General features: G+C 43.3%; 2 protein-coding genes and 1 long non-coding RNA gene across 3 annotated transcripts; 1 reads left to right on the plus strand and 2 right to left on the minus strand.

The window, feature by feature from the left end:
* Positions 1-3,216: 3,216 nt before the first annotated feature.
* Positions 3,217-67,752, minus strand: CDH17 (cadherin 17). Its single transcript, XM_025871489.2, has 18 exons — positions 67,630-67,752; positions 57,694-57,764; positions 52,006-52,104; positions 45,115-45,249; positions 43,854-43,992; positions 41,550-41,708; positions 41,252-41,451; positions 38,559-38,690; positions 38,104-38,254; positions 33,800-34,015; positions 30,092-30,168; positions 27,973-28,164; positions 19,392-19,636; positions 16,396-16,526; positions 11,419-11,658; positions 6,557-6,673; positions 6,307-6,420; positions 3,217-4,133 (listed from the first exon to the last, which is right to left on the minus strand). The coding sequence occupies exons 2-18, from the start codon at positions 57,739-57,741 to the stop codon at positions 4,033-4,035; spliced, it is 2,496 nt and encodes an 831-aa protein (XP_025727274.1). The 5' UTR covers positions 57,742-57,764; positions 67,630-67,752; the 3' UTR covers positions 3,217-4,032.
* LOC141372817 (uncharacterized) lies at positions 35,119-46,997 on the plus strand. The gene is made up of 4 exons (XR_012378264.1): positions 35,119-35,170; positions 35,703-35,884; positions 40,547-40,625; positions 46,865-46,997. It is a non-coding gene; the product is annotated as an uncharacterized lncRNA (long non-coding RNA).
* Positions 67,753-105,975: 38,223 nt separating the features above from the next.
* Positions 105,976-117,854, minus strand: GEM (GTP binding protein overexpressed in skeletal muscle). Its single transcript, XM_025870837.2, has 5 exons — positions 117,698-117,854; positions 115,783-116,119; positions 109,654-109,730; positions 108,776-108,980; positions 105,976-107,362 (listed from the first exon to the last, which is right to left on the minus strand). Exons 2-5 carry the CDS (start codon positions 116,108-116,110, stop codon positions 107,085-107,087), a joined length of 888 nt encoding a protein of 295 aa, XP_025726622.1. The 5' UTR covers positions 116,111-116,119; positions 117,698-117,854; the 3' UTR covers positions 105,976-107,084.
* Positions 117,855-144,179: the final 26,325 nt, after the last annotated feature.

The following is a 144,179-nucleotide window of genomic DNA, read 5'->3' on the forward strand; positions in this document are numbered from 1 at the left end:
CCATTTATATGAGATCCCTAGAATAATCAAACTCAGAGACAGAAAGTTAGAATAGTGGTTACCAGAGGCTCAGGGGAGGAGGGGATTGGGGAGTGATTGTTTCATGGGTAGAGTTTCATTTGGGAAGATGAAAATGTTCTGGAGATGGATGTTGGTGATGGTTACACAACCATGTGGATTTATTTAATGCAAATGAACTGTATACTTAAGAAAGGTTCAACTGATTTTTTAAAAGTTGAATTGTAAGATATTGTATCTTTTTGGATAACTTTTAAGGTTCCAAGTTTAACAAGCTTCCATGATGCATATAGCATGACACAGAATCCTGGAAGTTAATCGGTTCCTTCTTACATTAGATACATCAGAGGTCATCTCAGCTTCCTGACTGTGGGTTGTTTAGACTGTGGAGCAACACCTGGAGATCTCCACTCTTAATTTACTGCTCCCCAGAAACCTCTGAGACATTCTATAGAGCTGCTCACAAAAGTTGCTGCCTATTTCTCCCCCCTCCACCATTGAGACCCTCAGTCTCACAGCTATTTCTTAACCATGCAGAAGTCCTCAGGGGATTTTTTTAAGGTTTTATTTATTTATTTGACAGAGAGAGACACAGCGAGAGAGGGAACACAAGCAGGGGGAGTGGGAGAGGGAGAAGCAGGCTTCCCGCGGAGCAGGGAACAGGATGAGGGGCTCCATCCCAGGACCCTGGAATCATGACCTGAGCCGAAGGCAGACGCTTAATGACTGAGCCACCCAGGCGCCCCTCAGGGGCTTTTTAATTCACAGACCAGTCAGCTCTGAGGGCATTTGCATGGAGCATCAGGGTTTGTATGTAGGAGGAAGTAGGGTGGTGAAGTGGGAGTTTAAGGTGTCTTTGAGGATACAGTAGGTGAACCCAAAGAATGAATTCATTCCAATTTTGTCAAATGGGTGGCACTTAAGTGACAATAGCATAAGTGGCCAAAATGAGTCAACTATTTCACTTACACATTCTTCAAAAAACTATGGAGGAAACACTATGAGCCAAGACTTGTCATAGTGGCATTGAAAAGATTCTGAGAAGTCCCAGACTAGTTGCAGAGATCAAAAGAGCTCTAATTGTAGAACATGAGAGGGACCATATGAAAGGTTCAAATACCATTCTTTTTGTTGCAAGGACCAGAAATCCATTGAGCTTTAAGCAAAAAAGGAATGTACTGGCTCACAAGATAGAAAAGGCCAGGGCAAGGTTGCCTTCAAACACAGCTGGATCTTGATATTCAACATCTTTTGAATTTTCTCTTCTTATCTCTTGACTCTACATGGTCCTCGTTCAGGGGCAGGCTCACCTTTTGTGGTGATCAGAATGCTCTAAGTTTACTTCCTACTAGTTTAGCAAATTCCACTTAAAGAGAGCTATTTTTAAGAGTTTCAACTAGAATTCTAGAAGTTTTAGTGAGAAAAAGTGCCTATCTCTAAAGCTGGAAGAACGAGGAAACACAGGGGGTTGGCTATACCCAAAGTATATAGGTAGGTGAGGGGTGGAAGAAATGTTTCTCTGTGGAAATAGTACTAGAACTGGTAGAGGAAATGGATCCTGGCCAAACAATTTTTCTCGCCACAGCATGGAAGTTTAGATGAGGTAATGACCTGGTCTCCTGTAGGAAATCAAAGAAGGTTTCCCAAAGGGACCAGCATTTAAACTGGTCTTTAAGGCCTTAAGAATGGGTAGGATCTGGTTGTGGAAGGAAGAGATGATTGAGAGAAAGGGCCCAGCCTGGGTTAAAAAAAAAAAAAGAGCAAGAAAAATATGAATACTAATCACCCCAAAGATTTTAGATGAGAAGGTTCTGTGTGATCAACCTTTTATTAGGTGGTACAAATTGGTCCAGAGAGAATAACACTGAATTGAAGAAGGGTAGACCCCAGAACCTACCTCAGCAGACTTGCCTTGGACTACTTTGGTCTTTTCAATAATGATAATAGTATTTCTTGAAAATAATGCAATGCTGCATTTTTCCGTGACATAAATGTCACATCATAGCCACTCTTGGTCAAAAACACACAAGTAGGGGCACTGGAGTGGCTCAGTCAGTTGGGTGTCCAACTCTTGGTTTTGGCTCAGGTCATGATCTCAGGGTCCTAAGATCGAGCCCCGTGTCAAGTTCCATGCTCAGCAGGGAGTCTGCTTGGGATTTTCTCTCTCTCCCTCTCCCCATACCCCTCTCCTGCTTGCCCGTATGTTCACTCTCTTTCTCTCTCTCAAATAAAAAAATCTTGGGGCACCTGGGTGGCTCAGTCAGTTGGGTGTCTGCCTTCGGCTCAGGTCATGATCTCGGGGTCCTGGGATCAAGCCCCACATCGGGCTCCCTGCTCAGCAGGGTGTCTGCTTCTCCCCCTCCTTCTGTTCCTCCCCTCTGTTTGTGTTCTCGCTCTCTCTCTCTCTCTCTCAAATAAATAAATAAATAAATAAATAAAATCTTTTAAATAAATAAATAAAATAAAATAAATCTTTAAAAACAAGAACACACAAGTAAAATACCTATTGAATTTACTGAGAAATTTAGACTATTCTTTGGGTTGGGGTATAACTTGTGAAGTAAATTTGTTTTTGGTGCTCTTGGATTTTTGGGTTTTTTGGGGGGGATTTTTTTTTATTTTGTCTTTTAATGTACAGTGAGACAAGGGGGAACCTTACCCATTATGAGATTTTCAATGAGCCTCATGTGAAAAAACAGGTAAAAGAGTCTGAAGCACAAGATATTACACAAGAAAGCAATACTGAGGTCTTAGAGTTTGGATATTTTCTTTTGCTTTAATTTTTTGCCTATTAAAAAATATAAGTCCACAAAAAGGATTATTTATGAAAAATAGAACTTCATGGCCTGCTTCAGCTACCATTGTAAGAGCACCTTTTTGGATACAAGTTCTTTTCCAGAAAACTCTTGAAAACTCTGAGAGGCTTTGTAATGTTGAATGTTTTCAAGGTTCAAAGCATGAGCCAGACAATAATAGTTCCAGACCTAAAAATTCTTCAAATATCTAAGGTTTTCTTATTCAAAATATCTGTCTTGAACCCAACCTATGGTCCTGAAAGCAGTGAACTTTTATTTTATTGTAGACTCCTCCTTACAGACTAACTCTACATGGGAGACAATTCTGATCAAGGTTAAGTAATCATTGTTTACCAGATATTCCCTCAACAAATGCAAAGAACCAGGAAGCAGAGCCAAAGAGCCCAAGAAACAAAACCACAGTCAACATTTATTCTTGATTTTTGTCACTACTTCTTCCATGTATTCTTATTTTCTTTCACAGTTAAATATACAGCAACCAAAACTTTATTAACATACACATAAGGAAAACGTGTGCAGAACATAAGGATGGTAGGTAGTAAGTAAATCTGGTCAGTGGTTGGTTTCTGCACCAAAATTTATGGAAGTGGGCCTGTGTGGCCTGTGGTAGACTTGTGCCATATCCAAGTGGAAGAATCTTAAACGAAGAGCAATATGAGCCACAGTGAGTTAAAGAAGGCTAATAACACAAAATAGTTTCTATTCACACCAGGGGACAAGGCTTCCATTTTATTTTTTTCCTGAGACTTAACTTTGTTCTTTTCTCCAACGAATGTTTTAAAAATTAGTGCAATACCAACTGAGACATGAGGAAGGAGACACAGGATGGAATTAGAGAAAGTATAAATGGAATCCAGGAAGTTCTGTGGTGGATGACTGATAAATCTTGATAAGGAGAAAATGAACAGAATATTTCATCAGTCCATCTTTCCCTAAAGGGAAAAAACACATACATTTTTTGTTTTGGATAAATAGCTAAAGCTTTTGCAGAGGGGAAAGTGTCATGGGAGAATGGGAAATGTCTCTAATGTCTATAGCACACAAAATATCACAGAGTAATAAAATATTAAAGGGCAAGAGGGTATATCTGTAAAAAATTATAGTGCACATGCTGGATAAAAAAGTAAAATTATGGGATTAAGTGGCTGTGTTACTGAAATAGCACTCAGTACATAAACTCAAGCATTCCTTTTCAAATTCAGTTTTTCAGAGGTTGGGCTTCAGATGCCTGAGCACTTCCGACATTATCTTTGCCTTCATTCTTCTTTATTCGGATAAACACAACTGCTAAAATTATACCTAAAAGAGAAAACGCAGGGTCAAAGGGATGGAATCTTAAAATGTACTATCACATTCGTTTATAAAGTAGTACTCTGATAGGAAAAAATGACTCATGTGACTTCATTTCTTTTTGTGGTTCAACAAAGTTTTGTTGTCCTGGTGAATAAGGGATTCTAGGCATTGGCTTACTTGGATTCGTAAGCTTATCATTTATCTTGTTGTCAGTAAGTATGTATCAACTCCCAAATCATATCTAAGCTGGTGGCTATCACTGGGTCTTTACCAAGGAATATAGGGTCTAACGCATGCTGAAGATGAAGTGTATGAGCATCTGATAGAGTCCCTGATCTTTGGACATATTCAATAAATGTCTATTCCAGTCCTTCCTCTTCTTTAGAGGAAATAGTCCAATCAGAACAACCAGAAAGCTGTTCTCTGACCTGTTCACCTACCTAAAGCTTAGGAGTGTCCACACCAGATACCACATTTTCTTTGGTGCTTTCCTCATGGCTCCAGCTCTAGTAGGCTCCCTAACCTTTCTGGTTTCTCTTATCTCTGAACTCCTACAAAATTACATTGTGCATTTTAGCACTAACCGTGTACTATAAACCAGACACCAATATGGAAAAGGCGAGTTGTTTGAAGGAAATTAACCTGGCAGTAAATTTACAGGAGGAATCATGGCAGAACAGACTGGATGCTGAGACTGATTAAGAATCTTGCACTAAGGGGCGCCTGGGTGGCTCAGTCGGTTAAGCATCTGTCTTTGGCTCAGGTCATGATCTCCAGGTCTTGGGATCAAGCCCCACTCAGCAGGGAGTCTCCTTCTGCCCCTCCCCATGTTTGTGCTCTCTCTCTCTCTGTCTCTCTCTTGCTTTCTCTCTCAAATGAACAAATAAAATCTTTTAAAAAATAAAAAAAAAGAATCTTACACGTATCCCAACCCTATTTTGAAAAAAGTAAGGATATGAAACTGTAAGATACTATTACTTCTATCTTTAGATATCCCCAAACTCATCCAATCTTTAATGCGTGGCAAAAATTATGGGATTAAATTGTCATGGGAGAAAACTATTTGGTGCATAAGCTCAAAAATCCTTTTAAGATGGGAGGGCAGACAGAGTAAGAAAAGGCCTAGAAGGCAGAAGGGAGCTTAGTGAGTGAGTGAAAACTCAAAAAGCCAGCTCAATTAGTATGAAAGGTGTGTACCAGCCTGTGGTCGGGGATAAAAGATGACCCCCACGTACATGTCAGGATGGATTGTGGCTACATCACAAAGGTCCTTTCCTGTCATGACAATGAGAAATTTGAATGGAATGGTATAAGGAAATGAGATCCCTTTTAGACCTGTGAATCAGAGTCCAAAGTGACGGTTGGGTCATGGCTGAGAAGACCAGATGCCAAGAGAACAAGGAAGAATGCTTAGAAGAATCCCAGCCCTCCTTTTAAAAGAGAAAGGATGTGAAATGGTGTAAACCCCTTCAGTCAAGTGGATATGACTTGATGAAGGATCTATCTCTAATATTTAACTTATGGTGAGGAAAACAGTTGAAAGAGGACGATTACCACAGTAAGCACTGAGCTTTTCACAAGAAAGAAGATGGCTAGAAATGGGGACTCTGCTGACTAGCTTGGCCAGGGGCCGAGGCAGAGTGAGGCCTGTGATAAGCTAGAATTGTTCTGGGGTAATAAAGAATCGGAGTCTACAGTCATGAAAATATGCAACATTTCAGGTATGTGAGCATCTCCACTGGAAGGCAGATTCTACCTGTTCCAACAACGGTAGACTAGACTGTGAGCTCTGTAAATGTAGGATCTGGTATGTCTTGCCCATCACTGTATCCCCCATATCGAGCCCAGTGCCTGGCACAGAGCAGGGGCACATCTGCTGCATTTCTTTCTCCTTCATCACAAAACCTCGGTAACGAGGCCCAAAATATAACAATTTATGCTTTAAAGCCTCTTGTGTTATATTTCCCAAACTAACCAACAAGGCAATGATAAGTAAAGGGTTGTACAAAGGCTGCAGCCCTCAACTGGGAAAGTCTCATAGTTTGCTACTGATTTGTGTTCCTGGCTATTGCATAGATTGCCAGTGAGCAGCTATCAGACCAGCCCTGAAGAGAGACCCTGAGCTAAGGGTTTCAAAGGCCCAGAGCAGGAACCCTTGAATCTGAGAAATTATACTCACCAATAACCAAAAGGGTGGTCAGGAGTATACCAACTGCCATGCCCACGGTGGGCATTCCAGGCTGGTGACCTGCTGGCCGGAAACAGCTTCCTTCCACACACTTGCAGAAAGTAACTGAAAAGCAGAGCAGTATTCAGTAAAATACATTTTCAAGTAAACAGCTACAGAATTCCTTATCAAAGACAAAAATTCTCTCAAACTACCCATGGTGATAGACATTATCCCAAGTTGCCTGTGGGATAACACCTACCCGGTAAAGAGACTATTCCTATCAAAGGTGGCCGACCACCATCATTGATGTGGATTGGGACGTTGTAAACTCTCTCCTCAAAGTTCGTGTGCCTGGTGGAAAGTTTGGCATGAGTTCCTGTCAGAACAGAGAAAAAAATGAATGACATGAAAACACAAGCTCAGAACTATGTATCAACCGGAATAAAGCTCATCTTTGCAGTACACACTAAGGTTGACCGGGAAAAGATTCAATGTAAGTATGAGTTAAACTACTCAAAGTATTACTACTCTACGTGTACTTTTCAGAATGTCAAACAGGATGCCAAAGCATCCTGTGATTTCTCGATCATGATTTCTCTGTAGAATGAATACTACTGAATATAGCTGGTTATCATTATTCCCTATCGCCATGTTTTTTTATAAAGTTAAACTGAATTAAACACTGAATTAGAAAGAGAAAAAATATTTGAAGAAATAATTGCCAATTGTTTTTCCAAATTTGATGACAAGTCTAAATCCTCAGATCCAAGAAGATTAATAAATCCCAGGAAAAAGAAAAACAAACAAAACTACACGTAATGTAATAATCAAATTGCTTAAAACTAGTGGAAAAGAAAATCTTTAAAGCATCCGAAGAAAAAAAGATACATTTAAGGGAACAAAGAAGAGCAATGCAATCCAAAACACAGTAAAAAAATATCTTTAAAGTACTGAGAGACAAAATCCCAATAAATTTAAAAGTATTCCAGTCAAATGTTCTCTGGTCACTATGAAATTAAGTTAGCAATCAATAATCAGAAAGACGTGGGAAATCCCCATATATTTGAAAACTACATAACACACTTCTAAATAACCCATGAGTCACAGAAGAAATGTAAAAGGAAATTAGAAAGTATTTTTGAACTGAATGAAGATGAAAACACAATATATCAAACTTTGTGGAACACAGCTAACATGACACTAAGAGATAAATTTATTGCACCAAATGTCCATGTTAACAAAGCAAAAATTTCTAAATTAATTGCCGCAGCTTCCACTTAATAAAAATGGAACAAGAACAACAAATTAAATACAACATAAGAAGAATGAAGGAAATAATAAAGATCTGAACACTGAAATACAAAACAAAAAATAGAGAAAAACCTATGAAATCAAAAGCTGGTTCTTTGAGAATATCAATAAAATTAATAACCTCTAGCCAGACTGATTTGGAAAAAAGAGACAATTTTCCAATATCAGAATGAGGTGATGATATCACTACATATTCTGTAGATATTAAAAGAATAATAAAATAATATGGCAAATAACTTTGTGCCAATAAATTAGACAAATCAAATGAAATAGATAAATTATTTAAAAGATACAAACTAACAAGTTCAACCAACAAGAGATCTATAATTTAAATAGCCCTGTATCTATTAAAGAAATTGAATTTTTATTTTTTTAAAGATTTTATTTATTTGACAGAGACAGCGAGAGAGGGAATATAAGCAGGGGGAGTGGGAGAGGGAGAATCAGGCTCCTGGCTGAGCAGGGAGCCCGATGCGGGGCTTGATCCCAGGTCATGACCTGAGCCGAAGGCAGACACTTAACGACTGAGCCACTGAAGCGCCCTGGAATTGAATTTTTAATTAAAACTTCCTATAAAGACAGCTCTGGGTCCAGATGGCTTTACTGGTGAATTCTACAAAACTTTAAGAGAGAAATAAAAAACAATTTTACATAAACTCTTTCAGATAATTGAAGAAGTAGAATACTTCCTAACTCATTCTATGAGGCCAGCATTACTCTGATACCAAAACCAGACAAAGACATTACAAGGAAAGAAAAATATAGACCAATATTCCTCAAGAATACAGATAGAGAAATCCTTAAAATTTTAGCAAATCAAATCTAACAATATATAAAAATGCTAATATTTCACCACTGACTAGGCATTATACCAAGAAGGGACTGGTTTAAGATCCAAAAGTTGATTGATATAATTCAGCAATCAACAGACCAAAAAAAAAAAAAAAAAAAATCAACAATACAATCAACTCAATAGATGCAAAAGAGGTATATGAAAATTTTAGCATCCATTCCCAGTTTAAAAAAAGAAAGAAAGAAAACCCTCTCTGCAAGTTAGCAATAGGAGATAAATTCTTCAATCTAATAAAGAGCATGGACAAAAAACTACAGCAAACTTCATACTTAATGGTCAAAGACTGAATGCTTTCTCCGCATATTGGGTACAAGCCAGGTTATTTCTACTCTCACTACTTTCATTCAACATTCTACTGATAGTTTTAGCCAGTAATAAAACAAGATAAAGAAATAAAAGGCATCCAGTTTGGAAATGAAATTAAAATGTTACTATTCGCAGACAACAGGATTGCCCACGTAGAAAATCTACGGAGTCATAAAAAAAGGAAGAGAGAGAGCACAGCAAAGTGAGGTCAGCAGCGTCGTAGGATATAAGATCAAAACACAAAAATCATTATTATATTCCCATATCCTGGAATTACTTAAAAATTAAAATTTTAAATGCCATTTAAGATAGCATCAAAAATCTGAGATGCTTAGGGGAAATTTTGCAAGAACTATACACTGAAAATTAAAACACTTTGCTCAGAGAAATTAAGGAAGACCTAAGTAAATGGAGATGTATATCATGTCCTTGGGTTAGAAGATTCAGTTTTGTTAAGATGTCAATTCTCCCCCAAATTCAGCTACAGATTCACATGATCCCAAATCACAATTTCCATAGGCTTTTTTGATAGAAATGGGCAAGCAAAATTCTAAAATTTATATGGAATGCAAAAGACCTAGAATAGATGAAAAAATCTTGTAAAGAACACAGTTGGAAAAATTACACTATCTGATTTCAAGTTTTATTATAGTGTAACAGTCATCAAAATAGTGTAATATTGGTATAAAGGTAGGCAAAGAGATCAGTGAAACAGAAAAGTCCAGAAATGGATCCATATACATGTGGTCACTTGATCTTTGACAAAGCTGCCAAGACAATTCAATGTGAAAAGGATATTTTCAATAAATAATATCAGAACAATTAAATAGTCCTATTAAATACAATGAAACTTGACCTTAACTACATGCCACATACAAAAATTCACTTGAAGGGCGCTGGGGTGGCTCAGTCAGTTAAACATCTGACTATTGATTTCGGCTTAGGTCATGATCTCAGGGTCATGAGATCCAGCCCCATGGCGGGCTCCATGCTCAGTGAGGAGTCTGCTTGAGATTCTCTCTCTCTCTCCCTCTGCCCCTCCCCCCTCCGAGTTTTCTCTCTCTCTCTCTCTAAAAACAATAAATAAATAAATTTTTTTTAAAAAAAATTAACTTGAAACAGACCATGGAGCTAAATGTAAAAGCCGACACTATAAAACCTTTAGGGGGAAAAAAATTAGAAAATTTTAGTAACCTTGGATTTGGCAAAAATTTCTTAAATATTACACCAAAAAAGTCACAAATTACATAACATTTAAAAATCAATAAATCAGATACCATAAAAAATTTTAAATTTGTTCTTCAAAAGGTGCTGTTACAAAATGAAAATGCAAGCCATGTCCTTGAGGAAGTATCTGTTAACATTTTATCTGACAGGGACAGCTGTCCCTGGGGGCTCAGTCCTTAAGTGTCTGCCTTTGGCTCAGGTCATGATCCTTGGGTCCTGGGATCGAGTCCCGCATCAGGCTTCCTGTTCAGCTGGGAGCCTGCTTCTCCCTCTCCCACTCTCCCCCCCCCTCCCCCTCACTCTCTCTTTCTGAAATAAAATAAATAAAATCTTAAAAAAAAAACCAAAAACATATTATCTGACAAAGAGTTTGTACCTTGGCTATAGAAAGAATGCTAGGAGTCAACAATGGAAACCAAACAGCCAAATTTTTCAAATGGGCACAAAATTTGACCAGACGCTTCGCCAGTGAAGATACATGGGTGGCAAATAAGCACACAGAAAGATACTCAACACCATTAGTCTTTAGGGAAACATAAATTAAAACCAAAATGAAATGTTACTGCACTCTCACTAGAATGCCCAAAATCAAAAAGACTGTACATAGCAAGTGTTGGGGAGAACGTTGAGCAACTAGACTCCTCATGTGCCCATGGGAATGGAAAATGTTAGAAACTGGAAAACAATTTGCCATTTTCTTAAAAATTTAACCATGCAACTACCATATGGCCCAACCATTCTACTGCTAGAGATTCAACCAAGAAAAATGAAAACGTATGCTCCTACAAAATTCTTGTTCACAAATGCTTATAGCAGCTTTACTTGATGCTAGGTGAAAATAGCCAGACAAAAAAGAATACATACTGTATTACTGTATCTAGATAAAATTCTTGAAAATGCAAACTAATCTATAGTGACAGAAAGCAGATCAGTGGTTACCTGAGGATGGGGGGTGGAGGATGGGAAGGGCGGGGTGGAAAATGAGATTTGCAACTGAAGCATGAAAAATCTTGGGGGGTGGTGAAAGTGTTCTTGTTCTTATTGTGCTGATGGCTTCAATGATATCTACATTTATCAATTTTTATGAAATTATACACTTTAAATATGTGCTGTTTATTGGATGACAGTTGTTATTTCAATGAAGCTGTTTTTAAGAACCGTTACGAAATCTGTTTCTCAGCTGCCATTGGAAATTTTGTAAATGCTGTTCAAATTGTTCAATTATCCAGTTGTCCAATGTACACTAAGGGGGATGCTGTGTGTTAATCTTTCCTCCTTCCAAAGCCCAGGGCTTTCTTCCCTCTGAAGAGCTCCTCTCTACAAGTTTTCTTTCACAGTATGTACCTGCAGCATGGAAGAAAGGCAAATAAAAACTAATTTTAATCATTGATCAGTGCTTGTTCGATGTACTTTTGACAACTTACCATTGATTTTGGAAACTTGCCAGTTCTTTTGTAAGATTTCACTGCCAAGAGAAAATTCAAACTGTGGACCCCGAAATGACTGCTGGTCATCATCAGTGGCCTCGAAAACGACACTTCCGGTTGTTTGGAGGGGATGGCACAGAAACAAGCCTGAGTTGTCCTTGGCTAGCCGGGGGGGGTTGTCGTTCACATCCAAGAGGGTCAGGTGGAAACTGGCTACGGAGCTCAGGGAGGAGCCACCTAAGGCAGTGAGGGATTGACACATGGTATCAGCTCTCTCATTTTCCTCTTAATGGGAAAAAGATACTTCTTTTTCTTAAAAAAAAAAAAATACACACACACACAGTTCAAGCAGTTGGGTATACTGAGGTAGTAGAAAGATAGCAAGATTTTAGAATCAGACCTGGTTTCATTTCCTGGTTAAAAAGTCTCAGTGATAATAATAATAACCAAGATTTATGTGCTAATTTTTTTTATTTAAATTCAAGTTAGTTAACAGATAGTGTAGTATTGATTTCAGGAGTAGAATTTAGTGGTTCATCAGTTACATTCAACACCCAGTGCTTATCCCAACTAGTGCTCTCTTTAACGCCTGTCACCCATTTAGCCCATCCCCCCCACCTCCCTTCCAGCAACCCCCAGTTTGTTTCCTATAGTTAAGAGTCTTTTATGGTTTGCTTCCCTCTCTGTTTTAACTTATTTTGCTTTTCCTTCCCTTCCCCTATGTTCATCTGCTTTGTTTCTTAAATTCCACATATGAGGAAAGTCATATGATACATGTCTTTGACTAACGTATTTCACTTAGCATAATACCCTCTAGTTTCATCCATGTCGTTGCAAATGGCACGAATTCATTCTTTTTGATGGCTGAGTGATATTCCGTTGTATATATGTATACCACATCTTCTTTATCCATTCATCTGTTGATGGACATCTTGGTTCTTTCCATAATTTGGCTATTGTGGACACTGCTGCTATAAACATCAGGGTGCAGGTGCCCCTTTGAATCAGTACTTGTATATCCTTTGGATAAACACCTAGTAGTGCAATTGCTAGGTCATAGGGAAGTTCTATTTCTAACTTTTTGAGGACCCTCCATACTGTTTTCCAGAGTGGCTTCACCAGTTTGCATCCCCACCAACAGTGCAAAAAGGCTCCCTTTTCTCCGCATCCTCACCAATACCTGTTGTTTTCTGAGTTGTTCATTTTAGCCATTCTGATAGGTGTGAGGTGGTATCGCGTTGTGGTTTTGATTTGTATTTCCCTGATGCCGAGTGATGTGGAGCGTCTTTTCAGGTGTCTGTTAGTCATTTGTGTGTCTTCTTTGGAAGAATGTCTGTTCATGTCTTCTGCCTATTTCATGACTGGATTATTTATTATTTGGGTCCATGTGTCCCTTTGAATCAGCACTTGTGTATCCTTTGGATAAATACCTAGTAGTGCAATTGCAATTGATTTTGATGAGTTCTTTATAGATTCTGGATACTAGCCCTTTATCCAATATGTCATTTACGAATATCTCCACCCACTCTGTAGGTTGCCTTTTAGTTTTGTTGTTTCCTTCAATGCGCAGAAGCTTTTTTTTTAATTTTTTATTGTTATGTTAATCACCATACATTACATCATTAGTTTTTGATGTAGTGTTCCATGATTCATTGTTTGTGCATAACACCCAGTGCTCCACACAGAACGTGCCCTCTTTAATACCCATCACCAGGCTAACCCAACCCCCCACCCCCCTCCCCTCTAGAACCCTCAGTTTGTTTTTCAGAGTCCATCGTCTCTCATGGTTCGTCTCCCCCTCCGACTTACTCCCCTTCATTCTTCCCCTCCTGCTATCTTCTTCTTCTTTTTTTTTTCTTAACATATATTGCATTGTTTCAGAAGTACAGATCTGTGATTCAACAGTCTTGCACAATTCACAGCGCTCACCATAGCACATACCCTCCCCAATGTCTATCACCCAGCCACCCCATCCCTCCCACCCCCCACCACTCCAGCAACCCTCAGTTTGTTTCCTGAGATTAAGAATTCCTCATATCAGTGAGGTCATATGATACATGTCTTTCTTTGATTGACTTATTTCACTCAGCATAACACCCTCCAGTTCCATCCACGTCATTGCAAATGGCAAGATCTCATTCCTTTTGATGGCTGCATAATATTCCATTGTGTATATACACCACATCTTCTTTATCCATTCATCTATCGATGGACATCTTGGCTCTTTCCACAGTTTGGCTATTGTGGACATTGCTGCTATAGTGCAGAAGCTTTTTATCTTGATGAAGTCCCAGTAGTTCTCTTTTGCTTTTCTTTCCCTTGCCTCCAAAGACGTGTCTAGTAAGAAGTTGCTGCGGCCGATGTCAAAGAGGTTGCTGCCTGTGTTCTCCTCTAGGATTTTGATGGTTTCCTGTCTCACATTTAGGTCTTCCATCCCTTTTGAATTTGTTTTTGTGTATGATGTAAGAAAGTGGTCCAGTTTCATTCTTCTGCATGTGGCTGTCCAGTTTTCCCAGCACCATTTGTTGAAGACACTGTCTTTTTCACACTGGATATTCTTTCCTGCTTTGTTGAAGATTAGTTGACCATACAGTTGAAGGTCCATTTCTGGGTTCTCTATTCTGTTCCATTGATCTACGTGTCTGTTTTTGGGCCAGTACCATACTGTCTTGATGATTACAGCTTTGTAATAGAGCTTGAAGTCCAGAATCAAGATGCCTTCAGTTTTGTTGTTCTTTTTCAGGATTGCTTTGGCTATTTGGGGTCTTTTGTGGTTCCATACAAATTTTAGGATTGTTTGTTCTAGCTCTGTGAAAAATGCTGGTGTTATTTTGATCAGGGATTGCACTGAATGCATAGATTGCTTTGGGTATATATTACTTCAAAACAACTCCGATGTGCATTTACTGATGACAAGACTGAGGTTCAGAGAAGTTGTGTGACATCCCACGGTCACACAGCAGTAGAAAGGCTTCCACCCCAGGAAGTCTGACTCTAGAGCCCACAATTTCTCTTCAACACTGACCTAGGCACATTTGTTAAGTTTTCTACGCATCATTTTTTCAGCTATAAGATATGTGACTTTGTGAGGATCCCACACGTAGTGTTTGTTGAAAATAGTAAAGGGCTGCACAAACATTATTTACTATGATGTAACGGTGAAAGATTTAAACTCTGTAGCCTTAACAGATGGTAGCTGTGTGATTGTGAGCAAGTTACTTAACTTCTCAGTGCCTTGACTTCCTCATCCATAAAATATGGTCAAGAATAGCACCTACCTAGAGTGTTGTATGAAGATTAAGTTATTACACTAAGTGCTGAAAACCAGGGCTGCCAGTGCAATGTAAACACTGACTCTTCTCATTCTCCCTGACGTCAATCAGATACCAGTTCCACAGTTTCTGACCCCATCTTGCTTTAATTCCAGTGAACCTTGTCCTCTTGCTTTGCTTTTCAACTGTCTTCCATGGCCCTGACAACGCATAACCAAAGGAGGAAAAGCCACGGTGCTCTTGAAGTCATTTCATCTATCTGCATCGTTCCAGAGCCAACAAAGGGAACAGGGCTTGGGATCCTGGTTTTGATTCATGGAACTTCTAAAATGTGAGAGGTCTCTAGGACACATCCAAAGTGAAGTGTTGATCTCCACAGTATGTTGTAGTGGAATGTGAGGCATAAAGGCTCAGCCAGAAACTTCCTACTGATGAATCGGGAGCTTTTAAATCAAGAGTTCAATGTATACAATGTGATATTGGAATGTGCTCCTCTGGAAACAAGCAAGGGAGAGAGCGAGTCCCTGACCCGCCTCAGCAAGGCATGTCTGCTTGCACACAACTGTTCCAAATTTGGCACAGACTCCAGCATTTCTACCCTCATTGGCTTAACTTGACTGTGGCACTTTTGTTTTTCTTAATCCTTTCACATGCAGGGACCATTTTTATGATTCCCATCCACTGGAATGTTCCCCATTCCGCCTCCCAATTCCTGGGCCTCACATTTAGAAGTTTATTTTTTTGGTCTAAAACTGTATTTATTTAGTCCTAATTTGTTCCATCCTCATTTTCCGGTAAACCGGGCAGATGTATTTGCTACTTAATTAGAGGCTTCAACCCACGTAAGATCAACAGAATTTCTACACTAAGTTGGAAAATTCCATTTAAATGCAAAGAAACCTAATGTTTTAATCACCAGCCTTATCACTGGTAAGCATACTATTCCTAAGTGTGTATGTTTATTTTAATTTTTCAAGTTCCCTGGAACTCCACATTCAAAGTCAGAGAGGAATATATATCACCACGACCAGATTAAGTGGGATGCAAGGATTATATAGGATGATTCAAACATCCTTGGCTTATCTATATAATAAGTCTTTCCTTTCAAAAGCTCACCCGATTTCAGCAAAACAGAGATACCCAGGGCCACCCAAACCTAGTGAATCAGAGTCTCCAGAGATGAACCCTTTATATCTGATTGAACAAGCTCCCAGGTGATTCTGGCACATATGGAAGTTGAGAACATGGCATAAAACATTTTCTGTTTCAGAATGGATCAGCCCTGAGCCACTGCAATTTAAGGCTAAAGATGCAAGTCATGGCCTAGGTCAGCAGGGCAGTGGTTTGGCCCTGCTCTCAGGAGAAACCCACAACCGCTTTGGAGGAAGGGGATGTAGTTCAGCAGAGATGCAGGAACCTTCCCCGAAGCTGTAGCCCCCACAAGAAACAAGAGCAAGCAGAAGTAGCGCCCCTGCAGCCTGGCCAGCCTGCAGGTGCACCCTTGCCCGAGAGATGCCGGTGGATCCCACCTTGCACCAAACCAGAAAGGTGTGAGCACTTCCCTCCCCTTCGGTGCCTTTATCATCCTTCCACTAGAAGATATTCTGACAATCGGATCCAGTGAACCTTCCCACCCACCTCCCACCTTCCCTCCCATGTCTATCGGTGTAGCCCCTAATCATTTGTTATTTTTTTTCCTCACCTATTTCAGTGGCCACCACTTGCACCCGATACACACTCTCAGCTTCCCTGTCGAGCCGAGCCACAGTAGAGATTTCACCCATGACGGGGTCAATTTTAAGCCAGCCTCTGCCATTGTCTCTCAGGGAATAACTTCATGAGGTGAAAGGAGCAAAAGAAAACCCACATTACTCTGTGAGAAGATGCGAAGATAGTTTAAGATCATTATGCTGTTCTATCAGCCTCATCCCTTGCATATCCCTTACAGCATATTTAAAGGATCATTATTTTATATTATTAATGCTTTACTTGCATACCGTCCACCTTCAAAAGGAGGATTTGCGCATCCTTACAGAGTCGTAGTTATGTTTGTTTTATTAAAAAAGGTATAGTCACAAACTCCGGAGGAAAAAAGTTAAACTTTCCTGGAAATCAAAGGATTCCAATTAAAACAACCTGGAAGCATCTTTGAAAACTGATTAGCCAACCACTCCCTCCAAGAAAACTTGGACACCCAGGGGTGGAGATGTTAGGTGAATGGGTGGATACTCAGAGGCTACTCGTGGCACAGTGAATTAATTGTTCATTCTACAAACATCTGCTGAGTGCTTAGCAAATAGCGCACATTAGAACAAGAGCGCAGATTACCGAAAAAGGCGGGGGGGCTCTTAGGCCAGTGGAAGAGACAGACACAGAAATAGATAGTTCCAATAAAATGTGGCAAATACAATGAAAAGGGCCCTGGTATCCCAGAGAAGTCTTTCTGAAGCAGAAGATGTTAACTAAGGCAAGAAAAAGAATGCTTCAAGAAGGAGCAACTGTGTGAGCTAGTGCAGAAGAGGCCAAGGACTAGCCCGGTGGTGTGGGGGAGTAGGGCATTCCAGCCGTGTTGGGATAAAAATGGGAAGCAGTGGATGGCAAAAGATGAAGCCAGGGAGGTGGAAAGAGCCAGATCATTGGAAGCAATGGGCAGCAACAGAATGCTGTTAAGCAGGAAGGTGTTCTAGTCATATTTGTGTTTTCAGTGGAACTCACTGGCAGGTGTATGAGAGATGAATCTGGGATAAGACTAGAACCACCAGAAAACCAATTAGTGCAGCCCTTGGGAAGGAATACAACATAGCCATAAGGATGTCCATGTCTCCAGACCACAGAATACCACCTCCGGAAATTGTCCCCAAATAAAAAACAATTTAATTGAAGTTAGAAAAGAATTACATTCATACATAGATTCAAAATATTTTATACAATTAAAAAAAATACTGGAAACAACCTACATGTCCAGAAGCAAGAGAATGATTAAAAAGTCAGGATGTGTTCTTTCATCAAATTAAGTTTTTTCATAATATTAGTATGCTCTATATGTCAAGCACTGCTAGGCTGTGTGTACGGGTGATGAAGAAGAAATCCTATGTACTTGGGATTTCATTCTGAGTAAGATGGGAACTCTTTGGAGGGTTTTTGGAGGAGTCCTATGATCTGATATACTTTTTTAAAGGACCACTGGGTGCTGATGGATTATGAGTTTGCCGAACTGAGAGAAAAACAATGAACTCAGGCCAAAAACTTGGGAGTCATCCTTAATTCTTAACTGACTTATTACTAGCATCAGAACTATTGATTGATTATTCCTCATTCTTGAAACACTCTTTTCATTTGTCTTTTTACAGGACACTCCCTTTCTCTGTCTTCTTCCTCATCTTCCTGATTTCAATTTAATAGCATTTTCGGTATACCTTTTCCTCGATCCAAGAACTTTTCTTGAATGTTTTTGTTTTGCCCACTCATAAACTCAAATTTTTATTTACTTGTCATTGATGATTTTTATAGCATTCTCATGGAGAAGACAGAAGCATTTGTTAAACAGTAAATGGTTGTAACTTATAAACATTTTGTGCCCCAACATACTTTGTGACTCTGATGTATACAGTAGTATCTACCCTAAATCACACAGCGTAGCCCCCACTGTTGTTTCTCTCTTCCCTTTGCCTTTATGGGACATGAAACAATAGGTGGGAACTTTACTCCCTGACAAAGAAAAAGGTCTTAGAGGTGATTTCAAATGCCTAAATGACAGCTCACTGGGAGGCAAGACTCCCCTGAAGTGTTCTGAGAAATTTAAGGAATTGTCATTCATAACCATATGCAATGGGTTAAGCCAATGGTTTAAGCTGAAGTATTCATTATGCCACAGACAGTAATGCCAATGTGATAAAACAGAAGCAAAATATCTGGGCTCAAATCCTATCTATGTGCTTATTAACTATACAGTCTTAAAGAGGTTATAGATATTGATGTATACACAACATATATATATCTTGGGCAAATTATCATTGCACATGTTTAAGACAAATCTGTGTAGGTCCTATTGCACTGGGGAAAAAATGATTGAGAATTGCTAAGATGGAAAGATTTGCACATTTTGTTTAACCACCCCAGCCTGAGCACTAGCCTCTCCAGGGGTGGGCTCTGGAATGAGTCTTGTCACCCCAGACCTGTTGTCTGGAGAGCCAAAGAAGGTAGGCACTCTACATCCAGAAGATTCCCTTAACCCTATCAAGTGGGTGAGTCTGTCCAGTTGGGCTTTTGCTTCATTCTCTCTGTCTAGAAAGAACTTCAGTCCACCTTAGGGGTTGGATAGCAACTCTCCCCCAAACCCTGGCTCCCATGGCTGGTACAGACACAGAGCCTGGCTTTAGGTAGCCCAGTCTCTGGACCCCATCTCCTGAACTCACCAGCCCTCAGCTGGGATTTGTGGTGAGTGGGCTGGGATGGAAGCTGACATGCTTCCCACCTGCCTAAGCCTGATTTCTCACTGATGGCCCCAGGGTACTGACGACTGTTGGAACCAAGGTCATGTCCACCCTGTGCCCTGGGCTACAGCTTCAGATCACTGGCTGCTTTCTTAGAAGAGAGCCCTGGAGTCAGACCAGCTTCTCTATCCCTCCCAGCCCTTCCTCCTCCTCATTGGCCATGGTCCCAGCACAGCTAGGCCTACCCAGTACTGCTCTCCTCTACCTTATATCCAGATTTTCCGGATCCCTGGCAGTAACATTGCCCACTTTAGTGCCTATAGCCACATCTTCACTGACTTTTGCTTGGTATACATGCTCGGAAAATTTGGGTACTTCATTCACATCTGTCACAATAAGTCTGAACTTGGCAGAAGAGTTGGCGTTGTAATTTACACCAGACACCAGAGGCTCAGGATTTTCCGCTTGGAACACAATATCGTGAATGGCTGTTGTTTCAAAATCAAGAGGCTGTGTAGGGGGAGAAAAAAAGAGGAAAAATTAATTTGGGGGATGATTGGCTCCCTTAAAAGATTCATTCCCAATGGTCCTTTAAAAACGTTCTTACAGGGGCGCTTGGGTGGCTCAGTCAGTTAAGTGTCCAACTCTTGATTTCAGCTCAGGTCATGATCTCAGGGTTGTGAGATTGAGCCCCATGTTGGGCATGGAGCCTGCTTAAGATTCTCTCCCTCTCTCTTTGCCCCTTCCCCCATACACTCTCTCTCTTTCTCTATAAATAAATAAATACTTTCTTACAGAGCAGCAGTTCCCAATTTGGTGTCAACAAAAATCTACTTATCAGAATGATAACAGAACCAAAGTCTCTGCTGCAGGACTTATCAGAGTTTTCAATATGCTATTTGCATTATGACTCTCCTAGAAGAGGAAATTAATGCAGCATCCCTTAAATTTATGTAACCCTGGGATACTTCATTCATCGAGCAGAAACTTACTAGTTCTCTCAAGAAAATTCTCAGAAGACAGCTAGGGAAAGGCTTATATACAAACATCCACATTGTATAGAGAATGATTTCCCAGGGACCTCAGAATCCAAACCCCAAAATAAAGAACTTACCTGCATAAAGGGTAGGAGAGGTTAGCAAAGAAAATTGAAAGATAGAGGATCTGCTCTTGTGACAGACCATGCTGGACAGAGCCAGGAATCAAGAATCAAGAAACCAACTTGAGTGTAGTATGAGGAAGAATCTAACAGGGCTACCCAAGACAGAAGGAGTAGCTTCAAAAAACAGTAATTCCCAACTCTGGTACCTTTCAAGAACAGGCTTAAACAACGTGTGACAGGCTAGCATAGAAAGGACTTCCGTAGCATTTCAGCAACTGGTTTTATGTGACTTTTAAGGTCTCTCTCAAGACATTGAGTCCATGATTCTATGAGGGGAAAAAAATCCTAGTCCGAAAGGCCTGCTGAAGAGGAATAGCCCCTAAAGTTGGGCTTCTTATCTGGGATTAAAAGGCTTCTGGGAATCCGTGAAGCCCTAGAAACCAAAATCTAAATATTTATATTATGCGCACATGTGAGTTTTTTTCCCAGGGAGAGTATACAGTCACGGTTTCAATGGTACCCAGGGCCTCAAAAACAAAGGAACGAATGAACGAAAAGGTACATTATGGATTTTGGATTATGGACGCTACATTATTTGATTCACTCTCCCAGGCCTGTAAGACCCAGGATCTCTTGGTGAGCTGTCAGTCTTTTAACTTTAGTTTATATCAGTTTCTCATCAGTTGAACAAAAATGGTAATATCCATTCATGAACAGAAAAACTCATGGAGGATTTGACACATGATTGCATTAGCTTGGCCTGCCCTTCCCTAACATCTGAAAAAGTTCTCCCACTCAGGCAGGAGCTGGCTCAATACTCTCCTCTCTACATCTGACCCCATCGGCTATCTCCAAATGGACAAGCTCCATGTCCTCTATAATCTCTTAGTTTCTGACTCAAGACTCTAATTGTTTGGTTATCTATTTTAGATCCTTACTAAGCATAAGCTCTCTGTGTTATACTCATCTTTGCTTCTCTCTTCCTTGGCACACAGTATCCATTGTGTATCAGTCAAGAAATAGAAAGATGAGAAAGACTCCGTCTTCGTGGGCCCTTGAGAGGTCCAATGGAAAAGAGATTCTGGAGAAAATTCCCACTCTCCAGAAACCCCTCTCCTCCATGCACACACAAACACACACAACATCACAACCCAATTTCTAGTTCAATAGAAAGTACAATAGAAAGGTTGTTCATATGGACGAGAAAGAATTATGTATGAAGATTCCAGGCCATTGGAGATAGGAAATAAGAAGCAATGGACAGGATATAATATAAAGGATATAAAATTTTGTAAGCCAGATGAGATGTAGAAAAGAGGTTGCTCACAGAGTTAAGCACCCACTGTCTACAGGCCATGGCCCCATGATGACATTTTGATCACCACCAAGTGGTCTGATAGGTCTCCTTACCTGGGGGTGGGATGCAAGGAGCTTTTGATTCCCAGAGACCCACTCTTCATCTCAGGGAATGAAGGCAGGGACATCAAACCAAGAAAGCCTGGTAGTTGGAACAGAAAGACAGCAGCCCCCAGAGCAAGCCTACACTGTGGGCAAAGGATGCACTCTCTGCTCCTTGCTGGTCCAGCCAAGCCCAGGCTCAGGCAGTCAGCTCCACTCTCTGGGTGCTCAGACAGAAGAGGTGCATCCCATCCTCACACCAAACAGATCTTCAGGAACCTCCCTGGTTTTCCCTTCCCATCACTGTGGCCCCCAGAGGTGGGTGATAAAGAAATGAGACACTATGTCTGCAAATGGGAAGCAGCCTGTGTCATCAAGATAGAATGCGTGAGGCTGAGAGTAGAAATAGATGACAGAGAAGACCGTGCATCCAGCTAAGGAGCTGGAATGTCATCCTTGAGGAGCAAAGGGAGGCACAAGGCACAAGAACTGATGTGGTCAGATTTGTGTTTTAGGAAAATAACTCTGGGAGCAGCCACATGAGGGGTACCCATCCCCGACTGGGAGACCAGTTAGGAGAGGGTGTCAGTGCTCCTTAAACATATACTGAATGGAAGAACAAAGGAGAAAGAAGCAGCCTGCCATTGATCAGAGTGCTTAACTTTCACACCAGGAAAAACACTGAGCCAGATCTTCCAGGGAAAAAATCAGAAATGAAAGATGCTAAATTAGCAAATGATCATCAGCAGAACTTAATCAAGGAGAAGCCTTGTCAAACCCTGTGTATCGTCATTCATAACACGGGGACGTGCCTGCAAGGCCAAGTCAAGAGACCTATCGTGGCCTCCTGGGATGGTCATGGGTCCCATCTGATGAGATACAGTCATCAAATGAGCTCACAAAACATGCTCAGGCCACCTCTCCTCTTCACACAACTCCTTGAGTTAAATCAAACCCAGTGATTTAGATTCAACCTGGAGGCAAAGATAGAAAAGCTGAGGGAGAGGAGTGCAGACTGGGGATATGTAACATTGTCACCAGTGATCAGTGACGAGGAAAAAGGTGTGTGCATTACTTTTCCAAATGACACTTAAGCTAGTTAAAAACAGGTCAAGGACTGAGAATTCAAAAAGACCAGCCATGATAGAGAAGTGACAATGTTTGCATTTAAAGAAATTAAAGCTGAAACAAAACCCCAAATTTCAAAAAGGGGATCCCAAGGGGAATTATCAATAAGCCAGGCAGGACTCAAAGGAATAGACTTGCGGCTCCTGATACCCACTTGGCCCCAAGACTGTCATGTTCTATTGCACAACTGGCCAGAGTTTTGGGCGGCAATAAATATTGAGGAGGACAGCATTTCCAAAACTTGTTTAATCCTCAGCATCACGTTGGCACGTGAAAGAATAGAAAAAATATATGTTGTTCTCTGCCCCTGGTTCCTGACACTGAGCTCCTAAATTCCTTGGAATTTCTTGGGTGAGAGGAATACCTTTTGTTCTAATGAAGCCATTCTTGATGGGCTCCTGGGTTGCTACGGGATGGAGGCTGCTCACCGGAAAGATCAAACACTTCTGGCCCCACCTCCACCTCCCAGGAAAGGAAGAGAAAGCTAGAGATTGAGTTAATGATCAACCCTGTCTTTATGATGAAGCCTCGATAAAAATCCCACAAGTTCAGAGAGCTTCCAGGTTGGTGAACATATCCCATGTTCTGGGAGAATGGGGCACCCCAACTCAAGAGTAGGCAGAAGCTCCTGCACTGGGGAAACTTTCCAGACCTTGCCCTCTGGTTCTTTTCATGTGGCTGTCCCCCTGTGTCCTTTATCATATCCATGATACAATAAACTAGTCAATGTCCATGTTTCTCTGAGTTCTGTGAGCTATTTTAGCAAGTGGTGGGACCCAAGGAGGGAGTCACAGAGCCAACTTACAGCCAGTCACTCCAAAGTACAGGTGACAACCTGCGATTTGCAATTGGCTTCCGAAGAAGGGGCAGTCTCTTGGGACTGAGCCCTTAGCCTGTGGAGTCTGTGCTATCTCCAGGTAGGTAGTCCCAGAATTGAGTTAAATCGTAGGCCTTCAGGCCGGTGTCAAAGAACTGCTTGGTGTGGAAAACGCACACATGTAGTGTCAGAAATGAAAGATGCTAAATTAGCTCAAATTAATCAGAATTCAAATAACCCTGGACATTTATTAAGTTTACTGTGTGCCGGGTGCTGGGCTAAGAGCTATATATGTATTTTCGCGTTTAATCCTCCGGCATCCAAGAAGGTGCCACCATTTTGCCTATTTTTACAGATGAGAGAACTGAAGCTTTGAGATCTGACCCCGTATGGTCAAGGTCACAGGGCTAGTAGGTGGCAACACCAGGCCTCAATAGAAACCATTTCCCTCATGGTTTCTGGTTTCTGGTTAGAGGAGCCAGAAGCCTGGGGTCAAGTTCCCAGCTCTGCCATGGCTGGGAGACCCGAACCTCACCTGTACAGTGGAGCTTAGCTGTGCCTTGGCTGGGGTCAGGGTGGGGCACTAAGAAGAAGGGATGCAGACATGCTCTGTAAAGTGAAGCGGACTACAGTCAGGCAATAGGGCTTCCTAGGCCAAATCTGCCCACAATTAGCACATTTGTAATTCAGGTGAACAGTTGCTGATAGAAAGGTGACTAAGAAACTTAGTTTCTGGGTAGGACACCAAAAGCACAGGCTGTAAAGCAAAACTACACCAGTGGGGTTACATCAAACTGAAAAGCTTCGGCAGAGCAAGGGAAATCAGCAGCAGCATGAAAAGGCAACCTACAGAATGGGAGAGATTATTTTACCAACCATGTATCTGATGAGAGGTGATATGCATCGTATTAAAAAGAAACTCCTGCATTCACTGGCATAAAAAACCAAAATGACCTGATTTTTACCTAGAAATGACTAGGCAAAGGACCTGAAGAGACATTTCTCCAAAGAAGACATACAACTAGCCAACAGATATATTAAAAGATGCTCAACATCACTACTCATCAATGAAATGCAAATCAAAACCACACCTGTTAGGATGGCCATCATCAAACTTAAGAAACAAGTGCTGACGAGGATGTGGAGAAACTGGAAACCTAACGCACTGTTTGTGGGAATGTAAAATGCTACGGCTGCTGTGGAAAACAGCCTGGAGGTTCCTCAAAAAACTGAAAACTAGAACAACTTATATCATCCAGCAATCCACTCCTGACTATTTACCCCAAAGAACTGAAAACATAGTATTTGCTCTCCCATGATCATGCAGCATTAATCCCGGTAGCCAAGAGGTGAACACGACCAAAATGTCAACTGACAAATGAATGGATAAGGAAAATGTGGTATATACACACAATGGAAAATTATACAGCCTTTTAAAAGAGAAGAAAATCCTGCCATATGCTACAGCATGGAAGAAACTTGAGGACATTAAGCAAAGCCAGTCACAGAAGGAAAAATTATGTTTGCCTTCACTTCTTTGAGCTACCTGGAAGAGTCAAACTTACAGAAATGAAAAAGCAGAATGGTGGTCACCAGGGGCTGGATGGTGGGGGAAAGGGGGAGCTGCTGTTCAAGGAACATAGAGTTTCATTCTTGCAAGCAAAAGAGATCTAGAGATGCTCTACAACAGTGGGCATATAGAGAAGGTACACTATAAAATGTAAGAGGATAGATTCCATGTTATGTGTTTTTTTTTAAAGATTTTATTTACTTATTTGACAGAGAGAGACACAGTGAGAGAGGGAACACAAGCAGGGGGAGTGGGAGAGGGAGAAGCAGGCTTCCCACCGAGCAGGGAGCCCGATGCGGGACTCGATCCCAGGACCCTGGGATCATGACCTGAGCCGAAGGCAGACGCTTACCGACTGAGCCACCCAGGTGCCCCATGTGTTTTTTTCTTTTACACTAGTTTTAAACATTAAAAAATGATTAACACAATGGTTCAAAAGCAGTGGTAGTCCCCTAGCAGCTTAATTGCGTAAGGAATTAGAAGCCTAAGTCATACACAAGTAACCACATTATAGAGTCTAATTTATTTAAAACACTAAAAACAGTATAAATACATGCATCTGTCATAGTGAATACAGACGTCCTAAGGGCGGCTGGTTAACATTTGGTGTATCCTAATCAAGAATCCACACCTTAGGGTCAGTTGTTGCTGAGCGTTGAAGAGATCTTAATCAGAGATGCACACTCCAGAGACCGCTACTGCAGGCCTTGAGCTACAACTAGCTCAAGCAGCACTAGAAGGTTTGTTAATTAGCAGAGTGATCTTACAAAGAGAGGAAGGTGGTGCTATTAGTGGTATCCAAGACATGCGGTTTGGTTTAAAATATACTATAATCTCTCAGTCGTCACATGAACGAGAGTGTGAGCATCTGGCTAGTCCAGCAGCCTATACCCTTCAGAGTTCTAGTACTCCAGTTCTGTTCTGTCTCTGTCTCGGATCCCTTTTCTTTGGACAGTCAGACAAATCCTTTGTGCCCGAAGGACAGAGAGCTAGGACTTCACAGGCCTAAAGCACAAGTTGGATGACTGTTTTTGTGCCTGTCTGTTAATAACTGTGTATAGGACAGAATTCAATTATTTATTCAGCCAACCAATACTTATCAAACTCTCCTATATGCCAGGCAGCATTCCAGACACTAGGAATACAACCACAAAACAATAAGGATGTGACAAGGATTTTGGTCAGAAGCCTGCTGGATTGTAACATACCTCCTCATGTCAAGGTTGTGTGGAAGGCTACTCACAGCTCACACCCACCACTAATCATTCGGGCTCACCAACATTTCCCTAAAGGTGCCCATTAGCCACAAATGGTCAAATTAACAAGTTGGCTCACAACAAGCCACCACGAGAAAACGCTGACATGTGGGAATAGTTCGTACCGAGATGGGCAGGTCTCTATCTTGTCTTAGATGGCTAGTGAGCTCTGGTCCTGGGAGAAACTGGGAGCTGTCTGTCCCCTCCTACTGGGAAAGGATCCAGCCTGCTGCTTGGACCACCCACTGCCAACTCTGAAAACTGCCCTTTCCTTTATCTGAGCCTTCTGCAATTCTTCTTCTCCATACAGACAGCCATGAACAGGGTGGGGGGAGTCGTCCCCAGTCCTTTTCCAAATGTCAGACTGACACAGGATCCTGGTTGGAACACAGGATGGTTTCAGTTGGTCCTCACACACACCTCACTGCTGGAGCCCCATGAGGCCCTTCGTTGGAGGTGAAGCACACGGTAATAATAGGATCAGAATCGCGACACTCTGCCCCCAGGCTCACTTTGGCACTAGCGCTTTTATCCCCATGCTTCTATCCATCCTCTGTGAAATTATTCTCCTTTGTCTCCCTCTTCAGCTTTCCTTGATTCTGATCTAAAACTTTCCTCCTGAGCCTTTTTTGCAGCCTCTAGCGCACTGCACCATAAACCATCGACACCCAACCATGCCTACTGACCCACTATTGCTATAACTCTGACCCCTTATAATTCCGGATATGTCAGATGACATTGAGTGATGCTTCCTATTGAGTCATCTGGTAAACCATTTACATGCTCGAAAGCATACATGAGGCAGCCATGGAGAAAAAGGTCAAGATTTAGGTGTATACAGTAGGGGGTGGGAGAAGATTGAGGGAAGATAGAAAGATCCTGCACAAAGAAGCAGGGACTATAGTAATCAAGACTTTGGCTCTAGACTTCCTAGTGCTTACAGAAGATAAGATAACGTGAGAGCCAGTGAGCTTAGCAATATCATAAAAGATGAAAGTAGGGGGTTGGCAGGAAGGATAGGAGGAAAGGGTAAGTCTTTTAAACCTTGAAAGGAGTCATTATTTAAGAAGAGTCTATGGCTGACACATTAGAGGGTCTACAGCCTTAAGGGCTCAGAGGGCTCATCCAGTCTAATGCCCCACATTTGCAAAAGGAGAGGTAAAACCCTCAGCAAAACCTCCCCACTCCCAAGATTTAACAAATAAAAATACAGAACACCTAGTTAAATTTGAACTTGAGGTAAACAACAAACAGTTCTTTTAGTAGAAGTATGTCCCAAATATTGCATGGGACATACTTTTTCTAAAAAAATCGTTCATCCTATGTTTTACGTATTTTATATGGCAACCCTACCTCCCTCCACAAAGGTTACTTGCTCAGTTAGCAACAGACCCAGAACGAGAATCCTGGCCTCCTGTCTTTCAGGAGGATGAGAATGAGTGAGTGCTCTAGGAGGCCCTCACCACACCTGAAAGGTAACAGCTAATGCACTACCTCTGCTTATCGATCCTTGCACTGTCATAAGAAACGTGCTTTATAAAAAAGAAAAAAAAATCCATTAAAGAGGTTCTTTACCTTTTTAATTATAACATATCCAGCATTGGTTTGGGGATCTGTGTCAACCCCCAGTCGCCTGTCACTGTCTCCCTGTATAATACGATACAGGATTTTAGAACTCCCAGTAAATGGCTCATCAGCATCTGTGGCCTGGATGGTTAAGATGGTGGACCCAACGACTGTGTCTTCAGCAAGGGTTAGGTTTCCATACTAAGAAAAAAACAGGGGAAGGAAATGAGAATGTCCATTGTCATCAAGCACAATCGCCAAAGGGCAAATCTATCTCTTTGGATCCACAATGAACACAAATCATAGTTTGCATCAATACTTACCAAGCATGTTTTCCTACCAATAAATGTGTGGTCATTGATTTTGACATCAGTCATCCTCGTAGACTGATATCCATTGCACCAAGAAACATGTCTCGGGGAGCTACTGGTAGGATTCTAAAACAGATTCCCCTTCTCACATCCAATACGTTTATTAACTGCAATTATTATACTGGTGATGATATAAATAAATAGCGACTATGTGTTGAGTACCTAAATTGTGGCAGGCATTTTACATATACTATTTTAGTTAATCGGTAATCCACCAAGGAAGAGAGGTTAAGAGGCTGAACTTTGGAGTCAAACAGCCTGGGGATGAATCCTCAGCTTGCCACTTAGTAGCCGGGTGACCTGAAGTAAGTCACCTCATTTCCTCAAGTCTCAGTTTCATCATCTGTCTTATGGAAATAATAGCAATACAACCTATGTCTTGTTTGCTGTGGGGATTGAGAGAGATAAAGAATGTAAACCCCCTTAATGCCTGGCACATGATAAGGACTCAGAAAAGATAAGCAACAAAGCACCCTATCAAGTAGCTATACTGTCATTTCCACTTGGCAGAAAAGCAAAGGATTGGAGAGGTAAACCCCACCCAGGAGCTCACAGCTAGTGAGTCACAGAATTGGGACTCAGGCCCATGCTTGTCCAACTCCAAAGCCTGTGTTCTTGCTCACTGGCCTGGACCAACCCCCACCTCTCTGCTGAAAAGCCCCCAGGTCATCTCTGTTGGCATCATGATCTTAAAGATGGTAACAGGCAGGGCCCAGGGAAAGTCTGGGGCGATGACAGACACCCACTTGCTCTCTCTAGGGTGCAGTTTGCATTTCCAACTCCCAAAGCAGGATCTTCTTATCCTCAATGTAAAACCACTGTCTAGATGCAACACAAGAAAACCACAACCCAAGGAAAGGCTCGTGGAGACTGAAAAGGAATGGGCTCTTTATCTCATGCCTGTGGGGCCCCAGCACCTGCTACCCCTTAAGTTCAGTCACACCTCTTGCCACCCCAAACCCTCTCATAACTCAATTTCCTTTGTTTGTCACAGCCTTGTCCCTATTTTGATTTATGATCATCATCACAGGGCTCTGGGCTGTCCCATAAGTGACTTCAAACACGACAAAACAGTCTAGTCAAATGGACTTCTCTCTGCTCCAGAATAGAGACCTCCCTTTTAAGGGAAGCAGTGGTAAAGCCACGCCCAAGTTTAAAGCCCAAAATATCAAATAAGTGAACGTTTTTCTTGATGTTCTCTCAACTGGTCTTTTTTCCCCTGCTCTTTCTGCCCAATTTTCCTAATTCTTGCAAATGTCTTAAGCACGTTCTTCTTTGGCTTAACCGAGAGGTCAGTTTTTCCTTTCTCTTTCTCTTACCCAGTTATTGCAAACAGAGTTTAAATCACCAGTATTCCAAATATTAAGTTTTTGACTAAAAAAAAATGCTTGTTTGAGACCTAGCGGTAATCCATTCACTGTCACAAAATATATAAGGACAAAATGCAAGTAGCCATTCAACTCCTTTCAATTTGACAAAGCTTGTCATTGCAGCTTTTAAGCAAGCCCTTGGAAGAAATGAGCCATTGGGAGTTTATAAACAGATGTTCCCAGATACTCTAACAGTGAATGCCATTGTTCTCTGAAGATTTCCAATGAAGATGGTGTCCGGGTTTGTTACCAGTGTACTGACTAGAAAGCTACCTTTAAAGTCTGGAATTTTTCCTAACCACTTGCTGTGTCTTTATCCCAGAAGTAAGGGTCAAGTAATATGAACAAAGCAAAGATAAAACAACAGGTGAAAACTACTATACTCACATCTGATTTTTCAAAGATGGGGATCTGGTCATTGATATCAATAACATGGATCTGCACATGACAGAGGGTTTTGAAATCTGAAAATCAAAGTCAAATCACAAAAATATTCATTAAACATCATGTGTTAAAACTAGAAATCTGCAAGAAACACATTGGCAAGGGAAGTGACAGTCACAGCCACAACTCTGCTACTGACATGCAGTGTTTGTGGGGACAGGATCCTCTGCTCCCCACCCACACCCACAAGACGGTCAGCAAAAGGAGGCTGGAGAAAGCTCTGAGAGAAGCTTCCCTGGGTGTCCCACTGTCCTCCAACCGCTCCTTCCCGGGTAAGACTCGTTTCTCATCAAGACTGGTTGTTTGTTTTTGGGGGTTTTTTTTCCTGTGAAGCAACCTCTCTTTTCCAACTAGTGAAACCATGTAGCCTTCAAAACCTAGAGCAAAACTATCTTTCCAGAAAGACTTCCCTGAGTCACCCAGCCAGCTGTCTTTCCTTCTCTGAACACTTCCGGCACTTACCATCCTGCATCTCCTCTGTCCTCCATGGTGGGAAAGTCAGGTGCCTATTCCTCCAAATGAGGGAGGAAGCAGTACAGTTAGCCCCCTTCAAGAGGGCTGGCTACCCAGACTGTGGGAGGCAACAGGGGGTCAGAAGTAGCTCATGGAACCCTGGGAAAATGACACAGGCTTTATGGGGTGGGTTTGACAATTCAAAGATCTAGTCCGAGATTGCAGGTTCAAGCAAGGTCCAAGATGAGCATGGAATGCAGGTGGGGATGGGGTGCCAGGGAAATATCCAGAATGAGAAACAACGTGACAGGTTCTCTGTTGGGGTTGCCACGGCTCTAAACCATGATGTACTGTGTTGTATAATAGCTAAGACTCAGGGCTCAGGAGTCCCACTGTTGAATTCTGACTCTGCCCCTTATCAGATGTGGGAAAACTTATCAGATGTGTGTCTCTCGAGGTCTCTGCGTCTCAGTTAGTTAATCTATAAAATGTAGATAACAACAGAACTGGAGTTCTTGTCATAATACAAACTGTCAGCACTCTCTGTGTACCAGGCCCTGTATGAAGTGCTTTACCAGCATTACTCATTTCATTGTCATACAAGTTTCATGACGTAGATACTATGATCGTCCTCATTTAGTTCATGAATGAGGAAGCCACAGGATAGAGAAGTTAGGTAACCAGAATGAGGTCACACAACTAACTAGTGGTCAAGCCAGAATTCAAATCCTTGTGCTCACTTTGCCTTCTCTGTCCGCTCTCCACCCTTCCACCCCGCTCCGTGTCCCGGGAGGCTGACCTCAGAGACTGCATCCGGGCACCCTGGCTCCTGCCAGGGGATGGGAGGAGGGGTAGGAGGAGAGAGGTCGGGAGGTAGTTTCTCCCAGTAGCCTCTTCTGTAGGCAAAAGTATTGTTCCTTTGTGGAATGCTGCCTTCAATCGCCCCTTCACATCTCCGTGGAGGGAGGCTGTCCATTGCGCTTCGCGCCGCCAGTTGGTTTCCCTTCACCCTGCCCACAACCTTTACAAATAATCTCTTCTTTAAACTCTTCTTGGTTATTCCTCGTTTCCTGCTGGGATCCCAACAGATACACTCAGGCAGTCTAACTCCAGAGATGGTGTCCAATGCACTGGACATGAGGCCAGGCTTATGATCTAATAACAATTGAATTATAATAATGGATGCTGATAAAAGCTGGGGTCAGTCCCCAGAACATTTGAGGACAACAAGAATGGTTAACAATGGTTCGGGGATGGAAGGGGGGTGGTTTCCCAGGACCTGAACTCGCTGGCTCCCAGCTCTGCACAAACCTCACTTGGGCCAGTAGTGTGGCCTCCTGGGTAGCGAGCCCTCTCCAATCTTATGGAAAGCTATGTTAATTAAGCCTAGTCTCTAGGCTATATTAGTGCACAATTTATGTTTAATTCCATCTGCATGCATATCTATTTATGTATAAATCTATTTTGTGATCTGGTCCCTATTTTCTATAGATGTACTCACGAACATAGACAATTTGTAATCTGATTTCCACCTTATGCTCTTACAGCCTCACATTACTTCAGGTCTCCATGCATTTGTAGATGGAATTTCTTCTCCTCCATAAGCTCTGCACTATTTTGTAACTTGTCATATTCATCCTTCAAAACTCAGCTCAATGACACCTCTTCCAGAAAGCCTGACCTGCTCTCTCCCTCCACTAAGTCACTCATTTCCTTCATGGGCTACCTTGTACATGTTTCTTGTAATTTATTCATTCACATGTCCATCTCCTTTATCATGAATGCCCCTTGAGGACAGACCCTGGGTCTTATTCACCTGTGTATCTTCAATACCTTGAATGGTGTCTCATGCAAGGTAAGTGCTCAATAACTGTTTGCTGAAAGAATGGATGGTTAATGGTGTGAAATCGTTAATTCACCATAGGCAGGGATGATTTATTATACTCACTTCTGTTGTACCTCTTAACATAATTCTAGACATATACTAGGTCCTCACTATTTGCCAAATTACTAACTTCCAAAAAGTCTTTATTGGGGGCCTGTTAAACCCTAATTCTCTTCAGTATGTCAACATCTGTACAAAGGGGGAAATTAGAGGAGTGGTGTGAAATGATGCTCTTTTCTTCTCCATACCTATATAGTCTGTGACTCCCAGCACGATGATTACTGAACTGTTTGGTCATCTGAGATTGGGTGCTCATTAACTCAGAGAAAGATTCTTAACCTAGGAGTGTGTGTGTGTGTGCCCCCAAAATCAATCTGGCTCTGAATACATGTGTTTTTGTGTGTCTGTGCACAATCATCCAAAAATGTGTGCATTTGTTAGAGAACGCACAGTTTTCATCAGATCTTCAAAGGGTCTTGTGAGCCAACAAAGATTAAGAACGACTTGCTTTGAAATTATATAGGAGTCAGGAACAATGTCTCCTGACGTCTCATGGCCAAGTGAGGGGTGATAGAAGACAGACCTTCCCCAATGATGCATTCCTCCTCCACTTTCATACAATAGAGTCTTTAGAGTCCAAAAGGGAGAATTGGAAAATACAATTAATATTCTGGGTCATGATCTCAGTGGCCATGAGAATAGGCCTTGCCGACCTCCAACAACAGGGAACTTAATTGATGATGGCTCCCTGCTGTGCTCTGAAATGCAGCAGCATGTTTGCACGGAGGACTTGCTCCCCATGGGCTGCCCCCAGCCAGTGACTAGGCAAGGCAGGCAGGCCAAGACAGCCATATTCTAGGAGATCACAGATTCATTCAATGGACAACTTTGGACTTCCCAGGGACCTTGGCCAATTTTTTTTGACTCTCTGTGGTCTATGGTACTCCCACCAGCTTTCCTTCACTCAGGGTTAGGCTTGTACTGTGGTCTGATGGCTCCCCCAACCTTCTCAGGCCATCCCCCCCATTTTTTTTCTCATGGGCCTTTCCCCTAATAAAATCCTTATACATTTAATCCCCTTTTGGCATCTGCTTCTCAGAGGACTGGAACCAATACAATAATGTTGCCTGAGCTGTAACTCTGGCCTATACCACGTTGGACCAACTGCCTCTGTGCTCCATGTGTGTCTTACGAAGGAAGCAAGAGCTCTCAGATGGCATCCTGTAATACACCCGGGCATCAGAGCAGTCTAACAAAGCACAACTAGAAGGAAAACAGGGATTTTCACTTTTGACAGTGAATGTGATACTAACCTTTGTCAGCCACCTCTACTGTCAGGTTGTACTGAGGAGTGTCTCGCTTCTTCAAGGACTGCTCAGCTAACTGGAACACTCCTGAGTAGGTTTGGACCAGGAAAAGTCCTTCCTTGGGAAATGTGGGGATTTGATCCACAATTCTGTATACTAAAACACTGTTGGCAGTGTTTTCTTCATCATCGTCATGGGCAATAAAAGTCCCTATATTGCTCCCTGTGGAGAAAGAATAAAAGGAATCCATCCATTACAGATTCTATTTAATTTACTGTATTCAAAATGGTTTCACTGGATAAGCACGTTCCTAGAAAGTGCTGTAAATCCCTCTGAGTAGCAGACTAAAGTTCTTACATTCATTTGATTCTTCTAACACTTGCCATAATGTAGTGTGTTGAGCAGTATATTATTAGTCTGATAGGGCCAGCATAACAAAGCACTACAGACTGGGCAAATTTAACAACAGAAATTTATTTTCTCACAGTTTTTGAAGGCTAAAGGTCTAAGATTAAGGGGCCGGCAGAGCTGGTTTCTTCTGAGACTTCTCTCCTTGACTTCTAGATGACTATCTTCATGTGTCTTCACATGGTCATTCCTCCAGACATGTCTGAGTCCAGATTTTCTCTTCTTAAAAGGACATTAGTCATAATGACAGTATTTTACCTTAACTACCTCTTTATAGACCCTAGCTCTAAGTAGTAGTCCCCCTTTGAAGTACTGAGGGTTAGGATTTCACCATATGCATTTTAGGGGGGACAGAATTCAGCCCATAACAAATAGACCTTATTTGGAAATAAAGCCTCTGCAGATGTGATTTGTTAAGGATCTTGAGATGAAATCATCCTGGACTTAGGGTAGGCCTAAATCTAGTGATTGGTGTTCTTATTAGAAGATGAGATGACACGAGACACACACAGAGGGGGTGGCTATGTGAAGGAGGAGGCAGAGCCTGGAGTTAGGCCATAAGCAGTGAGGAATGCCAGGAGCCACCAGAAGCTAGAAGAGGCTGGGAAGAATTCTCTCCTAGCTGGCATCTTGATTTTAGACTTCTGGCCTCCGGAACTGTGAGAGAATACATTTCTGTTGTTTGAAGCCAAGTTTGTGGTAATGTGTTCCAGCCATCCTTGGACACTGATAGACAAGACAAATGGTGTAACTCGACAAGGAAAAGCCAACTGTGGCTTGCTTCTAAGCAACTTCGTGCAACAACTGCAGAGACCGACCCCACGCTGCAGATAACACAGGGCAAAGAACAGGCACACATCCCCCGCCTTGCTGCGGGTTATGGCCCTTTGTATTTTATTCCTGTGAGTATTTCGGTCCGGGGAGTTCCAGCAGGCAGAGGCTATGACTCACTGCTCCCTCCAGTTCTGGGTGAGTTATAATAGGTTCTGGATCATCTTGCTCTGTGAAATGAGAATTGTGGGTTTCCAAGAGGCAGCAAGAATCCCACCGTGGGGCTAAAACTTGAACACATCCCAGTTGTGGAGTTAGGTTTCACCCCTTCCCCAATCAATCTGCATTCACTGACTTACATGGAAATTTGGAGGCGTTGTCTTTTCTTTTTTTTTTTTTTTTTGAGGGGGGAGGTAGGGAAGTTTCTATGTTATGTCTGTCATGGAGCTAGACGCATGTAGACATGTCTCGTGGGCTGGGGAGGGGGCATCATGACCAACAGGGCACAGGCGAATATTTATCCAAGAGAGTAGCAGCTGCTCTTGCTGAGTCCACTACAACCAAGTCACCTTTGTGGCATGCATCTGCCCTTAAGTGTCTGTGTGTTGGGATGAAAGAGTATCTTACTGAATCCTGTGATCCTCTGGGGTCGGAGTGGCCCTGCTTTGGACCTCTCCTCTCAGCAAGTTAAGTGTAACACAGAGGACACTGTTCTTCTCCCACCCCACAGGAAAATTCCAGCTGTCAGAGGCACCATAAGGACAGTTGACATCAGTGACCAGGGAAATTCCAGCAGAGAATGCCTCTTCGGTGGGAGCAGAGAATCTTTTTGGATGCGCCAGAAGTAAAAGGAGGGCCAGGTCTCTGAAGAACAAAGGCCAGGAACGAGTGGCAGCCCAAATTGATTCAGAGGTATTTACAGCAGCTCTTGGGGTACTCAGAAATACTTTAAGGAGGTGGGGCTTTTACGAGAAGCTAAACTTCCTGTATGAACACATAGGATTTGGTTAACAAGTGGGATTTCAGAATTAATATTGGCACTGCTAAAACTTGGGGACATGAGTCCCACAAGATTCTGGCTAATCAAAGACACCAAAGAGGAGAATATCAACACACTAGAGAATAATTTAGTATTTTATTGAGCTAGACAGTAAGGTAGGGAGCTAGGACATGGTTTTGTACCTCTTTTAGGCTAAATATAAAGAACAGACTCAATCTCTGTTGATTTATAAGAATTCCTGGTCCACTAAGTCTACTATTCGACACTTTGTGAGACATTGTTACAAAATAAATTCTCACCTTTAGAGAGGCGAATAGCTCCCTGGGCCCCTGAACAATTTATTCTACCAACAATGACTTCCTCACCAGTCTCAGAAAACCAGTACTATCCTCTTCACAAAGGTAGGCAGCTTCTAAAATGGTTCCCAGTGATTCCCCCAAAATGATTCCTTGGTGTAACCCCCTCCTTCTGAGTGTGGCCTGAGCCTAGTGACTCACTTCTAATCAATGGAATATGGTGAAAGTGACAGATGCCACTTCAGAGATTACATTATAAAAATACTGCCTTTCATCTTGCTCACCATTTTTCAAGCTCTTCCTGCCCCCCCCCACCAAACTTTCCCTCTGAATCAAAGGTATGCATCTGAGCTGCACTCTGATTCCTGACTCACAGAAACTGATATAATAAATGTTTGTTTGAAGCCGCAAAGTCTGGGGGCTATTTGTTATGCAGCAATAGATAATGAATACACCAAATGTTAGGCCCTATAAAAGAGACTTGAGGGATCATCTGGAAAGTTCTTCAAAGGTCCTCTGCCTTCCTTCAGTATCACAAACCAGAAATCTGGAAGGTTTTCAAAAAGGGTGATGCCACAAGTATTTCTTGGCTATTGTCACTCTCTCCATTGTTACACAACATCACTGTTAGAAGATTCTTCTTTGTAATTAGCTAAAATCCTTCAAGCTGTCATGTAACCCTTCCTGCTGCAGCAAACATTAGAATAAATGAAAAAGACAAGCCCTAAGCAGAACATACTGACAACAGGCCGCCTATATAGGACTCCTGACAGCAAGAAAACAAAACAAAACAAAACAAGTAAAACATGCACATTGAGCAAACAAGCCACAGGAGCAGGGCCCATCGTGCTGCCAGAACAGCACCCACTGTGTCAAAAATGTGTAGCAAGAAGAGTAGAGCGATCAAAGAAAATGATGAGAGTGTCCACAAGGCATGGGAGAGAGGATCTGCTCACAAGGACAGCAGAGCCCTAAGAGTGGCAGTCATAAGAGACTGCTAACCTTGTAAGTCTCTGGAACTTGCACAAAACAACAGACAAACACATTCCAAGAAATACCAGCCTGTTCAACCAACGGGCTCATCACCACAGGGTAATAGACAAGAGTTGTCCCAAATCCAGGGAAGTCATAAAACTCCCAGAAATCCTAATGTCCTTGTAGTAGAGGTCCCCTGTACAAAACTAAAGCCACCATTCGACACAGTAAAACGCATCACAGCAGGTCAAGAAGACTTGCAAGGACAAAAAGAGGTAGGACTCGAACTTCATCTACCAGCTTCCTAAACTATTATTTGACTCCTAGAGAAGGAGGATCAAGGGTCAAAAGTCAACTTCCGTTTTTGGCGCTTACTTACTGCAAGGTATCTGACATTGGATGTAATTATTTATCTAAATTATTTAGCAAATTTCATGAGATTTTATCTGTTACTGGGATTGTTAGAAGGCAAATAAGAATCTATGGGAAAACTTTGCAAATGAGATAACCTTATATATGTATTCAGGATATGGGCATAAGTGGTTACGGTGCCAGTGGCAGTGGTAAGGGTGTAGAAGTAATAGTAGTAGTAGTAGTAACAGTTATAGTAGTGGGAGTAATGGTGGTAGTAGTTATAAAAGCTCCAATTTAAGAATGCGACCCAGATATTATTTGAGCTGAAATACTGTACCTGTGTGATTCCCAAAGTGCACTCAAATCTCTCTCCTGTGCCAGACATGCACAGATGATCCCCAATCACACTTACCTGCCCATCTTTTCCCTGGTGGAAAGGAGAAAGGGATTGCGGAGGTAACATATGGAGGCCAGTCACATGGCTTTGAACAGCTCCCATTTCTTACCTATATTTTCATTCTCCTGGACCTCAAATACGGTCACTGCAGATGGACATGTAGGTGGGTTATCATTAATGTCTTTAACTTTCACACGGATTTCCAGTGGGAATGAAAGCACTTGTCCAACTTCATCCTTTGCCACAGCATAAAAAACATACTACAACAGGAAGATCAGTGTTAAGACAGGACTCCTCCATCCTCCCCATTAAAAGGCAAAGAAAACAGCTATTTAATTTACCCCTTTATTTTCAATTTACTTTGAACTGGGAAACAAGAAAAAATGAAATGGGTCAGATCTGTGGGGTGCTCTCTTGTCTTTGAAAGCAATCATGTACTGGGGTTCAGAACACAGTTTGGGGTTTTTGTTGTTGTTTTTAAGTAAAATCGATTCTGCCCTGAGTTGTCCATAGGCACAGGACTCTGTCTTTGTTGCCCGTGAAACTCTTCCCAGATTTACTCACCGAATCCTTTTCTTCTCGGTCCAAGGGCTGAGTCACATAAATACCTCCTTCCTGGTCAACTGAAAATGGGAATCTTGGCAGCTTCTCCTTGTCAACTAAGAAGTACTGTGCACCTGGCTCATTCCACTGCACCTATAAGGGCCACAGTGAGTTGTCAGGAGAGATATATCAAGACCAAGAGAACTGGAAAGGAATAAACACTTTTCTGGTTCTCAATTTGAAATTTCTGACAATCTTGTTTGTACGGCTGTGGTTTCCTATAACTACTTCATATTCAACCAAAAATAAGCCTTTTTTCCTTCTTTTTTTTAACCAAGTTATAGTGCTCAAAAAAAGCACACAGGGGTATTTTTCTTCTCTAAAGCAATTTTTGTGAACCCTCTAAAGAGACTGTGGGTTGTTCTTTTGGAAGTCTGACCATGGAGTCTTCCTATCCATGAAACATCAATTTAAGAAACAAAATGTACTTTACAGCTGGTACTATCTGAGAACAAAGCCAAGAGGTATGACAAGTTTCTGTAACTCCCCAGTGAGGATGATAAGAGCAGTAGGAGACACTCTAAGCTCATCTCCATGCCATGATTTAAGACAGATAGTTCATAAGTAAAGCACATTCCTCCCCTGAATATTTAGTCTTAAAGACTTCGGAGATAAGAATAATTGCCAACTCCTAGTATTGTTTGTAAACAACTTGGCAAAAAATAAATAAACTCAATAGTAAGCACTTGCTAGAGACAGAGCCCGGCCACTCTGATATTCTAATACTAATAATAACACCTATTAGGGGTTTGCCATATGCCAGATGCAATTCTAAACACTTTTAAGTATTATCTCATTAAATTCTCAAAGAGCCTGATGAGGTAGAGTGGTGGAGACAATTGTTATACCCATTTTATGAATGAGGAAACTAGGGCACAATATTTAAATGACTTGCCCAAGCTCCTATGGCTATCTGAAATTTCCAGACCGAACTATTCTCTTAGACCAGCTCGGGAAGGGTATTAAGGAGCCTCCATCATCCCTTGTTAGTTATTTAAGCACCATCCTCTTGTCCAAGCCAAAGACTGGTGTTCTTGGTTCTCAGGGACCACCCCTGTGTCCTAAAAATTCAGTCTGACTTCTTTTCTCTTGAGCTGTCCCCCTCGATTCTTCTTCTTGGGTTTCAAGACACCTAAATCACTTTCCCCCGGGCCTGGGAATCATGTGTAGCACTCTAGAATTTCTCTACTTCAACAAACTTGAGAGCAAATAAGTATGTTTGTTCTTTTTGGCATTTGTAAGTCTTTATGGAGACAACCTAAATAATAAATAAGACTTTAGTAAAGACCTAAGTCTGAAATTCTCATGGCTGTGAGTCCTGACACAGTTTCTTAGCTGGTAAAGCAGACTACCTCTTGCTTTCATTCCTTTTTTCACCCTGAAGGTGAGGTTCATTAATTCAACATTTCAACAATTAAATATCCTTTTAAGATAGACAATAGATATGATGGGATGGGCCATTCCAGTGCCCCTTAACAACAACACCCGTGGGGCGCCTGGGTGGCTCAGCTGGTTAAGCGACTGCCTTCGGCTCAGGTCATGATCCTGGAGTCCCTGGATCGAGTCCCACATCGGGCTCCCTGCTCAGCAGGGAGTCTGCTTCTCTTTCTGACCCTCTTCCCTCTCGTGCTCTCTCTCTCTCTCTCTTTCTCATTCTCTCAAATAAATAAATAAAATCTTTAAAACAACAACACCCATGCAGAAAAACCTTAGGGGAACTCCAAGCTGAGACTCATAACATTAATACCTTTTATCCACTTTCACAGATACTACCTCTGAGTTAATCTCCACAACAATCAGAGAGGTGTGGTTATCCCCATTTTATTGATGAGAAGTTGGGGCTCAGAAGAGTTAAACAGCTTATTCATGATCGATCATTAAAATAATGGAGCGGGCACAAGGTTTTGGTTATCTGCTTCTAAATCCAGTGCTCTTTCACTAATCCACAGCTTTCATGTCAAGGAGCTCCTGATATTCCAGAAAAGATAAGATCTGGGTGGACCTAAGAGCAGATTTCCAGGATCTAAGGTAGGAGGGGACCCAGGGTAAGAGCTCCAGCCATGGGGAGGGGAAGAGGGGGACATGTGAATGAAGAGGAGAGGCACATATAGGAGACGAAGTTGCAGGAAGGTGGTCTCCAAGGGTACAGGTTGCCTACTTGACTCCTACTCTTAGCCAGTCCTGCTCTGTCCCTCAGTCTATGATGGGATGAGTCTACTGGATAAAGACTTTCTCACAAGAATAAGAAGAAGCTTTTCAAAAATATTTACAGTTCCTATTCAAATCATGTATATACACATGATTTGTGCACCATATAGAACCCACTCCAGTGCAGCCATATCCCATACTACGGACAGTACACAGACATTAGTGGTATCTACTCGGAAGGTGAAGGTGAGCGAAGTTCTCTTTTAAAGCTTGTGTGTTTGTGTGTGTGTATCTGAATCCAAGCTGGTAAAGTCCAGAGTTTACCCATGATAATAAACTAATAAACTCCAGAGACTTGGGGCCAGAGTCTTTATCTACTTAGTTTGTTTTATAATTATGCTATGTACAAATGTACCAAATAAATATATCAGTGAAGAGCATGAGAGTGGGCCTCCACAAAGTGAGGCCATTTATCTACTAGTCTCAAGACACTCCTTGGGCACTACCTGAGTGATTTTGATGGGGTGAGGTTCAGTTGAGTTTTCTACGATCTCCACAAGTTCTGGTGCTTTCCAAATATTCTCCTTCACCATAATATCCACAGATGTGGTGTCACTGAAAGAATTCTCATTCTGGCCTCCCATGTCCTTCACTGAGACCACCAGATTGTAGTTAACATTCTTACTTGGATCCAGTGCCCGAGATCCTATGGGAAGTAGGAGAGAAAAAGAAACATCTCCAAAGGTAACACAGATCTAGGTCCATTTTTCTGACTCAGTCTCACAAGGGCATCACTTGACTTACCTTCTAGGGTAAGTGAAATCGCCCCGGTTTTGTTGTTGATCTGGAAGTACATGATGTTGTTGATCTTGGGAAGCTGAATGACAATTTCATAAATAAGCTGACCATTGGGAGTGGCTGGATCATCCAGGTCTGTAGCATTGACATACATGAAGGGCTTTCCTATTTAACAAAATATCCCCAGAGGGGGAAAAAAAGATGTTTATTGAAATCCAAACCAACCATAGCCACTTTTATCTTCTAAGATAAAATTCTTAAGGGAATGGGGGAGTTTATACTAGCAGGGAAATAAATCTTTATCTTACTTCCTTCCACTAAGATGGGGTTTCTCAAAGTATGGTCCAGGGATTTGTAAGGGGTCTTTGAGATTATTTTTAGGTTTGATGGAGTAAAAAAGTCATGCATGTGTAAAAGATCCACTGAAGCACAAGATAATTCAATGGATTTTAGCATAAAGGAGTATCAAAAAAAAGACATTGATACAATTTTAGATTTCACATCACCACCAGCCTTTAAGAAACCACCACTTGTTGAGTTCTGGTGTAGTATCAAAGAATATCCACAGTTATCTGAAAATGCTATTACAATACTCCTCCTTTTTCCAACCGCATATCTGTGTGAGGCCAGTTCTGCTTCATATGCTTCAACCAAAACAGCATATGGCAACAGAATGGATGCAGAAAAAGACAAGAATCCAATTGTTTTCAGGGAATTACTCCAGTCACTAAGAGATGTGCAAAGATTAAAACAAAGCCATCCTTAATAATTCCTTTTGTCTTTGAAAATAGTTATTTTTCACTAAAATATGTTGATTATTACTTACCATGAATTAAATTTATAAAATTCTAATAAGGTAAATATTGGTAGATATAATTAGTGAAGTACTGGAGCCAGCTCATGAGAGCCAATAGTTGAATTTCCAGAAACTTTGTGAGCCAATTATTAACACCTTTGGTAGCTTATATGAGCCATGGTGGCAGTATTTATACCACAGAAATTGGAAAATGCTACACATCAGGGCTTTTCCCCTCAGAGAGACAGCTACTAAACATTTACCAACACATCACTGGATAGAACCCATATATTTAAAAAAAAAAAGTCCTTTGGAGTTATTAATAATTTTTAAAAAAACACAGGATACCACAAAGTTTGGGAACCACTGATCTAGATGTATAGAGAGAAAGCGTAAGACTTGGAAGATTTTTTTTAATGTTTTATTTATTTATTTATTCATGAGAGTCAGAGAGAGAGAGAGAGAGAGAGAGGCAGAGGCAGAGGGAGAAGCAGGCTCCCTGCTTAGCAGGGAGCCCGATGCGGGACTCGATCGCAAGACCCTGGGATCATGACCTGAGCCGAAGGCAGACACTTAACCATCTGAGCCACCCAGGTGCCCAGACTTGGAAGATTCTTATTTAGCGGATTTCATAAGTGAGTCTTTGGTTGTAAGCTCAGGGATAGAGATATTCCATGTAATAAAGTGGAAGGAATATTCTCCCCAAGTTATTGGAAGTGGGCATTGAAGAGAGAGATAGAGAAGATTAAGTAACCTAGAGGGAAATTTGACAGTGAGTTGGCAGAAATGGCCAAGAGTTTTTCTGAGAACTTAGAAGTCTAATATTCACATTTATTTTCTTCATATTCATATTATGACATAATGCTCTTTCATCTCCCCAGATCTTCAATAGAGCCACACACCTATGCCTTGATGAGGGGCTTTTATGGAAATGAAGGGTATAAGCAAAGTGAAGGGATGAGCTGTAAGTAGGAGTTGCAAGTAAAAGAAGAAAAGGAACTGGGAGCCAACAGTGACCATGAGCATGAAGATTTCTGGGAGAATTTAGGAGAATGAGCTCACCTCTGCAGAGTATTCTTGAGTGTCCTAGAGCTGTAAGGTGTTCTAAAGCTTGTTCTAGAAACATAGTTCTCAACTGGGGTGATTTCGCCCCCCACGTGACATTTGGCAATGCCTGAAGGCATCTTTGTTGTCACAGCTTGGGAGGAGGGGTTGCTAATGGCATCTGGTGAGTAGATAGATGTCAGGGATCCTGCAAAACACCCTACAATGCACAGAAGAGCCCCTGACAAAAAGAGAATTATTGGTCCCAAGATGTCAATAGTGCCAAAGCTGAGAAGCCATGTCTTTGAGCAATGAGGATAATAAAATAACTCCTAGAGGACTGCTGTGAAATTAAAGTATGACAGGAAGTGCTTAATGAGTCATGCTGCAGCTGTTAGCCACACAAATCTGCCCCTTCAGCCTGATATTCTTCACCTTTCCATAAATATCTCCGGACTCCTGCCTTTTACCTGGGCGAGAATTCTGTCTTACTGAGCCTTCATACTTTTTCTGGAGAAATGTGGGTCGATTGTCATTGATGTCCTTCACTTCTATGGTGATGGGAACTGGGCCCTCCACTATAGTTCCTTGAGCATCCAGGGCTGAGACCTGATGAAGAAAGGAAAAGGAAACCACCTTGATGATTCTGATCTTCATATCACACACTCAAAAGTCAGTTGAAGGAAATTAGAGCTCAAAGATCCAATAACCTGGTGACTAGAGGGGAGAAAGACACCCATAAAAGCCCCATACTGGGAGCTACTAAAATAGGGACCCAATCAGTTAAACTCTGCTAATCATGTCTGTGTTCTCCCAGCAGTAAGGTATGCTGGACACTGGACATGCTTCTTTTCTAAATATAAGTCAGTGAAATAAGAACATTTTGACCCTTAAGGCTATGGAGGTGCCATGTCCTCTGACAGATAATTTTAGTAGTCAACCTGCAAAGCCAATAGAAGTTACCAGATGGGAAGTTTTGCTTGCCCTTTTTTCTACAATTAGTTCTCTACCATTCCTATGTATTCAGATGCCAACCATAAAAAAACTAAGGAGGACAAAGAGGGAGAAGGTCTCTTTAGTGAGAGCGTCTGAACATTGGTTACTTCTGCTTTCTTGCAAGGCCCATAGGCATTCTATCCCCGCACTGATGCTGCCTTCCCTGCGGGTCCAAAGCCCACACAACAGCCACAGGCAGATAACACTGAAATATCAGAGAAGCACTGGCTTGGTTTGATCCAGGTGCTTGAGCATGGCCATCCTTGAACAAGTAATGCCATCTGAGGGCTTTGGCAATTCAAATTGAGTTACTCTGGTTAAAAAGCCTGAGGAAGGACGCCTGGGTGGCTCAGATGGTTGAGCGTCTGCCTTCGGCTCAGGTCATGGTCCCAGGGTCCTGGGATTGAGTCCCGCGTCGGGCTCCCTGCTCCTTGGGAGCCTGCTTCTCCCTCTGCCTCTCTCTCTCTCTCTCTGTCTTTCATGAATAAATAAATAAAATCTTAAAAAAAAAAAAAAAAGCCTGAGGAAGAGGGTATCTTTGCCATACCCAAAGGGGTATCCCTTTGTAGTTGGTAAAAAATGGACAAATGAGATTTGCAAAGCATGCCATTAATGTCAAGAGAGCTGTAACAGGATTCTATGAAAGAAGTGAAGGTGCCAGTGATACTTCCAGGACAAAGCTAAAGGATAGTCAGAGAGGTTGCAGTTAGGTTGCTTTGACTCTTCTCAAGTCACCTGGAGTTTGTGAACAGCTCTTGTTTCTCTATCCAAGGCTCTGTTATGATATAGAAGTCCATCTGGTTGTATCTGAAATATGCCATCTGTCTCTCCAGTTAGTTTGAAAGTCACAGCAGGAGGACTGGCCTTAAACTGGGAAAAGGCAAAAATCAGATTAGGTTGTAAGGAAACAGAATGTTGTAGAATTTGTAGAAAGTCGCCAGTTTCAGGTAACATTTTCATTTTTATAATTACTAAATAAGATCTGAGCTTTTAAAGTGATACGTTCTCGGGGCGCCTGGGTGGTTCGGTCGTTAAGCGTCTGTCTTCCGCTCGGGTCACGATCCCAGCGTCCTGGGATCGAGCCCCACATTGGGCTCCCTGCTCGGCGGGAAGCCTACTTCTCCCTCTCCCACTCCCCTTGCTTGTGTTCCTGCTCTCGCTGCCTCTCTCTGTCAAATAAATAAATAAAATCTTTTGAAAATAAATAAATAAATAAAAGTAAGTGATACATTCTAGGGGTGCCTGGGTGGCTCAGTCGGTAAGCGTCTGCCTTCTGCTCGGGTCATGATCTCGGGGTCCTGGGATCGAGTCCTGCATCGGGATCCCTGCCCAGCAGGGAGTCTGCTCCCCCCTCTCCCTCTGCCCCTCTGCCCCCCCATCCTCTTTCTCTCTCTCTCTGTGTCTCTCAAATAAATAAATAAAATCTTTAAAAAAATAAAGTGATACATTCTAAAAATTTGCTTGAACATTAACTATTTAACCTTTAAAATACATTTCCTTCAAGAAACAATGTATGATATAATTTAATACATTGACAAAAGCCAACTGATGCTTTAAATTGTAGCTGGAGTTAGATGAGATTTTTTTCTGAGAATATCTGAGAGCTTTGACATCACTGGCTTCTAAGAAACATTAAAAGAAATAACTTTATTGCTAGGATTAAAAAAGATGTCATCTGCTACTTCTAAACATTGTGACAAAGGTCAAAAGACATTTTAATATTAAGGAAAACAATTTCAAAGTGGCTTTAACTTGATAAAGTTCTATATGACAATCTCTTAATTACATTTTCAGAAGTGAAGAAAATATCAATAATTATTCATGTAAGAGTTATAGCACTTTTAAGACCACAAGAATAGAAAATTCACATAAAATAAAGCAGACATAAAAGTTTGTTCAACCTCATTAATAATCTTAATACACATTTATAATTTTTATTAACAGTAAAAATCAATAACAGCCAATGTACAGGACATAAAGAAACACATGTATTATTGATGGAAGTGTAAATTAGCACAAATTTCCCTTTGGAAATCACCTGAGGCATAGAATGTAGTCTTTGATAGCAAACATCACTTAACAGAATTTATCCTAAGGAAATATTTCTCCAACAATAAACTACATGCTTGTAGTATAAGTAGCCTTATTTACAATGCTGGAAAGTTGAAAACTCCTAATGAACAAAAACTAAAGGTGATAATATTATTACAGCACATAAAGTTGATAGAACATTAATCATTAAAATGTTCATTCTATAAATTATGAAGCAGCATAAGAAAAAAATTACAGAAGGAGACTATAAGAGTAAATCTAAACTATGATTGTAACAGTACCAAAAGCATTCATGTCAGTGGGCAAGATATGGGAAAAAAAACTAGTTAATGTGCTAAGTGGGTAGAACTGTGAGTGAATACTTTTTTGTGTTTGTTGTTGATATTATGTTGTTTATGTAATAAAGAAAAGTGTTACTATTTTGTGTTTTAAGGATATCAATGGGAAAGATGGAATAAGGATCGAAAAAAGAACTTTTCCTCCATAAAAGCAATGAGAAACTGGAAAGAAAAATTATAAATAAATATCAGCTTTTTCAGAACCTTGGAAATTAACCAAATGCTTGCAAGATCCAAGAAGTGTTTAATTAAGAAAATTACTTTCAATAAGAACCAAGTTTTGTTATTAGTTTGACTTGCCCTAATTCCGTTGTCTTTTCTCAAGATATGCATTAACCTTGAAATCCAACAGCCTCAGAGCCTCAGTACTATGGAGGGGGCGGAAAGGGTTTGGAGTTTCCCAAAATCCCCGTTCCCAGACAACTGCTATTATCTGACCTATCTGGAGTTCCCTGGAAACACCTACTCAAATGGCTTGTCTTTATCTGACCTCAGAGTTCACTCACTGCAAACGGTTTTTCTCTTGGGGAATTTGTCAAAAATAATCATCAGCAATTGTTTAACATTGCAGCTACCTGAGGCAGTGATAACAGCTGATACAAACAAGAATCTGACCAAAATACTTAAATAGTTCATCTGGGAAGTAAGATGACCCTAGGGGGCATTGAAAATCTCCAATATAGGGCCGCCTGGGTGGCTCAGTTGGTTAAGCATCCAGCTCTTGATTTCAGCTCAGGTCATGATCTCAGTCCTGAGATTGAACCCTGCATCAGGCTCTGCACTCAGCAGGAGTCTGTTTGACTCTCCCTCTCCCTCTGCCTATCCCCTTGCTTGTGCTCACTCTCTTTATATAAAATAAATTAATAAATTTTAACAATAATTAAAAATAAGAAAAAAACAAGATTGAAATAACTGAAATCAGGAATGTAAAAGGGAACATCGCTACCAGCCTTACAGAGATAAAAAGGGTTTAATGAGAATATGATAAGTAATTATTTCCCCCATGAATTAGACATCAGTGAAATGGATGAATTCTTAGACAGGCAGAAACTGTCAAAACTAACTAAAAAACAAATAGGAAATCTGAATAAAACTATAACAAGTAAAGAGATTGAATTAGTAATTAAAAACTTACACAAAGGAAAGCTCAGTACCAGTTGGCTTTACTGGTGAATTCTACTTAACACATAAAGAAAAAATAACACCAAATCTTCACAGATGCTACCAAAAAGTAGAGTAAGGAATACTTCCCAATTCATTCTAGGAGGACAGTATCACCCTGACATGCAATCAGAAGATACAACCCAAAAAAACCGCAGACCACTATTTCTTATGAATATAGATGCAAAAATCTTCAACAAAATACTAGGAAACTGAATCTAGCCACATATAAAAACAATTATATACCATGACCATGTAGAATTTATACCAGAATATGAGGCTGGTTCAATATACTAAAGTCAATTAATTTAATACCCTATGTTGATAGAATAAAGGACAAAACCAAATGAATATCTCAATAGAGGCAGGAAATCATTTGACAAAATCCAACATTCTTTCTTGATTAAAAAAGAATATTCAACAAATTAGGAATAAAAAGTAATTTCCTCTGTATCTTTGAGTTAAATACCTAGTAGTGCAAAGATACAGATGTAGTGAAAAGAAGGGGCACATGCACCCCAATGTTCATAAGCAGCAATGTCCACAATAGCCAAACTGTGGAAGGAACTGAGAAGCCCTTCAACAGAAGAATGGCTAAAGATGCGATACATATATATATATACTGAAATATTACTAAGCCATCAGAAAGAATGAATACCCACCATTTGCATCAACATGCATGGAACTGGAGGGGATTATGCTAAGTGAAATAAGTCAATCAGAGAAAGACAATTATCATATGGTTTCACTCATATGTGGAACATAAAGAATAGTGCAGAGGACCACAGGGGAAGGGAGGGAAAACTGAATGGGAAGAAATCAAAGAGGGAGACAAACCATGAGAGTCTCTGGACTCTGGGGAACAAACTGAGGGTTACAGAAGGGAGGGTGGTGGGGGAGTGGGGTAACCGGGTGATGGGTATTAAGGAGGGCATGTGTGGGATGAGCACTAGGTGTTACATGCAACTAATGAATCACTGAACACTACAACAAAAACTTATGATGTACTACTATATGCTGGCTAACTGAACATAATAAAAAAAAAAAGAGAGAAGGTAATTTCCTCAACCTGATAAAGGGCTTTTAAGAAAAACCCACAGCTAACCTTATAATTAATGGTGAAAGAATAAAAGCTTTCCCCCAAAAGATTAGAAACAAGAAAAGAATTCCCAATCTTGCCACTGTACTCAAGGTCCTAGGCAAGAAAAAGAAATAAAAAGCATCCAGATTAGAAAGAAAGAAGTAAAACTACCTTATTCACAGATGACATGATTTTATATATGGAAAATCCTAAGGAATCTAAAAAATTTATTACTGCTAATAAACAAGTCCAATAAGGTTGCAGAATAAAATATCAATATAAAAAAATCAATTGTATTTCCACATGCAAGCAAAGAACAATCTAAAAATGATATTAAGAAAACAATTTCATTTTTAACACGATCGAAAAGAGTAACATACTTCAGGATAAATGTAACCAAAGAAATACAATACTTGTAAAGTGAAAACTATAAAACATTGTTGAAAAAAATTAAAGAAGATCTAAATAAATGGAAAAACACCCCATCAAAATTAAAAGCCTTTGTGCTTCAAATGGCACTATCAAGAAAATGAGACGAAAATCCATAGAATGTGAGAAAATATTTGCAAATCATATATCTGATAAGGAGCTTGTATGCAGAATCTATAAAGAGCTCTTACAACAATAAAAGACAAACAACCCAATTAAAAAATAGGCAAAAGATTTCTCCAAAGAAGATATACAAATAGCCAATAAGCACATGAGAAGATACTCAACATCATTAGTCATTAGGGAAATGGAAACCCAAAGCACAAAGAAAAAAATAATACCATTTCACCCCCACGAGGATAGCTGTAATAAAAAACACAGATAATAACAAGCATTGGCAAGGATGTAGGGAAATTGGAACCTGTATACAATGCTGGTAAGAATGTAAACTAGTTTAGTTGCTTTGAAGAACAGTTTTACGGTTCTTCGACAAGTTAAGCATTGAATTAACTATGATCCAGCAATTCCACTCCTAGGTATATATCCAAAAGAGTTGAAAACATATGTCCTCACAAAAAGTTGTACATGATTGTCCATAATAGCATTATTCATCATAGCCATAAATGTCCATCAATTGATAAATGGCCATTCAAAATGTGGTATATATCCATACAATGGAATATTATTCAGCTACAAAAAGGGAATAAAGTATTAATACCTGCTACAATACAGATGAACTTTGAAAACATGCTAACTAAAAGAAACCACACACAAAAGCCCACGTGTATGACTCTATTTACATTAAACGTCCAGATAGGCAAATCTACAGATACCGAAAGTAGATCTGTGTTTACCAGGGGCTGGGAAGAGAGAACGGGGACTGTTAATAGATACAGCGTTTCTCTGAGGCTCGTGAAAATGTTCTGGAACGCGATAGTGGTGATAGTTGCACATCTTTGTGATATATTAAAAATCCATGATTTGTACATTTTAAAAGGGTAGACTTTATGGTGTGTAAGCTAAATCTCATTAGAAAGGGAAAAAATGACCTAGCTCTGATTTGTATCATGATCTGGAAACCCCTAGGGTACTGAGCTCGTTGTAAATCCTCAATGAAAGAAGTCTGTGGCTGTTTAGTTCTTTTTTGTTGTTGTTCTGTTTTTTAAGATCTCTTACCAACCCAAGGACCAGTCTCATGGGGCAATGAGCTGGCTTTGTGTCTCCCAAACTCCAGGCAAGAATACTTCGAGTGGTGCTAAAGGAAGGGATCTGTACAACTCCTCCCCACCACTGTAACGAAGAGTTCAAAGCGCATCTTACTACTAGGTTTGCTGCATCCTCTCCACTTACAAAGATGGAGAAGGCATGGTATGCTTGACTAGGAGTCACGAGACCTGTTTTCTAATCTCAGCTCTGCTATTAACTTATTTAAGCCTCAGTTTCCTTATCTAAAAAACAAGTGGTTGGTACCAAAAGTCTCCTAGGTCTTTTCTACCACAGAGATTCTGAGATCTTAGGAAGGAAATCCCCTTCATCTCCCACTCCTCTACTCCAACACACTCACCCATAAATAAGAAATGTTCAGCCATGACAACTGGCCAAAAAGAGACAGGCTTTGTAGGGTGGCTAATGGAAAAAGAACAGAAAAAGAAGTAAAGCAACCCAAGGAATAGGATCCTCCGAGACTGAAATCATCCTATCCAGCCAGTTTCTAGGTCTGTGAGGTTTGCAACTTTGGGATTGCCTCCATGTGGTCCTGATTCTGTTCACTGGAATGTGGACCTGTGCTCACAGAACACCTATTCGATACTGCCCGTCCTTGGTACATGCTTTTCCCTCTGGCAGCACAGGGCAGGTGTTCAGGAACCCTCCATTGCTCCCACAGTGCATGGGGTGGGGGTCATGGGCACACCCCAAAGGCTCATCAAACCATCCTCAACCACTCCAAGGCCAAGTAGGCTCCCCCAGAAGATTTCTGGTAAATGCAAGAGTATGTTTTTCTCCCTCCCCATTATATTTCCAGGATCTTTTTAGTGTCCTTTATAGCTGGAGTCTCTTATTCCCATCTACAGGCCACCCCTCAGTCTGATGCTTTTCTCAGTTATCTAACTACAGAAGATGACCACCTCCCAGCATGGCCAACCCATAGGCAAGGGCCCAGGGATGGCTTCAGAGGAGGTACTAAGGAAAAGCACACCATTCCAGTGCTACTCCAAAGAACCAGCATCTTCCAATGCTTCTAGCAGCATGCTCATTGGACAGACAAGCTTGTTCCCTTCCCACCCTGGGGGAGAAGTAGAATCTATAGGTACCAAGCTCCCCACCCCAGGGAAGGAAGCACTCCCCCCAGACACAGTTGAAGAAGTCTGAATGAGAATGTCATGCACAACCCCTCACAAGACCAAGGCCTCCCATCTCTCTGTTTAACTTAGCTTCTGAAATCATTCTTGATAATGAGATCTGCCATGCCTCTATTTTATTTCCTGCTATACAGTAGATTGAGGAGTAAAGTCCACTGCAAGAGCCTGTAAAATCAAGATAACAGTGATCAAGAGGAGCCATTACCTGGAATATGACTTGACTTGCTTCTTGGCCTTCAAAAATAGAAAATGTCTTGGGTTCCAGGGGTCCACTAAACTTCCCCTGTTGGCTATATCCAGTTGTCTGTTAAAAAAGGAAAGACAAAGAGAAAAATTGGCATACCCATCATTATGAATATACACGTGCCTCTTGCTGATTTTATTAAGGCTTCTGGGACTGACATATGAAACACAAGAGTCTAACCTAACTCAAAACAATGCAAAATGTAGTCAAAACAGGTAGAAAGAGATTTTTGATATTCTTGAGCTTCTACTATGTCAAGATGGCTTGCCATGAGCCTTACACTGTCTTTCTCATTTGACCATTCCAGCAATCACCTTATGGGGAGAATATTAACACTCCCATGTTACAAGTGAGGCTCACGGAGGTGAAGCTACTTGCCCGGAGTAAATTCCACAAGTGGCTGACAGGGCACACACAGGGGGGTCTGACTGAACCAAAGTTTCTATCTTCCCACAGTGCCACTCTGCCTTCTAAACACCACACAGTTTTATACCAGCTTCTTAAAACACCTCTCCTCTACTCCAGTTAGTTTATAAGAACATTTCTGGCAGATTGCCAGCACCCTACAGTTTAGTCACCTCAAGGACAACTGAATTTATAAGGGAGAGAAATATGTAGATGTGTTGAGTCCAGTGCTTACTCGGCACCCCATTACATGGTACATTTTAGTCAAATCTGAATCTGAATTTGAACTGTGACTTCAAGAAACACTTCCTGTTTTAACATTTGATTAGCAATCTATACTCATGTAGGGAAAAAAAAAAAAAGAACAAAATGTTTACTTTAAGCAGTAGCCCTATGATGTTTCTAAAGCCCAAAGCCCCTGAACTTGAGAGGCAAGCAGCCTCTGCAGACCCCCAAATCCAGGCTGGGATAGCAGTACGTGGTGGCTGTGACAGGGAGAAGAGAAATCAGTATGTGCTGAGCTCAGTCCTGAGCAGTTAATCCTGACAACAAATTGGGGACAAATTCTTACAGTTAGCTCTGTTTTACAGGAAATGAGACTAAGATGCTGAGAGGTGAAGCAATTTGCCCAGGTTGGGATGGGTCGAACCTATGACTGTGATGGGTGCTCTCAGCCACTGTGCCCCGCTACCCACCAGAGGGAGCAAAAATGGCCGGGACAATCTGGCAGGAAAACAAGAGCATCAAGGATGTGCAGGAGGGTGTGACTCCCACTTGTCCCCAGCCCAGGAGGATGGGGAGCCTACTGTAGCCCCTGCCATCCCTCCATCTTCCACCACGACTGTCCCTCTAAAGGAAGCTGAGCACAACATGCGGCACACGCGGGGACAGCCAGCCATCAGCCCACCCGCAAAGGGCACCCTCTAGAATGAGGGACTTAGCACCCATACCCAAAGCTGGTGTCCCCTCCTTCTTGTGTGATTCTTCAGGTCTACAACTTGTGTAGAAACCAGGGGTGGGATAAGGTTAGGATCAAAAGTATAATATGAGAAGTAGATGGTTTGGGAGCTGGAGAGGCAAAACCAAGAAAGTGAGAAGAACTAGGGGGAAGAGAATTTGGTTTTTTCCACTTCTTTAGGGAGAGCAATTACACTCTTGGGATGGACATACTGAGAATAATAATCGGGATAAGAGTATGGGGAAAAGGCTTCTTCCACTATGCCCCTTGGTTCACTGAATCTCGATTAACTTGATACCAGTTATCTGGCAAATGAAAACACAGAGGGCTTTTGGAATCTGGTCTCCTCACCCTCAGAGTTGTAGCAGGCCCATGGACTAGCTGCCCCCAGCCATCGCCCACCTCTCTCCCTTGGGAAGCCAAGAGGTCTCTTTCCCAGACTCCCCTGCAACCATCAGGGCAGCCAAGTGACCCAGTTTTGGCTCATGAAACAAAAAGTGAAATCCACTGGGGGCGTCCTGGTCAAGCTTTTATTTTCCCAATGAAAAAAGACAGATGTGGCTGGATTTGCCACCCCTTCTCTGTTGTTCTTGCTCAGACAATAGACCTCATGTCTATGGCTGTGGTGGTTGTCATGAAACCATGAGGGGACAAACCAGCTCAAAAAATTGGGGAGCAAAGAGAAAGAAGCTCAAGTCTCTGGTCACATCACAGAAATGCAAAACCTGCCTTGGGCTGCCCACTTCAGGCTTCTTGCTTTCTGAGGAAAAGAAACTTCTCCTTATTAGAGCTGCTCCAAAGTTGAACTTCCTGTTGCCTATACTGAAAGCATTCTTTTTTTTTTAATTTTTTTATTGTTATGTTAATCACCATACATTACATCATTAGTTCTTGATGTAGTGTTCCATGATTCATTGTTTGTGCATAACACCCAGTGCTCCACGCAGTACGTGCCCTCTTTAATACCCATCACCAGGCTAACCCATCCCCCCACCCTCCTCCCCACTAGAACCCTCAGTTTGTTTCTCAGAGTCTATAGTCTCTCATGGTTCGTCTCCCCCTCTGATTCCCCCCCTTCATTTATCCCTTCCTGCTATCTTCTTTTCTTTTTTTTTAACATATAATGTATTATTTGTTTCAAAAGTACGGATCTTACTGAAAGCATTCTTAACTGACACAATAATTTTATAGACTTCTAGCTCATCAATTCCTTTTAAGGACTATCTTCATCTGGGAGCTCTTTCTCCCTCATACTCCTTTTCCACGTCTTCTCTGGAGGAAAGGACACAAGAAGTGGAGGCAGATGTCCAGGCACCACCATGGTTGGTACAAGACAAGGATGGTGCTTTCTGTAAGGCCTCTACTTAACAACAAACTGCCTTCGTCAACTTTGTGCTCACGTCAGTAAGGGCCAGTTTTCAGCAGTTCACACCAGTGATGGCATCCAGACGAAACCCCCATTAGTCAGTCTATCTCAGTGGCAAGGTTCAAAGTTGGGTTCTCATAACAGGGCGGCAAATCTCCCTTTGTGTCATTAACATGGTTATTGGGGCTATAAAGATTTCAAAATGCATGTGCAGGTCATGAGTCATCAAGCCATGCTGCCAGAACTGGGAAAGACAGTGTGGGGGAACTGGTGAAAGGAAAAGAGGGTCCATGCAGGAGTTGGGGGGATAATGCCCACCATCTTGCACAAAGAGGTAAAAGGAAGGGGAGGGAAGGGAAGGGAACTGACATTTTTTAATGTTTCCTGTGCAACAGCTGTGGGACTAGACCCCCCCCCCCCGCAACACACATATCATTTCTTCTGATCCTCAACAAGATCAGGAAAGTGTCTCCAGAGTAGTCCCACAGCGGAGACAGATAATGTGAGATGAAGCCAGCTCTGTTGGACCACCAAGCCCCAATTCCAAGCCACAATGCTACCCTGCCTTCCAGGCCAGCAAAGGACACATGCAGCTGCCAGATGTGCCTGCCTGGTAGCCGTCCTCATCGTATTTTCCAGCAAGACTTCTCTGCAGGGATAGATAGTATTTATGCCAAACTCTTTTCCTTCTAGAAAAAGTATAATCCCAGGCAAAACTCTAGAGTAGGTGGCTTCTCCTTGATTTCTCTGCCTCCTTATTCAGCACACTTTCCCAAACCCGGATCACTCACTTACTTTCTCTTCAGGGCCCTTGCAATATATTCATGCAATGTTTCTCACCCCCTTTTGGGAACCAGTGCTCAGAAAAGGACAGGAGAACCACTGGCAGTATGGGATAAATGACTGGCAATCACCTTACATCGCTATCTCTGCTGAATAAAGCCTTATGCTGAAGGAAAGCTCCAACTAAACTTCCAGTCTTCACAGGAGAGGGTCTGGAAGCAGGGGTGGGTGGAGGCAGGAGATAGAAGTGCCGCCATCCTAATGCCCCTGAAATCCCACCACACAGGTAGCAACCCCCCCCGCAACCAGACACAGCTGTGCACGTGGCTATCTCCTGGACAAGGCTCTTGCTGCCAGCAGGGGTTGGGGCACTATTTCTTACTCTAGGTAGAAGTCCCACTGGGCTGAGATTGGAGAGAAGGAAAAATTATATCCCACCTTTTATCCAGGAAAAAAAATTATGCATGTCCCATTCTCAGACAAGATAAGCCCACTAATATCAAATCATCATGACAGAATCTTCTCTTAGATCTCGTTGTCTCCTAATGTAAGTCCAAAATTATATATTTAATTTCTACCCTACTCCTAGCATGGTGCTATGTGCAGAGGCTACAAACATGACTAAAATATAGTCATCCTCATGGAAGTCAAAGTCCATATGAGCGTAGACACTGAATATTTAAAATGCTATAGTAAGGGGTGCCTGTGTGACTCAGTCAGTTAAGTGTCTGACTCTTGATTTCAGCTCAGGTCTTAATCTCAGAGTCGTAAATTCAAGTCCCGCATTGGGCTCCGTGCTGGGCCCAATAAATGCAGTAGTAGTAACAGCCAGTAATAAGAATAGCCAATATTTATCCAGTGCTTAGACTGTGCCTGTCACTGATCCAAGGGCTTTATAAATGCATTATCTCATTTAATTGCCACAACTACCAATAAGGCAAGTACTCTAATGAGATCCATTCCACAGGGCAGAAAACTGAGGTTCAGAGCTTAAGTAACTCCACCCAAGCTCCTATCACTAGGAAGTAGCAGTGCCAGTTTTGTACCCAGGTCTGACTTCACTACCACCCTGTGATAATATAGATAGCAAAGGGCATTTGAAGAATGAGAAGAGGAGAGAAGTCAAGAGGAGATGTTTGACCTAGTCCTTACATAGTCCTAGTGACAAGTTTTGAGCCCCGGGTCTGTGCAGAGGCACCTTGCCCATAAAATTTGAACTGTAGCTTCCTCTCCTCCCCCAAGAAGAAGGCTCTGGTTAGGTTTACAAGTTTGGCTCTATTTCATTCTGTAAATACTCTGAACTGTGAGGGTCCTAGAGGGCTCTCAGGAGCTCAGAATTTGATGTTATTTTGGGGTCCCCGAAGAAAGGAACCAAGATCTGAGGTGTGAAGATCTAGTAACTTCCTTCTAAGGAGAAAGCAAACGCTTCCCCATAATCTTGCTTCATAATACAACAGATTGTTGGGTCAGTATATGATCTTTTATGAGCCTCGTGAATAAAACAGCATTGGCACCCCACTATCTACCCAAGATCGAGGGCTGGATCTCTCCGGGTTCCATCCAACTTGTAGAAGCCTGTCAATTGAGAGGGTTGGCTTAACAAATGGCTAAAGACAACTCTGGCCAGAAAACTCCAAACCATATATGGGAAGAAAAGCACAGAGCAGAGCAGGGTTGAAAATAGAGAAAATGCTTTTCTTAATATTTCAGTGGTAATTTTTCACGGTCAAAGTAAAAAAAAAAAAAAAGTCAAGATTAAGGGACATAAACTAATATATACAAATATACATAGACTATATATACATATATACTGTATACAAAGACTAATATATGCTTCAGTATACCTTTCTTTCCAGATTTCCTGAGCTATACATGAAGGTCTAAATATGAATAGACAGATTTGTTTTAAACCTTATCCATTAAGTGGTACTGGCTTTTAAGAGCTGAGAAAAAGTAGCTCCCTGGTTGAAGGATAGACATATGACTTGTAGCCATTTCACTGGGCAAACTACGGGTCCTTTGTATATAATTTAATTTTGATAGACTTTTTTAAAGTCATAATAATCCTTGTTACCCTGGTATGAGGTAGAAAATGTCAGAAAATATTCTAGTAAATAAATAAAGAACATCCTCTTACCAAATACAGTATAAGGAGACACAAGCAATGCAGCTGGGCTTGCATCATTGTCGTTTTCTATATTGAAACTCCTGTGAATAAACCAGAGAATAAAAGTGATTAGTTACCAGTCTGTTAAAATCATGTCTTTCCAGCCAGAAAGGATCACTGGACAATATCCAGTTATAAGCCTAGTAGAATGGGATCACTAAAGGCCAGCTTCTTCTCTTTAGGGAACAACCCAGTCTTCCAGAAGCTTCGTGATACCTCATCCAGAGGAACACACAAGTCAACATCTCAAAAGAAGCTCATGGTAATTCTATTTCTTTAACTGCTCCACTTTATTATAATCTTCTCCATTTATAGGTATTAAATGATAGAAAAAAAGTATAGTTTTCACTTTTATTATATGCATGGGAAAGATATGTTTGGGCAAATGCCAGGATAACTAGATATTAACATTTTAATGGTTCTGATTCAAAGCTGCAAATACATGAGATTCCTCAAACAGAAAGAACTCAAGAATGTTCCCAGTCCTTCACTCAAAGACCTCACCAGCCAAACTTTGGTCTTCTAAACATGGTTTTTAACTAGGCAATATGCCTAAGGAAAGGTATACTTTTTATTTCTCCAAAAGCAACCAAATAAGAATCCAAACTCTGTCCTTATTCTCTTCTGTTCAGTATTATTTTTCCTTTCTTTCTTGTGGCTTCACATTTTTTAGAAATTATAACTTTCACCCTGAGACACATCATGACTAACTGATTTTAAGATCTGATATAAGTTTTCCACATGGCCTGTAAGGCAAGGTTGTTGCCTGTCATCATACTGGACTGCCAAAACCAAAAGATCGACAAAATGAAAAATGCTCTCATTTCACTAAAATTCCAGTCGCTTCATTATCTCTAGGGATTAAGGGTGATCCTGGTTTGCCGTTTCATCTTTTTCTTTCTTTCTTTTTTTTTTAACTTTTTCTACATTGAATTTGTCTCGCTAATATACTCAGCATGAAAAAATGGTTACCGAAATTCTAACCACTCTAAATATGTAGTCCCTGAAGTTTTTTAATTCCTTACATTTGGATAGCTTATATTTGAACTTTAAAAAGGTAAAAGCACTATCCCATTTTAGCCTCACAAATGCTACAAATGCCCTGGGAGATAAAGATAGAAATAAGCATTTATTAAGTATCGGCTATGAGGTAGATTTGGGGAGGGGCCTTTACCAACAGCATAACAGTGGTGTAGGCAACGGACTCTGAGCCAGAAAGCCTGCACCAGAAACCCAGCTCTACCTTTCACTGGCTGTGCCGCCCCGGGTATTACCACTTAATTTCCCTGTGCCTCAGTTTCCTCAAACAGAAAAGACACCGCAATTGCTCAATAATAAACATGAGTTTCTCACAGACATGATGAGTTAGGGAATGTAATACTAATTTTATGTAGGAGGACACAGAGATTCAAAGTTAAGCAATTCGCCTAGTACATAGGTAGGAAGGGACATCGCCATGCTTCCAGCCAGATCTGTCAGATCCCAAAGACCCAAACCTCTTTTAACTCTTTCTACAGTACCGTAGGTAGTGCGGGAGCTGCTGAGATACAGATGTAGGCACAGAGAAACAGAGATATGTAAAATGTATATATTGTTCCTACATATGCTAAATCCATGAAGCAACCTTTCCCAAGGTTCTATAGCTATTTGTAGGGAGAGCTAAGATTAAAACCCTTCAGGACAGTCAGAGTCATAAACTCGGTGAATGTTTAAAAGTTAGCTTTTGCAACAGAATTAATTTGGCCGTTGTGTTCAAACATCACTTTAGAATTGGCTCATTATCCTAAACACAAACAAGACATTTATCTATGGCTTTCAACGGCTTATGTGGTGTGGAGACCCATGGAAATAAATAACAATGGCGGGCTCTAGCATACTGTAATATCAAATAGGTAAATAAATTATTAAGTCTAACTCAGTTTTTGGTTTGTTTTTTTTTTATCTAGCAAAATGCACATGATCAGCTCGTAAGAGGAGAAATACAGATGATAATGGCGCATTTGGGGATCATTTTCCTCAAGCTCTTCAGCATTCAAGAGTTTTCAAGTACTGGTCCCCAACTTACTCTTCCAGCCTTATCTCCCACTCCCTTCCCACACTCGGCAACGCTGTCTACCCGGATGGACTCTGTACCCTGAGCCTTCCCGCCTCCACTCTTTGGCCCTTGCTGCCCACCCCACCCAGCACGAGGCCAGCTGGAATAAATGGTCAGTCAATATTTGCATCAGGAAGTTGGAGTGAGGTTGTCCTTCCTCACCTCTACGTGTACTACTGGTCATACCTTACCTTCTAGGTCCAAATTGTTCATTGATTTGAAAAGCACTGAATTACTCTAAGGGTGATCCTGGTTTGCCGTTTCATCTTTTTCTTTCTTTCTTTTTCTTTTTTTTACCTTTTTCTACACTGAATTTGTCTCACTAATATACTTCTCTCATATGACAGATCCTGTGTTAAGAAGTGGGATAACCAAATAAGGAGTAGAGAGTCTGCCTTCATGGAGTTAGAGCCCAAATCCTACTTCCTTCATGAAATCTTTCCTAATTTCCAGCCAGAAGTGTCTTCCTCCCAAAGCCCCTCCTGACTGCATTTTTTTAAATCGTTTATTTATATATCTGTGTTATTGCCTGTACTAGAAAACAAAATCCTTCAAGGCAGTTCAAGGCAGAGGCCTTATTTTGAAAAGTTTTTTGAACCTCTCACAGTTTGTCAGGCAACGCCTTGCATATATTAATCCCTCAACAGATGTTTGTTAAATTCTAAAATATTTTAATTATCTAACAGTGATATCCTATGAATTTGTCCAATCTATAAGAGCTTTCAGAATAAACATAATATGTTCAAGGAAACTAATTTGAGATTTGAAGATTTATTTTGATGCAAAGTAATAAATTTTTATCGTCGATGAAAACAGTCTCTTCTCTTTTAAATACACTAACAGATTTCTTCTCAGTAAATAGGTTAAGAACTGGCTGATACATATCATCTCTTCTTAAACTGATTTTTTAGTGCTTTTAATCTCCCAAAGACATATACATTGAATGACAGAAAAACTAATAAAAATAAGATAAATGCCTGATTTTAGTCAGATGCTCAGACAGGCCACCATCTGGGATGTTTTAAGGAATCTGAAAAGTAAAAGTAGCAATGCACTTATCCTTTATTTTGTCATTTACACTTAGTCTTATCCCTCACAGAGAGGTTTCCAGTGGGAAATAGAAGTAATTGCTTTTTCCACCACCATGCCTAGGGTTCCATGATTCATTTGCAGACAGATCTACCCCATGGTGCAGCTGTTGGGAGCACAGACCCCGGAGTTCGACCAGCTGGCTCCTCCACTGACTTGGGTCTACTCATCCGCAAAGCAGGGATGACCAGAGTACCTACCTGTGAGATTTATGGGGTTCAATGAGTTCATATTTTGAAGAGTGTTTGTTAAATAAGAATTTATCCTGTCACCCCCATGTGCTTCGTCTGAACTTTGAACATTGTCCTACGGGCCGTCTCCTTTCATAGTCCCTGGCTTTCGGTGGCCCCGATAACGAGACTACTCAAGAAGCAGCCTTCCCAGCAACATCCTCACGACCAAGTGAAGCGGTGAGGCAAAGCCTTTGTATCAGTGCGTCCAAGCAAACCACGCTACTGCAGGCATTATGCCAGAAGGGGCCTTTAGCCTCTCAAACAAGTCTTGCTTCCATTTCCTCTTTGCATGGACATAATTCCACTAATGAGTATCACATCCTGGATCATACTATTGCTGGAGGGAAAGTATAGTTTATAACTGAAACTGCCTAAAACCACCAAGCCATACACACTTGATAGATTGCCTCATGAACACTACTTGGAAAAGGATTGGAGCACATTTCTAGATAATTCAGTGACATTCTATCTGAACTATGTGAAAAGGTTGAAACAACCATGTGCTTGGAATCTGTGCTATTTGTTGGGGTTTCCCTCAGGCACAAGGACTAAATTCAGACAGTTTCTATGGCAACTATCTGAGAGGCCAAGCACATCCTTAGCAACACAGGTCAAAGGTTTTTTGAGGGGCGGGGTGGGGGGAGGATTTCTGAAAAGCCACCACCACTTGCTTTTAACCATGAAGCACTGACAAATATAGAATCAGGCTGCTGGCCTTGTTGCTTCAGGCTGATGCCCTGATTCACCACAGCCCACAAAACACACATCCCCTCCCGCACCCTGCATCTGTGTCCAGCCGGAACAACAATGCAAAGGCAGCTAACAGTTACTGAAAACAATTTGCCATGCACCTGCTAAGACTTCTATATGCATTACCTTATTGATTTCTCATAAGAACCCTATGAAGCAGGTACTATTAAAATCTACCTCTTAGCAAAATTCAAAAGGTGAGGGTCAAAGAAGTCGAGAGACTTGCCCAAGATCACACTGCCTGGCTCATTCTACACTTACGCTCTTATTCATAAACATAAGAAGACATCTAGTATCACTTCATCCATTACGCGTCTTCCCAAAAATTCAAAAAAGTTTTTCTTTTTTCTTTTCCTTTTTTTGAAAGACAGAGAGAAAGATAATGGGAGTAGAAGAGGGGCAGAGGGAGAGGGAGAGAATCTCAAGCAGACTCCACGTTCACGGCACAGCCCAACACGGTGCTCAATTTCACGACCCTGAGATCATGACCTAAGCAGAAATTAAGAGCCGGATGTTTAACCAACCGAGCTACCCAGGGGCCCCATTTTTTTATTTTACTTATTTATTTATTGATGGATTGATTGACTGATTTGAGAGAGAGAGAGAGAGAGCACAAGCAATGGGGCAGAGGGAGAGGGACAAGCAGACTCCCCACTGAGGAGGTGAAATTTGAATACAGAGACGCCCGGGGAGGGAAGACAATGTGGACACATGGGACAAGACGGCCATCTACAAGCAGAATGGAGGGGCCACAAACAGACCCTCAGGGCCTCCTGAAGGAACCAACCCCGCGGACACCTTGACTTTGGATGTCCAGCCTCCAGAACTATGAGACAATACATTTCTGTTGTTCAAGCTACCCCATCTGTGGTGCTTTGTTATGCCAGCCCATCAATTTAAATACCCCAAGGAACAATGGTTTTGGCTGAGAAAGGCACTGCCGTTCCAGAATAGAGGCCTCCAACAGGGCTACGTTCAGTTATTACACATGCAGTACCCACAGCATCTCAGGGGTCCACTCGAAGCTTGATTAATTCTCCTGCTGGGTTCCATTTCCTCCAAGAGGCATTTTTAGACACTCTTGTCATTTCCCCATTTATCTGAGTAAGGACATGTAATTTCTAGGTCCCAGGTCTCCAAACCTTCAATAACTCAACACACAAGCATCGATTTTCTCCCCCTTGCAAAAAGCTCAGTAATGGGCAAACCTTAAATAGAGTTAGTCGTCTCTCATCCTTTAAAAAAAAAAAAAAAGGCATTAAGGGCTTTGAATTCAAATAATTTACCCTGCTCAAAGGTTGAACTATGCATTTCCAAAGAACAAAGAAAGTGCAGGAGGAGAGGACTAGAAAATTTGTTTTCAAGTATCATAGGTGATGTGGGCAGGAAAGGATGTGACTAGAATTCATAATACCGCCAGGACCAAACAGCACTGCATACCCTGTGTGCCCTTTATTGTGCCTCTGCACTGTATATTGCTAAGAGCAGCATAAATTATAAAGCAAGGCCAGATATGAATAAAGATCAGATTAAAGGCCTGCTCGTACCATTGCTCAGCAAGTAATGTTCAGATCAATCATGCCCATCTTTTTGGTCTCGCCTGCAAATCTCTGGCACCAATTACACCTCTTCAGTTTAGAAAAATCACAGGAAGATCTGACCGATTTGCACTCTTGACAAATTAGGCACCCAATTAAAGTGGCCATTAATAAGCTAGAAATAAACAGGCAGGCATAAAAGCAAGGCTGTTGCGTCGTATTTCAGACTGATTTAGGAGGAACGAAGGAAGACAAGGAGGGATGGATGTCCCCCACCCCAACACACAAGTATAAGCACTTTGGTCTCTCACTAGGCTTTTGTAATGTAGATATGCCGATCTTTCAGTATATGCAAATCTGGATTTACACACATACAAAACTGAGGGTGATTATTTGTTGTATCGGCTGGGTTCATGGTCAGATGAATGGGCTCATGAGAGATACATGCCCCCCCCACAGGACTTAAAAAGTTTTAAATCTATACGATCAATTTAAATACAAATTACTACCATAATTATTCTTATTAAAGAAAAAATGAGCTCTAAGGAGTATTTTGAGACCTGTGTTTAAGCTTATTCCTGGCTAACCTTCATTCCGCTGGACACTCCACGGAAGTGAGTAGGAAGTGAGTAAAGGAAGGGGGAGCTCCCCTCAGAGCCACACACAGTGCCCAGCCCTGAATGAAAGGGGCAGACGGGGGGAGGTGACAGGGAAGGGAGGCCTCCTCATGAAGCAGGTGGCTATCTAGCCAGGGTGCTTCCCTGACGTCTCCAGCAGACAGGCAGCAAGGACATCAGTGCTGAATTCCCTGTGGTATCCAGGTTTATACCTCAGAAACCCAGGAGGAAGGGAAGGAAGAGTTTGCTTTCGTCCATATCTGTCAGAACATCATAAGGGCCTTCCCTGGCCTAAAGAGGAGGATAAGAATCACTATTTCTCATAAAAGATGGCTTAATTATTTTTGACAAAGTGTTTCCTTATGTATTATACAACAGTTACCTGTGTCTTATAAAGCATACAGATCAGCATTTTGTCAAGATAATAAAATCACACATTCTGTCCCTAGAAATTCAGTATGAGGTAAATCTGAATTAGATTTCATCCCATCGGGTTTAGACACAGAGATTTAAACAAAACAAAACAAAAATCCCCCAAACACTTGCTGTAATACTAGCTCATTTATAAAGTAGCCTGGAGGCAAGGATTCTCATGACAAAAATGTACAGTTATGCAGTGTGGCAGGTTCACTTCTAATCCCTGCAGTAAGATCATAATTAACAATTGTGGCGGGCCAGAGAGTCAAAGAAAAATTAATTTAATTCCATCTTCATAAAGAATACCATGCCACTATGATATCTCACTCATGAGTTAGTTTTCTTTAGTTGAAAAAAAAAATTTTTTTTTAATTAGCTAGTATTTTATGAGCATTTACTAAGTTAAGCACTCTGGACAATTTATTTCATTTAAATAGCACAACAGTCATGTAAGGTAGGTCCTGTTGTCATCCTACAGGGAAGGAAACGGAGCTCAGAGAGTTTGAGGATGGGGTGCCAGTCTGACTGCAGAGACCATGCACAGAACCCTCCCTGCGAGGAAGAGGTGTTCATCCTTCGTTTAAAGAGCACAAATCTACCATTTTGACTTCTCTTTGTCTCTTCTGCAAGAACACAAGTCTTAATGTTTGAAGATAGAGAATTCAGTATGTTAGTCTTCCAGAATCTTTTAGGAAAAATTGAGTTTTCTTTGTGCCATATACACAATAACCAGGTATAGATTGGACTGTTATATATGTTTAAGTGAAAAATCAACTTTTTAAAATATGTCCACCACTAAGTAAATATGTTTTTATTATATTTATATTTAATGTACCTCCATAAACATTTCTGTTTGTTCTCCCAAGTAACAGATAGACAGATATTCCTATAACAAACTAAGCTACTTTTCTCTTGTTGAATCAATGAATAGACCACAGGATGCGCCCCAATCTAGGTTCGAGACCAGGGATTTCTGAATGAATCCAATTTTATGCCAACAATTAAATCTCTTTATGCCTATCCATGTAAACTAAGACCTATAAAAGCACTTGTTTGTTGGCCTTTGGAGAGAGGGGCCTGATGATTCATGCTCAGCTTTCTTTCTCAGAGTCATCTCTCTTAATGTGGAAGAAAAGTAGGGGCACATTCTCCTTCCCAGAGAGTTCTTTTGACAACAGAATAGGAAGTTGAGTTTCTGCCACCATATATTTTGCTTTTTATAAAAGAAGGGAGGAGGGAGTGCCTGGATGGCTCAGTTGGTTGAGCGTCCCACTCTTGATTTGGGCTCAGGTCATGATTTCAGGGTGCTGGAATTGGTCGGACTCCGTGCTCAGCAGGGAGCCTGCTTGAAGATTCCCAACTCTCCCTCTGCCCCTCCTCCCATTCTCATGCTCTCTCTGTCTCTCTAAAGTAAATGAATAATTTTTTTAAGAAGAAGAAGAGGAGGAGGAGGAAGAAGAAGAAGAAGAAGAAGAAGGGAGGAGGCACAGGAAATGCAAACTTCACCTGGAACAGTGACTTTTCCCAGGGGTCATCTAGGCAAGTTTCAAAGGATGCCACACCCACACCTCACCAGAAGACTTATCCAGTTGAACGTTAAACAACTCAAGGGTTAGGGGCACTAAACCCTTGTGCAGTCAAAAATCTGCATACAACTTCTGACTCTCCCAAACCTTAACAACTAATAGCCAGCCTACTGTTGACAGGCAGTCCTACTGATAACATAACCAGTCAATTAACACATATTTTCTATATGTATTATATATTGTATTCTTACAACAAAGTAAGCTGGAGAAAAGAAAATCTCCGTCTCCCTCTCGACCCTGAGATCATGACCCGAGCTAAACTCAAGAGTCTGACACTTAACCAACTGAGCCACCCAGGCACCCCTAACACTTGAACTTTCTAATGGAGAGAGCTAACAACATTCATTGAACATCTACCACATGGCAAGCAATATTCTAAACTTCTTACAAGCGTGTATAATTTACTCTCACAACTACTTGGTTAGGCAAGTAGCTCCATTTTATAGATGAGAAAATTAAGGTTCAGGGAGCTTAAGCAATCTGCTCAGTGCCCGCTGTCTGGTAAATGATGAAACTGGCCTAACCCATCTGCCCAACCCTGAAGACTCATTAAACTCTACACCCTGCAATTTGCAATAAACCCTCACTCAGCAAAAGACACTTCGTTTCCTGATGAGAGCTGAATATTGTTCATTTTCCTTGTCACCTAAACGTGCTTTCTTTTTCTTTTAAACAATTTTTCACTTGCTATCTAAGTTTTTAAAGAAAAATAAAAACAAGAAAATATCAGAGGATGCATTGCCTTTCCAATCTCCTCCTGAGCATCCTCCATCGCAGAGGGCATCTGTCCCCAAAAAGTCACCCATAATAAAGAAAAAACCAAGACCAAGGCAGAGACTGGACCTTTGAAGACACAATAAACTGTACACAACTTGACATCTCAAAATGATCACTTGTTAGCAAATGGTACATCCACCAACAACCTGGAAAGAAGCACCAAAAGTTGACCAACACACACAGCAAGTCTTGCTCTCCCAATTGGGAAAGCAGGTCTGTCTCTCAGTTTTCAATTCTTATATCCAATACTTTTAAGAAAGGGTTTCTTTTCTCCTATGCATTTCCCCTCCCCCACTGTGTCCCAGACAATCCTAACAATCCTAAATTGAATCTCATTCTCTGAGAGATAGACAGAATGTTCATTTGTTGAAGACCACATCTGAGAGATGACACTTTGTAAGAATGAGATTCCAACTCTGATTTCTAGAATACAGAGCCCCAGGGCATTTTAGGACTAGGCACTTTTATATTTTAATCACAAAGAGTGGGTATAACACTCATTTAAACAACCCCAACTCCATCATTCCTTTATTTCCACTGTCAACCTTGATCCAACCCCGAAGTCACTTCATTAAATAAATTTATAGAATGGGGAGACTAGTGAAAAGAAACCAAAAAAGAAACTATGCTCCATAAGTAAATCTTATCACACCGAGAATAAACTTCCCTCCCCTTCCCAGCCACATAGCAGCCTTCAAGGAATAAATTTGTCCAGCAACTTCTTAAGTACTCCCCCTCCACCATCTATTTTGTCATTCTTGAAGAAGTACATTATCAACATAGTTAAGACATGTCAACCCTTACCTTTCCGTAAGTAAATAACAAAATGGTTGTTAAAAGTTATTTTCTTCCATTCAGCTGTTGAGACTCTTGCTGGGGCTTGAGAATCTCCCCGGAGAACACTCCCTTTGCACTGCTCTGCTTCCCCAGCCTCTCCCTTCACCTTCAGTCAAACATTAACCATCAACTGGTTTTATTGATTCTCAGGAGCCATCAGATGTCGTAAAATGTATCATTATAATCACTACAGAAAAGAAGTGGGTTTGTACCAAAAGAAGCTAATTCACACCCAATACATCCCCAAGCAGGTGTCTGAATTTTTGAATGCAGAGAAGTAAATTAGAGGACAAAAAGGAAGTTAGAGTGGAAAAACTTTCTATGTATTCAACTGCCTCTAGAGTTTTTAGCTCCATGACATCAAGACAGTTTGTCCATATTTTGTACACCTGACATTTAGCATAGTGTCTGCATGGAAGACACAATAACAAATATTTGTAAATTCCATCTCAAACACAGAACACAGGGCACGACATCTGAGCAATGACGCAGTTCACTGACAACTGGAGAGACATAAGAAATAACTCAGAAGGTGTAGCCAAAGATGCAAACTGGCAGTGCCCGTTTCTGAAGTTCAAGGGTCCTCTTCAAAGTCTGCATGAAACAACCAGTTGTCGCCTTCCCCCCAAACACACACAAGTCCTTCACAATTCTCTTCACAATTCTGAGAATAGATTTACCTATAAAGCAAGTTACTTCTTACACTCAAAATGAGGTTTCCAATTAAACAATTAAAGCCAATAGCCCCAGATTTCTGAGGTCAAGGTGTCCTTGAGACTGATTTCTGATTCCCATCTCTCAGTCACTCTGGAAATCCACACTGGAGAATCAATGTCACTTTTCTGTCAAATGTGTCACACTTGATCCTGTTTCTGTTGATTTTCTGGTATTCATTTCTGGGTTTCTCCTGAGCTGTGTTATGCTTTCCATTTGTCTCTAGGTGTGCATCTAGCATCGTGAAAGAACAAGAGCACAACCCACTGTCTAGATGGACTTCTTCCTAGGGCGCCTGGGTGGCTCAGTTGGTTAAGTGACTGCCTTCCGCTCAGGTCATGATCCTGGAGTCCCGGGATCAAGTCCCACATTGGGCTCCCTGCTTAGCAGGGAGTCTGCTTCTCCTTCTGACCTTCCCCCTCTCATGTGCTCTCTCTCTCTCTCATTCTCTCTCAAATAAATAAATAAAATCTTTAAAAAAATAAAAAATAGATGGACTTCTTCCTTCTCAGATCCCTTAAGAAGCCCAGAATTGCTCTAAGCCTCATTTACCTTGAGAACCTTGAAAGTGAAACCATCTCATCATATGCCAATGGTTTAGCATACTCAGTGGATCAGCAGGGCTAGGAAAAATCCTTCTCCTTTGTCTGACAGCCAACATAACTGTTTAAGGAAATGAGGTCAGTGAGGCTAAGCAATTCTCAAATTCACAACACCTCTGCCCTCCCATTAGTTAAATAAAAGGACCTTGTTCTATAAAATCAAATAGCTTCCCTTGTATGTTTCACTTCCTGAAATCAATGACAAGACTCTCACCGGCATTGTTCTAAAAGGAGTTTGCTTCTTTAGAAACTTTTAAATAATGTATGTAAAAAAGAACTTTTAAATCTATAAAGTGTTTTTTTAAAGATTTGTTTATTTGAGAGAGAGAAAGAGAGTGCACAGGCACACATGAGCAGGGGTGGGGGTGGGGGTAGCAACAGACTCCCTGCTGAGCAGAGAGCACAAATGGGGGGTGGGTGGCAGCCTTGATCTCAGTACCCTGGGATCATGACCTGAGTCGAAAGCAGTTGCTTAACCAACTGAGCCACCCAGGCGCCCCTCTATAAAGTGTTTTTTAAAAGTATATATATATATATATATATATGTATCACTTTTAGTCATCCTTTCTCAGCAGTAATATACAACTATGGTCATGACATATTGGTTTATTAGTTTAAAAATATGTTTTCTCATTTAATCTTTTCAACATGTTCACAAAGTAGATTCCATCTTATAGAGAGAAAATAAAAGTTTTACCTTTTGCCCAAGTCACACAGCCTGTGATTACAGAATTAAGACTCCAACCCTGGTCGGTCTGATTCAAAGTCCAACCTATTCACCACAACCATTGAATCTGCCAAATTATTGTCCTTCTAGTTCCATGTGAGTAATAAGGAAATCCATAGGAAGAAAGGCCCCTGTATGACACCTTTCCTGATGGAAGACAGCCAAGATCCTAAATTGGGCTTCCCTATACATTTTATGCTACTTCCAGCCTCTAGCTTCCAAGTCAGAGAAGCAGGTTGATTAAACTCTAAAAGGCCAAAAACACCCATCAGAAAAATCAACAGGTGATCGCATCTCTAAGTTATAAAGGCTTTTCCTGTGCTCTCCAGGATAATGGGTTAGCATGGTCTGAGAGCTGTGTGTTTCATCATTATAAATTATATATATTTATAATTTATAAAATTGCCTGGATTTTATCATTCCATATGTTCTGCCCTGTGTTTCAGGATGAACACCACTGCATCTTAGGAATTCATTTTCATGCAAAAATGAAACATAGCTAGTTCAATAGTTTAATACTGACTCAGTAATAATGGGAATAAAGAAAATTTAATTGGTAAATTACTGATTCCCTTTATCAAAGCAAAGGAGATATAAATGATTTATATGACAGAAACAAATGAAGTATTGAAAAGATTTGGGCAGATACTTCTAACTAACAGATTCATGGTGTTTAAAACATTTTAGCACTTTTGTCTAATGTTTTAGCCATTCCTTGGACATTAGCCCTAGAAAATGTATCAGTAATGTTGCAATTTATCAACAACGCGAGTTAGCAAGGAATAAAGTTAGGATTGCCTCCCAGATAAAAACTCCATGAAAATTTGGAATTATTCTTAAAATTCTAAGTATGTTACATTTCTAATATTTTTACTTGTGACAACTCAAAGTAAGTGAAATCTATGAATGCTAAGTTTTTCCATCTTTCATGCACTTGCATTTTAACATCTACTTTGTGTGTTACATAGCATGTATTTTGAGAGCATTTTATCATGAGTTTATCAACACACAAGCCTCACTGAAGAGAAGTGTACAAAAATATTTTTAATTACTTATTTAATATCTGTCTTGTTCTTGTTAACTTAATGATGGCACAAACTTTGTCTTCTGTGAGCACTCAGTAAATACTTTTTAGACTCGAACTCATTTCATTTGCTTAATTCAATAATTCCAAATAGTCAGGACTACATGCAGGCTCCACCAAGGCTCACAGGAACCCAAACAAGTAAAGGATTTCCCACCCCCTCACACCAATATTTTACACCTTTTGTTTCAAATTCATTTAGTGAAACGAGGAGAAATTAATTTTCTGTTCGTGAATGTTTTAGGCAGAAGCAAGATTTTCCCTGGTTACTTTCACTGGCCAGGACAGTGTCCATTTTCTGATAAATTTAAGCAACACAGTTCTCTTTTAGGTAGCTCTGTTCCTTGTCTCTGGGTTTGTTTGAGTCGAGTTTTTGTGTTGTTGTTGCTGTTGTTTACGGTGCCGGTGGAGGGGGGCAATTTTCCAAAACAGAACACTTTCAGGAACTATTAAATGATTTAAGACTCAGCTCAAATAAATCACTAATTCCAAGTAGGAAACACTAAACCATACATCATGCTGTTGAAAAACTTAGCTGACAGCCACCCGTGCTCATCATAAAAATATTCAAAAAAGACAGTTTGAGACTAAAAAAGGTTGGTGTATTTCCCCTCACTACTTAGACAGACGTGGACCCAGCTTGCGGTTGTTTCTTTCAAGAATACTTTAACTCCATCTGTAGCTGGTTGCTCCAGGCAACGGCCCAATAGACAAGGTCCTTAATCTGGCTCTAGTTACCGTGTTGTGAAACTGCTGACAAATCCTATGAATGGAATGGTTAGTAAATATCCCCATCATCAGCCGTACAGTGGACAAATGTCTTATAGAGCTTTCTAAACCTGGAGAGTTTATTAAAACTGGGCCCTACACCATGAGATCCTAGTTCAGTAGGTCTAGGATGCATCCCAGGAATGAACATTTTTTAAAGCACTGTGGAATTCTGATGCAAGTGATCACAAGAACCCTTGTGTGAGAAACACAAGCTTAGGGATCCTGTCCTTTATCTGTCAGTAAATATTCTTTAGCAAAGCCCATACTTGAGATTAATTTTCCCCCATTATTTAGGATCCATTTCTGCAGGATCTGTCTCAGACAACGATGCCGTTGGTTTGATATTGTACCTGCAGATCGGATCCAGCAGATGCGAATATGCACATCTTCCCTCAGACACTTTTTCTCGGTCTATGGAACTTTTTGTTTGACCTCAGATTTTCTTTAAATTCCAAGAAATTACAATAATCTTGTTGGTTTTCTGAGACCTAGCTCTGTCTCCCTTATCAGATTTCACCAATGTGAGTCTTTGCACATATCCAGTTCACCCTTCAGACTGTAGCACCTGGCTTCCATCTCCTCTGTCCCACTGAACCTGCACTCGCCATTCTCTGTTGGTGGGTCTCTCATTAGACACCAAAATGTTGGGACTGCCTCTGAAAATTTTGTCCTTAGGAAGTATTTCCTGTGGGGAGGGGGGAGTAGTCTTTTTTACGGTAATCAAACAACTGGATATCCACACGCAAAAGAGTGAAGTTGGACCCCTACCTCACACCAGGTCAGAAAGACTAAATCGAAATGGATCAAAACACTAAATGTAAGAGCTAAAACTATAAAAGTCTTAGAAGGAAACAGTGGTAAATCTTCATGACCTTGGGTTTGTCAATGGTTTCTTCAAATAACAATAGAAATAAACAAATTGAACTTAATGAAAATTAAGAATTTTTGCTCCAAAGAACAGTATTAAGAAAGTGAAAAGAACTCACAGGATGGGAGAAAATACAGCAAATCTCTTATTTAAGAAGGAATTGTATCTAGAACATGCTAAAAAAATCTTTAAAAAAAAAGATTTTATTTATTTATTTGACAGAGAGAGCACAAGCAGGGGGAGCTGCAGGCAGAGAGAGAGGGAGAAGCCAGCTACCTGCCAAGCAAGGAGCCTGGTGCGGGGCTCGACCCCAGGACCCTGGGATCATGACCTGAGCTGAAGGCAGATGCTTAACGACTGAGCCACCCAGGTACCCCAAAAATATGCTCAAAAAAAAATCTTACAATAAAAACCCAATCAACCATCAACAGATGAATAGATAAAGAAGATGTGGTATATCTATACAATGGAATATCATGCAGCCATCAAAAAATGAAATCTTCCCATTTGCAATGATGTGGATGGAGCAAGAGGGTGTTATGCTGAGCGAAATAAGTCAATCAGAGAAAGACATGTATCATATGACCTCACTGATATGAGGAATTCTTAATCTCAGGAAACAAACTGAGGGTTGCTGGAGTGGTGAGGGGTGGGAGGGATGGGGTGGCTGGAGGATGGACACTGGGGAGGGTATGTGCTATGGTGAGCGCTGTGAATTGTGTAAGACTGATGAATCACAGACCTATACCTCTGAAACAAATAATACATTATGTGTTTAAAAAAAAAAAAAGATAGTAGGAAGGGAAAAATGAAGGGGGGTGATATCGGAGGGGGAGACGAACCATGAGAGACCATGGACTCTGAGAAACAAACTGAGGGTTCTAGAGGGGAGGGGGGTGGGGGGATGGGTCAGCCCGGTGATGGGTATTAAAGAGGGCACGTATTGAATGGAGCAACGGGTGTTATACGCAAACAATGAATCATGGAACACTACATCAAAAATTAATGATGTAATGTATGGTGATTAACGTAATAACATAATAAAATAAAATTTTAAAAAAATCAAAATGGACAAAGGATTGGAACAGATATTTTTTTAAGAAGGTATACAAATAGCCAACACGCACATGAATTGAGGCTCTACATCACTCTGCATCAGCAAAATGGAAATCAAAACCGCAGTAAGCTACTACTTCACAACCATTAGGCTAGCTATAATAACAAAGGCGGATGATCACAAGTATTGGAAAAGAAACAGAGAAGTCAGAATCCTCATACACCTCTGGGGGGGAATGTAAAATGATACAGCAACTTTGGGAAACAATAATGAATGTTTCCTCAAAAACTTTAACATAATGTTACCATATGACCCAGCAATTTCACCCCTAGCTATCTATCCAAGAGAGATGAAAATGTATGTCCACACAAAATCTGGTACATGAATGTTCACAGCAGCATTTTTCATAATAGCCAAAAGTGAAAATAACCCAGATGTCCATCAACTGATGACTGGTTCAATAAAATGTGGTTCATCCAGACAACAGAATATTATTCATCCACAAAAAGGAATGAAGTAGTGATATGGGCTGCAACATGGATCACCATTAAAAACATAATGCTAGGGAAAAGAAGCCAAACCTATGAGGCCAAATACCGTAAGAATCTATTCATATGAAATGTCCAGAAGAGGCAAATTCATAGAGGTAGAAAGTACATTAATGGTTGCCTGGGGCCAGGGGTCAGGGCATGAGGTTGGAGGGCTATAACTAAAGGATTTGAGGTTTCTTTTCCTGGGGATAAAAATGTCCTAAAATTCTTTGCAGCAATGCCTTCACAACTCTGTGGATATACTAAAAACTACTGAATTCTATGCTTTAAATGTGAACTTTATATGAACTTTAACTCAATAAATATATTACCAAAAAAGAGAAGTATTCCCTGCAACCAATTCCACCCTGATAGGAATATTCAAGACATGGGCTAAATATTTTCTGTCACCTCAATCCAGTCCCTTCGAAACAGATCATTTGGGTTCTACTATTGCAGATACTTTGGGATTTTTTTAAATAAAATTTTATTTTCATTTAAATATATCTGTTTTACTTATTATTTTATCCCCCCTTTTATCTCCCCCACAGGGCCCTTGGGTCGGTCTCCTAGTGTTTCGGCTCAGCCAGTTCAACACTGGATAAACCTCCGACCTCACCACTGCCTTTCTGCTAAAGCTGGTAACTCGAGAGAGGAAGAGGAGAAGATTCTCCCCTCTTTGGTTTTCCAGCTCAGGATCACATTAAGCCTCGTCTCACTAACACCTCAGGAGAACTGCTGGAAAAAAAACCCTATTATCTTAAGCCTGAAATTTTCCATTTGCTATATGAGAAAATACAGGAACTGAAATCTCACATCTGCGAATCACTGAATGCCCCTGTGGAGAGCCAGGCGCGCAGGGGCTGCCCACAGTGCAGAGGAAGGGCATGGAGGGGAGGAGGGAAGGATGGAATCTCATCAGCAAATGCTCAGGGCGCCAGATCGCCCTTCTAGCAAAGCATGGAAGGGGCCCAGCAGAGCATCCTAAATGGCTGGAGCCTGCTTACCCACCTGCCCCTGGTTGAAATCTGAATGGCTTGACCACTCCGGACGGGATTTTCTACTCCTGGATCTCCCCAGTGCGGCTCCCGAAGCATGAGAAACAGGGAGAATTGCCTGGAACCAGGACTATAGCCAAGCAGATTTACGAGACAGAGGTAGCCGTACCTTCTGTAAGTGGCCACTTTATGCAAAAGAAAACCAGTAACAGTTAACAACACAGGGCTTGACGTAAAGTCAACCAAAACCCATCATTCTTTTTTTTAATCTCCCAGAAGAGTTTTCTGAATCCAAATAATAAATTTTAGGGCACCTGGGTGGCTCAGTCAGTTAAGTGTCCGACTCTTGATTTTGGCTCAGATCATGATCTCAGGGTCCTGGGACGGAGCCCTGCATCAGGCCTTGCACTCCGCGTGGAGTCTGTTTGTTCGCCCTCTGCCCCTCCCCCCACCTCTCTTTCTCTGTCTCTCTCTCAAATACGATTTTTTAAAAAGAAAAAATAATCATAAAATTTTAGTGCAGGGCTCCTCACTCCTAGCTGGGTGGGAGAACCGCAGGGATTCTGATCAGTGGGTCTTTGGCGAAAGCTACCCGCAATCATTCTGGAAGTCGTCCTTGGTGCCAGGGCCCCGCTGAGGGGAAGCGCCACCGGCCTCACGCCCGCATGCCAGGTCCTGTTCTAAGTGCTCCCTCTATCAGCTCACTTCATCTTCACGACAACCCTGAGGTGGCTACTATTATTACTTCACAAATTAAAAGACTGAGGAACAAAGAAGGTAAAAGCAGACTCTCCACGGTTTGAATCCAGGTAAGAAGAGAAGAAAAAATCCAAGCGCTTGACAACTACCCTCGGCTGCCGGTTCCCGCCCGCAGACCACGTCTCGGCACGGCTCTACTTACCCACAAGGTACAGCACTCAGACAGGTTCACGTTCACCAAGCAGCCAGATCAGCTCACAAATCCACAGCCAAAATAGTAGCCCTTGCACCCCGATACAGTTCCCGCCAGCTGTCCATCCCATGCCACCTCTCCTGAGAGTTACTTCACCCGGAATCCTGTCCCAGCTGAGCAACCTGCCCAGGGGCCATTCCCATCAAGAGTAACACCCACCACTTTGTCCCAAAGAGCGTTTTCCACCTGAATCTTCTCCCCGCTGATGGCCTCTCAGGGTTCCTCCTGACCTCCCTTGTCGTGGAGCGCTGGTATCCCCTGGCTGACTCGGATTCAGTCGCTCTCTGTCAACTGCTCTGCGGGAAGTTCCCGCTCTCCCAGAACTAATCAGGAAGTGGTTAGCTTTCACTGTAGCTCAGCTCAGACAAGCCAGGCCTAGTGACCAATATTGCTCAGAGTCTTACGTAACGCCAGGCCCACCTTTGCCCCCAGTAATAACTGAATTATCCCTGATTCGGTGGGCTTTCTAAAACGTACCCTCCCTTCAGTGACTGAATATTCACGTGGCTCCCAATTCAACAATGCTGACTTGTGGACCTTCGTTCTGGAATCTAACGTGAGTCTAGAGGGACTTTGGGTTCTGAAAATTAATTTTCTTCTACCTTTGGAATACAAAGCTCTTTGGTCCTTTTCCTTTTTTGGTCATGAAGCAAAGGAATGTGGGGAGAATTACCGGGGCCCCGTTCCGGGGTCACAGTGCCAGTGGTACATTTCCCAAGCCTGTCACAGACAGTGAGAACTTACTTCTCTCCATCTTTATCCAGCTCCATGACAAATTCGTGCACCCTTCTTTAAGGCAGAGTGTTCAAGACCACAGACTTTGGAAACTGGCAATTTGGGATCTGAATCCCAATTCTAATGCTATTCTTTGATTTCTATGTGTATCACCAGCATGAATTTGGAAATCTTAGACTAGACCCTTGATACCACACCCCCCACTCTGTGCTCATCACTGCAATGGCCCAATCAAGGGAGTAAAATGCTAAGGTGCACTAGGGGTCTTTGTAGAGAGCGCCAAACTCTGTCTAAAAACGGTACCACAATATTTAAGTGTATATTGAAGGTGGAAAGAGGAGTTTCCCAACGTTTTCCATTAATTACTTTTCTAAGGAGGTTTTCGACTCTACTCCACCTGCCGTAAGTATCTGCTCCTCCCAACCACACTCAGACCAGAAACCAAGAGCAATTAGCCCATCTGTCACAAACCTAAGTATCTAGGAGGTTTACCACACCAAACCAAATACAAAGTAAGTCACAGAAAGTTAAGTTCAAATCTTCATATAAGTTTCTATTTTAACAGCTAATCTACAAAAAAAAAAAAAAAGCTAAACTATAGCAAACATCAGTGAGAAAGCTTGAGATGAATCATTAGACATCAGAGTGGACACGATTTGGACATAGCATTTCTCACCAAATGATTTCTAGAAGTATGGCAGGAACTTGGTTTCTATTGGTAGCTGATTGGATGGTTGCCCTGACTCGATGGCCCTGGAGCAACATCTTCATCTTTTGTGGAGCCTACAATTCTCCCCTTGAGGAACTTTGCACAATTTTCACATGTAACCCATCTGATTAGTCCACAAGTTATTTGCCACCTGTTCATCTACTGAATTTAAATATGTTCATCTACTGGATTTAAGGACGAGCCCCGATTCTTGTTTAACTATTTACTCTGACAAATAAACAGTTACTTTGATTATCTCTATATAGAGAATTATCCATTCTGTGCCAAGCATCAGACAAAGTGCTTGGCTTATGTTATTCTAATGTGCACAAGTCTGAAAAAGAGATCACAGTCTCCAAGCCCTATCTACAACAGAGGAAATGGAAGCTCAGAGGAGTCAAATATCTTGTTCCAGGGCACATAGCTAGGTAGATGACCCAGGTAAGATTTGAACTCGGATGTGGTGACTCAAGATCTTTGCCACTGTGTACACTGTTCCTGATTTATAAGGACGTCCTAGTCACAGCTTCTACTCTGGACACCATGACCGCTCCCTTTCTCTTATCACTTGGTCTCCAAGTAGCTTTACTGCCATTAACCAGAAGAGGCCTTAGGATACAACCAACTCTATTTTATAGCAGTCTAAAAAGCAGCTCCGGGAAATTTATGCCAAAACTAGAATTGTTGCTTTTGGCAAACTCTCTGATGTTTAAGTAGGCAATGTTAAACCAGTCCTATTTATTCATATGTTGCTATATTCTGTCCAGGACATATTTATATAAGTTCACCCAGAGTACTCTGTCCAAATTCAGAGCTCTCCATTTCAGAAGCCTCCTGGGCTCACTAAGATCCTCCTGAGGGGTAGCAACTGCTGGTCACTTCCTTTAGAGTTTTCCCAAGCTTAAGTCATGTCTGCCATGCTGTGCAGAGAACTCTAGGATCACAGGGAAAAGTTTCTCTTATAGATGCCTTTCAATAAATAAATGAAGTGAGAATGATAGAATTCAAATATCACCATTTTGCCAACCCTACTGAAATAATAAGTATAGGCAAATCACAATTAACTGGTCACTATATGCCTCCTGGTAGAAGTACGCAATACTGTCTACACAGGATTCATGTTGAAAAAAAAATGTACTTGAATCAGATCAAACCTCCAACTTTAGAGTGTAGATCCAACAATGTAAGGTCTCTTTGCATTGATAGTAGAGAAGATGCAGAAGCATGCTCTATAAAGACCTTTTTTACATCCACCGTTGATAAAAGCAAAGGATATGGCATTAAAATGTAACTTAATAAAGGCTTTTCTGCAGAGGTTTAAATTAATGAAATCCATCTAGGATCATCTTTCTGCTAGTGATTTATTTGATTCAAAGATGGATGCAGAAGGCCCGCAGGAGTATCTGTAGTCTCTAGTCAGATACCAAACACTTCATCCTGGCTGTGTGTGTGTGTGACATGAATTTTCTCATTTTAACATTTTGTAATAGAAAATTTCAAACATAAACAGAAGTAGAGAGAATAATGTAATGAACCCCATGTACCACCACCCAGCTTCAGCAATGATCAGCACATGTCCAGTCTTGTTTCTTCTATGCCTCCCTTGAACTACATGATCCCCCACCCCAGAGCATCCAAACTGGCTTCTTAGAAAAAGAAAATGAAGGTCTTGTCTGGAAGCAGCCTCTGGTCAACTCTGCTGAAGGTAGAATGGTCCTCCCTTACATGGAATACAGGCCAGGCTTGTTAATTCATAAAATCATGTCAGCTTTGCCCTCTGCCTGACTACTGGCATCTGAAGTATAGAAGCTCTTTTGCTTACGGACAGGTTGGATTCTTGGAGGCTTTTTCCAACTCTGTTTTTGCTCAACATCATAAAAATTACTTTTAACATCTCTAGTTTGTGGTAGACAATTTTGAGGAAATTTCGCTCTCTTAACTGCAGACATTGGTGAGTTTGGCTCTTAACCACAGAAGTTTGTGAGTTTGGGCTCTGAACCACAGAAGTTCCTGAGTAGAAAAGCCTGTATCAACAGCTCAGAATAACCACCTTCCAGGTCCTAACCAAATAGCTGAGTCTTTGCCTGGTGGCTGCTACCCACTTCTGATCAAAAATCTGCATAATGTGAGAAAGATCCATTCCTCACACCACCCACCAGAATACATTTCAAGTAGATCAGAACTTTAAAAAAAAAAAATTTTTAAGGGAACCATACAAGTACTAGAAGGTGAATTCCTGTATGACCAGGAAATGGAAAAACTTTCCTAACTCAAAACCAGAAGAAACACTGAAAACATTTAGAAACTTAATAATATTAATTTATTAAAAAATTTTGCATGGACATGAACACCAAGAGCAAATTAAAAAGAAATGATAGATTAGGAAAAAACATATGCAACAATAATGGAGAGAAGGTTGATATATTTAATGTATAAGACCTGTTAAAAATAGAAACAAAAAAGACCCCCAAAAAAGTAGACAAATGGACAAGCAGTATGAACAATAGTTCATTAAAAAGGAATGCAAGTGGCCCTAAAACATATGAATAAAAAAACACTGTACCTCATTAAAAATGAGAAAAATGTAAATTAAAAACTGTTATTTATCTGATTAACAAAAACCCAAATACAAGTCTTGTTGGAGATGCTACGGGGAAACAGTTACTCTCACACATTCCTAGTGGGGATGCAAAATGATACAACCCCATGGGTGGGAATTTGGTGATATCAGCAAAATTACACTTACCCTTTGTCTTAGAAATCTCACTCCTAGGAATTATTCCATCAAGACACTGAAAATTTTTTCCAAAAATAGATGTACAAGGTTATTCATTGCAGCACTAGTTATTACTAAAAACTGAAAGCAACCAAAATGTCAACCAATAAGGTTCTGGTTGAATAAAATGTGGTACATCCATTCAATGAACAGTTTGCAGCTATTAAAAGGAATGGGGATGATTTCTACGGAAACCATATGGAGCAAGCTCTAGGATATACTAAGTGAAAGAAGCAACATTTTTAAAAAGTATATAGTATGCTACTACTCATCTAATGTCTAAGAAGATACAAATATATATATATCTGTGTGTAAAATTATGTACATATATAAAAACATACATGCAGGCATTTGCTTATACAGAGCTTCCTTGATTTATGATGTGGTTATGTCCTGATAAACCCATCATAAATTGAAAATATTATAAGTAGAAAATGCATTTAATACATGTAACCCACTGAACATCATAGCTTAGCCCAGCCAACCTAAACACACTCAGAACACTGACATTAGCTTACAGTCGGGCAAAATCATCTCACACAAAGCCTATTTTGTAATAAAGTGTTAATATCTCATGTAATTTATTAAATATTGTACTGATAATGAAAAACAGAAGGGTTGAATGGTTGCAGAATGGTTGTGAGTATATTGGTTGTTTACCCTCATGATCTCCTGGCTGACTAGGAGCTGTGACTTCCCCAGCCCAACATCATGAGAGGATCAAACTGCATATCAGGAAAAAAATCCAAATTCAAAATTTGAAGTACAATGTCTACTGAATGTGTATCACTTTTGCACCATTGTAAAGTTGAAAAAGCATTAGGTGGAACCATGATAAGTCTGGAACCATCTGTACTTTAGAAAATAGAAGAATAAACCACATTTGTTTAATAGTTACCATGGCATGGGGGTACACCTGGATGATTTAGTCGGAAGAGCATTTTTTTAAATTTTTTATTGTTATGTTAATCACCATACATTACATCATTAGTTTTTGATGTAGTGATCCATGATTCATTGTTTGTGCATAACACCCAGTGCTCCATGCAGAACGTGCCCTCTTTAATACCCATCACCAGGCTGACCCATCCTCCCACCCTCCTCCCCTCTAGAACCCTGTTTGTTGTTCAGAGTCCATCGTCTCTCATGGTTTGTCTCCCCCTCTGATTTACTCCCCTTCATTCTTCCCCTCCTGCTATCTTCTTCTTTTTTTTTTCTTAACGTATATTGCATTATTTGTTTCAGAAGTACAGATCTGTGATTCAACAGTCTTGCACAATTCACAGCGCTCACCATAGCACATACCCTCCCCAGTGTCTATCACCCAGCGACCCCATCCCTCCCACCCCCCACCACTCCAGCAACCCTCAGTTTGTCTCCTGAGGTTAAGAATTCCTCATATCAGTGAGGTCATATGATACATGTCTTTCTCTGATTGACTTATTTCATCAGCATAACGCCCTCCAGTTCCATCCACGTCATTGCAAAAGGCAACATCTCATTCCTTTTGATGGCTGCATACTATGCCATTGTGTATATATACCACATCTCCTTTATCCGTTCATCTGTCGATGGACATCTTGGCTCTTTCCACAGTTTGGCTATTGTGGACATTGCGAGCATGGGACTCGTGATCTCAGGGTCATGAGTTTGAGTCCACATGAGGTGTAAAGATTACTTATAAAATATTTTTTAAAAACTTAAAAAAATAGTTACCATTGGGGAAGAGGGGGATCAAATGGAGAAGACAAAAACAAGAGCTAGATATTCTTTCAATGTAACTTAGTGTATAGATTTGACATCAGAACCATGTCAATTCTTTACACAGTTAAAAAACAATCTTAAATCAAAATGAAAAGAAAGCAGTTCCTAAACGTTGAAAGCAAATGAAACAAATAAACTTCACGGGCGCCTGGGTGGCTCAGTCGTTAAGCGTCTGCCTTCAGCTCAGGTCATGATCCCAGGGTCCTGGGATCGGGTCCCGCATCGGGCTCCCTGCTCCTTGGGAGCCTGCTTCTCCCTCTCTCTCTCTCTCTTGCTCTCTCTCTCTGTCTTTCATGAATAAATAAATAAAATCTTTAAAAAAAAAAACAAATAAACTTCACTATGTATTGAGTTGGCAACATAAACACTGAGAGGAATTAATCCAAGTAACTTTAAAACAGTAATTTGAGTGTGTATCCCTAGTGGGGTAGATCCTAAGGACAAAAATAACTTTAAAGAATCTTAAACTGTTTCAGATATCATACTGTTAGTAATGATATTATTATCACTATTCTGAAACATAGCAAAGCAGAAAGTAATTATGTTAATATTGTTTGGAACCAGGATTTTAAGCAGAAGAGAAAAACTATGCAAATGCAAAATCAAAGAAGTTAAATAAAAAACCTTGCATCACTAAATCCAAATTCAAAATATTAGCTGGAACTCATGATGTACTTTATCCTAAATATTTTTAATCATTCTGTCCACTGAAACAGCCTGGGAACAATGACTAACTTGTAAGCAACGGCCTGCCCTACATCTAGTTTGTGATCTTTAAATATCATTTTTCACATAAGGAATTACGTCTCCTTGGAGAAATTGCTGATTCTAGGTCTGCAGCAGGAAATCTACAAAATGTGCCTAGAACATCTGTCATAGTGGACAGCAGGGAAGTTATCAAAAACTACTGTGGTTGTATCAAAGATTGAGAAGCCAACAGGAAGAGGCTCTCACAGGCAAAAGATGGAAAATTTTGAGAACCAATAAGAATAATGACCACAATATGAAACACACAAAATATGTAAGATCCGTGAGATCACAACAAAAACGTATTCATCACCTTCAGAGGATGTAAAGAACCAATGTATTATTCTGAAAACATGTAAATACAAGGCAAGAATCAAGGATTGAACCTGCCCTTCCTATACAAATGAATCTCAGGGTAACCAAATAACTTTTAAAGAAAAGTTTCTCTTTAGAGAAGTCTTCAGCTAATAAATGAAAGAATATTATCATTTTGCAAGCCCTACTGAAATAATGTATCTCCACAAAGTTGTTGAACTAGAACAGACAGATAAATGGTCTCTATGTGCCTCCTGAGGGAAGTTCTACAATACCACTTATGAAGACTTCTTTTATGAAATATGGACCTGCGTCAGATCAAATCTCATTCTAGAATGTAACCACAACTCGTTTGTGGGAAATGCTGGTCAGAAGAGCAGGTTATGGATGAAATGACACCTCATACGAAATGTGAGAAACTACAGGACAAATGACTCTGGTTCTTCCATATATAAATTAAAAAGGGGATGGGGAGGAGGGAGAAGAAGCCTATAGATTAAAACAAATTTAAGAGAATTTTTGGACTTGGTTGAAACAACCAGTTCTTTCTAAAGAGTGGGGGTAGGCGAATGAAACAATTAGGAAAATTCCAATGTCCATTTTTAGGTTTGATAACAGTTATGTGGTTTCAGTTCTTAATGAGCCCTTATCATGTAGAGATACATACAGAAAGAGTTATGGATTAAGTGGTCTACTGTCTGGGGCTCGCATCAAAAGGATCCATTTGGGCTGCGAGGGTGAGTAGTGAGGGGAGACAGAGGTGAAACAAGACCAGACATGAGCCAGTAACCGCTGGAGCGGGATGATGGTACATGGGAGTTCCTTATGCTGTTCTCTCTACTTTTGTTTGCATTTGTAATTTTCTATTAGGAAACGTTAAGATGAAGCGCGCCTGGTGGCTCAGTCGGTTAAGCATCTGTCTTCAGCTTAGGTCATGATCTCAGGGTCCTGGGATCCGGTCCCGCATCAGGCTCCCTGCTCAGCAGGGAGCCTGCTTCTCCCTCTCCCTCTGTCCTTGCTTCAGCTCTCACATGCATGCGCACTCTCTCTGTGATAAATAAATAAAATCTTAAAAAAAAAGAAAATGTTAAGATGAGGAAATTCAAGTGACACACACACACACACACACACACACACACACACGCACACACACACATACATCCTGACCTTCCCTAACTTCTTGTTCTTGAGCAGAGGATCTGAGTCAATAATGGGTGAGTGGTGGGGTTTTTGTTCATTTAAATAATCAAGATATTTCCTTCTTTAAAGAGAGTCATGAGCACATTCTAATTAGAAAGCTGCCTGAGAAGAGACTATTCAACCCTAACACCATGTGCTGAATCCTCTTGCTTCACATTCTGGATCTGGCCTTTTGGAAAATTTAAATGAAAGCTCCTGAATTAGAAGGTAAATTTGGAAGTCAAAGTCCTAAAATATTAGTATCAAAACATAAAAACTGTTCTCCTTTGTTAGCATCTAAATGCAAAGCCTCTCACGGGAGCTAGGATTCGTGGCCTGGTGGGTGCAGAGTGAAACAGAGCACGTGCAAACACAGGCGCCCGTGACCTGGGAGTGAGGGGAATGTAGCGGGGGCAAGGGGTAGACTGTCCCCTGGAGACTAAGCCCCAGGAATCTGCAGCCACTGTGGAAATGTCTTTAGCCTTTCCCAGCATGATTTGGTGTTCTGTGTCTCCAGTGGTCAGAGAAATCAGAGCCGATGATGGGGAGGTTCAGAGAGGTCAAATAATTTTCTCAGGGTCACACAGCTGGTAAGTGACCTGGTCTGTCCTCTAACCCAGAGAAGTCTGCCTGCAAAACCCTTTTTCCACTGTCTGGGTCTGGCAGGTCCCTGGGCAGCCCTTGGGGGGTACTGATGGCTGGTGTCCCCACAGGGGTCATTCACAGAGCATTTCCTGGGTAAAAATCCTAACCCTTGAAATAAAGGTAACAGCACCGTCAGGGACAGGATGAGTACATTGTTACAGAAGGCAAGTGAGCTCAGAAGGCGGCTCATGCCTCGGCCATTTATCTAGGCAGCAAATCCAGGACAAAGGCGTTCCGAAACCTGGCGGGTGCTGGTGGGCAATGACTAAAAAGGAAGGGCATCTCACAGCTCCTTTTTCCCATCGCCTTATATCACTTTTAAATAGATCATGAGTGATATTTTTATAGACAGATGCAGTCCCTTTTCCCTTGTGGCAAGTAACTCAGTGAGAGCTCATTTGTTTAGCATCCTCTTGATTAGAAAGTAGTGATACAATACAATGAGTATTGATGGCCGTAAAGATGACCTAGAGGCAGCGAGATGTCCTGAAGAGGTTTATGACTCATCAAAATGCAATTATATTCCAGAGAGGCAGAGCTTTAAATATCTCTTATTGAATTACATTTATCTGATAAATGTTCAGCTGCATATGGCTACGTGAAATCTATATAACCAGGATCTTTGCTTCCCCAGAAAAAACATTCTCTGACCACGCTGGCTCTCCTGCCATTGGATCTAGATAAATATGACCTCCGCCAAAATATTTACTCCATCACACGAAGGTTTTGGAGAAAATAGACTTAAAACTGAATTGGAAAGAATATGGTAGAAAATGATTGCCCTGTACATTGGGGGAGGTTCCCAAATCTGCTATCACATGTAAGGAAATAATATACATAAAGTCCTATGTATGCCCATAATTGGTAAGTTCTCCTGGGTGGCACATATTGTTATTATTGTCGTATTGGAATTATTAATATCATATTCCATGCCCTGTAGGTCCTTAAAATAGAACTACATTGATGCAAACTGGGTTGTAGCCTCAGAAGAGGAGTGAGTGTGTGTCTTTGGTCTTAGCTTGAGCTCAGATTCACTTGAACACAGTGAAATCTAATAACCACGTGCTAGTCCTCATTTATGGCTTTTAATTAATCCCAAATAAGCAAATACATATAAAGCAGGTACAAGACAAAAAGACTATTCCTAAAATGCAAAATCTTCCTGGAAACATGCTGTGAGCTGGGCTGTCAAGTGAAGTCCCTCAGCTGATATAAAGCAGCGGAGAAACTGATGCTTTCATTGTCTCTCCACCCCCGTATTAGTCAGGGTTCTCCAGAGAAGCAGAACCAATATGATGTGTATCTATACAGAAAGAGATTTCTTTTTAAAGAATTGGCTCATGCAATGATGGAGGCTAACATACCCAAAATCCTCAGGGTGAGCCAAAAAGCTTTGTACCAGAAAGAGCCAATATTACAGTCCAAGTCCAAAGACCATCTGCTGACAGAATTCACTCTTGCTTGGGGGTGAGGGGGGGGGGGGGGGGGGTGGGAATCAGTCTTTTGTTCTATTCAGGCCTTCAACTGATTGAGCGAAGCCCACCTGCATTATGGAGAACAATCTGCTTTATTCAAGTCCACTGATCTAAATGTTCATTTCACCCAAAAACACCCTCACAGAAATATCCAGAATAGTGTTTGACCATATATCTGGGCATCATGCCCAGCCAAGTTGACACATAAAATTAACCCTCACAATCTCTCTCTCTTACACATACATTTCTCATACATCTTGAGCAAGATTCATCCCAAAGTGAGGAAGGAAGCATCTAGGCTGTGATGCTAAGCACCAGGGTTCTTGTAGAAACATCCAAAGAGGCCACATGCCTGACGAGAGCATCACTGCATCCATTCCAAGGTACGATTTTATCTCTTCTTCTCGAGTGAGAAAAATAATCCATTGATTGAGAAAACAGGCATTTTTTTATCTAAGATTCTATTTTTCCAACCTGCGAGCTAAATATTGTTATGTTCCCCTTTACGGATGGAGAACCTCTTTTCAGTTAAGTGATTTGCCTTAGCATCTGTCAGCTAATAGAAGAATCTAAATCTGAACACACATCTTCAAATCTCATATGACTTGTGCCTTCTCTTTATGCTGTGCCGGAAGTAAGGGAAGCATGAAGTGCAGACACAATGCCTATCACAGAAGAAACCTGGGGTAGTCGGTCCGTCGTACTACGTGTGGTTCCACGGTTTCATCTGTGATTAAGGGGTTGTGGGGAGGGATACTCATGTAGATGTACATCCAAGCCAGTAGACTGCAAACCATACCTCCTCTTCTAAAGAGATTTGGGGATGCTTTTGGTAGCAAGACACACCCATATTTCTCAATCCATCACACCCTCTTGACGATCATCCTTGTTGCAGAGTCTCACTGAAGCCCAGGAAAGGCTCTCACCAGGCCATCTGCTGGGTCTCTTATCTCCTCTAACCCCAAACTTAGACTAATGGCGGCTCATAGTTTGGGCGGAAATATTCCAAAGAGCCGCTGAGAGGCCGGCAGCCAGTGGCAAGGCTGCACTTTGACCTCTTGCCGGCCCCGGCCTGCCTTTCACTTCCGCGGTGCCTCTTGCAGCAAACCGTGGGCCAGTCCGTGCACATTTGCCAAAGCTCTGAAAATCATGGCTAATGTGAAAAACAATGGAAGAGCGGGTAGTCCACACCAGGGAGGCCATGCGCAAGTAGTAAATTAGAGGAGATGAGAGGTAACGCCAGACTGTCCAATGCAATGACAATGACCAGAAACCAGGAAAGTAGTTGCCTTCTTTCAAAAAACATGTCGCTAGCAATAAGGTAATACCCAGAGAGGATTTCTGTAAAGAGAAGAAAATAATACATTAACACATTCAGATCTCAAAAGACACTATGAGGTACATCCATAGTCTTTATGACTATTTTTCTAGGTAAGGAAATGGACCCAGAGCAGTTAAGTAAACTTACACAAAGTAACACAACTAGTAAAGTGGTCCCACCAGGGTTCAAAACCAGGAAGTCTGATTCCCAAGTTGAAAACCATAACCGACCACCCTACTACACCACATTCTAGCTTTGTAATTGTTTTGTGTTGGTGAGACAGCTATCAGGACTGTTGAGATTTATCATTTTTTTTTAATTCTTACAGTTTATTTTGCATAATACTATCACATACATTGGTTTCTAATAGAGACCATAATAAAATTGTGTCTTTTCTAAATATTTCCTAATTTGGACTTTTTTACCACCAAATAAGATCTTGTCCGTGCCATACCTCCAGCATTTTCCATATATGTGGTGGGCCAAGTTTTAAGCCAAATTGTTTATGTAAAATATGAGGATCATTCCACCAGACTACATTGTTTCATTCAGGTCACATTATATGCTAGCTTCTTTCAAGAATGATTCCGTTTTATCAGGAATTAAAACCTTAAATTGAACTCTAATTTCTTTTTCGCACATCCATGAGTAAGATGGCAGGAAACTGAAGTGAGATTTGGGTTTTCTGGTTTCACTTTTTGGAAAGTTTGTGGTTTTTGGTTTTTTGCTTTTGTTTTTGTTTTTTACTTAGGGTCTTCCTAAAACCATACCATGGAGATAATCTCATTTGGCATCTGGTGACAGGTGAGCAATCTGTTTCAAAGTCAACAAAAATTTTATAGGACTGTTTTAAAATGTCATTCCAATGCCTTAAACTGTTTTTGTGGTGTCACAGGTTGTGCTGTGATCTAACTTCTTAGTTGCTGTGACATCCTAACTTCTTGAAGACTCTGTTCTCTCAACTGCAAAAAGGAGCCAATAATCCCTACTTCTTGGAGTTATGAGATATAAGTAGTAAAGATAAAGACCCAACACAAGCCCAGCACGAGGAGGGACACAATGACGGTTAAAATCCCCATGGTTCTCCCTGGTCTAAGCTCTACCAGTCACCAGTCATGTGACTTTGGATATGCTTGGTTCTTCTAGAATTCTATTTCCTTGTATGTGGGTCTAGATATCAAAGGGTCCCACTGACTCTGACTCTGGGATTCCAAGACGCCCTTTGTCCCCCCCATGCCCCTCATTGTGCTGTCTGCCCCCCACTGCACCCAGGCTGGCACTTGGACCCGGCCCAGACTGCTCCCAGATTTTCACATCCCTGCTCACATCTATTATCTCCAGGACACCCGAATTGAGCTAAATGTGCCAATTATGCTCTCCTCAAGTAATTGCACAAATTTGAGGCTGCCTCCGTTAAAATGAATGTTTGGGCTGAAGAAAACTCAGCTTGGAAAAGAAAAAAGATACCCAAGTTTGCCAGAGAATTTTCTTAATGCTTTTAATAATCTGGAGTTGGCAGAGCCGAGCTCTCCTCCAAGCAATGGAAATGTCTCTTTGCCTTCTTCCAACACGAGTATGCTCTAGTTAGTGCACTAGCACCTCCCACTATCCATTGTCGTCACATTTGATTTGGAAACTGGGTCAAAGAGGAAGCAAACTGAGAGTGAGTTTAGTAAACTGTGGGGTGCTGAATAAATCCAACGATGATTACATACTATCTGCCATTTATTGAACACTTACTTTGTGTCTGAGTATAATCATGAAGACATATTAAGCAATACCCACAATCATACTGCGAAATAGGTATCATTTATGAAGCAGGAATTTTAATTATTCTCATTTTACAGATAGGAAAACTGAGGCAGACAGGTGAAGTGCTCTGACTTAGAGCCCCCATTCCTTACCCCTACACTATGGTGCCCATGATGGCAACAGTCACAGTGATGATAGCTTATATTTAGTGAGTGTGTGCAATGCACTGGACACTTTACAAATGTAATACAAAGGGAGAATTCGCTCATTAAAAAACAAACAAACAAACAAACAGCTTTTTGGAACGCCTGGGTGGCTCAGTCGGTTAAGCATATGCCTTCAGCTCAAGTCATGATCCCGGGGTCCTGGGATCAAGTCCCGCATTGGAGCAGGTCCTTGCTCAGCAGGGAGCCTGCTTCTCCCCCTGCCTCTGGCACTCTGCCTGCTTGTGCTCTCTCTCTCTCTCTGACAAATAAAAAATAAAATCTTAAAAAAAAAAAAAACCAGCTTCTAAAATGTCCACATTTTAAGGAAGGAGCAAAATTTATCTCAGAGTTACATGGTATTTTTGTTTATTCCAGTGGTTTTCTACCCTCATTATGTATTAGAACCACCTGGAAGCTTTTTAAAAATACCAATATCCAGGGGCGCCCGGCTGGCTCAGTCGGTAAAGCACGTGACTCTTGACCTCAGGGTTGTGAGTTCAAGTTCCACAATGGGCAGGGAGCCTACTTAAAATTTGAAAAGAAAAAGACTCACAATATCTAAAACCTACCCCCAGTCCTGGGGGTGGGACTCAGGCATCACTCTTTTTTTTTTAAAGAAAGGTAGGCTGCCACATGAAACACCTTATTTGGAGGCATCTGGAGTCTTGGAAGCTTGACTACCCTACATTCTCCTACAAATGGACCCTGAGAGCTTGTTTGGAGTTTCTAGCCAGGGAGCACCAGCTACTCATATACCCTTGACAGAAAAACAATCCTCTTCTATTGGGGAAGGTCATCCTCTTGGACCAAGGATGCAGCTTCTGGAGGGATGTACAAGGAGCCATGAGGGAGGAAAGGGACGTCCATCTGGCCAGCCAAATCAACCACGGCGATCAATGGACTGACAAATGTCACAGCCAGATCACCCTCATATCCAGGCATCAATCATTTTTAAGAGCTTTGCCAGTGAGTCTGATGCCCAGGCAAGTTGAGAACCACTGGTTTACTTTAATCAACACACTTAGGACCATTTTTGGTGTGAATTTGACTGGGAAGGAAAAAGATGTCAACAAAGAAAAAACATTCTGCATAAAATGAAGGCAGGAGACTTTGGAGTCTTCTTCAGGTGGGAAGAAGAGTCGGGAACCCTAGAACAGGGAGACGAGAATATTTGGAAAGAGCTCTAGACAGTTCAGGAGGAAAGACTAAAGATCCACCCACAAGACAGCAGGCAAGACCCTGAGGGAAAAGGTGGTGTGCTGGGTTACAACAAACTGAAACAACATTTCACTTCTCCCCAGATGCACACCCTTTGCAATATGATTTTGCAACTGCCCTCATCCAAAAGTAGAGTCCTTTTCCCCGGCTCTTGAATCTGGACTAGTCCTATGGCTTGTGTTGACCTGCACAATGCAGCAAGAGTGACACAATGCCTGTTGGGAGCCTAGATCTCAGAGACCTTGCATGCTTCTACTCACCCCCATGTGCACGAGCCTAGTGTAATCTGCTGCAAGTTGAGAGACCACATGAAACAGAGCCTATGTGTCCCAGCTCAGCCGCCAGAAATGTGAGAGCTCAGCTGAGATCAGCAAAATGACCCACAGCTAACTCAAGATCCACATGAGAATCCAGCTGAAACCAGAAGAACCACGTCATGGATCCTCACCTGCTAATGCACAGAATTGTGACCACGACATTTCGGGATGATTTGTTATGTAGCCATAGTTAACTAATACAGATGACTAGGGGTATGGCCCACAGAACAGGGAAGGGCCACTAATCCTCAGTTTTAAGTTGTTGCCTGGTCTGTGCTGTAAACCCTCTTGTACCAGCCCCGCGAGGCCCACATCTGTGGTAGACACAAGCACCTTGGTTAATGACACTGTTCCCAGTGAATAAAGGGGCGGAGGTGGTAACAGGACAGTCACAGCAGGGGAGGTGCAAAGGAGCTGGAGAATCCTGCAGAAGCAGGAAATCGGAGTGGGGTCCATTAGGAGAAAAACACTCCCCACCCCACCAAGAGCTCAAAGCTATGAAGGAGGAAGATGGGACAATGCGGAACGGGCCTCAGGTGAGCCTCCGGGGCTATCAGAGGAAAAGGTGAGTCCGTTAGGCTGGCGGGCTCAGGAGCATGCCTGCAGCAGGCCCAGGGCTCCATTGCTATTATTTCATCACATCACCCTACCGAGAGATGGTTGTGACCTTCGTATTGTAAGGGTAAGGATTACAAGGTTAAATAACCTCCCCAAGATGACTGAACAGGAAAGAGGTGGAACCGGGTCTGCCTGACTTGAGAGCTCTCTGGGTAGGGTAATGAGGTGGTGAGAACTCTGAACGCTTATTCCTAAAACTCCAAGCCTCCAGGCCACCTGGGGTGTGGCCGATCATGGCCCACTGGCCTTATTTGAAGATGGGGTAAAGTGACCCCCAAACCCCAGATTTAAATCCTCCTGTCCCACTCAAAGTCCACCCCAAGCAGCCCCCTGGGACTTTTCACTCCAGTGAATGGTTCCATTGGCTTTCCCCACCCTGTCCCCCCTGTTTACAGCCAGAGCCAGTGTTTTGGGGTCCCTGTGACCACTTGGGGGGACCGGGCGCTCAGATCGGGAGCTGGGACCAGCCTGAGGTCACATCGGCATTCCCCTCTCACCCCAGTTATCTAATTCTGTCCCAAGGTGCGGCACTTCTTCCCCAGAGCCTGTGTGTGACTGTGACCCTGGGACCAAGCCTCAAGCACCCGGCATGTTCACTGACCCTCCTCATTGTCCACGGGGAGAAATCAAGACGTGGGCCATGCTAAAGCCAGGGGGTCGCAGGGACTATCAGGCACCCAGAAAGAGCCCCATCCATGGCTTGTGTTTCTCTCTCTCCCTCTCTCTCTCTCTCTCTCTCTCTCTCTCTCTCTCTGCCAGTGCAGGGTCAAAATCATCTATGTAGACTTGAAATTTCCCCCTTCAAGAATTATGCTTTCTTGGGCGCCTGGGTGGCTCAGATGGTTAAGCGTCTGCCTTCGGCTCAGGTCATGGTCCCAGGGTCCTGGGTTCGAGCCCTGCATCGGGCTCCCTGCTCCTTGGGAGCCTGCTTCTCCCTCTGCTTCTCTCTCTCTCTCCCTCTGTCTCTCATGAATAAATAAATAAAATCTTTTAAAAAAAAAATAAAGAATTATGCTTTCTTGAGAAAAAAATTGTGCCACCTGACTTCTCTTTCAAATTCCAAAAGGACAGGCTAGATTTTACCTCCCTGGGTCTCCAGGGGGTGGGAAAGAAGACAGTTAAGCTCATTAGACCCCCAACGGCTCAGCTTGCCCATCTCACAAATAAGACTCTCCCATCTGGAAGGATGCAGAGCTGCAGTCCCCTCAGGTCCTGGCAGAGAATGTCATCCTTACAGCAGGAGCAGAGCCTTGCCTTAGGAGATCAGACAGGTCAGATAAAAATTAATTGAATGTGAAGCACCTTCTCCTCATGCTAATTGCAAAACCAGTTTCAAGCCTAACATTTGTAAGAAGTTTTATCATAATTAATCATGTATTTTATGGAAGGGCAACTGCAGAGGGAGCTTGTTTAGGGTCCCTGGGTTTCAGAGCAGGCCTGTGAGTCTCTCCTGTGGTGACTCACACAAGAATGCCTCACACCCGTCTCTGCAAAGGCCCTGACTTTTGTCCATTAGCATCTGTCCCCGGAGGGTGACTTCACCCAGAGCCCCCTTTCCTGGGGGCCCTACCATTTGTGGATTCATCTCCGGACTGCTCTGTTTACCCTACCCATAACTGTTCCCAAGCTGCAGACTACCTTAAAAGGTCCCTTGGAGCCTCTGCACATCCCACACACTTCCTGTTGCTAACAAATGAGCCTAAGCTTATCAGAACAGCTTGCAAGATAATTAAAATCCAGGGCCTGGAGGGTCAGCTATTGATGGGCAATTAGGACCCCATTACCAGCCACCAACCATAAAGAACCATCTGTGCTTCACTCACATCCAGGGAACTCAGCCTTCATTTGAACACTACATGTCTGGGGAATCACAGGTGGGAGAAGGGGGGAAAGGGTACAGTGGGACGCAGTGGAGGGAACGAGAAGGTCTTGACTTTGAATCCTGCCCTGTGGCCCTCTGGCTGACTGGCCTTGGGCAAGTTACTTAACCACTCCGAGATTGAGGCTCCTCCTCTGTAAAATGGAAACGGGACTCCCTGCCTCCCAGGGTTGTAGTAGATAAGATAAAGCGCCTAAAAGCAAACACAGGTGGGAGCGATGTGTTGCTGCGCCCGCTCGGCATCCTGCCCTTGGAAATTGTAAGGTCAAGGCTTCAGGCCCAGTTCCCTCTGTCAGTGGTTCATGAGGTGACCAAGCTCCCTCCCCTTTAAACCTACACTCCCCATCTGTGTATTAGGGGTGCACCCCACTAGTTTTCGGCCCTCCCACAATGGCATGAAGCTGGGCAGAAGCCCCAAGGTGATGGCACTGCCTAGCCACAGGTTAATTTGTTTTCAGACTTCCAAGAGCTGGGGACAGGGAGCACCACTGGCAGGCTTTAAGAAGACGAACGTCCTTGCAGTTGGCCTGAGGGTGGGAGCAGGGAGAACAGTATGGCACGCATGGTGGGGGGCGGTCTGCACCCCCAGAAGCGGCTTCCCCAGCCAGGGCATACCATCTCTTCTGGAAAATGACAGGGTGCTCGTGCCTTCCAGCTGACTCCTACTAGGACATCTGGATCTATGGGACCCGGGATGTCTCTGAGGGCTTTGAAGTCTGTCATATTTCCCCCACAAAGACTCCAAAAGCAGGCCCCCCAAGGCCTCGTCGCAACCAGCTCCCTGGAGCCTTCTGGCTCTCTCCCCATCCTCCAGTGGGAGCCCAGGAAGGACCCTACCAGCCTTTAGCTCTGCAAGAGAGAACAGAGCCCGCTGTGCTCCCAGTCGTCTCTCTCCACAATCCCAGGAGGCAGGACAGCACGGCAGCCCCAGAACAGACCTAGGATCAAACACCACTGACACGCTACTTGATGTCAAGGCCCTCAGCCTCCCTGACCCGGCTTCCTCCTCTGTAAGATGACAATAACAACAGAACCTAACGAGGTTGCTGTGAGATTTCCATGAGAACACAGGGAGCAGGGCCTAAAGTAAGTGCTTGGCAAATGAGAGCTACTTGTCCCCCGGGTGGAAAAATCTGAAAGCTGGGAGCATCATACCCAGTAAGGAAAGTCATAGACACCATGTTACAGAGCAGAGAGCCCAGGACTGAGAATCAGAAGATCTGGATTCATCGTCAAGTTCTGCTGCTTCATAGCCATGTGACCTTAGACCAGTCACTTGACACCCCCGCAGTGGGAAGGACAACCATCGCACAGTACAGTCATGATAACGCACGTGAAAGCACAGTGTGTGAGGACTGCTGTGGGCCAGGCGTTATTTTAGAGACTCGGATGAGAAACCTTGGAAATCATCTTCACAACGGCATGTATCGTGCTTTATTTAATGTCACATCCCTCTAGCACAGAGCCTGGTGCCTAGTCAAAGCTCAGTAAATGTTTATTTTTGAATTAATAGATTTAGCCCAACCCTCTTCACTTGACCAAAGAAAAAAATCCCGAAGCACAGAGGTGACCAGACATCCGTGGAAGAACTGAGGCAGGTCCCATGTCTCCGGTTTCCTGCCGCCGGGTTCCCGTTCTAAAGAATACCATTCTCAGCACCGGGAACATTCCCACTGCCCACTCTCATTGGTCCTTGCTTATTGCCCTCAGCATGCAGGTCCTTCATCCCCAAGCCTGACCCTCTGGAAAGAGAGGCCAGTCAGAGCCTTGAGAGGCTCCTACCCAAGCCCCAACTGCTCCCTCCTAAAACCTGTCTTCAGAGGGCCCCAAATCACCCTGCCAACTGGCCCTCAGTTTTGGAATTAAAAACCAGCCATTCCCACCTTACCTGGAGCTGCTGGGGTTGCTGCAGTCCCGGTGAAGAGCCGCTCATTTCTGGAACACCAGGATCTGTGACAGATTGAAATATGGATGCCTGCATGGAATCTGGAGAAGCAACAGAAAATAGCAGGCACTCGTTCTGAAAGTCACAAAGGATTCCCAAATCAGTGACTGGATTCCCAGCTATGCCCTGGGGAAGACAAGCCCCTGCAGCCCCCACATCTGTCTGCCCCTAATCACTTCCAGCCACAAGCTTGTCAGAAACCAAGAGTTAGCAAGCCAGGAGCCTGTCCAAGGTCATGGCCATGCCTGCTCAGCCACAATAGCCAGACTCTCCCCTCTGTGTTTACAGGGACTTCCAGAACACCGCTCCCTGGGGGTGAGGCATGGCAAATCAATCAGAAGATGAAAATGGAAGCGTATTGGTTGTATGCTGTTGCCCCTTCAGAAGAAAGCCGCTCTCCATTTTTGGAAGCTGGGAGACCAGCGGTGGAGTTTCAAAGACCTGAGCTCTTTCTACCCAGGAGACTTATCAGGCCTTTTGTCACCAGGTCTAGGCCAGCGCTCATCAAAGTGTGGTCAGAAGACGTGCTGTATCAGCTGGGAGCTGGATCTGAGCCCCATTCTGGTACTGAAGCAGAACCTCCGGGGTCAGGGTCCTGGGATGTCTAAAACCCCCTGAGGGAACTGAAGTTTGACTAGCAGTCTGCAGCTCCCTGACCCCAAGGGTTGGTGCTGGGTCGCTATGTACCACAGGAGGGGATAGAGGCATTGATGCTTTGAGGTAAGAAGCAGAAATGACTCGCTGTCTAATGGAATTGGAGTTCCAGAGCTTGTGGAGGAGATGGGGCTCCTGCAGGACGATCCCAGCCTTCCCCCGCGCCACCCCACAGGCTGGCAGACTTCAGTGGGGGTTTAGCTTCATGGGTGTCTGCCAAGGCAGGATGCTAAGAGATTTGGGGAGTCGCATGAAGGGCCCTGTGCCAAGCCTGAAGTTAGGGGAGAAGAGTACAGAGGAGGGCATCTCAGGAACTCACCCGGAGTGCCAGCGCCCAATACATGGTGGGACCAGCACCCAGTGGGGTACTGAGTATCAGAAAGAACAATAGTGGTAAAGGTAACCATTCCCTTAAGGCCAGGTCTTTTGGCCTCAAATAAATCCCATGGTGTCATGAATAGTCCAAAGGAGTGGAGGTCTCCCCAAAAAGACCAGCCCTGCTGAGGAATGTTACAGAGAAATTTATACCCATCACACAGATAATATGTCCACCAAAATTCATAAACTATATTTCTCCGTAGCTTCTGTGAGGTCATCACCCAAGCTGTGAGTTTATGGGAGGATTCTCAAGTCTGACTCTAGCTTCCCAGCATGAACTTGGGAAGTCCAAACCCACCACAGCTCTGTGCCGGCACGTATGTGATGCGTGTTCTTGCCTTTTGCGTAACGTGGGTCTAATTTACACACTGAAGGGCGCCTACGTGTCTCCGTCAGTTAAGGGTCTGCCTTTGGCTCAGGTCATGATCTCAGAGTCCTGGGATCGAGTCCTGTGTCTGGCTCCCGGCTCAGCTGGGAGTCCTCTGCTGTGCTCTCTCTCTCTCTCTCTGTCAAATAAATAAATAAAATCTTCAAAAATAATAATAATAATTTACACACTGAAGAAAAGACTCAACCAGGACTGAACTTGCTCTTGTACAAGTACAGAGTTCTTTTTATTAGCATATGAGAGCATTTCCCAAAACATGTTCTGTGGAACACTAATTCTGTAGGATGCACCAGAGTTGTCTTGGGCAAATAGGTATGAGAAATGTCACATACTCTGGTCCTCCCGACCCGAGATTCACAATGCAGTATCAACAGCTCTGAGAAAGTTTTCAGTGAAGAAGAGTAGTGGGCACTTAACTGTTTGGCCTGCCCAGTAGCCCTCCCCCACTCTCATAACAACCCTGACTTTCATGTCGTCTTGTTTATTGAAACATTTCAGTGACAAAGCTGCCCCATCTTCAACACACACGCGTGCACGCACACACACACACACACACACACACAATTGTTGGAGCTGAGACATACTCTGTATTTCCAGAGATTTTACCCTTCAGATTTTCCTTTAATTCCTATGAACTATCTGGAATTATTCCAATTATGAGCCTATCTCAGTTTCTGTTGCTTGCAACCAATCAACTCTAGGTGATGCAAGAGACCTGTTTTCCACATGCAAAAACATGAAATTGAACCCTTACCTTACACCATATACAAAAATTAACTCAAAATAGATCAAAGGCCTAAACATAAAAGTTAAAACTATGAAACTCTAGAAGACACTTCTAGAGTATTGGATTGAGCAATGATTTTCTAGCTATAAAACCAAAAGCACAAGCAACAAAGAAAAAAATATTAGAGTTCATCAAAATGAAAAATGTGCAGCAGACAACACTATAAGCAAAATGAGAAGGCAACCCACAGAATGGGAGAAAGGGAGCGTAGCATGTCATTGTGCAATGTGGACAGAGTCTCAGTTGGGGAAGATGAAAAAGTTCTGGGGGGGGGTGGTGATGGTTGCACAACCATGTGAATGTACTTCATGCCACTGAACTACACTTAAAAGTGGTTAGAATGGTAAATTTCATCTTGTGTATATTTTATCCCAATAGAAAAGAAGCCTATTTCACTTCCTAGAACCAAATTTTCCCTGGATATATGTGACCCTGGAATTCTCCCTTTCACCAGAAATTCACCTTTCACATGAACACCACAGAAAGCAAGGGTCCCAGAGAACATACTTGGGGAAAGGCTGGCATGTCACAGTGTGGCTGGACCTTCAAGGATAAAATCCCACGGTGGAGTAGGGCAAGGGTCTCCCTTAATGCAAGGAAGAAACAGTGGGCCAGTCACCTAGGGAAAGAAGATGCCCCCATGTCAGTAAATTAGGATTAAGCACCCAGCTGCAGACTGCAGAGGAGGCATCCGTCCTCTGGGTCCTGAAATCAGGTTATCTGTGAGGCAGTTCCCAAGTGGGAAAACTTAGAGGAACACTCTTCTGGAGGCAGGCGTGGAAGGCTGGAAACAAGAGAGCCAGGCAAGAGGTTTGAGATAATGCACCCCAAACTGCACTCGCAGGGACTGGGGGCTAATTATCTCCACCATTCTAGACTGTACTGTTTATGTGCAGAACACAGGTTGCTTAGCAACCTCAGGACTTAAAAAAGGCTTTTGGAAATTTTAGCCTGTTCTCAGCCGCTAAGTGGAACTCCTTTGGCAGGGAGTGTGGGCCACCCTTTGGCCAGGGCATTCTGGTGGAATTATCCACCAGAATGGCATTGAGACTGCCCAAGGGAAAGATGATAATTTAGGGTACCAGGGTAGAAGAGTCTCTTGTTCAATAGCCCCTCCCTCACTCCAGGCTTCCTCCTAAAAGGAGTATCTGAAGGCTCTTGGTTTTCGTCTGAATAAAGAAAATAACAAAACATAGCTAAAACCTTTTGAGCTTTCATCACAGGCCAGTGACTGGGCTTTGTGTGCATTTTCCCATTTCCCGTAAAAAAAAAAAAAAAAAAACTAAGAAGTAAATAACCTTTTAATTCATTTATTCGATTTCTTCATTCAGATGAAAAGCCTGAGCCCACGAATGATTAAGTTACTTGTCCAGGTTACCCAGCCGGGAATAGGTGAAGCCAGGATTTAAACCCAGGCAACTGGACTCCAGAACCCACCCTTTTCTCAGCCACTTCATCCCGTGTTTCCAGCCACCTGCACACAGGGCTGCGCGGTCTGCATCTTCCCGCTCAGGCACAAAGGTAGCGGATTCTTTGCGTCCACTTCCGTCTTCTTTCTCATATGCCCAAGTACAACCGGAAGCACCTGTGAAACCCTCAAGTCCCCTTCATCTGTTGGATGCAGCACTTGTCTGCATAAAAGCAGGGGAACGGACAAGGTCACCATCAACCCAATTTTTTTATGAGTCAAACGTCCTCATCTTCAGCTAAAATAGCAGGTCTCGTTGCCCATTGTCTGTACAGAGACTCTCAAAGACACAATTAAGGAAATCAAATTAAGAGTTCCCTTCTTTTGCTGCCAGAAGAGGTAGCATTGGCATTTTCCCAACTGCTAATGCTTTTTAACTGGCTTTATACATTCCAAGAGGCAAGGATCAGGGCCAGTCCAATATATCAGCAAAGTAGGCAAGTGTCCACATGCTGTGATCCAAGAGGGAAGCCAGCGGGAAGGGCACTGAGAGACCTGCCTACTTCAAAAGACCTTTCCCCGTGCCAGTCACTCTGTAATTCTCCCTCAAACACTGTCAAAGTAACTGATGGGCAAACAAGTCCTAATACCACCTCATTCGTGTGTAACACTTTAAGAATCCTGTGGAGATTTGAATATTCTTTAGCATTAAAAATCACTTTTATTTACCACATTTTGTCATCGTAAAAACCCTGTGAGGTTGGTATCACTTTTCCTATTTTATATGTGAGGATTTTAAAGCTCACTAGTAATTAGCAAAAGCAGGACTAGTACCTAAGCCTTTAATACCAAGGCATAAGATATTTACACTTACCAACACAATTACTCTTACACAATTCCTTCACCTGCCAGAAGCCTGAGCCTAAGACAAGTAAGTTTTCATAGGTTTCCTGAGAAGAGCCAAGTCTGGTTTGAATCGACCAATCCAACCTTAGTCTGGGAACCCCAGAGCTTGAATGCTAATAAAGGCATATGCCCCGGGGCCTCCCTCTCCTTCCGTCTGCACCTGCCTTGAGCTCCCCGTGCAGCCCCTCAAAGGGGCTATGTACTTGGTCCAGGACTTGTGCGAAACTCTGTTTCAGTTTCTCTTGTGGTCTCTTTTTGATCTGTGGCTCCCTACCAGGCACCCTGTACTCCACTTAACAAATGTTAACTTAGAGAGCGGTAACAATTAGCACCAGCTTCCTTATCGACACTAATCTGGGCTGTGACTCAGAGAATTCAGTTTGTAGTGACAGTTCAAATGGGCCCGTCTCAGGGTACTCAGGGAAGGTACCCCCGGGGCCGACTACCTAGCCCGCTTGCTTGCGTTGCATATTCATGGCGCTGCAGGTCTCGTCCAGAAGACATCTGCATGGCCTGGTTTCGCTTATTTTTTTCCGACCTTGGCTCAGAACTACTTTTGCCCAATCATCCCGCAGATAACCCAAGCGCCTCACGCTGCTATTTCCAAATCGTGAAACACATCCTGGCAGGCCACCAGCTCCCTCTTATAATCAAATAGATGAATCACAAGTCCATTTCCTATGGATTTCTTTAATAGGATTTCCACTCCTACCTCATGGCCTTGTCCAGCCCGGTGTTTACAAAAAAAAGAAATTACTGCTTTCAAGTACATCCGATGGCAGGTTTTTTTTTTTTTAGTCAAATAAAAACCGACTGACTGTTGACGTCGTACTCCGCACAACCCTGTGCCTTACCCATTTTCTGCTATTTGCCCACTTGCTCTTCCTTTGTGTCTTTTGGTGCACCTCGTAAGGTAGCCGCTGCCAACACTCCGGAGCGGCTGTAATTCCCTCCTCAGATTTTTATTTTCAAACACCTGCCCTCTGTACTGCGAGCACTCCCAGCCTTCAAACGAGGCTGGTGTAAATGTGTGTGTGTGAACCTGTCCACATGCATCTGTAGGTCTGGTTGTATATGTATCCATGTCCGTGTGTGCGTATGGGTATAAAATTGCAAACACCTTTCCAGAAAGCGCCTTCCAAAACTTAAATTCCCCACAAGGCAGCCGATTTCTCCAAGTCAAACAGCTGCCCTCGGGTCTCTGGGTGATACCAGTAAGACACGGGGCACTTCTCAGTGCCCCCACATTTCCATGCTTCTAAATGCTGACAGTAAGGGGTTAGCTTCTCTACTTCAAGTAGTTAAAAACAGCACAGCCGAAGGCACAGACACATTATATTTAAAAGATTTTATTTATTTATTTGTCAGAGAGAGAGAGAGAGAGAGTGAGAGAGCACAAGTTGGAGGGGGTGACAGGCAGAGGGAGAAGCAGGCTCCCCGCTGAGCAGGGAGCCCGACGTGGGGCTCGATCCCAGGACCCTGAGATCATGACCTGAGTCAAAGGCAGATGCTTTAACAGACTGAGCTACCCCAGCGCCCCGGCACATTTTTGTCAGACTTCTTTGACCACAATCCCAGCAAACTTAAATGACAACTCGTCCTGAGTTTCAGAAAGGACATGAACCTCTTGTATACTCCATTCCCTTGGTGGACGCTGCAGTACGTAAGACCGCCCAGCCCCATTTTTGGCATATACTGAAAAGTGGAGCAAGATGAGAGTCTAGTTGATGTTTGAAGTTCCTCTAATTGCAGTACTCTACTTCTCCTTTAACTGTGAGACCTCTCTTTCCCACTTGTACCCCTGCAACGTGCACGTGCGCACACACACACACCCAACGCATGCACTCGCAAGCACATGTGCAAGCCTCCATGTGCACAACCACACAGAGCCACCTGTGCGCCCTGCCGGCCTTCGCTAAAAGCCTCCGGTCCTTGTTTGCATACATTTGTGCCTAGCCATATTATAAGAAAAGCAGGTGTGCCGTGTTTCCTTCCTCGTTTCCCAAGAAGTTAGGCCGCACAAGGACTGATGGTTTAGGGTCTCTTGCCCCAGGACTGTTTTGAGACAGTCGCAAAGTCAGAAGCGGAGCCCTGACTCCAGGGTGATCTTACTCCTGCGTTTGCCCCCATCAGCGGCCGCCCGCCCCCCCTGCTGTCCGTGGCATCCGCACCGTTGTCTGCTGTGGCCAGCATCGGGCCTCAGTGCTCTGCGAGCCCTCCCCGTACAAAACCTGAATGCTGCCAGAAGCGTGCGCCCCGGAAGCCCATCCTGGACTTTCTGGGGGGCTGCTGCCTCCGATGAACAGTGCCCTCGCTCTGCCTGCAGCGCATTCCCGCCTGCACCAGGCTCCGTGCTCCAGTGGCTTCCTCACCGAGCTCCTCACAGGGCCATCTCATGCCTTCTGGTTCCTGCCAGTCAGCTCCCCTGGGCCATGTCCTGAAGCAGTGCCACTTGGCCCGTCACATCCTTGTTTGGAAACATTCGAACGCCAGCATCGTCTTCTGAACCAAGTCGAACCTTTCAGTCTGGAAATCGACACATTCTGCAACTGCTCCCCATCTTCTCTTACAGATTGCTCACTTCCCACCTCCTGGACAGATGATACATTAAGCGCTTTACATTTAATCCTCACAATAATCCCTTGAGATGGGTATTATCCTTGTTTTTCAGATGAAGAAATTGAGGCTTACAGCTGCTAAGTAAGTTGCCCTAAATAACCCAAAGTATTTCGTTTCCTAGGGCTGCTGAGCTTACCATAAACTTGGTGGCTTAAAAAACAACAGAGATGTATTCTCTTGCAGTTCTGGAGGCTAAACATCTAAAATCATGATGTGGGCAGGGCCGTACTCACTTGGAAGACATTAGGGGAGAATGCTTCCTTCCCTTTCCAGCTCCCGGTGGTCCCGGGCATTCCTCGGTACTCACTGGCTTACAGCTGTATCACTCCTGTCTCTGCCCCATCTTCACGCGGGCTTCTTCCCTGCGTGTCTCTTCTGGGTCCAAGTCTCTCTCTCTCTCTCTCTCCTTTGTGCATTCATTGGATTGAGGGCCTACCCTAATTCCAGAAAGATTTCATCTGACATCCTTAACTAATTGCATTTTACCTGTGGAAATCTTGAATAGCCTTCAAGATCAAGCTCAATGGCACTTCCTCCAAGAAGACATTCCTGATCACACCAGCCAAGGAAGGAATTCTTTCTCCCACCCAAGCTCCAACTGCCTTACTTCACGTGTCTCTGCTGCTCCTGCTTATCTGTACATCCTGTTCGGGGTTTTCGTGCAGTTTTCCTCGTTTACCACTGTGCCCACTTCCCACTAACGTATCACAACCTCCCTCTCGTACCATGGATTCTCCACAGCCCCTTGCATGGCAGGAGCTCCACAGATTTAGCCAAGTGAACTCATAATCATCTGCCTCTCCCCGTACTGAATAGATATGTATTAGCGAGCAATAATGTAGGATGCTTAAAAACCAGCTCTTCCCCAATGTTCCCCCTTCCCCAAAATGGAAATTTTTTAAATAGCCTAATGTACTTTCCCACATCAAATCCAATCATTTTATTAATAATGTTTTCCTTCATTTGAATCTTATCTAATGGCAGCAAATCCAGGTCCTTCCTGGTATAATCCTCCCATGGTTTTTTCAGTTTCGTCCTACCGTCAGTGCCACCTTCTTTAGCTTCTTGGGACAGGCAAATATACAATTTGGGTGGGCCTCTGAGGACCCAGATAATGTCTTAGTCATTATATTCCCAGCACCCAGCGGTGCCCGGGTGCCCCATACCGTTGAAGGATGCACGAGGGAACGAAGGCGTAAACACCTTATTAGAAGTCCTCAAGAGTTCTCGAGGGATGACAACCTTTGCAGGTCTCCACCATCCTCACCACAACCCTGTGAAGCAGGTGTCATTGTTATTCCCACATCACAGATGGGAAACTGAGGCTGAGAGGATAAGGAAGTTCCTCCTGGTCACACATCTAAGTGATGAAACCAGAGGGAAACCCAAGTCTGTCTGACTCCAGAGCTGTAGCTCTTGCCCAGAAAGCCTCTCAGACCGGAATGCACCCTGTATTGTCCTGCCCTGGTTCAAACTGAGGGAGGCCCCCGTGGGACGATCCTCAACAGGCCCTTCAGCTTGAGAGTCTTGGCAGCTGTTGGCCATTTGGCTGGGAAGGTTAGAAGTGACTAGGATGGTTGAATCTAGGAGAGTAGGTAAGAGCCTAAAGAATGTGTATGTTTCGGGTGTGTGTGTGTGGCGTTGTGTATGTGGGATGTGGGGTGAGTGGTGTGGGGTATACGTGCTGTTTGCTGTATGGACATGTTTATGTGTGTGCTCTGTGGAGGGGTGTGTGTGGTATGTGTGGGGTGTGGGGGGTGTGTGTATGGTGCGGCATGTGTGTGGTGCATAGCATGTGTGGGGGTGTGGTATTGTGTGGAGTGTGTGTGCAGGTGGTATCATGTGGTGTGTGTTGGTGGTACCTGGGGATGAAAAGAGCTGTGTCTATAGGAAACAGTTTGGGATCCTGAAAGATGCAAAGGACTCCGAGTCACATCTGGACTCTACTCCAAGCCCAGACACATCTGAACTGGAACAAGCCATCTGTCCCCCTGAACTTGCTTGCTGTAAAATGGCCTGTCACCTTCATGAGCCATTTGGAAGGTCTATTCAAGAAGAAACAGATAAAGGCCCAATATACACAAGGGACTGCATTGAAGAGTATAGGGATAAAAGGGAGAAATAGCCGTCCCTGATTCTAAGGAGTTTCCATTCCATTTGGGGGAAGGCAAACTTATAAAATTGACTTATGCAGAATGGAAGGTGTATGACAATGAAAACAGACGTCTCTTGAGCTCTTCACATTTAGCAGATTAAAAGATGCTCATCTCACAATCTTACAAGGTAGGTATTAGTAACAACCCCACTTTGCAGAGGAGAAAACTGATGGTCACAAAGGTTTCACCTTTGCTCCAAAGACACACTGATGTTAAATGGCAGTGACATTGCCTGTGAAACCTGATGGTCACAAAGGTTTTCGCCTTTGCTCCAAAGACACACTGATGTTAAATGGCAGTGACATTGCCTGTGAAACCTGATGGTCACAAAGATTTCGCCTTTGCTCCAAAGACACACTGATGTTAAATGGCAGTGACATTGCCTGTGAAACCTGATGTTTACTCTTATCCTCTCCCGGTACCGTTTCCTCGAGCACTGCAAAGAGGCCAAGTGCACAGAGATGGGCACCTCGTGCTCAATTTGGAAAGAGGAGAGCGGGCCAGCAGAACTGAGTTCTAAGGCTGTGGCTTTAGGCGATATTCAGAAACAATAGGGAGAGGAGGTGCCAGAAGGTACACGCAGGGGCCACTGATGTGAAAGGGGGACACCGGGTCATCCCACTCCAGCAAGGGGTCACACACAGCCACGGGAAGGTCAAATTGTATTAATGCCATCAAGGAGAATTTGGTTGCGGTCATGCCCGGCTAGATTGCAGGTTGAAAACCACCAGTTTTGTGTTTTTTTTTCTTTGCCCCCTAATCTAATTTCCTCTAATGCTTTAGTCAAGCTTAGGGCCATGAGCCTTTGGGGAGCAAAGGTCCATCTGTTCAGTCAGGAATTTGCCAAAGTAAAAGATCAATCTGGCTTTTATTGTAACTTAGCATTTAGAGGACCCCAAATACTTCCCAACTGTATTAGCCAGAAATAACTCTGCATTATTGTGAATCATGGTTCCGAAGGAGAGATGTCAGGGATAGTCTTTGAAACAAATAACAATGGGGCCACCACCAATAAAAAGAAGAAATAAAATAACAGGTATGTCTCTGTAGCGTGTGCTTGCTCTAAAAGCAAATGGAAAGAATCATAATCGTCTTATTTGGGGAGGAAAAAACATTTAAGAATGCTTTTTTTTCCCAAAGATTTTATTTCTTTTATTATAAGACATATAGGTAAAAACTTGCATATTATGAAAAAGATAGAAAATGGTAATAAAATGGACATTTTTCCTATTAAGAAATATGTTCATAAATATGCTTTATCAAATGTTAAAATGGTTATTATTTTGCAAAATAACAATAAATAGAGCAGAGCTGTGGCATACAAGGGTCAACCCAAAGTACTGAAGTATTTATGTTTTGTGTTTTATAAAAATTCAGACCTTTGATTATATTTCATAATTTGGCATTTTGCAATCCAGGTTATCAACAATTCAGATTTTTAAAATATATTCATGATGGCCCCAAGACTTTAAAAACAATGAAAACACAAAAGGTGGCTTGACTAAGTAGAATTTGATTTAAGTAATTTTCTCCTCAACAAAAAATTTAAGACACAGAAGCCAAAATAGGATTGTTGATCCCATAAGTGGTACCCCTATCAGTTCCCAATTCTACAAATTTCTGGATCCCCAACCATGGGCATGGAACAAAAATTGTTGGCTAAGCTTTAGTTTCCAGGAAGGTCCACCATTTCTTTTCACAGCTTGATGGAGCAATAATAGTCATGATTATGATGAGCCCGGTTCTACAATCCTAGCTCCATGAATATAAGGTACAGAGAAAGAAATTCACCCTCCTTTGGATAAATCCTTTGACGGCTTTCCTGTATTTTGTCTATGGCCCACTGGCCTCAAATTCGTGTAGCGGAACACTGGGTGACATTTTACTAACAAAAAGTTCTTGTTCTGAGCATTCTTTTGTAGGCTTCAATTCTCTACTATCCAGAGGAGAGAGCAAACACATGTGAACCCCAAGCACATCCTCTGATGAGTCTCGGGTGTTCAAGTAACAAGGTCAGGCTTTTCCTGTAAATAAATACTGATTTTACAAAGATCTTTCGTTTCCCATGCATGACGTTGCCCTTGAGGCTAACAAGCTAATTCCCAGCTACAATGGGGGAAGCCTTATCTAATACTACTTAAGGATCCAATCTAATATAGATTATCGGTCCCAATGGTGTTCAACGATGTCCATAGGGGGACATCTGGGGTGACTCTGGGGGCCTAGAGCACAGAGAGGTCATGGCAGGATTTGGACTTGAGCTTGAAGGCCATATTCTTGTTGTTTTTGGCCACGATCTTGCCCCAGAAGCGCCGGGCTTTCCTGGGGATGCTCTCCCTCCTTTTCTGGTAGGCCAGCCGCCGCTCATTCTTTTCCTTGCTGTCCCGCCGGAGGCGGACCTGCCGCACGATGCCCTCAAACAGCTCCTTCACGTTGTGCTGGACAGCCGCCGACGTCTCGATGAACTTGCAGTCAAACACCACAGCACACGCTCTCCCTTCTGGGGAGGAAAAGAGGGGAGAAGAAAGTCAGAGGGGCTCCATGGCCCAGGCCAAGCTAGCGGGCTCCGGACTCGGAGCTGTCTCCGGGCAGCTCTAGGTCAGGCGGCCACGTGGTGGTGACACGTGTCCTCCCAGCACACACGGAGGCAGTCACAGGAAGCTTCCCGCAAGCAGGAGAGGGGGGCTCTAGAGCTGGTCCACCAGAGATGCACTGTGTGGAGGTCCAACTGCATCAGCCACGGTAACATCAACTCAGTAAAACCACAGCCTTCACTTACTGCACTTACCATGTTACTGGAAAAACACATTCTCCCTCCCAGACACATGAAGAAACTGAGGTCGGGGGTGATCTTTTAAAAACATGAGGGAGTTCACACAGCCTATAAGCGGCAGAAGTGAATCCAGGCCTGCTTCATCCTCACGCTCGGATTCTTAATGCTTTCTGCTGACTCGGTTTCCCCGAATTGAAAAACAACCCTACTCTTTGACTTTCCTCTCTTAAAAAACGATGTTAAAGCTCTGATGAGGTTATTTTGAAAAAATGTTGATTTCACAAATGTACAAGGCAGTTTCCAGCAAGCTGTATATACAAGCTTTTCTGGAGCGGCCTCCGTGTCGAAAGTTGCGTTGTGTTCACTGACCGTGTATCCCAGTTTGGCTTAGAAAAAAATGCAGTGTAGACAGTCATCGCCTAAGAGTAAGACATTCCCAAGCTAGTTGTAGACATTAAGTCTTCATCAGGTTTCTTTCCTCCTGAGTGGGGCCTGGCAATGCAGGGTTTTAATTTTTACCATTGTACCAGGAACCAAATCTGTACGTGGACAATAAAATCTCAAGGGCTCCCCCGCCCCCGGCAAATAGGTGATATCCCTGAGCTAAGCATGAAGATGTCTAGGTGACACCATCAGATTGATGCCTTCAATGAAACTTAGGAAGCAAAAGGCAGGGGGTGGGAGGGTGTTCCTAGGGTCTCCAGGAACCAGAGGCAGCCAGAGTGGAATTCTCATTCTCACGGAAACTCCCACAGAGCCCCCCACACCAGAGTTCCCATCCTTCTTACTTCTATTTCCCTGAACTCCTAAGAGCTCCCCAGAGAAGAGAAAAGGACAAGAAGAAAAGGTTGGGGAGTGCCAGTAAATCCAACCCCCGCCCCAGCATAACCTTTTCCCTCAAGCAATTCCAGGCTGGGGAAAATGGGAATCCAGCAAGTAGCCCAGATGGACAAGGGGGCGGCCATCAGCACAGGGATCATCTGCTGGGAACGCTGGCGTCTTCTACACAGAACTCCACGGAGCATTTTAATAATGAGTCCCTGGTGCCAGCTTCATGGAAGAAGAAGAAAAGAGCCCCCAGGTGAAGGAAAAGGAGGTGACCCCGAGAGGGTCTCCCTGTTGGGGCACCACCCCTCTCACCTGATACAGACACTTCCCGGCACCGCACCAGGTCACTTTTGTTGCCCACCAAAATGATAGGAATGTCCTCGGTCTGCCGGGCCCTGCGGAGCTGGATTCGCAGCTCAGATGCCTTCTCGAAGCTCGCACGGTCTGTGATGGAGTAGACAATCAGGTAGGCATCCCCGACTTGCATGCAGTGGTCCTGGAGCCATTCATTCTCCCCCTGAAAAAAACGGGAAGAAACTCCTTGAGCTCAGGCACGCCTGGGAAATGAAGCGTGCTTCGCAAAAAAGCGATCTGTGTAAACCAAGGTTTTTACTATCCAGTTCCTCCTACAGCCTGAGTTGATAAATTAATATGACTTTGCCAAACCACATTTCCCATTTCTAGCTCATCTGCCAAAAATGAGCCCTCTCTGACTTCCAACAACTCCCTTTTGCCTTTTCCCAACTGATGAAATTTCGAATCCTTCTGTGAGAAGAGGGTTCCCAACCAAGAGAAGGTCTAGCATAGAGGCTCAGAAGCCCCAAATTTTTAAAAAGCAAACGTTGAAGACGAGTATTAACAATGTCAACTTCATATAATCTGGTTTTATATAGCTTTAAATGATCATCCATCCTTCTTGGCACTTTCCCTAAAGCAGATAGACGTTTGTGTCTTTTAACAGAACTAAGGTAAGGGCAAATCACTGCAACTTGCTTATTATTCAGAGCTCATTTGTGAATGACCTCTTCTTGAGAATAATCTCCTACTTCAGAAAAAAAAAAAAAGCTAATCAAGAAAATGAGCCCACCTCACCTAGAACACTGAAAAGGACAAGGTCACCCTTGCACCAAACAGCCTATTGGAAAGGCAAGCCCTGAAGGAATTTACAGAGAGCTTCGGGTTCTGCATACCTTATTTTCCCACATGTCCAGGAGTATAATTGTTGCACTCTCCCCATCAACAATCAGTGTTCGCTCGTAGGTATCTTCTGGAAAAGAAAGAACAGGAATACTGGAGTCAGAAAAATAGGCAACACTTTTACCTGAGCGTCATGTAGGAAATTATGTTACAAAATAAGCCTACTAAATATGCAATTAATTATGCAAATATGCAGATACTCACAAAGGCACATTACTATTTCTTAATCACCTTCCACAACGTTCTACATGTTCCTCCAGTACTTCCTGAGCAGAACACCTATGTCTTCTGAATGTGTCTCACTGAGCCACTTGAAATGAAGACTTTCGTTTTCATCATTCCTAGACCTTTGCTCTAGGAAAACCATCTATAAGGATAAACTGAGAGCTTCTGACTCCGATTCAATGGATGATGGCTTGAGAATCACCCAAGGGAACCGTAAGCCTCATTCGTAAGCCTCACATGGAAATCCACTGTACCTTTCAGTGGGGGGATTACTGGACATTCACTGGCAATTTCAGGAGCTCTGGGCTCAAAGACATTTTTCCTGTTTTGAGACACGCAAGAAAAAAACCTTGAGACTATCCCTGTCTTGGCTGAGGTTCTCCCTTAAAGTACAGTTCCCTAGGAATAAACAGGCTTTTCTTTTTCCATCTTAAGTACAGCCTTAAGTGCGGCCTCCAGCTCCACTTGGTAATGGAAACTTTCCTCCCGGCACTTGAGCCCAGTCTGAGTACAGATGAAGAGTGAGCAGTACGATGGGCCAGAGCAGCTCCAGCCCACAGAAATCAGGTGGGGGATATGGTTGGCTGAGTTAACTGGGATTTTGCAGAAGTGATTCCCATCAACTGCATACAAACAAACCCATCCCCACTGTATTTTCACAGTGAGGTTTCCTGTTTTGAGTTTCATCATTTGAAAATGATGATTTTCATAATGATTTTTTTTTTTTTTTTACCATTTTTCTTGCTACTTTTGCCTTAAATCTGTTCTCTGGAAAATCCAAAAGGCTTGCGCCCTTACCTCCTTCCAGGAGAAGCGCTCCCTCACCATCTACTTAAAATTGCAATACATCTTCCCTACCAATATTTTACTCCCTTCCAGTTTTTCTTCATTGTACTTAAAGGTACCTAACATGCAATCCATTTATTATTTTCTGTCCCTCTCACCCCCAGAATGTGAAGGCAGAGATCTGCACCTGTGTTTACTGCTACACCCCCCCACACACACAGGGCAGTGCTCAGCATACTTCAGGTGGTCAGCAAATGCTTATCGAATGAATGAGAACTATAGCACTGGGGCTATAAGCACAAGCACACCTGATTAGAATCTGGATGCCATCCCTTTTTAACTATGTGCCTCTGGACCATTTAAGTGCTCTGGGCCTCAATTTCTTCATCTATGAAATGGGACTGATAACCATATTCATGCCTTAAGGCTGCATGACAATTACCTATGTTAAGCCTGGGCCCAAAGTAGAAAGGCAATAAATATTAGCTGTTGTCATCACTTGTTCAGATGGAGGAAGCTGGTTCTTGCCACATGTGGCATTTCCTACCATAGCTAAAACCTAGCTTAAAAGTGCTACTTGGGGAAACCAGAGCATTTCTTGTTTTATAGGAATAAGGGGTTTATTAAAAGTAATGCTCCTGTTTAAATGTTTCTTCATCTAGGAAATGGAATCAGGGGAGGGAAAGGAAGGAAAACACGGACAAATGAGAAGAAAGTTAACCAGGGATGGTCAACTTTCTGTTGGTCTGTCTTGCTGTCAGTCTCCCTGCCTCCACAAGGTATCATTCTAATCAATGGTAATGGTGTCCCCTCTGGGGGATTAAAAGTCTTTTAAGCCCATCCTGTCTGCCATGCACAACTTGCAGCATGAATGGGATCACAGTGGGATGTACAATCTGGCTTACTGCAGAGTATGACTCAACAGGCATATTTATACAGCCAAATGGAAATGGTCAGAGCCTGAGCAGCACAGAAGGGGGGCCAGCTGACTGCCCCCTTGCTACCTTGGGCTTCTTCTCTTTTCTCTGAAAGCTTTCCCTGTGCTCAGGAAATCCAAAACAGCACTTTCTCTGTCGGTCAGCCTCACCACCCAAAAGCAGGTACAAGGGATTCACCTGGGTCCCCAGCAGTTCAAAGAGAAACATACCTACCACACTGCAACAGCTAGGGGGAAAAGCAAACCCGAACTTTCCCTTGGTTTACGAGATATCAGAACATTAGCCTAGAGAGAAAGTGGTTTAAGGATTACACCTTAAAAGGTAGATGCCTAACTGCTTTGCTGTTCTGCAAGATTGCTGGACTTACCCCTGCCTGAAATCATTGTGCTGCAAACCCAGGGACCGAAAACGTGTCTCCACCCTGCTTCACCGCGTATGCCCCACACCTAGGTTTATATACTGCCTCTGGCGACCGGGCCCACGGATTCTTCAGACACACTTAAGCCTCCTGCTTTCTGGCCCTCTGCTAACCGAGAGGGCCCTGCCTGCACCCGAAGCTCTAGTTTCCCTTCCTCCCCTTGTCACTCACCTTTCAGCCTTTTCAAGAGCTAATCGGGTGGGGAGAGGGGAGATAAAAGAATATGAATTCTAGAAGAGTCCTTTGAAATTTGCCCTGGGTTGAGGTGTGTAGAGAAAGGGTTGAGGCCTATTGGCTTGTAGGGCTTTTCAGGACCCTGGGTCTGGGGCAGTCCTCTTTGCTCCCGTGCTCTCGACGACAGCTGGGGGTGCACGTGCACACACTGTGTAACAAGAGATCATCCTCAGGGGGTGGGATGGAGCTCCGATGACTGGGTGACAGTCGCTATCTTCCCTGGACTAGGTCACCTTAACCTGTCTTTCATCTGACCCCCACTGTGCGTGGAGGGCCTTCTGGCCCAGGACTGGTTCAAGCGCTGTGTGGAACCGGCACAGGCGCGCTCGCTCTCACGCCGGAACGGGCTCCTGCAGCCTCTCAAAAGCTCTGAGGCTCTGACATGCCTCTCCCCCAAAACTCTCAATGGCTCTCAGCTTTCCTAGCCCAGGAGATGCCAAGGGGCCCTGAAGGAACACCTGCTCTAGGAACACTGTCCTCACCTCCTGCAGCCTCTCACAGGGCCCTGGCCAAGAGTAGGACGAGGGTGGATGGGGACCAGAAGTGACCGAAGTGCCAGTTTGGGAAGGTAAGTCCAGGGAACGGACACAGTAGATTCAGAATCAGCTCTAACATTCATTCCATACACGTTCATTCCGTACTTCTACATGCCAGGCACTGGGCTACATGCTTAGTAGATGTTCTCTCCTTGACTCCTCTACCGTCCTGTGAAGCGGATTTGTCCCTGTTTCACTAACGGGCAGGTCTGAGGAGGGTCAGTCCCTTGCACGAGCGCGCTCAGCTACATCTGCGTCAAAGCTGGGCTCCCAACCCACACCGACAGACCGCAGTCCGGTGCTCCTTCCGGACTCTGCATGTGCAGGTGCTGTACCTTCCCACCCACCCCAGGCCTTCCAAACCCCAGGCCATTCTTAGGGTCCAGCTCAGAGACCGCCTCTTCCATGAACCCCTTTCTGACTTCCACAGCCAGAAGTAATCTTTCCTCCTCTAATTTCCCACAGCACTGTCCTTGTACCTCTTTCAAAACACTCACCACACCCGATCTTGGTGTACAGATGGTGTATATCCGTCTGTATCGCACATACAGTAAGCATCTCTAGGGGGAAGCCCTTGGACTCTTTGACGTCCCTGTAGTGAGTCACTGAATTACATGGTGTATGTTCAGTAACTATTTAGGAACGAATGAAGGGATGAGTAAATGAATGGCATTAAATGTGTAGAGAGAGTCATAGATTATTGCAATATAGCTGTAACAACATCTTTATTAGAAGAAATTCTGATAGAGTATTGTGTAGAGGATTTTTTTTTTTTTTTTTAATGGTTAAGGCTGAAAAAAGAACAATGTGGGGGCATGCTTTGGAAAACCTTCTTCTTTGGAACATGAAGCCACTAGTGATTCCAACAGCTGCCTACAGATAAGAGATGTAATCCTAGACAGTATAAATTAAGTTACTCAAATAGGACACATTAGATAGGCTGGGTCAATGGGGAAATCCTGACAAAGATTCTCCGAGGAAATAAGGATTCTCCCTCTCCCTCCCCACTTTAAATAAAGAGTTCTCCCAAATATAGAAGCCTGCCTTCCCAAATTCCGGGTATGAGTCAGTCTTCTTAACACTCTATGCCTATGGGGATGCCACCCCCCAGATAAGTACCACTCCACTCTAATGGACATTTTTGAAAGTCTGCTACCCACTAACTTTTTCAAGACCTCCCTCAAAAAACAAAACTCCTGATCTCTTCCTTCTGTCAATCTCCCACTTCTTATGGTATTCACCAATTTCACCCTGCTCTGAATTAACAGCCACTGACACTTCACTCCTTCCTGAGAGGGTATACTGCATCTTACACATCACTGGGCACCCCAGAGCCTAGCACAGAGCCAGGCGTGCACCTGGCTACCAACAGCATGTGGGCACTGTGAATGCACACAACCAGGTCTGACTCCCAGCTAGACCACGGGCCAGCTTTATCACACTGGGAAAGTTACGTGATGTCATAAGCCTCCATTTCTTCACCTGTAAAACAGGGATATTAATACAAAATTGACTCGATTTTTGTTTTATCAGAAAAAACTTAGGAGAAGTACTTAGTAGAGTGTCCGGCACATAGCAGGTTCCCTGTCAATGGCAGTGCAAAAACGCCACCAAACGAAGATGACAAAGGCCTGAGCTCTGATTCCAGCTACCCCACTGATTCTAGGTAAGCTACTTGGTGTCCCTGAGACTCAGTTTACTCCTATGAGTACAGGAATTTTATAAGTACCAAAATAAACAGTAGCAGATATAAGGTACCAAATAAAGCGCCTCTCGATTGCAAACGTGCATTCTAGATATTCATTCCTCCCTCCCTTTCTCCTGTACCAACAGTCACCCACCAGCCTTTACAAAGAAAGAGAAAATCAGCCTTCCAATACTGACCCTATTTAACCTTGACTCTCGTTTAGCTAGCGTCCCTGAGATTCCAGAAGTGAGGAGAGAAATCAACGTTCTATCAATGAGTCATCATTTACAGTCCAGATCAGGAGCTGCCACGTGAAGCAGTGAACTCTCTGACCCTGGAGACAATCAAGAGGAAACGGTGGGCCGAAACGGGCTGACAGGAGGGAGGAAGGCGCAGGACTCCTGTGCGTCAAGCAGAGGGCAGAACCAACTCATCACTGAGGCAGTTCCCTACCCTGGGAATCTGTGATTCAGCTGTGAGTTGCAAGTGAGAGTACAGACAGACCATGCCACTCGGGCAAGCACTGGAGGATTCTTCCTTTATGTCTATAGCTGCAGATAACGACCTGTAGCTCCCCTTGTCACGTATGCTAAGACGGAAGCTGTGGCTGAAAGTCACTCTATGAATACCACTGATGATCAGGATCCTCATACATGTATTTGAGGAACACATGCATTTTTGTGACTACGTCACCTCAAATCCGTTTTGCAAACAGGCGAGTCTTAAATATCTTAAGTGAGATTGTACATGGAACATTGTCTTGAAAACCTGTACATATACAAACACATATATCACCACTGTTATGCTTAAAAAAATTAATATTGCACTATTTCAAATATAGATATTAAACTATTTTACACCCTTAAAAGCCTCTAACAATGGTGGAAACTGATCAATCTACCCTAACAGTTTTTCAAATCTGTTTGGTTTTAGGTATAACCATGCAAAAAAGCTGTGACCATACGGGGTTCTTGAAAAGTCCAGGTCAGAGATGGCAAAAGCCAGAAGTGGGATCCTGACCCTCTGACTCTGCCGTCTTCAGTCAGTCTAACCCCCAGTCCCCGCGGAGCTGGTATCTAAGAAATTCCCTTTCTGGCCTGGGTTCCATCTAGGAGCATTTTCATTTTCTCGTCCTGAGGGGCCCATGCCAGGGCTTTTCTGGGGACTCAGCTTCCCCAGCCAGTACCAGGGACGCATAATCACCACTCCCAACTCTGCAGATAAACGACCCACCCCCTTGCTCTTTCGGACGGGACCACCGCTGATGGACAGAAGCCCACTGGGGCTGGGCCACCTACCTCCCAGCACCTCGCAGTCGCTGTCCATGCTGTCATGTACACCTGCAAAAATGTTGGCCAGAGTGGACTTGCCCACCCCCTGCTCCCCTATGAGCACCACCCGGTAGTAGGTGCTCCCTGACTCAGAGGAGATGACAGAGTCTGTGGAGTCAGAGGACCAGCTCCGGCGGCAGTGGTCCTCGGGGGCGGTGGGGGGGCGGCTGCGCAGGCTGTGCCGGTGGGGCTCTTTCTGGACCATCAGATGCCTGCCATCTGCCGGGATGCTCCAGCGCTGCTGCGGCTGCATGCCCACAGTGCCCTGGCGCATGGGGACGTTGTTCAGGGTCATCGCTGGGTCCTGCAGAGCAGAACAGCCGAGAGGTATGCATCAGTGAGCGGGAGCTTGGGGGGGCTCACCACACAGTCAGTCATCAATGGTATCTCAGCAAATGGGGTGACACCCAAGTAACCCTGACATCGGAACCCCAAGGAAACTCTCCCCAAATCCAAGAGGCTTTCAATTAGTAACCAGCTCCTCAGGCAGACTGTCGTGCACAAAAAGAAAAAAGTACCGTGAACAACACCCACTGCACCCCCCTGCTTCCTCCATCCTTGAGCAAGCCTTCAGGAAGCCCACTCGGCACTGACACACAGGCAGCCCAAGGAAACCAGCAGCCTTCGGAGATGGCTCGAAAAGCAACAAGTTAATGGAGCTGGGGACCAGCTGGCCAGGTTAGCTGCTCTTGTCTAAACATGGCTCTTCATTGCACCAGCGTCCAGCGGGCTTTCGTGCCTGGGTGGGAAACACGTGGCAATGACCTCACTCCCTCTGGCTGCACTGGACAAGCACTTATTGGAACTTCCATGTTTAGTAAAGTTGCCCTGATGCTCTCCAGCTGCCCGAATAAGCTATTAATTTGGGGGCAAAAAAGAATGTCTGAGGTTCATGCCTCAGCTCTGCCCTCTTGCCCACAATCATGTTTCAAAAATCCCAGCCCCCCGGGCGCCTGGGTGGCTCAGTCGTTAAGCGTCTGCCTTCCTCTCGGGTCATGATCCCGGGGTCCTGGGATTGAGTCCCACATCGGGCTCCCTGCTCGGCGGGGAGCCTGCTTCTTCCTCTCCCACTCCCCCGCTTGTGTTCCCTCTCTCGCTGTGTCTCTCTCTCTGTCAAATAAATAAATAAATCTAAAAAAAAAAAAAAGTCCCAGCCCCAAGCCCTGTTGCTCCCGCAGGGAAATGACCTGCTCACGTTCCGACCTATCAAATTGTCAAGAGAAAATGCTTCACTCTCATTAAACCACGTCCACCCCGAGAGTTCTTCAATTAACTCCGATTTCCACCTTCCTGAGGAAAATCAGAAGGCCAAAGACCCTCCTAAATGCCGTGAAACAACTTTGCTCCAACTTTCCCTTTGCAAGCCTCCATCCCCTTGCACGGAGCTTTGTTCTCTCGGGCTACTTGAGATGAAGTAGAAGCCTTCTCATTTTTCAGAAGCAAGATCTTTCGTGAGAGTGAGAAATGCACACTCCCCTTCCTAGACTCCCACCCACACTCCACACCCCAACACACCGACCACTAACGGGGATGACCGGCCGCTTTCTCAATCTCATTAAGCCGTGCCTCAGTTGGCCGGCTGGCATTCAAACAACAAAAGCATGACGTATCAAATGAAGGCTGCCCTCTGAGCAGAGAGCCTGCAGGAGGAGGTGACCCTCCTAGTGAACTGAAATAAGGAACCTGATGACAAATGGCATCCTTTGCACCTTAAACTCGGCCTCCCCCCGCCCCCGACCAGAAAACCACAGCGCGGACGGCAAGTTCCAGGGGCTCTTTTCTCAACTTAGAAAGTTCTGCGGGCCGGGAACGCCCACTCCGTGCCCGCGCACTTCCCCCCGCCCGGCGTCGGGGGGACCCCCTTCCCAAACCGCCCGCTTACTTGGCTCAGCCGGGTGGGCGCCCGCGAGGCCGCGTGTGCTGCGTGGGTGCGCGCTGCGATACCGGGGCCGCCGAGCGCGGGGTGCTCGCGCTGTACCCGCCGTCCGTGCCGCCGCCCGCAGCCGCCGCGGGCCCGCCGTTTATAGCGCGCCGGCCGGCCCGCGCCGGGGCTTTTCCGTGACGTCAGCGCCCCCGCCGGGAGGGGGCGGCTCTGCAGCAAACTCCGACTTGCAGCCACTTCGCTGAAACGGTTACTCGGAGTCATGTGACCCCCCCCCCGCCCTTTTGAAAAATAACGACGGTTCCGTCCCGGGCTCCTTTATTTATTTTATTTTATTTTTACCAGGTGGGTCCAAGAAGCTGGAAAAATACACGGAGTGCCACTTTAATCGCGCTTCCCCGCAGAGCTCTGCCGAGGGGAGATCGTCGGGCGCCCACGGAGACTTTAGCCTCTCGGAGGGGGCTGCAGCCACCTTGCGTGGCCAGGGCTTGTGTGAGCCGCATCTGCTGCCCGGAAAGCTGCCTCTACGTGCCTCCTGTCAGCCTCTCTCTGGAGGACGAGGGAGGGAAGCCCGGCACCGCTTTACTTCCCTTCTCTGGCACGGACCCACAGAGAAGGGGCCGGAGAGAGGTGACGAAAGGGGACAAGACCTTGAAAAGGGCAGTTCTTTTTTTTTTTTTTTTTTTTTTGACAGAGAGAAACATAGCGAGAGAGGGAACACAAGCAGGGGGAGTGGGAGAGGCAGAAGCAGGTTTTCCCGCTGAGCAGGGAGCCCGATGCAGGGCTTGATCCCAGGACCCTGGGACCATGACCTGGGCCGAAGGCAGACGCTTAAGGACTGAGCCACCCAGGCCCCCGAAAAGGGCAGTTCTGAAAAACAACTTGATGAGGGGTCCAAGCACATTGTGCTAAATGCTGCTGGCCCTGCTGTGGGCCAGGATGCCGAGGCTCCTCAATCAGGGGATTTAATCAGCGCTCCAGTCAGCAGCATGGCACGTGGCACGGAGCCAATGCCTCCCAGCCGTGGGGGGAGGAGCCCTGAGCCAGACACGGTTGGGGCGGGGCGCCGCGTTCCCCCACCTCCACCCCAGACTCCCGTGAATGAAGGGCACAGGATAAACTATTACTACCACCGTTTACTAAGTACCTCTGAGTACCTATACTGATTAGGTAGTGTTAGGCCTCCGCAGTACCTCAATCCTACTACAATTCTGCAAGGTAGATGTATTGCTACCCCCATTCTATGGAGAAGAACACTTGGCCAGAGAGCTTGCCCAAGGTCATGCAGCTGGTGTAAGTGGCAAAGTCAGGGTTCAAAACCTGGTTTGCCTGACTCTTTGCACTGCACCACCAGCTGAAGGGTTTCAGGGACCTCTTTCTGGGGACATGGGCATTTCCCAGACGCTGTGTTTGGAGATGACACTGGCCTTTCCGACACATCCATCCACTTTTCCAGCCAGCTTCCCATCTCTGGGTTGGCTGGTGGCTCCAAGAAGCAGCCAAAGGCCCCAGCATCTATTTGAATGGCTGGCCTCTGCTGTGATTAGAGTCCATTCTCAGTTATCCTGCATGCAGTTATCTGCTTTGGGGATTATCCAAGTGACCAGCTGCTGAGACCTGCCAGGCCCCAAGCTGGCAAAGGTGGGATTCACAGAGTAATAAAAATTTAGAGCTCATTTAGTCCCAGGTGCCTTGGCCCCAGTCTCCTACTTTCTACATAAGTTGAGACCCAGAGGGATGACTACCACTCAGTTGGTAGTAACTAGAGCTGGAACTAGAACCTGGGCATCATAATTTCCTGGATGGTACCCTTCATTACCATCGAGTTTTCCTCCTGGGTTTAGGCAGGAGAGGATGGCCACAGATGTGGGGAAAGGAGAAGATTGGGATGGGGTGGGGGGTTGTCTGGGGGGGGGGGAAGAGATCATCTGAGAATATATAGCTGACTCCATACTAGAACACCTATAGGGGCGCCTGGGTGGCTCAGTCGTTAAGCTTCTGCCTTCGGCTCAGGTCGTGATCCCAGAGTCCTGGGATCAAGCCCGGTATGGGCTCCCAGCTCAGCGGGAAGCCTGCTTCTCCCTCCCCCACTCCCCCTGCTTGTGTTCCCTCTCTCTCTCTCTCTCTCTCTCTCTCTCTCTCTGTCAAATAACTAAATAAAATCTTTGGGGAAAAAAAAATAATAAAACACCTGTAATTTGTGAATTATCTGCATTTCAGAATTTACCATGCTTTTTCCATGCTGAACCTCCTACTCTGTCAACTGGTCTCAACAGACACATTATGTGGCTAAAAACTAAGAATAAATCAGAGTCTATAAGCATTTCATACAGCCTCTCAATACTACTTTTGCCATTGATAAGAACCTAATTCTTCACATTAACAAGAACCTGATTCTATGCCCAGGCAATATCTACTATGAACTGTTTTTTATTGGTATAAGTGAGGCACACCAAAGAAAACAAATCCTAAAGACTGGTGGGGGCTGGGGAGGGGGCTTTCCGTCCACTATTGATTGGGTAAGTACAGCAATGTTGCATTTGAATAAAAGAATCTGCCTTCTTAAATTTTCTGTCCCACGAAAAGCCAGATGGGAAAACAACTACTTAGCAAAAGTTTCAACTGAACAACAGTTAAGTTGGAGTATTTGGACAAAAATCATAGTTACACCTCACAAAAAGCGCATTTGAGAGCCAAATCTTAGCCAGCAGAATCCCAGCTACCTTGTCCAGGATTCCAGCTCACTGGGACCATCTAAGGGGTATGGAACTGGAGGAAAGAAAGGTAGAATCAGGGCACTTGGACAAGTGGCAAGTTCCAAAGAGGAAAATATTGGCAGAATATTGTAGTTTCTTGTTCTATGAATTATTCTCTCCATATTCCTTCTGGCAGCATTTGAAGGCGTCCTTGGGTTCTAACTAACATGAAGATGAGTATCACTAGAAGGCGGAACTCAGAACAAAAATAACTAACATTTACCGAATACGCACGACTTATCTCAGTTAAGCCTCATCACCACTGCACTTCCCCAAGTTTTATGGATGACGATGAGGAGGAAAGAGGTGAAATTACCCGGCCAAGGTCACAGAGCTAGTAGGCTAGCAGAGCTGCACTCTGTGGAGCCACAATCTTAACCTGTTCTACTCAGAGTAGGGGCAACACTTCAGCCCCGGTCCCACGCTGGCGCCTCAGGCCATGCCCTCCCCCCTAACTCTCCTCAAAAGAGGAGTTTTTGTCTGATTGGCCAAAGCCCATGACCTTCACTGGGCCACATTTTACCAATGGGCAGGCTTTCTTTACTTAAAGGCATGAGCCATCTTCTTCCTCTCTGCTCTCTGGGTCCCATGCACTGGATTAGAACATGAACTTGGGGTTCCTTAAGGCCCTGACTACCTCTGTCTCTGTCACTGTCACTCTTTCTCTCAGAATATAGACCTGATCAACCAAGTCCCATGATTTCAAAAAGGGATGAGAGCAAGTAGAAAGAGATGGGGAAGGAGTAGATATGAACAAACAATGAATCATGGAACACTGCATCAAAAACTAATGATGTAATATATGGTGATTAACATAACAATAAAAAAATTAAAAAAAAAAAAAAAGAAAGAGATGGGGAAGGAGTAGAACCTTTGACAAGGGCTGTGGGTTGGGGCATCAGGGACCCGCACAACCATTAATATAATATTACTTTGAATCTCATCCCTTGAAAACTCTGGAGGGAGGGGAGATGACGGGTAGACCCAAGATCCGTACATCCTTCAGTCGGTAATATGACCCTAAAAGTAAGAGAATCACTCAGGTTTACAGTACCATACTGCCTCATCAACACTGGACACCTACTGCAACCAAGGGGTGCTTACCCATGCCACCAAAGTCATGCCACTCAGTGGCAAAGGGGACAGTGTCCATATGCTCTCCCTTTTCCACCAACAGAAGGTAGACTGCAGACTGGGCATCCAGTAGGTGATAAAATAAATGGGTTTTTAAATTGCTTTTTAAATGTATTGTGTTTCGATGCCTTTAGGCAAGGCACAGTCTCCAATTCCCCATAGTCCTCACTAGCCCCTACCATTTTCTACCCCAGCCAACTTTCCTCATTTGATTATTTACCTGGCCCCAAGGGCATCTGACTTTGTTACACCCCGCCTCCCCCCAAGAGCTGTAACAAAGGGTAAGGAGGGGATTTAGCATCAGAAAAGCCAGTTCAAACGCAGGCCTTTCTTCTTAGGTACACAGATGCTGGGGATATCACCAGACCCCAGAGGCCTTGACTTCTGTCGTTCTGGAGAGCTACTGAGTGTGGAAGTGCTTTGTCAACCACAGAGCACCATGTCAATGCCAGTGATTATGATTATGATGCAGGAACCAAAGATTGGAGCTGGGCCACCTGCCCTCGGCTTTGCTGCCTCTTAAGGCTCAAGTTAAATTAATCCAGCAGAATTCAGGACACATGAGGCATAGGGAGGAAGGGCGGGAAATGTACTCACATTGATGTTACTAGGAAAAAATAATTAGCAAGGAGAATGCTGTGGTTAAGTTCTCTGGAAACAAACAAGGAGATGGGGTCAAATACTCAGCTCACATAATAGGTCTCCACCAGCCACAAAAGCACTCAGGAGGAACTGGGTGGGAGGCAATGTGCAAAGTGTCTGAGCACAAAAAGAACCACCCACCCCCTCCGGGAAGTCTAAAGAAGGAAAGAATTACTATATGGAAAATCATTGCTTTACAGAAGGGGGAGAAAAAGGCTCCAATTGCAAAATCAAGAGAGCCCTGATTAAGAGAAAATAAAGACTGTAGAGAAGATGGCTAAGAATAACCTCTCAACACCCAGAGGCCTGTGGGATCCAGATGGACACTCCTTCCAGCTGCATCCTCCTTCGCTGGCCCCAGCGCCTCATCAGACTCCTGCTGAGCAGATAACATTTTCCATTGAAAAATTCTTAGCTTTCACCCTTCCTCCACTGTTAGCTCAGCCTCAGCCTGCAGGCCTTACCATTCCAGTGGCAGAGCTTGCTAAGCGCCCTTACTTCTAAAATCCTGCCAGGTGAGTGAGGAAATGCAGAGTGTATCTCAGAAAGCCAAGAGGAGGCTCCTGTTCTCTGTTCTCTGCCCAGCTTCCTCCATTCATTCATTCATTCATTCATTCAACAATAACTAACTACTGAGCATCTACCTTGTGCCAGGACCTGTTCTTAAGGGCTAGGAATAGGTACTTACAACTCATGGAACTTAAGTTCTGGTGGGAGAAATAATAAACAAGCAAAATATCACCATATCATTCATTCATTCATTCATTCATTCATTCTCGGAGCATTCCACTCATTCGCCTCAGTCTTCTCATCCATAAAAGGGAATGATAATCCTGGAGAAGATGTGTCAGGTAGGGGTCAAGTCCATACCCACTCAGAAGTCTGACAATGCCAACGTTGATGAAGACGTAAGGGAGGTTCTTTTGCCTTTACTGGTGGGGGTGTAAGTTGGTAAGGCCACCACTGGAGATCAACCCTCAACATCTAAGATGTGCATACCCTTTGCAACCTAGCAATTCTACTCATAATTGTGCTCCCTCTATACTATACAAGAAGATGGACACAAGAATGCTCATCAAAGCATTGTTTGTGAAAGCAACCACCTAACGATCATCAGTGAATAAACACATGGGGGCATATTTATACAATGAAATAGTATGCAGCGGTGCAAATGAATGACATAGCTCTACTTGTATCAACATGGATAAATATCAAGATCATAACAGTAATTTGAAAGAGCAAACTGCAGTTTACCTACAGGACAATAATTTATACATACTATATAGATACAGATATAGTATATATATATAATATATATAAAATATATATATAATTTTATAATTAACTCCACACTAATATTTTATAGTTAAATACATTTAGTAAAAGTATATGAGCATGGATGAGAAAAATACACACCAACTACAGAATAAAGATTACCTCTAAGAAAGAGGGGAATGACAGTTAGATGGACAGCAGACTTCTCAAAGCCAACTTAGAGGTCAGTAGACAGTTACTTACAAGATCTAAGTGCTTAGCAAAAAAAACTGCCAACCTGGAATTTTATGTTGACCTTAACTGTCATTCAACAGTGTGAGTTAAACAAATATTTACTGAGCACTTATTATTGCAAGCAATATCCCAAGTCCCAGGGACACAGAGTTATATAAGACCACATTCCTATCCTCAAAGAGCATAAAGTCTCGTGTTCCTTTCCCCAGCAACTACCAAATCCATCAAAGGATCATCCAAGAGTTGTCCAAAGTAATCTGGTTTCCCAACCAACACAATGTTTTCCCTGGAGTTCCTTTCTCCAGCAACAGAAAAATCAATGAGACTGTTTAGCCCAAGGAGTCAAAGCCAGCCTAAGGCAAAGGCCTTGATTTAACCAATTATAGCGACACAAGAATTCTTTAATGATATACTTAAAAAGGCCAGAAGAACGAATAGTTGGGTTGAGGACATGCACAGTTAACACCTTTCATATGTGGGTATAAGTATTCCCATTTTCCTGCTTTGTTTTCCTAATTGCACATTTTCCTGATTCCCTATGTCTTTAACAATTGGATGGTTTCTCCAACACTTAAAAGGCAGCCAGACATTTTGGCTTTGGTAGAAAGCATTTAACTTAGCCCTGCAATGAATATCATCCAGATTTTTCTTTAATGAATCAAGCCCTTAATTGATGAAAATTTATAAGCCTAAGTTACTGGTATTTTTTTTATTTTATTTATTTATTTGAGAGAGAGAATGAGATAGAGAGAGAGAGAGAACGAGAGGGAAGAGGGTCAGAGGGAGAAGCAGACTCCCTGCCGAGCAGGGAGCCCGATGCGGGACTCGATCCTGGGACTCCAGGATCATGACCTGAGCCGAAGGCAGTCGCTTAACCAACTGAGCCACCCAGGCGCCCAGTTACTGGTATTTTTAAAAGATTCCTTCACAAGCAATTTAAAAATCTGACAAAAATCTTTGACTAACAAACATATGCTTTGTTCTCTAAATGAGCAAGTTGTATTATTTTTAACCCAGCACGTGCCTTTACTGGAGGTGTGAAGCTAATAATGGCACAAGGAACAGTGACCAGCATGTCTGCCAGGCACGGACACGCATTATCTGGCTTAATCTTTGCAGTGACTCTATAAAGTACATACTGCTATTATTCCCATTTTACAGTTTTGGCAACTGAGATTAGGGAAAAGGTTTTATAGCTTGGAACTGGCAGATTCAATCTGTCTGAATCTCATCCACCACTCTGGCCTATGTGAGGAGATTCTCCACATCTCCTAAGGACAGACCCTGGCGCTTGGCAGGAAGTGGATGAACAGAATTGGATAATGGCACCTTGGCAGGTACAGAAGTGTCACCTTCATGAGAGTGGGAGTTGTTCAAAGGCAGGAGAATATCATGTCCACCTCTTTATCCCAGCTGCTAAGAGTAAACCTGGCACACAGTAAGGACCCAGTATGTGTCTGCTGAATAGCAAAACAGATGAACACCACGCACCACCATCTTATCTGGTCTGTTATTTCAAACTCCCTAATTATGACATCTCACGGTGACCCTTCTGCCGACCAGGCCTCCATCAACAGGCTTGAATGCAATGAGCCGCCCTCTGAGGCAACCAGGTGCCAGGCCCTCACTATGTACAAGAACGTACGGGAGATGCTGTGCAGGGTACACAGACAAGCATGCAGGGCCACACAGTCAAGGAGCTCAGGACCCAGAGGGACGGGAGCCAGGAAGCATGATCTGATGCAGACGGTGGTGCGAGGCTATGAGGGATGTGCACACAAGGACCCAGACAGAGACCACACTGTCTCTGTTGCAGGAGAATCTTCCCTACCGCTCCCAGCTTGCCTGCCTGGGCTCATGCAGCACAAGAGCCTAATTTAGTCTCCTCTCCCTTGGGAAAAACAACCTGGACTCCTCGCAATGGAGAGGGAATGACCTTGCTATTGGTAAGATGAGGGAAGAAACTGAGCATGTGACATCAGGCCTCCTCATTGCTTGCTCCCTGGGGCCAGGCCGCCTGCTGTGCGTCCCGCTTTATCGCCCTGTGTCCTGCAAAGGGCACCCAAGCTGTGGTAGGGACGGCTGTAACCGCATTCTACATGAACGGTGCGGCAGTCACTGGGACGGTCTTCCAGCAGTTCTTTCTTCCCTCTTCCTGCTAGCAGAGGATCCCCTGCATCCGAGAATGAAGAGCTCTAAGCTGGGCAAGGTAAGCTCACCCCTTTTGCGGAGGATTGGGCATGGGATCCTGTCCTGGCCAATACGATGTAAAGGGATGTCTGTTTGAAAGCTCCTCAGAAAGGATTTCCTCACTAATAAAAAGAAAGTCTTCCTGGCCATCTTGTACTTCCTTCCCCCTGGAATGCAGATATGAGAATAGCTCCAACCTGGAGCTGGAGTTACCTGTCTTAAGACGGTAACGCATGGATGCCGGGAACAAGGTAACACATGGGTGATGAAAAGTAAGAGCCTGGGTCTTAAATGATACCACTGAGCTGCAACCTGGAGTCACCCTCCTCCAGGCTTTTTCATCAGGTAATAAGTCACCATACTTAAGTTTTCTGTTAATTACAGCCAAAACTAACTGACAGACATATGAGTTTAATTCTGTAAGGAGAGTCATAGAAAAACTAAATTTGGCTGACTTACATCATGTTCTCCAATCCAGCAAAATCGGCTATAAAGCTGATAGTTTGATCCCCATCTGCCTGTCTCCTGAATCAATATCTCAATGGGTTTAGAAGTTTGAGAACAGGTTGAGGTTTATCACTTCCTCAAACCTGAACTTACACCAAAGTGGATATCCTCCCTGATGCATTTGCCACTACACAGCTGGTATCTAGCCTGGTGCCCGGCTTCTGGTTGGCATTTAATAATCATATTGGATGTTTGAATAAAGAATGAGATCACGTCCAGCTAGAGTGACTGAGAAAGACTTGATTAGTCTTCAGTAGTGATACTTAAGATGAGCCTTTAAATGAAATAATACCCAACACGTTAATGAGAATAATATCAACTAACATTTACTGAGACCTTTCCGTATGCCAGGCACTGTGAATGTGGTATTATCTCTTTAGTCCTCCCAACTACCCTAGGAGGTAGGTACAATCCTAATGGCCATTTTGCAGATGAAGAAACTGAAACATAGAAAGTTTAATTAACTTGCCCAAGGACCCACAGCTAGAAACTGGTAAAATTAAGATTTGAACCCCAACTTCTGATTCCAGAGAACACAGACTTAGGCCAATAAGTTATTGGGAACCACCAGGACAATTCAACTCAACAAACAGATTTGAAATATCTATTACATGCTGGTCTCTAGGAACGCAGGCTGTGTAAGAGACGGTCCATGTACATGGCTGGGGGGGAAATAAACTGAGCAGGGGCGCCTGGGTGGCTCAGTCGCTTAAGCAGCTGCCTTCGGCTCAGGTCATGATCCCGGGGTCCTGGGGTTGAGCCCCATGTCGCACTCCCTGCTCAGTGGGGAGTCTGCTTCTCTCTCTGCCCCTCCCCCCCCTTGTGCTCTCTCTTTCAGATAAATAAACAAAATCTTTTTAAAAAACCTGAGGAGTTAATAGTATTAATAGCTGCCCTTTATTGAGGTAAATATTTTGCTAAGTGATTTACACATATCATCTCACTTACTTTTCCCAACATCCCTATCCCCATTTTACAAATCAGGAAACTGAGGCCTAGAGAGATTAAGTAACTTGCCCAGGATCACACAGCCCAGTGATGGAGCTATGATTTGTAGCAACTTGACATCAGAGCCAGAGCTCTCGCTCTTGGGAAGGGACATGACAGACACTGTCACAGAGCACGTGTGCAGAATCCTGGGACAGCAAGATGGAGGTGATAAACTATCCGGTGGGTCAGAGAACACCTCACAGAGAAAACTTCAAGTCTGAGTTTCAAAGTATGTGGGGGAAGTTGGCAGGGTGGAGTATGTATGTGTTCACATGCATGCTCTGCGCATGTGCACACTCCACTAAGTACATGGGGGACAGAAACAGGAAGCATTCCAGATTAAAAAAAAAAAAATAGCAGATGCACAGGCTCAGAAGTATGGGCATTTGGGGGACCACAAGTAATTTGGGGTGACTGGAGAACGTGGAAAGTGTGGGAGGGATGAGAGATAGGGCCAGAAAGGGGTCAGGGGGTCCTCTGCAAATTCTCTGCTATGGAGGGACAACGCCAGCGCTCTGTTTAGTGCAACCTGAGGAGCCAAACTTTCAGCAGGAGCTCAGGTGATGAGAGGCAGAGAGAAAGCTCTCAAAGTACAGGAACAGACAAGGAGTGGCCAGCACTGTCGGCTTCAAAGGCCAATGGGTACGAAAGCCACAGCATGTCGGCGCACGTCCACCTTTTCCCATACAAGAGGCAAGAAGCACCCACCATTTTTGTGAGGGAGCAGCTCCATAAAATGGAGCTAAGAGGCTCACGAGGCCCATTGACTGTGCTCACAGAGGAAGGAGGGTGGCCTGGGATCCACTGGGACCACCCACAACACCCGGGGGGGACAGGTCAACACACAGCACCACCCACTGGGACAGGCAAGGGCTTCCTGCCCAAACACCCCACCTTCTCCTCCCCACTCCCTTCTTCACTCCTCCCCACCTCTTTGTCCTTGGTCTACGTGATTTTTCTGAGGATCCAGTAAACAGCAAATACAGTACGTACTCAGCCAGATTCTCATCTATACCCAATGCGAACATCACGGTTGGATGGGCAACAGATGTTTCCACCCATTAAAATTTGTATGAAAACTATAAACGTTCCTCTGACAAGCGAAATAAGTAGAAGCCTCCAAGACACTGTGAAGCCTTCCCCCTGGGGAATTCAGCAGGAGTGATGCATGACTTGGTGGCAACCGGGCTTGTGATTTTTCTTCCAAATTAAAGCACAGTCTCGGGTTGAGAAAAGCAAGCTCCTTGCAAATGACACATAGACCCAATATTCTTATCAATGTTTCCATACTAGGGCATTCACACCTTGAGGTTAAGATATTGCATAGCGAAGCTACCATCATCATAATTAATACCTTAAAGAATTTTATTAGGCTTCAATCCATTTGTATGCTCAGGTATATAATTTAATGAGTGGCTTGGTTTCAGATTTTATATTCTGTTTTTTGTATCTTCAGATTGCCATGGATAAAAATGATTTATTTAGTCTTTTACTCAATAAATTTTGATGAAGGTCCTATTAGGTATTGGGCCAAGTGCTAGGCTCCAGGGTACACAAATGAAAGCAACACAATCCTTGTCCTCGATAAAGTCACAATCATTGAGCCCACATTTAATACTGAGGCTGCTGTTCACCAAGAATCCCAAACCCTGTCAGAACAGATGGGCAGGATCATAGGAAGACTTCAAATGGGGAGTCCCTGAACCTGAGAAATTCGGCATGGGTCCCCCCCTTCTTACTGCACTGAGATAGTCTCTGCCCTCCCCAAACAAACATATATAAAGTAAGGGGTAACGAGAAGAGAAAATTGCAGAAATATTCTCAAACAGAAATTGGTATTTGGTGTTTGAAGATCTAACTCCATTTAGTTCCACACCCCATTCTTACATCAGATTCTCCAGGTATGCTTGTTAGTCCCCTCTAGCTTGCAAAAAGATGAGATACTTTGCTGGTTGCTTACAGGAAGAGACACAAGAAACCATCTTGACAGATGCCCTGCTGGGCTTTAGAGAGAGCACAAATTTCATACAAGTTACCACACCGGCTCTATGTTCTCATGGAGACTGTTCATTGACAGCACTGGACACTACCTCAAACCACCTTAATGAAAAAAAAAATGGTGGTACACATTGTAAAGATACAAGGATCTTGAGGCCCTAAGGGACTTCTTTGCGGGATCGGAACCAGGAAATGGAAAGCTAGCAGAAGCCAAAACTCCCGTACTGTCTCCCTCCCTCTCTCCACGCGGCCTCTCCATATCTGCTTCTCACTACGCATCTGTTTCTCTCTTTCCTCTCCACATACCAGCTTCGTCTTCTCATGCCATAGCTCTATGTCCCCTTGCTCCAGCCACGGGCTGAGACAGACGGTCGATCTCTTGAGTCCCAATTCTGCAGTGCCAGGAAAGACCATTTGATTGGTTCAGCTTGGATGACACTGTCACCCGTGGCCCAATCCAGTGAGGCCTGGAAGGCGGGGCTAAGGAGCACGAGCCTGACTGCCACAGGAGAGGGGTAAGAGTGTCAAAGAAGGACATTCTCAAACGAAAGGGGCTGCTGCGAACTGCGCGATACTACAGAAAGTGTCTATAATCCTCTACTAGTCCCTGGCTATCCTGTCATCTCTCCACAAGAGACTTCTCTTGTGCCTTGTCCTGGGGCACGGGTTTATAGTGACGCAGGCTGATAATGTCTACATTTACTAAGTTTCTCCCCTCCCTTATTTTCTACCTCATGGCTTCTGCTCACCTCTAGCTACTACTGTTCTGTGTCTTCTCCTGACTGCCTGTCTCCATGTCTCTTGGCTTCTGTCCCACTTTACCGCCATCATCTCTCTGAGTGAATGGGATTTGCCCTCCCTGAAAGTATATTGGATTGGATCTCAACTGACATGTAGCTCTCTTTGGGTCAGTCGTCAACCCATCAGTCCATCAATCCCTGGTCCCATCAGAGTGGCCAGGGTAGTGGGGTTACAGGCTACAGAACAGAAACCAAAAATAAAGAACTGTCTGCTTCTGCTTTTCCCAGAAAAGAGCTCTGGGCCTGGCAGTTCTCCTCAAAAAATGTCACGAACTTCTAGCACTGAAATCATGAAAGACCTATCCTGTCTCCGAATACTCTCTGGGCATAAAATGAGCTCCTTTGGCATTTCTTAGATATTTAATAAAATCAATCTTCTATTCAGTGTACTATTGTATCCTTAACTGGTATTTTAATAAGCCTTCTTCTCCTCAGATACCTACTTCTGAGAACCTGAAAGTGAAATAGGGTAAGTAATTGATAGATTAAAGCAAAAAACTCTCACTGCAAAATCATGTAAGACTGCTACATAACTTCTCGGTGACTAAGGCCTCATGATCTTGGTGGTAAGATTGCAATTCTTCTTGTAAAATCCTCTGTAAACTGCTTATTTAAACAAGTACAGACAAGCAGTATTTCTCTCTCCTGCCCTGTACTGAGCAATATGAGCCAATTAATATTAAATGTTACAATGCCTCAATTCTTGCCATAAATTAGGGGGAAATATAACATGCAAACATGAAGTAAGAGGAAAGAATATATCACTGAGAACCAATTGGAAATTAAGAAAAAGACCCGTCATGTTGCATAAATGATCCTAAATATTTTGATCTCCTAGATACAAGCCCAGCTTCCAATTCATTTATAACCTAAAGCATCTAGTCACTGATGAGCGCATCTCTATACCAAAGAAGGGATGCCCTACCAACAGGAAGTTCTCTTATCTACCACTAGAGACAAACTCACATGCCAGTCCAGATGGGGCCTCTTACTAGGGAAAACTCCCTTAGGGTATGGTGAGTTTTAGTGACTGACAACCACAGCAAGCAATCTCTCCTCCATGTTGGGTAAGCTTAAGATCTGCTTGGGGTGGAGGATGCCTGGGTGGTTCAGTCTGTTAAGCGTCTGCCTTCAGCTCAGGTCATGATCCCAGGGTCCTGGGATCGAGCCCCGCATCAGGCTCCTTGCTCAGCGGGGAGCCTGCTTTTCCCTCTCCCTCTCCCTCTCCCCCTGCTTGCGTTCCCTCTCTCGCTGTGTCTCTCTCTCCCTGTCAAACAAATAAAATTTTTAAAATCTTAAAAAAAAAAAAAGGTTTGCTTGGGGTGGGGGGAGCTCATTTGCATCCCTGAAATGTAAAATACGATTTTAAATGGTAGCAGAGCACAAAATCAAGATCCAGCTTCATACACTCTTTCCATAAGGAGGTCAGAATTACTCTCATGCTCAAGCCCTGAGGAAGGACTCGAGAATACTCAGACTCAGAAGGCAAGAGAAGTGACTTATCCAAGAACTACAGTCCTGTTTCTTGCAATGAACCCAAATCCAGTTTAGATATTCCCTCCCTGACATAGTTCCCTTCCTCTTGGTTGAGTATAAAACATCTTTTGCCGAGGAGTCCAATGTAATTTCCCTTAAGACAGTGGATCCAAAATTGAATAAATCCTCATTAACAAAATCCAAATGTAGCCCATGATAGCCAGACAATCTGGACTAAAGGACAAAAAGACAAAATATAATATGTGAACGTAAGAAACCCATTGAGTGGAATTACCACAAACCTAAATATAGATTTCCTAGGTAAATCCTTTAGAATGAAAAAAACCATTGGAAATACACTCATTAGACAGTGAGCCCCTCAATGGCAGTTATATATTGTGGTGTTAGAAACCACCTCAAAACTCTAGTGGCTTAAAACAACTATAATTTATAGCTCACTATACTTTGGGTCTTCAGCGTGGGCTAGACTCAGATGGGTGATTCTTTTCTTGGCCTCATTTGGGCTTACTCATGTCACAACTATCAGCTGGCAATTCAGCCAGGACTAGATGATCCAAAATGGCCTCCCTCATATGACTGGAAGTTAGCGTTGGCTCTCAGCTGGGCTAATCTCTGTCCCCATGTGGTATGTCACTACCAAGGAGGCTGGCGCTGGCTTCTTCCCATAGCAGGAGCACAATTCCAAGAAAGCAAGACCAGAGGCTGCAAGACCTGGAATTCTCATAGCTGAGAACTCCCACAAATGTCTCTCTTGCCACATTCCACTGGAGAAAGTGAGGAACAAGATCAAGCCACATTCAAAATGGTGGAAAATAGAAATAAAGAAAGGAGAGGCGAAGTCACCTTGCCAAGGGAAGAGGACACAGAGATGGGAGGAATTTGTAGCTATTTATTACAATTTGCACAAGAGGGACATATCTTGTGAGCTCTAGCCTCCCCAGCACCTAGTATAAAGTTTGGCATACATACAAGATATTTCAAGTCTGCTGTTCAGTGAATACACAAGCCTTTGGGAATACAGCCCATCAGTTGCCAGCTAGGTGAAAGACAAATTTCAAAATGAAAACTGCCAGTACTTTTTTAAAAACTATGGTACTAACATCTTGATCAACTCTATTCTTAAGCCGTTATATTTCCCTTTTTTCTACTTCCATTGGCGTGAAAACTTGTTTCCTGCAAATAACCAAGCTTGGATAAGGCTAACTTTGACATCTCCTTGAAAAAATGTGCTCGTTCTCCATATACCAGTTTCTAGCACCATCAAAATAACACGAATCCTTCTAGATATGATTATATAAACTGCTGGTAAATATAACTGATGTTCTGTTTCACAACATCTGGAAGCACGTATGACCACAATCCATTACCAAAAGAATGCAGGCGTACTTGTAGCCCTTCACACTAGAAGTCTGTCTAGGAAAGGAACTCACAGATCCTTCTTCATCTACATGCCCTTCCCTTTTCTTGAAAGGCAATCCATGTTTACAGTTGAGTAGTTTTGTTTTGTTTTGTTTTGTTTTGTTTTAGAGAGGGAGATAGAGTAGGGGAGGGGCAGAGGGAGAGGAAGAGGGAGAATCCCAAGCCGGCTCCATGCCCAGCAGGGAGCCCCATACGGGGTGCAATCTCACCACCCTGAGATCATCTCCTGAGTTGAAACCAAGAGTCGATGCTTAACTGAGTCACCCAGGCACCCCTGCAGCTGAGTGGTTTTATCAGCCTGTTTCCCACCTCTAGGATCTTGGGGGTCCAACAGCCTTTTTTTAAAGATTTTATTTATTTATTTGACAGAGAGAGACACAGCGAGAGAGGGAACACAAGCAGGGGGAGTGGGAGAGGGAGAAGCAGGCCTCCCACTGAGCGGGGAGCCCGATGCGGGGCTTGATCCCAGGACCCCGGGACCATGACCTGAGCCGAAGGCAGACGCCTAACAACTGAGCCACCCAGGCGCCCCATCCAACAGCCTTTTCTTATTTCCATTCTGTCCCTTTCAGTCTGAGCCAACAGTACCTCTACAGGCATAAAATTATCAAGAACATTGTGAGTCTCCTGTATATGTCACTGGGATTCACTCTGTTAGGCAAGAGGCTCATCCACAGATCTTTGCTAGATAATCCCATCTCTGTTTTTGCTTTCACTGAAATGGCTGAGGGACATTCCTCTTAAGCCTTTTGTGTGACTGAATACTCTGACTTTTTGATCTTTCTGAGGTATGAACAAAGGGTCGTATAGCCACACCCTCAGCTTGTTCTTAAGAGCATGCTCTCCAAACAATCAATCTCTCAATTTTAGAACTCATTTGCAATCTGGATAGGATGAAAGTTTCCCTTTTAAAACATCAGGTCTTGGGGCTTTTCTGTTTAACCATTATCACTCTCTTCTTGCATTTTACTATCAACAGCAAAAAGAAACTAGGCTGCACCTTCAACACTCTGCAGAAAAATCTCCTCAGCTAAATATCCAAGTTCATCATTTACAAGTTCTGCTTTCCACAGAAATGCAGGTCACGGGGGCGCCTGGGTGGCTCAGTCGGTTAAGCATCTGCCTTCGGCTCAGGTCATGGTCCCAGGGTCCTGGGATCGAGCCCCGCATCGGGCTCCCTGCTCAGCGGGAGGCCTGCTTCTCCCTCTCCCACTCCCTCTGCTTGTGTTCTCTCTCTCGCTGTGTCTCTCTCTGTCGAATAAATAAATAAAATCTTAAAAAAAAAAAAAAAAAGAAAGAAATGCAGGTCAGGGTCCTGCTAACCTCCCTGCTACTAGATAATAGGGATCCGCTTTCCTCCAGTTTCCAACAACGTGTTCTTCAGCCTCCCTCTGAATCCTCACCAGAAGTTTCTTTTAAGTCCAGATTACCATTAGCAGTCTGTTTACGACCATGCAGGTATTCTCTAAGATGATTCTTCTGAGTCCTCATCAGCAGAAACTTTAGCATCCATATTCCTACCATCAGTACGTCTAAGGCAATCCAGCCTCCTCAAAATTCTTCCCGCCTCTGCCCTCTGCTCAATTCCAAAGCTATTTCCACATTTTTAGGTATTGGTTCTAGCAGCACCAAAATCTTTACTAGTGTCCTCCTGCCGCTGTAATATTAACACAAATTAAGTGGCTTAAGACAACACAAGTTTATTATCTTCAGGTTCTATGGGTCAGAAGTGGGGCACAGGTCTCAGGGGCTAAAGCTTAAATGCTCACAGGCCTTGTTCCTTCCTGGACATTCGTGGGGAGAATCTGTTTTCTTGCCCTTTGCAGCTTCTGGAGGCTGCCCTGTTCCTCGGCCTGTGGTCCCCTTCTATTTTCAAAGCCGGCAACGGCAGCAGGTCGATTCTTTCTCGGAACCATCTCTCCAACACTCTTTCACCACTGTCTACCACAAAAACTTTCCTCTTGTCAAAGCCACTGTTACTTGGCCTTTGCCACAGCAACCAAACTAGTCCCCGAACTGATAACAATCTTCCTGCCAGTTTCAAGGTTTTGAGTAGTTATTTCCTGCCTTTTTCCAAGTGTTGCCCGGAAGGCAGAACAAGGTAACAGTCCACGGAGAAGAAATAATGAACAATGCCCTGTGTAATCGAAACGTACCTCACTTTATGTAAGAGTTACCTGAAATCTTATTTACGGTTGTTATAAACTGAATCATGTTTTTGTTTTTTGTTTCTTTTAAAGATTTTATTTGTTTATTTGACAGAGACACAGTGAGAGCAGGAACACAAGCAGGGGGAGTGGGAGAGGGAGAAGCAGGCTCCTGGCTGAGCAGGGAGCCCGATGCGGGGCTCGATCCCGGGATCCTGGGATCATGAACTGAGCCTAAGGCAAACGCTTAACGAATGAGCCACCCAGGTACCCCTGAATCATGTTTTTTTTTTTTAAAGATTTTACTTATTTATTTGACGGAGAGAGACACAGTGAGAGAAGGAACACAAGCAGGGAGAGTGGCAGAGGGAGAAGCAGGCTTCCCGCCGAGCAAGGAGCCCGATGTGGGGCTCGATCCCAGGACCCTGGGATCCTGACCTGAGCCGAAGGCAGACGCTTAACGACTGAGCCACCCAGGCGCCCCTGAATCATGTTTTAAATACACTAAGAGAACTTACTATAGAGAATCATTTATAAAGTGAAATGTTCTGTAAAGAGATTAAGCATTACCTAATACCTTGGGAAGCCAGATTTTTACATATTTTGTTTGGTTAAAGTGATGAAGGCTAGCTGAAGACAAAGCATCAGCTGACACCCTGCAACCTCCATCCCACCCCCCACCTACCACCCCTGGGTGGGACACGTGTGACCTTCTTCCAGGAATCTCCCAACTAAATGTTAATGCCTCGCTAGAGGGGAAAACAACCTTAACTTGACAATGGCAAGACCCCTGGTATCTTGTAGGTATCTTGTAGGCCGGGCCTCTTCAGCACATGAAAGTTCTTTTGAAACGTGCCTTTTCCTCACTTCCCTACCCACCGCTCCTGAAGACCCTGGGGCAGCAGCTCTTTCTGCCCTTAGGTCCTGTCCCACCCTGTGCTTTAATAAACTTCCATTTTGCACCAAAGATGTCTCAAGAATTCTTTCTTGGTTGTGGGCTCCGGACCTCACCCCACCGGACGTCACCTGTATTCCAAAACCACATCAAAAGTAGGACATACCATACCTACTTATAAGATATAAACATGTTGGGGGCACCTGGGTGGTTCAGTTGGTTAAACGTCTATCTGCCTCTTGACTTTGGCTCAGGTCATGATCTCAGAGTCGTGAGGTTGGGCTCTGCCCTGGGCGTGGAGCCTGCTTAAGATTCTCTCTTTCCCTCTCCCTCCGCCCCTCCACTCCACCCGCACTCTCTTTTTAAAAAAAAAAAAAAAAATTATAAACATGTTACATAGCTACTCTTTCTTTTTGGATGCCTTATAAGGACACAGAGAAGATGCTTAGTGAATATTCACTGAACAAATAAATGCACCTTAAAGCCAACACTCCCTGTAGCACAGAGCGTATCTTATCACTAAAATGTAGTTTCTGTCCCAGAATCAGTTTTTCTAGAGGCCACAGGCTTAAGGCCATTTTAAGTTTTGCTTCAACAGTACTGACCCTTCTGAATCATAGCTTTCATTTATATGATTGTGTACGAAGTACTTTTTTAATATTTTATGACTGCCAGCTGAAGAAAGCAAAGCAGTGTTCCTAGCCCCATTTTTCAGATGCCGAAACTAAGGCTCAAAGACCTCCTGGAGGTCACACACTAGTAAGTGACAAGGCTGGGGCTAAAATTTCAGGTCTCCTCACTTCTATATTAATATATATAAAGTTATTATTAAGTTATTACTAGGTTATTATATTATTATTATTCTAAGTCCCATCCCTTTCCTAACGCTAAAATGTCACTCAGTGGCAGGTTACCAGAATAGAGGGAACCTCAGCCTTTGAGAATTTAACAGATTCTTATTTGTTTCTTTGGGTAGATGAGGGAAGGAAGTTTTCCTTAAAATTTAGCATCCAAGCAAACATAAAAGTCAAGGGAGAAGATGAACGTGGAGAGCTCTGTCAGCCATGAGCTCAGCCCAGTTGGCAGGGACAGCTAGGGTACCATGGCCCCTTGTGCCTGGATCAATAGAATGTCAGCTGATAAAATCTGAACATAGCATTACATAAATAGTAAATCTTTCCATCTTGAGAAAAGAAAAGGCTAGGGGCTTGCCATCTAATGTTCAACAAATGTGGGTTATTTGCCAAGAACAAGGAAGCCCTTAAAATCAACCATCCATGGAAATAGTCAAAAAAAACGAAGAGATTAATCTATCCACCAAAACGTCTGATACAAGACGGCAGACTGAACGCCTTTACTGCCCCTCTTCCTAAAATCACATTGACATGACAGTGAAGAAGAAGAAAAGGGAATATATCACATAAAGGAAGCCTGTAGGTCAGAAATTTGATAGGTTTCTGAGCATAAAGGGCACAGATGAGATTGTACTAGCTGATAAAAGAGAGGAAGCAGCGACAGGCCAGAAGGCAAAGAAAGCTGTAGCTAAGGTTGGAGCCATTCTGGGGGCGCTCTGAGTTCAAGATCAGCAGGAATAGAGAATGGGAGTGGGGACTAGAACAGAAATCATAATGATGAACTGAAGGCCTGTCCCTGGAATGACTGAGCGTAAGGTACACTCCCACCTTTACATTTGGAGAACAATGGTCAGCTGAGAAATTACTTCTTGGGGAAAAAAAAAAACAAGACACACTTAATAAAGACCGTGAATGATTTTTTAGGTAGGAACAAGCTTACTGGTTCTTTGTGGATGGTTCATGTGCTAGAACCTGCAATGGGCATGAATCATTTGCCTGTCCTGCATTTATTCGTCTTTCTTTTAGAACCCAGGTTTTGCTTCGGGGAACCACTCATCTTACACTGCTGATAGTCAGTTGGCTCCTAGACCTTGGTTTTTGCCTACAGGAAAATCCCTGGAAGTGTTCTGGTTCCTGTGGGTGCCCGCTCCTGTCCTGCCCTGATCCTGGTTCTTTCCAGTTACCCTAGACTTTATACGCTACCCCATATCTTTCCTGTCGGTTTCCCTTGCATCCAAAGAACCGTGACTAATATATAAACCCAGAATCAAGCCCTTCTCAATTAGCATTTGCCTCCTCACCCACCCACCCTATAAGCAAGGCTGCCAGTCCACACACACTCGGCCAGACTGACCATGACACCTTCCGGTTAAGGGAGCGGCAGACCTCCACAACAGAGAAAAGCCAACAGCGCAAAATAGAAGGACACACCTAGAGGATCCAGTGTCTGACCCCAAAGAAACAGCTAACTAAGTGACAAGAAGACAACCTAAAACTGATTTTCATCAGTATACCCAGAGAGATTTAAGACAACTATGCCTAGAAAACCCAGAGCAGGGGCGCCTGGGTGGCTCCGTTGGTTAAGCTGTCCAACTCTTGGTTTCTGATCAGGTTGGGATCCCAGGGTTGTGATCTCAGGGTCATGAGACTGAGCCCCATGAGGGCTCCACACTCAGCACAGAGTGTCCTTGAGATTCTTTCTCTCTCTCTCTTCCTTGCCGCCCCCACCGACTTTTGCAAATAAAGCGCGCTCTCTCTCTCTCAAATAAATCTTTAAAAAACAAATAACTTAGAGCAGACTTCTGTAATAAAGGAACAATAAAAAAATAACTAAATATTTTTAAGTTACTAGAGAGGCGACAAGAAAAAGTCACAGAGAGCTGGAATATAGAGCAAAAGTCAAAGAAATGGAAAATACAAGCAGAATGTTAAGCATCATATAGGGGACTTGTGCAGAGTTTCAGAAAGAGAACATAGTGCAAATGCAGGAGAGGAAAATAAGAAATAAATAACAGAAGAAAATTTCTCAGAGCTGAAGAAAGATATATGGCTTCAGATTACAATGGCTCAGCAAGTACAGAAGAGAGAAATAAAAAAGGCCCACACAAGGGTACATCACTGTGAAATTTCTGAACACTGAGGACAAAGAGAAGATCCTTTTGTCCTGAGACAAAAACAAATGAAGGCTAACTATAAAAGAATGAGAACCAGACCGGTGTCACATGCATCAGCAACAATAGATGGTAGAAAATAGTTCTCAAAGTTCTAAGGGAAATATTATTTTGAACCTAATATTCTGTACGTAGCCAAACTCCCAATGAAATGTGAGGTAAAAATAATGACACTGTTTCCCATACAAGAACTCCAAAAAAAAAAAAAATGACCTCCCATACCAACTTTTTGGAAAATAAATTCTCTTCAAAGTAACCAGCAAATAAAGAAAAACAACAACAACAAAAGGAATCCAAGAGAAAAGGAAAACATGGGACACAGTAAATAGAGGACCCAACACAGTAGCTCATTAAAAAAAGAAAAGGTAACAGTTGTCAGTTGTGCAGCGGTAATCAGTCCCAATTAAAATAAGAAATCAGAGAGCTCTGAGAATAAGCCTTCAAAAAGGAATGAATTCACATAAATATTCTGATTAAGCAGCCGGACAGTCTTGGTGATAACGTGAAGGTATGTGCTTCTTTTGTCCTCAGGAAAAAAAGACAAACAGAAATTCGGGGGCGGAGAGGGGAGCATGAAAGCAAGAAAGTCACAACCCACACATGAAGCTAACTAAAATGCAGCACGATTTTGAGTCGTTTTGAAAGTGAAAAGACAATCCATGTGATGCTGTTTGGAACAGTCTACTTTGTGAAGCTCGGTTTTGGGGACATATGATTCCATTTCCTCCCAATTGCGTGTCAATGTTCTACATGAAATAATATCTACATGAATCATAATATTATAAACACCTTTTACTAGTGCCCCATTTTTATTGAAAAATAAAATAAAGATACAGAAAACCCACAAAACAACAGGAGAGCTTAACAAATTACCATGAGGAGAACATTCATCTAACCATCACCGGCTCAAGGAACAGAACTTTGTCACCCACCCCAGAAACTCCCCTATTCTTACCATTCCAATCTCAACCCTCCCTGCCATGATACATCATCATTTCCTTGGCTACTGATCATTTTATCACCAAACATGCATCCCTAAACGTTATACAGTTGATCTTGAACAATGCAGGGGTTAGTGGGGGCTGACCCTGTACAGGTGAAAATCCAAGTATAACTTTTTAAAAATATTTTATTTATTTGTGAGAGAGAGGAGCACAGGGAAAGAGACAAGCAGACTCTGTACCCAGCACAGAGCCCAACACGGGGCCCAATCCCACAACCCCAAGATTATGACCTTAGCTGAAACCAAGAGTTGGATACCCAACCAACTGAGCCACCCAGGTGCCCCAGAAAATCCAAGTATAACTTTTGACTCCTCAAAAATATAATGACTAACACATACTTTCTATGTTATATGTATTATCTACTGTAATCTTACAATAAAGTAAGCTAGAGAAAAGTAAATGTTGTAAAGAAAGTAATAAGGGGGAGCCTGGGTGGCTGAGTTGGTTAAGCATCCAACTCTTGATTTCGGCTCAGGTCATGATCTCGGGGTTGTGGGATGGAGCCCCATCTCAGGCTCCACGCTCCATGGGGAGTCTGCTGGAGATTCTCTCTCTCTCCCTCTCCCTCTGCCCCTCCCCACCTCAAATGAATAAATAAATCTTAAAAAAAAAGTCATAAGGAAGAAGAATTACATTTACAGTATTATACCGTATTTATCCAAAAAAAAAAAAAAATCTGCATATAGGTGGACCCGCAGAGTTCAAACCTGTGTTGTTCAAGGGTCCACTGTACAAGGCAGCAGCTGAAACTTCAGGCTCTGAGGCCAGAAAAATAAAGGTTTGAGTCCTGGCTGTGTGACCTAGGTCAGTGACTGCAACCTCTGTTCCCAGGTTTCCCATCCGTAAAGTGGGCACAATAAGACGACTGCTTCCCAGGGTCATTGTGAGAAGGAAATTAATGCATGTAAAATGCTCAGTACATCTCCCGGAACACCATAAGCTACCTGCTATTATCCTCATTACATGGAGGGCAAGGCCCTCACATTACATTTCATGTCCCTGCAAAGGGCCTGGTAGTCACTCCTGGTAAAATCTTAATGAGCTGAATGAGCAGTAGCTTCTGGAGAGAAGAAAAAGGCAGGAGGCTGAGGAGGACCTAAGTAAAAACAGTCAACATGTTGCAAGGGAAGCAATTACGGAAAATAGCCCCAGCTAATATGAACCAGCTATGAAGACGTGCAATGTACCTACAGATTTCCTAACAATTAATCCCTTATGAAAGGTTTGGTTTGTTAAAGATACAGAAAAGGAGGATTCTGAGATTTTATTTAATTACCTTGATTTGGGTCCCAAGTCCTGGCAATATTCTTCTGGCAATCTCTACTCCGTGGGGCTTTAATTCAGGACGGGCAAGTAAAAGCACAGCCCTCGAGGATTTTTGTTCTTTCCCCAAAAGTCCAGCAGTAGCCTCTCCATTGTTAATTATTCTTAGGTTTTTAAAGAAGTGATTGTTTAAGGGATAATCCTCCTTGGCTCTGTAAGCAGTCCTTAGACAGTGGATGCAGAACCTGGCTGGTATCAGGAGCCAGGTCAGGAAGGAATCAGCCCTACAGCTGGGGAGACTCCCAGAAGGACCAACCTTTACGATTGCCTCTGGAAACCCAAATGTTTGATGGGCCCAGAAGAGAGCACACAGGGCTTGAATTCCTGGGGATGCAAATTCTGATCCTAATTTAGGCACCCAGAGCATCTTCAGGGAACCTTCCTCCCTCCCTCCTTCCCTTCTTTCCTTCCTTCCTGCCCTCTTCTCTTCCCTCATTATCTGTTGCTCACCGAAAGCAACATGGTAAGTACCGGAAATACAGAGATGAATAAACACAGTTCTTTCTAGATTATATAGATACAGATCTTAGAGCTATAGATGACAGCATTCTCCAATATGTGAAAAGCGAATGGTACAAAAGATCTTTTATGCTTTGCACTCAAATGATTAAATGACCCTCAATCAGAGGGAAAGGGAGGAAATCTTTCAGATCCCTTTCAAGCCTTCTGATTATATCAAGGAGAAAGTTTCCGTTTGGTGCCAGCCTTAAACAAGCCTCTGCCATTTGCTGATATCCTTTTTTAACTAATGAAGAGCAGGCCTCCAGCTCACAGTTTTCTGCAGATAACAAGAGCTAAAAGTTTTTAATGTTTTATTCTTTATGCTAGCAGAAGACACGAGACTCTTGGCTCAGATACAAAAAACTTTATTACTCACCATGAAGCAAGCAGCCTGAGCATCAGCATATTCTGTGCTGGTTCCCCAAACTCCAGTCCCCCATAGGGCAACACGAAGAGGGCCAGGGAAAACCCGCTCAGAGAGAAGGTTGCACTACAGGATAGGAACCCAATGCTTAGAGAACCGGAATCTTTTCTAATGAGCAGTGAGGATGCCTATCCCTTGTTCTTTTTTTTTTTTTTAATTTTTTGACAGAGGGATAGACAGCATAAGAAGGCAGAGTGGCAGGCAGAGGGAGAGGGAGAAGCAGGCTCTCCGCTGAGCAGGGAGCCCGATGCGGGCCTCGATCTCAGGACCCTGGAACCATGACCTGAGCTGAAGGCAGACGCTTACTGACTGAGCCACCCAGGCGCCCCTACCTATCCCTTGTTCTGAAAGGAGACATCATTGCTATCTTCCAAGGCTGTTTGCTGTGCAAACAACTTTGAAAAGATAATACCAAAGAGGAGCCAGAATCCACTCACAAGACATGCAGAAACACAGAGACACATGGAGAGTGGTCTCCCAACAGCCACCAGAAGATAAAAATAGAGACTCTGGAGCTAGACACACTTCCGTTCAAATCCTAATGCCCCTCTAATTAGTTGTGTGACTTTGGACATGTTTCTTAATTTCTCTAAACTAGTGATAGTGACATTCACCATAAAGTTGTTGAAGATTAATATCTGTATAACACCGAGCAGCAGAGTGCTACTAAGAGCTCACTAAATGGCCAGCATCATTATTATTACTAGTCTCCATCTGTCCAAATTCCATAAGTCTTTAAAGTCCAGCATGGTGGATTCCTTTGTGGATGCCCTCCAATGAGATTCCAAGTGCATCTCCCTATTCACCTTCCTATTTCCCATCAACCACAGGAAGCTCAGCCCCCCTTCTCAAGTCACCAGCCTCTCCTCACTTCAGTATGTTCCAATGGGAGATGACTCTTGTTCTGTTGTTTAAGTCTTGTCATTTCACTGTACATATGTATGTCTTATCTTCCCAACTGGATTATTCTACTCCAGAGGGCAGGGATTCTGACTTCTACCGCTCAGTATCCCCCACAGCATACAGCTTGTCCATTATACCTAGTACACACTCTAGAAAACATTGACACGATGATTTTCCAGCCCAAGGAAACTGAGAAATATCACATTCTTGGGCAATTAGGCCCCTCTTCACTACACAGAAGCAGTGTATCTGGAAAAAAAAAAAACAACAAGACAGAGGCCCTTCTCAGCAGCACAGAGGGTGAAGCCTGGCCTGTCGCCTGAGATCTGCCAGCCCGGTTCTAGCACCACATACCCCCTCTGACTCCCAAACCTGGAACCAGACCCTCTTCGTGACTCATCTCCAGCATTTACAGGAGAGGCCTGTCAGGAACCCTGGGAGGAGTTGTTCCCTTGGCAAAGGGAAAGAAATCCTGGCTACAAGAAGGAATTGTCTGAAAAAAATCAGTTGATTCAAAGTCAAAAAAATGTTATCCCCTGAAAAGCCAACTTCCAGCCAATCTGTGGAATGAAAAACAAACCCCCTCTGATTAAACGCCATGCCCTGGGGTGGCAAAATACATGTACCTCTAACCCACTATAAACTGGCAAGCCAAAGTCATCTTCTGGGGGTATTTTAGTATTTAGTAACCACCAGACAGCTGATTAAACCCAGATGTGCACTGCAGTCTTCTCAGTCTGCAAAGAACAAACAGGCCTTCCCAGCCATGCCAACCCCCACTGGGCCAGGCCTCGGAGCTGCCACACTCAACCTACAGT

Source organism: Callorhinus ursinus, unplaced genomic scaffold (assembly GCF_003265705.2).
Source record: "Callorhinus ursinus isolate GAN/ISIS: 27379988/994484 unplaced genomic scaffold, GSC_fseal_2.0 scaffold5, whole genome shotgun sequence".
NCBI lineage: Eukaryota > Metazoa > Chordata > Mammalia > Carnivora > Otariidae > Callorhinus > Callorhinus ursinus.

Coding starts and splice junctions, on each gene's coding strand:
- CDH17 (XM_025871489.2), bottom strand. CDS start 57,741: ATGATGCAAGCCCAGCTGCATTGCTTGTGTCTCCTTATACTGTATTTG. Junction 45,250..52,005: donor CAAGTCAAGTCATATTCCAG/GTAATGGCTCCT, acceptor GCCTTTTCCCAG/TTTAAGGCCAGTCCTCCTGC. Junction 16,527..19,391: donor CCGGAAAATCTGGATATAAG/GTAGAGGAGAGC, acceptor CACCTCATGAAG/TTATTCCCTGAGAGACAATG.
- GEM (XM_025870837.2), bottom strand. CDS start 116,110: ATGACCCTGAACAACGTCCCCATGCGCCAGGGCACTGTGGGCATGCAG. Junction 109,731..115,782: donor CGACTGCGAGGTGCTGGGAG/GTAGGTGGCCCA, acceptor TTTCTTTTCCAG/AAGATACCTACGAGCGAACA. Junction 107,363..108,775: donor CCGGGAAGTGTCTGTATCAG/GTGAGAGGGGTG, acceptor TTTCCTCCCCAG/AAGGGAGAGCGTGTGCTGTG.